Raw genomic sequence first — 135,163 nt, 5'->3', positions numbered from 1 at the left:
CCAGGCACTTCTTGTCTGTCCTCCGTAAATGGGTAATGCCTTCTTCCCCAATTACAGTCGTGCATGCGCATTCAGACGGGACAAGAGCGAAGAGCGTAAAGCTGGCCCTATGTGCTTAACCAACATGAAGCTGAAGACAAAAACAAACAAACAAGCATTCAAGAGGTTCAAAAGTGAGGGCTAGGCTTAAGGCCTGGGCACAAGTGCGGGCTAGGCTTAAGGCCGGGGCGCAAGTGGGGGCTAGGCTTAAGGCCGGGGCGCAAGTGGGGGCTAGGCTTATGGCCGGGGCGCAAGTGCGGGCTAGGCTTAAGGCCGGGGCACAAGTGCGGGCTAGGCTTAAGGCCGGGGCACAAGTGCGGGCTAGGCTTAAGGCCGGGGCACAAGTGCGGGCTAGGCTTAAGGCCGGGGCACAAGTGCGGGCTAGGCTTAAGGCCGGGGCACAAGTGCGGGCTAGGCTTAAGGCCTGGGCACAAGTGCTTGCTAGGCTTAAGGCCTGGGCACAAGTGCGGGCTAGGCTTAAGGCCTGGGCACAAGTGCGGGCTAGGCATAAGGAGTGGGCACAAGTGCGGGCTAGGCTTAAGGAGTGGGCACAAGTGCGGGCTAGGCTTAAGGCCTGGGCACAAGTGCGGGCTAGCCATAAGGCCTGGGCACAAGTGCGGGCTAGGCTTAAGGCCGGGGCACAAGTGCGGGCTAGGCTTAAGGCCGGGGCACAAGTGCGGGCTAGGCTTAAGGCCGGGGCACAAGTGCGGGCTAGGCTTAAGGCCGGGGCACAAGTGCGGGCTAGGCTTAAGGCCGGGGCACAAGTGCGGGCTAGGCTTAAGGCCGGGGCACAAGTGCGGGCTAGGCTTAAGGCCGGGGCACAAGTGCGGGCTAGGCTTAAGGCCGGGGCACAAGTGCGGGCTAGTCTTAAGGCCGGGGCACAAGTGCGGGCTAGGCTTAAGGCCGGGGCACAAGTGCGGGCTAGGCTTAAGGCCGGGGCGCAAGTGCGGGCTAGGCTTAAGGCCGGGGCGCAAGTGCGGGCTAGGCTTAAGGCCGGGGCGCAAGTGCGGGCTAGGCTTAAGGCCGGCGCACAAGTGCGGGCTAGGCTTAAGGCCGAGCACAAGTGCCGGCTAGGCTTAAGGCCGGGGCACAAGTGCGGGCTAGGCTTAAGGCCGGGGCACAAGTGCAGGCTAGGCTTAAGGCCTGGGCACAAGTGCGGGCTAGGCTTAAGGCCTGGGCACAAGTGCGGGCTAGGCTTAAGGCCGGGGCACAAGTGCGGGCTAGGCTTAAGGCCTGGGCACAAGAGCGGGCTAGGCATAAGGCCTGGGCACAAGTGCGGGCTAGGCTTAAGGCCGGGGCACAAGTGCGGGCTAGGCTTAAGGCCTGGGCACAAGTGCGGGCTAGGCTTAAGGCCTGGGCACAAGTGCGGGATAGGCTTAAGGCCTGGGCACAAGTTCGGGCTAGGCTTAAGGCCTGGGCACAAGTTCGGGCTAGGCTTAAGGCCGGGGCACAAGTTCGGGCTAGGCTTAAGGCCTGGGCACAAGTGCTTGCTAGGCTTAAGGCCTGGGCACAAGTGCGGGCTAGGCTTAAGGCCTGGGCACAAGTGCGGGCTAGGCATAAGGAGTGGGCACAAGTGCGGGCTAGGCTTAAGGCCGGGGCACAAGTGCGGGCTAGGATTAAGGCCGGGGCACAAGTGCGGGCTAGGCTTAAGGCCGGGGCACAAGTGCGGGCTAGGCTTAAGGCCGGGGCACAAGTGCGGGCTAGTCTTAAGGCCGGGGCACAAGTGCGGGCTAGGCTTAAGGCCGGGGCACAAGTGCGGGCTAGGCTTAAGGCCGGGGCACAAGTGCGGGCTAGGCTTAAGGCCGGCGCACAAGTGCGGGCTAGGCTTAAGGCCGAGCACAAGTGCCGGATAGGCTTAAGGCCGGGGCACAAGTGCGGGCTAGGCTTAAGGCCGGGGCACAAGTGCGGGCTAGGCTTAAGGCCTGGGCACAAGTGCGGGCTAGGCTTAAGGCCGGGGCACAAGTGCGGGCTAGGCTTAAGGCCTGGGCACAAGTGCGGGCTAGGCTTAAGGCCTGGGCACAAGTGCGGGCTAGGCTTAAGGTCGGGGCACAAGTGCGGGCTAGGCTTAAGGACGGCGCACAAGTGCGGGCTAGGCTTAAGGCCGAGCACAAGTGCCGGCTAGGCTTAAGGCCGGGGCACAAGTGCGGGCTAGGCTTAAGGCCGGGGCACAAGTGCGGGCTAGGCTTAAGGCCGGGGCACAAGTGCGGGCTAGGCTTAAGGCCGGGGCACAAGTGCGGGCTAGGCTTAAGGCTGGGGCACAAGTGCGGGCTAGGTTTAAGGCCGGGGCACAAGTGCGGGCTAGGCTTAAGGCCTGGGCACAAGTGCGGGCTAGGCTTAAGGCCTGGGCACAAGTGCGGGCTAGGCTTAAGGCCTGGGCACAAGTGCGGGCTAGGCTTAAGGCCTGGGCACAAGTTCGGGCTAGGCTTAAGGCCTGGGCACAAGTTCGGGCTAGGCTTAAGGCCGGGGCACAAGTGCGGGCTAGGCTTAAGGCCGGGGCACAAGTGCGGGCTAGGCTTAAGGCCGGGGCACAAGTGCGGGCTAGGCTTAAGGCCTGGGCACAAGAGCGGGCTAGGCTTAAGGGCTGGGCACAAGTGCGGGCTAGGCTTAAGGCCTGGGCACAAGTGCGGGCTAGGCTTAAGGCCGGGGCACAAGTGCGGGCTAGGCTTAAGGCCGGGGCACATGTGCGGGCTAGGCTTAAGGCCTGGGCACAAGTGCGGGCTAGGCTTAAGGCCGGGGCACAAGTGCGGGCTAGGCTTAAGGCCGGGGCACAAGTGCGGGCTAGGCTTAAGGCCGGGGCACAAGTGCGGGCTAGGCTTAAGGCCGGGGCACAAGTGCGGGCTAGGCTTAAGGCCGGGGCACAAGTGCGGGCTTGTCTTAAGGCCTGGGCACAAGTGCGGACTAGGCTTAAGGCCTGGGCACAAGTGCGGGCTAGGCTTAAGGCCTGGGCACAAGTGCGGGCTAGGCTTAAGGCTGGGGCACAAGTGCGGGCTAGGCTTAAGGCCGGGGCACAAGTACGGGCTAGGCTTAAGGCATACAGCTAACTCTTTGCACTCTTTGCATAAAGGGTTAGGCACCCATAGGGGTGAAGAGCTAGCTTTTACCCCTCTACTCTGTACTTGGACATTTAGGACTAGATCCTTTGTTGTACAGTGCGGAGCCTCTCCATAACCCCATGCTCCAAGTGACCAGGCACTTCTTGTCTGTCCTCCGTAAATGGGTAATGCCTTCTTCCCCAATTACAGTCGTGCATGCGCATTCAGACGGGACAAGAGCGAAGAGCGTAAAGCTGGCCCTATGTGCATAACCAACATGAAGCTGAATACAAAAACAAACAAGCATTCAAGGGGCTCAAAAGTGCAGGCTAGGCTTAAGGCCTGGGCACAAGTGCGGGCTAGGCTTGAGGCCTGGGCACAAGTGCGGGCTAGGCTTAAGGCCTGGGCACAAGTGCGGGCTAGGCTTAAGGCCTGGGCACAAGTGCGGGCTAGGCTTGAGGCCTGGGCACAAGTGCGGGCTAGGCTTGAGGCCTGGGCACAAGTGCGGGCTAGTCTTAAGGCCTGGGCACAAGTGCGGGCTAGGCATAAGGCCTGGGCACAAGTGCGGGCTAGGCTTAAGGCCTGGGCACAAGTGCGGGCTAGGCTTAAGGCCGGGGCGCAAGTGGGGGCTAGGCTTAAGGCCGGGGCGCAAGTGGGGGCTAGGCTTATGGCCGGGGCGCAAGTGCGGGCTAGGCTTAAGGCCGGGGCGCAAGTGCGGGCTAGGCTTAAGGCCGGGGCACAAGTGCGGGCTAGGCTTAAGGCCGGGGCACAAGTGCGGGCTAGGCTTAAGGCCGGGGCACAAGTGCGGGCTAGGCTTAAGGCCGGGGCACAAGTGCGGGCTAGGCTTAAGGCCGGGCACAAGTGCGGGCTTGTCTTAAGGCCTGGGCACAAGTGCGGACTAGGCTTAAGGCCTGGGCACAAGTGCGGGCTAGGCTTAAGGCCTGGGCACAAGTGCGGGCTAGGCTTAAGGCCGGGGCACAAGTGCGGGCTAGGCTTAAGGCCGGGGAACAAGTGCAGGCTAGGCTTAAGGCATACAGCTAACTCTTTGCACTCTTTGCATAAAGGGTTAGGCACCCATAGGGGTGAAGAGCTAGCTTTCACCCCTCTACTCTGTACTTGGACATTTAGGACTAGATCCTTTGTTGTACAGTGCGGAGCCTCTCCATAACCCCATGCTCCAAGCGACCAGGCACTTCTTGTCTGTCCTCCGTAAATGGGTAATGCCTTCTTCCCCAATTACAGTCGTGCATGCGCATTCAGACGGGACAAGAGCGAAGAGCGTAAAGCTGGCCCTATGTGCTTAACCAACATGAAGCTGAAGACAAAAACAAACAAACAAGCATTCAAGAGGTTCAAAAGTGAGGGCTAGGCTTAAGGCCTGGGCACAAGTGCGGGCTAGGCTTAAGGCCGGGGCGCAAGTGGGGGCTAGGCTTAAGGCCGGGGCGCAAGTGGGGGCTAGGCTTATGGCCGGGGCGCAAGTGCGGGCTAGGCTTAAGGCCGGGGCACAAGTGCGGGCTAGGCTTAAGGCCGGGGCACAAGTGCGGGCTAGGCTTAAGGCCGGGGCACAAGTGCGGGCTAGGCTTAAGGCCGGGGCACAAGTGCGGGCTAGGCTTAAGGCCGGGGCACAAGTGCGGGCTAGGCTTAAGGCCTGGGCACAAGTGCTTGCTAGGCTTAAGGCCTGGGCACAAGTGCGGGCTAGGCTTAAGGCCTGGGCACAAGTGCGGGCTAGGCATAAGGAGTGGGCACAAGTGCGGGCTAGGCTTAAGGAGTGGGCACAAGTGCGGGCTAGGCTTAAGGCCTGGGCACAAGTGCGGGCTAGCCATAAGGCCTGGGCACAAGTGCGGGCTAGGCTTAAGGCCGGGGCACAAGTGCGGGCTAGGCTTAAGGCCGGGGCACAAGTGCGGGCTAGGCTTAAGGCCGGGGCACAAGTGCGGGCTAGGCTTAAGGCCGGGGCACAAGTGCGGGCTAGGCTTAAGGCCGGGGCACAAGTGCGGGCTAGGCTTAAGGCCGGGGCACAAGTGCGGGCTAGGCTTAAGGCCGGGGCACAAGTGCGGGCTAGGCTTAAGGCCGGGGCACAAGTGCGGGCTAGTCTTAAGGCCGGGGCACAAGTGCGGGCTAGGCTTAAGGCCGGGGCACAAGTGCGGGCTAGGCTTAAGGCCGGGGCGCAAGTGCGGGCTAGGCTTAAGGCCGGGGCGCAAGTGCGGGCTAGGCTTAAGGCCGGGGCACAAGTGCGGGCTAGGCTTAAGGCCGGCGCACAAGTGCGGGCTAGGCTTAAGGCCGAGCACAAGTGCCGGCTAGGCTTAAGGCCGGGGCACAAGTGCGGGCTAGGCTTAAGGCCGGGGCACAAGTGCAGGCTAGGCTTAAGGCCTGGGCACAAGTGCGGGCTAGGCTTAAGGCCTGGGCACAAGTGCGGGCTAGGCTTAAGGCCGGGGCACAAGTGCGGGCTAGGCTTAAGGCCTGGGCACAAGAGCGGGCTAGGCATAAGGCCTGGGCACAAGTGCGGGCTAGGCTTAAGGCCGGGGCACAAGTGCGGGCTAGGCTTAAGGCCTGGGCACAAGTGCGGGCTAGGCTTAAGGCCTGGGCACAAGTGCGGGATAGGCTTAAGGCCTGGGCACAAGTTCGGGCTAGGCTTAAGGCCTGGGCACAAGTTCGGGCTAGGCTTAAGGCCGGGGCACAAGTTCGGGCTAGGCTTAAGGCCTGGGCACAAGTGCTTGCTAGGCTTAAGGCCTGGGCACAAGTGCGGGCTAGGCTTAAGGCCTGGGCACAAGTGCGGGCTAGGCATAAGGAGTGGGCACAAGTGCGGGCTAGGCTTAAGGCCGGGGCACAAGTGCGGGCTAGGATTAAGGCCGGGGCACAAGTGCGGGCTAGGCTTAAGGCCGGGGCACAAGTGCGGGCTAGGCTTAAGGCCGGGGCACAAGTGCGGGCTAGTCTTAAGGCCGGGGCACAAGTGCGGGCTAGGCTTAAGGCCGGGGCACAAGTGCGGGCTAGGCTTAAGGCCGGGGCACAAGTGCGGGCTAGGCTTAAGGCCGGGGCACAAGTGCGGGCTAGGCTTAAGGCCGGCGCACAAGTGCGGGCTAGGCTTAAGGCCGAGCACAAGTGCCGGATAGGCTTAAGGCCGGGGCACAAGTGCGGGCTAGGCTTAAGGCCGGGGCACAAGTGCGGGCTAGGCTTAAGGCCTGGGCACAAGTGCGGGCTAGGCTTAAGGCCGGGGCACAAGTGCGGGCTAGGCTTAAGGCCTGGGCACAAGAGCGGGCTAGGCTTAAGGCCTGGGCACAAGTGCGGGCTAGGCTTAAGGTCGGGGCACAAGTGCGGGCTAGGCTTAAGGACGGCGCACAAGTGCGGGCTAGGCTTAAGGCCGAGCACAAGTGCCGGCTAGGCTTAAGGCCGGGGCACAAGTGCGGGCTAGGCTTAAGGCCGGGGCACAAGTGCGGGCTAGGCTTAAGGCCGGGGCACAAGTGCAGGCTAGGCTTAAGGCCGGGGCACAAGTGCGGGCTAGGCTTAAGGCCGGGGCACAAGTGCGGGCTAGGCTTAAGGCCGGGGCACAAGTGCGGGCTAGGCTTAAGGCCTGGGCACAAGTGCGGGCTAGGCTTAAGGCCTGGGCACAAGTGCGGGCTAGGCTTAAGGCCTGGGCACAAGTGCGGGCTAGGCTTAAGGCCTGGGCACAAGTTCGGGCTAGGCTTAAGGCCGGGGCACAAGTGCGGGCTAGGCTTAAGGCCGGGGCACAAGGGCGGGCTAGGCTTAAGGCCGGGGCACAAGTGCGGGCTAGGCTTAAGGCCTGGGCACAAGAGCGGGCTAGGCTTAAGGGCTGGGCACAAGTGTGGGCTAGGCTTAAGGCCGGGGCACAAGTGCGGGCTAGGCTTAAGGCCGGGGCACATGTGCGGGCTAGGCTTAAGGCCTGGGCACAAGCGCGGGCTAGGCTTAAGGCCTGGGCACAAGCGCGGGCTAGGATTAAGGCCTGGGCACAAGTGCGGGCTAGGCCTAAGGCCTGGGCACACGTGCGGGCTAGGCTTAAGGCCTGGGCACACGTGCGGGCTAGGCTTAAGGCCTGGGCACAAGTGGGGGCTAGGCTTAAGGCCGGGGCGCAAGTGGGGGCTAGGCTTATGGCCGGGGCGCAAGTGCGGGCTAGGCTTAAGGCCGGGGCACAAGTGCGGGCTAGGCTTAAGGCCGGGGCACAAGTGCGGGCTAGGCTTAAGGCCTGGGCACAAGTGCGGGCTAGGCTTAAGGCCTGGGCACAAGTGCGGGCTAGGCTTAAGGCCGGGGCACAAGTGCGGGCTAGGCTTAAGGCCTGGGCACAAGAGCGGGCTAGGCATAAGGCCTGGGCACAAGTGCGGGCTAGGCTTAAGGCCGGGGCACAAGTGCGGGCTAGGCTTAAGGCCTGGGCACAAGTGCGGGCTAGGCTTAAGGCCTGGGCACAAGTGCGGGATAGGCTTAAGGCCTGGGCACAAGTTCGGGCTAGGCTTAAGGCCTGGGCACAAGTTCGGGCTAGGCTTAAGGCCGGGGCACAAGTGCGGGCTAGGCTTAAGGCCTGGGCACAAGTGCTTGCTAGGCTTAAGGCCTGGGCACAAGTGCGGGCTAGGCTTAAGGCCTGGGCACAAGTGCGGGCTAGGCATAAGGAGTGGGCACAAGTGCGGGCTAGGCTTAAGGCCTGGGCACAAGTGTGGGCTAGGCTTAAGGCCGGGGCACAAGTGCGGGCTAGGCTTAAGGCCGGGGCACATGTGCGGGCTAGGCTTAAGGCCTGGGCACAAGTGCGGGCTAGGCTTAAGGCCTGGGCACAAGCGCGGGCTAGGATTAAGGCCTGGGCACAAGTGCGGGCTAGGCCTAAGGCCTGGGCACACGTGCGGGCTAGGCTTAAGGCCTGGGCACACGTGCGGGCTAGGCTTAAGGCCTGGGCACAAGTGGGGGCTAGGCTTAAGGCCGGGGCGCAAGTGGGGGCTAGGCTTATGGCCGGGGCGCAAGTGCGGGCTAGGCTTAAGGCCGGGGCACAAGTGCGGGCTAGGCTTAAGGCCGGGGCACAAGTGCGGGCTAGGCTTAAGGCCGGGGCACAAGTGCGGGCTAGGCTTAAGGCCGGGGCACAAGTGCGGGCTAGGCTTAAGGCCGGGGCACAAGTGCGGGCTAGGCTTAAGGCCGGGGCACAAGTGCGGGCTAGGCTTAAGGCCGGCGCACAAGTGCGGGCTAGGCTTAAGGCCGAGCACAAGTGCCGGATAGGCTTAAGGCCGGGGCACAAGTGCGGGCTAGGCTTAAGGCCGGGGCACAAGTGCGGGCTAGGCTTAAGGCCTGGGCACAAGTGCGGGCTAGGCTTAAGGCCGGGGCACAAGTGCGGGCTAGGCTTAAGGCCTGGGCACAAGAGCGGGCTAGGCTTAAGGCCTGGGCACAAGTGCGGGCTAGGCTTAAGGTCGGGGCACAAGTGCGGGCTAGGCTTAAGGACGGCGCACAAGTGCGGGCTAGTCTTAAGGCCGGGGCACAAGTGCCGGCTAGGCTTAAGGCCGGGGCACAAGTGCGGGCTAGGCTTAAGGCCGGGGCACAAGTGCGGGCTAGGCTTAAGGCCGGGGCACAAGTGCGGGCTAGGCTTAAGGCCGGGGCACAAGTGCGGGCTAGGCTTAAGGCTGGGGCACAAGTGCGGGCTAGGCTTAAGGCCGGGGCACAAGTGCGGGCTAGGCTTAAGGCCTGGGCACAAGTGCGGGCTAGGCTTAAGGCCTGGGCACAAGTGCGGGCTAGGCTTAAGGCCTGGGCACAAGTGCGGGCTAGGCTTAAGGCCTGGGCACAAGTTCGGGCTAGGCTTAAGGCCTGGGCACAAGTTCGGGCTAGGCTTAAGGCCGGGGCACAAGTGCGGGCTAGGCTTAAGGCCGGGGCACAAGTGCGGGCTAGGCTTAAGGCCGGGGCACAAGTGCGGGCTAGGCTTAAGGCCTGGGCACAAGAGCGGGCTAGGCTTAAGGGCTGGGCACAAGTGCGGGCTAGGCTTAAGGCCTGGGCACAAGTGTGGGCTAGGCTTAAGGCCGGGGCACAAGTGCGGGCTAGGCTTAAGGCCGGGGCACATGTGCGGGCTAGGCTTAAGGCCTGGGCACAAGTGCGGGCTAGGCTTAAGGCCGGGGCACAAGTGCGGGCTAGGCTTAAGGCCGGGGCACAAGTGCGGGCTAGGCTTAAGGCCGGGGCACAAGTGCGGGCTAGGCTTAAGGCCGGGGCACAAGTGCGGGCTAGGCTTAAGGCCGGGGCACAAGTGCGGGCTTGTCTTAAGGCCTGGGCACAAGTGCGGACTAGGCTTAAGGCCTGGGCACAAGTGCGGGCTAGGCTTAAGGCCTGGGCACAAGTGCGGGCTAGGCTTAAGGCTGGGGCACAAGTGCGGGCTAGGCTTAAGGCCGGGGCACAAGTACGGGCTAGGCTTAAGGCATACAGCTAACTCTTTGCACTCTTTGCATAAAGGGTTAGGCACCCATAGGGGTGAAGAGCTAGCTTTTACCCCTCTACTCTGTACTTGGACATTTAGGACTAGATCCTTTGTTGTACAGTGCGGAGCCTCTCCATAACCCCATGCTCCAAGCGACCAGGCACTTCTTGTCTGTCCTCCGTAAATGGGTAATGCCTTCTTCCCCAATTACAGTCGTGCATGCGCATTCAGACGGGACAAGAGCGAAGAGCGTAAAGCTGGCCCTATGTGCATAACCAACATGAAGCTGAATACAAAAACAAACAAGCATTCAAGGGGCTCAAAAGTGCAGGCTAGGCTTAAGGCCTGGGCACAAGTGCGGGCTAGGCTTGAGGCCTGGGCACAAGTGCGGGCTAGGCTTAAGGCCTGGGCACAAGTGCGGGCTAGGCTTAAGGCCTGGGCACAAGTGCGGGCTAGGCTTGAGGCCTGGGCACAAGTGCGGGCTAGGCTTGAGGCCTGGGCACAAGTGCGGGCTAGGCTTAAGGCCTGGGCACAAGTGCGGGCTAGGCATAAGGCCTGGGCACAAGTGCGGGCTAGGCTTAAGGCCTGGGCACAAGTGCGGGCTAGGCTTAAGGCCGGGGCGCAAGTGGGGGCTAGGCTTAAGGCCGGGGCGCAAGTGGGGGCTAGGCTTATGGCCGGGGCGCAAGTGCGGGCTAGGCTTAAGGCCGGGGCGCAAGTGCGGGCTAGGCTTAAGGCCGGGGCACAAGTGCGGGCTAGGCTTAAGGCCGGGGCACAAGTGCGGGCTAGGCTTAAGGCCGGGGCACAAGTGCGGGCTAGGCTTAAGGCCGGGGCACAAGTGCGGGCTAGGCTTAAGGCCGGGCACAAGTGCGGGCTTGTCTTAAGGCCTGGGCACAAGTGCAGACTAGGCTTAAGGCCTGGGCACAAGTGCGGGCTAGGCTTAAGGCCTGGGCACAAGTGCGGGCTAGGCTTAAGGCCGGGGCACAAGTGCGGGCTAGGCTTAAGGCCGGGGAACAAGTGCAGGCTAGGCTTAAGGCATACAGCTAACTCTTTGCACTCTTTGCATAAAGGGTTAGGCACCCATAGGGGTGAAGAGCTAGCTTTCACCCCTCTACTCTGTACTTGGACATTTAGGACTAGATCCTTTGTTGTACAGTGCGGAGCCTCTCCATAACCCCATGCTCCAAGCGACCAGGCACTTCTTGTCTGTCCTCCGTAAATGGGTAATGCCTTCTTCCCCAATTACAGTCGTGCATGCGCATTCAGACGGGACAAGAGCGAAGAGCGTAAAGCTGGCCCTATGTGCTTAACCAACATGAAGCTGAAGACAAAAACAAACAAACAAACAAGCATTCAAGAGGTTCAAAAGTGAGGGCTAGGCTTAAGGCCTGGGCACAAGTGCGGGCTAGGCTTAAGGCCGGGGCGCAAGTGGGGGCTAGGCTTAAGGCCGGGGCGCAAGTGGGGGCTAGGCTTATGGCCGGGGCGCAAGTGCGGGCTAGGCTTAAGGCCGGGGCACAAGTGCGGGCTAGGCTTAAGGCCGGGGCACAAGTGCGGGCTAGGCTTAAGGCCGGGGCACAAGTGCGGGCTAGGCTTAAGGCCGGGGCACAAGTGCGGGCTAGGCTTAAGGCCGGGGCACAAGTGCGGGCTAGGCTTAAGGCCTGGGCACAAGTGCTTGCTAGGCTTAAGGCCTGGGCACAAGTGCGGGCTAGGCTTAAGGCCTGGGCACAAGTGCGGGCTAGGCATAAGGAGTGGGCACAAGTGCGGGCTAGGCTTAAGGAGTGGGCACAAGTGCGGGCTAGGCTTAAGGCCTGGGCACAAGTGCGGGCTAGCCATAAGGCCTGGGCACAAGTGCGGGCTAGGCTTAAGGCCGGGGCACAAGTGCGGGCTAGGCTTAAGGCCGGGGCACAAGTGCGGGCTAGGCTTAAGGCCGGGGCACAAGTGCGGGCTAGGCTTAAGGCCGGGGCACAAGTGCGGGCTAGGCTTAAGGCCGGGGCACAAGTGCGGGCTAGGCTTAAGGCCGGGGCACAAGTGCGGGCTAGGCTTAAGGCCGGGGCACAAGTGCGGGCTAGGCTTAAGGCCGGGGCACAAGTGCGGGCTAGTCTTAAGGCCGGGGCACAAGTGCGGGCTAGGCTTAAGGCCGGGGCACAAGTGCGGGCTAGGCTTAAGGCCGGGGCGCAAGTGCGGGCTAGGCTTAAGGCCGGGGCGCAAGTGCGGGCTAGGCTTAAGGCCGGGGCGCAAGTGCGGGCTAGGCTTAAGGCCGGCGCGCAAGTGCGGGCTAGGCTTAAGGCCGAGCACAAGTGCCGGCTAGGCTTAAGGCCGGGGCACAAGTGCGGGCTAGGCTTAAGGCCGGGGCACAAGTGCGGGCTAGGCTTAAGGCCTGGGCACAAGAGCGGGCTAGGCATAAGGCCTGGGCACAAGTGCGGGCTAGGCTTAAGGCCGGGGCACAAGAGCGGGCTAGGCATAAGGCCTGGGCACAAGTGCGGGCTAGGCTTAAGGCCGGGGCACAAGTGCGGGCTAGGCTTAAGGCCTGGGCACAAGTGCGGGCTAGGCTTAAGGCCTGGGCACAAGTGCGGGATAGGCTTAAGGCCTGGGCACAAGTTCGGGCTAGGCTTAAGGCCTGGGCACAAGTTCGGGCTAGGCTTAAGGCCGGGGCACAAGTGCGGGCTAGGCTTAAGGCCTGGGCACAAGTGCTTGCTAGGCTTAAGGCCTGGGCACAAGTGCGGGCTAGGCTTAAGGCCTGGGCACAAGTGCGGGCTAGGCATAAGGAGTGGGCACAAGTGCGGGCTAGGCTTAAGGCCGGGGCACAAGTGCGGGCTAGGATTAAGGCCGGGGCACAAGTGCGGGCTAGGCTTAAGGCCGGGGCACAAGTGCGGGCTAGGCTTAAGGCCGGGGCACAAGTGCGGGCTAGTCTTAAGGCCGGGGCACAAGTGCGGGCTAGGCTTAAGGCCGGGGCACAAGTGCGGGCTAGGCTTAAGGCCGGGGCACAAGTGCGGGCTAGGCTTAAGGCCGGGGCACAAGTGCGGGCTAGGCTTAAGGCCGGCGCACAAGTGAGGGCTAGGCTTAAGGCCGAGCACAAGTGCCGGATAGGCTTAAGGCGGGGCACAAGTGCGGGCTAGGCTTAAGGCCGGGGCACAAGTGCGGGCTAGGCTTAAGGCCTGGGCACAAGTGCGGGCTAGGCTTAAGGCCGGGGCACAAGTGCGGGCTAGGCTTAAGGCCTGGGCACAAGAGCGGGCTAGGCTTAAGGCCTGGGCACAAGTGCGGGCTAGGCTTAAGGTCGGGGCACAAGTGCGGGCTAGGCTTAAGGACGGCGCACAAGTGCGGGCTAGGCTTAAGGCCGAGCACAAGTGCCGGCTAGGCTTAAGGCCGGGGCACAAGTGCGGGCTAGGCTTAAGGCCGGGGCACAAGTGCGGGCTAGGCTTAAGGCCGGGGCACAAGTGCGGGCTAGGCTTAAGGCCGGGGCACAAGTGCGGGCTAGGCTTAAGGCCGGGGCACAAGTGCGGGCTAGGCTTAAGGCCGGGGCACAAGTGCGGGCTAGGCTTAAGGCCTGGGCACAAGTGCGGGCTAGGCTTAAGGCCTGGGCACAAGTGCGGGCTAGGCTTAAGGCCTGGGCACAAGTGCGGGCTAGGCTTAAGGCCTGGGCACAAGTTTGGGCTAGGCTTAAGGCCGGGGCACAAGTGCGGGCTAGGCTTAAGGCCTGGGCACAAGTGCGGGCTAGGCTTAAGGCCGGGGCACAAGTGCGGGCTAGGCTTAAGGCCGGGGCACAAGTGCGGGCTAGGCTTAAGGCCGGGGCACAAGTGCGGGCTAGGCTTAAGGCCTGGGCACAAGTGCTTGCTAGGCTTAAGGCCTGGGCACAAGTGCAGGCTAGGCTTAAGGCCTGGGCACAAGTGCGGGCTAGGCATAAGGAGTGGGCACAAGTGCGGGCTAGGCTTAAGGCCTGGGCACAAGAGCGGGCTAGGCTTAAGGCCTGGGCACAAGTGCGGGCTAGGCTTAAGGCCGGGGCACAAGTGCGGGCTAGGCTTAAGGCCGGGGCACAAGTGCGGGCTAGGCTTAAGGCCGGGGCACAAGTGCGGGCTAGGCTTAAGGCCGGGGCACAAGTGCGGGCTAGGCTTAAGGCCTGGGCACAAGTGCTTGCTAGGCTTAAGGCCTGGGCACAAGTGCAGGCTAGGCTTAAGGCCTGGGCACAAGTGCGGGCTAGGCATAAGGAGTGGGCACAAGTGCGGGCTAGGCTTAAGGAGTGGGCACAAGTGCGGGCTAGGCTTAAGGCCTGGGCACAAGTGCGGGCTAGCCATAAGGCCTGGGCACAAGTGCGGGCTAGGCTTAAGGCCGGGGCACAAGTGCGGGCTAGGCTTAAGGCCGGGGCACAAGTGCGGGCTAGGCTTAAGGCCGGGGCACAAGTGCGGGCTAGGCTTAAGGCCGGGGCACAAGTGCGGGCTAGGCTTAAGGCCGGGGCACAAGTGCGGGCTAGGCTTAAGGCCGGGGCACAAGTGCGGGCTAGGCTTAAGGCCGGGGCACAAGTGCGGGCTAGGCTTAAGGCCGGGGCACAAGTGCGGGCTAGGCTTAAGGCCGGGGCACAAGTGCGGGCTAGGCTTAAGGCCGGGGCGCAAGTGCGGGCTAGGCTTAAGGCCGGGGCGCAAGTGCGGGCTAGGCTTAAGGCCGGGGCACAAGTGCGGGCTAGGCTTAAGGCCGGCGCACAAGTGCGGGCTAGGCTTAAGGCCGAGCACAAGTGCCGGCTAGGCTTAAGGCCGGGGCACAAGTGCGGGCTAGGCTTAAGGCCGGGGCACAAGTGCGGTCTAGGCTTAAGGCCTGGGCACAAGTGCGGGCTAGGCTTAAGGCCTAGGCACAAGTGCGGGCTAGGCTTAAGGCCGGGGCACAAGTGCGGGCTAGGCTTAAGGCCTGGGCACAAGAGCGGGCTAGGCATAAGGCCTGGGCACAAGTGCGGGCTAGGCTTAAGGCCGGGGCACAAGTGCGGGCTAGGCTTAAGGCCTGGGCACAAGTGCGGGATAGGCTTAAGGCCTGGGCACAAGTGCGGGATAGGCATAAGGAGTGGGCACAAGTGCGGGCTAGGCTTAAGGCCGGGGCACAAGTGCGGGCTAGGATTAAGGCCGGGGCACAAGTGCGGGCTAGGCTTAAGGCCGGGGCACAAGTGCGGGCTAGGCTTAAGGCCGGGGCACAAGTGCGGGCTAGTCTTAAGGCCGGGGCACAAGTGCGGGCTAGGCTAAAGGCCGGGGCACAAGTGCGGGCTAGGCTTAAGGCCGGGGCACAAGTGCGGGCTAGGCTTAAGGCCGGCGCACAAGTGCGGGCTAGGCTTAAGGCCGAGCACAAGTGCCGGCTAGGCTTAAGGCCGGGGCACAAGTGCGGGCTAGGCTTAAGGCCGGGGCACAAGTGCGGGCTAGGCTTAAGGCCTGGGCACAAGTGCGGGCTAGGCTTAAGGCCTGGGCACAAGAGCGGGCTAGGCTTAAGGCCTGGGCACAAGTGCGGGTTAGGCTTAAGGCCGGGGCACAAGTGCGGGCTAGGCTTAAGGCCTGGGCACAAGTGCGGGCTAGGCTTAAGGCCTGGCCACAAGTGCGGGCTAGGCTTAAGGCCTGGGCACAAGTTCGGGCTAGGCTTAAGGCCTGGGCACAAGTTCGGGCTAGGCTTAAGGCCTGGGCACAAGTGCGGGCTAGGCTTAAGGCCTGGGCACAAGAGCGGGCTAGGCTTAAGGCCTGGGCACAAGTGCGGGCTAGGCTTAAGGTCGGGGCACAAGTGCGGGCTAGGCTTAAGGACGGCGCACAAGTGCGGGCTAGGCTTAAGGCCGAGCACAAGTGCCGGCTAGGCTTAAGGCCGGGGCACAAGTGCGGGCTAGGCTTAAGGCCGGGGCACAAGTGCGGGCTAGGCTTAAGGCCGGGGCACAAGTGCGGGCTAGGCTTAAGGCCGGGGCACAAGTGCGGGCTAGGCTTAAGGCCGGGGCACAAGTGCGGGCTAGGCTTAAGGCCGGGGCACAAGTGCGGGCTAGGCTTAAGGCCTGGGCACAATTGCGGGCTAGGCTTAAGGCCTGGGCACAAGTGCGGGCTAGGCTTAAGGCCTGGGCACAAGTGTGGGCTAGGCTTAAGGCCTGGGCACAAGTTCGGGCTAGGCTTAAGGCCGGGGCACAAGTGCGGGCTAGGCTTAAGGCCGGGGCACAAGTGCGGGCTAGGCTTAAGGCCTGGGCACAAGAGCGGGCTAGGCTTAAGGCCTGGGCACAAGTGCGGGCTAGGCTTAAGGCCTGGGCACAAGCGCGGGCTAGGATTAAGGCCTGGGCACAAGTGCGGGCTAGGCCTAAGGCCAAGGCACACGTGCGGGCTAGGCTTAAGGCCTGGGCACACGTGCGGGCTAGGCTTAAGGCCTGGGCACAAGTGCGGGCTAGGCTTAAGGCCTGGGCACAAGTGCGGGCTTGGCTTAATGCCTGGGCACAAGTGCGGGCTAGGCCTAAGGCCTGGGCACACGTGCGGGCTAGGCTTAAGGCCGGGGCACAAGTGCGGGCTAGGCTTAAGGCCGGGGCACAAGTGCGGGCTAGGCTTAAGGCCGGGGCACAAGTGCGGGCTAGGCTTATGGCATACAGCTAACTCTTTGCACTCTTTGCATAAAGGGTTAGGCACCCATAGGGGTGAAGAGCTAGCTTTCACCCCTCTACTCTGTACTTGGACATTTAGGACTAGATCCTTTGTTGTACAGTGCGGAGCCTCTCCATAACCCCATGCTCCAAGCGACCAGGCACTTCTTGTCTGTCCTCCGTAAATGGGTAATGCCTTCTTCCCCAATTACAGTCGTGCATGCGCATTCAGACGGGACAAGAGCGAAGAGCGTAAAGCTGGCCCTATGTGCTTAACCAACATGAAGCTGAAGACAAAAACAAACAAACAAGCATTCAAGGGGTTCAAAAGTGCGGGCTAGGCTTAAGGCCTGGGCACAAGTGCGGGCTAGGCTTAAGGCCGGGGCGCAAGTGGGGGCTAGGCTTAAGGCCGGGGCGCAAGTGGGGGCTAGGCTTATGGCCGGGGCGCAAGTGCGGGCTAGGCTTAAGGCCGGGGCACAAGTGCGGGCTAGGCTTAAGGCCGGGGCACAAGTGCGGGCTAGGCTTAAGGCCGGGGCACAAGTGCGGGCTAGGCTTAAGGCCGGGGCACAAGTGCGGGCTAGGCTTAAGGCCGGGGCACAAGTGCGGGCTAGGCTTAAGGCCGGGGCACAAGTGCGGGCTAGGCTTAAGGCCTGGGCACAAGTGCTTGCTAGGCTTAAGGCCTGGGCACAAGTGCAGGCTAGGCTTAAGGCCTGGGCACAAGTGCGGGCTAGGCATAAGGAGTGGGCACAAGTGCGGGCTAGGCTTAAGGAGTGGGCACAAGTGCGGGCTAGGCTTAAGGCCTGGGCACAAGTGCGGGCTAGCCATAAGGCCTGGGCACAAGTGCGGGCTAGGCTTAAGGCCGGGGCACAAGTGCGGGCTAGGCTTAAGGCCGGGGCACAAGTGCGGGCTAGGCTTAAGGCCGGGGCACAAGTGCGGGCTAGGCTTAAGGCCGGGGCACAAGTGCGGGCTAGGCTTAAGGCCGGGGCACAAGTGCGGGCTAGGCTTAAGGCCGGGGCACAAGTGCGGGCTAGGCTTAAGGCCGGGGCACAAGTGCGGGCTAGGCTTAAGGCCGGGGCACAAGTGCGGGCTAGTCTTAAGGCCGGGGCACAAGTGCGGGCTAGGCTTAAGGCCGGGGCACAAGTGCGGGCTAGGCTTAAGGCCGGGGCGCAAGTGCGGGCTAGGCTTAAGGCCGGGGCGCAAGTGCGGGCTAGGCTTAAGGCCGGGGCGCAAGTGCGGGCTAGGCTTAAGGCCGAGCACAAGTGCCGGCTAGGCTTAAGGCCGGGGCACAAGTGCGGGCTAGGCTTAAGGCCGGGGCACAAGTGCGGGCTAGGCTTAAGGCCTGGGCAGAAGTGCGGGCTAGGCTTAAGGCCTAGGCACAAGTGCGGGCTAGGCTTAAGGCCTGGGCACAAGTGCTTGCTAGGCTTAAGGCCTGGGCACAAGTGCAGGCTAGGCTTAAGGAGTGGGCACAAGTGCGGGCTAGGCTTAAGGCCTGGGCACAAGTGCGGGCTAGCCATAAGGCCTGGGCACAAGTGCGGGCTAGGCTTAAGGCCGGGGCACAAGTGCGGGCTAGGCTTAAGGCCGGGGCACAAGTGCGGGCTAGGCTTAAGGCCGGGGCACAAGTGCGGGCTAGGCTTAAGGCCGGGGCACAAGTGCGGGCTAGGCTTAAGGCCGGGGCACAAGTGCGGGCTAGGCTTAAGGCCGGGGCACAAGTGCGGGCTAGGCTTAAGGCCGGGGCACAAGTGCGGGCTAGGCTTAAGGCCGGGGCACAAGTGCGGGCTAGTCTTAAGGCCGGGGCACAAGTGCGGGCTAGGCTTAAGGCCGGGGCACAAGTGCGGGCTAGGCTTAAGGCCGGGGCGCAAGTGCGGGCTAGGCTTAAGGCCGGGGCGCAAGTGCGGGCTAGGCTTAAGGCCGGGGCGCAAGTGCGGGCTAGGCTTAAGGCCGAGCCGCAAGTGCCGGCTAGGCTTAAGGCCGGGGCACAAGTGCGGGCTAGGCTTAAGGCCGGGGCACAAGTGCGGGCTAGGCTTAAGGCCTGGGCACAAGTGCGGGCTAGGCTTAAGGCCTAGGCACAAGTGCGGGCTAGGCTTAAGGCCGGGGCACAAGTGCGGGCTAGGCTTAAGGCCTGGGCACAAGAGCGGGCTAGGCATAAGGCCTGGGCACAAGTGCGGGCTAGGCTTAAGGCCGGGGCACAAGTGCGGGCTAGGCTTAAGGCCTGGGCACAAGTGCGGGCTAGGCTTAAGGCCTGGGCACAAGTGCGGGATAGGCTTAAGGCCTGGGCACAAGTGCGGGCTAGGCATAAGGAGTGGGCACAAGTGCGGGCTAGGCTTAAGGCCGGGGCACAAGTGCGGGCTAGGATTAAGGCCGGGGCACAAGTGCGGGCTAGGCTTAAGGCCGGGGCACAAGTGCGGGCTAGGCTTAAGGCCGGGCCACAAGTGCGGGCTAGGCTTAAGGCCGGGGCACAAGTGCGGGCTAGGCTTAAGGCCGGGGCACAAGTGCGGGCTAGGCTTAAGGCCGGGGCACAAGTGCGGGCTAGGCTTAAGGCCGGGGCACAAGTGCGGGCTAGGCTTAAGGCCGGGGCACAAGTGCGGGCTAGGCTTAAGGCCGGGGCACAAGTGCGGGCTAGGCTTAAGGCCGGCGCACAAGTGCGGGCTAGGCTTAAGGCCGAGCACAAGTGCCGGCTAGGCTTAAGGCCGGGGCACAAGTGCGGGCTAGGCTTAAGGCCGGGGCACAAGTGCGGGCTAGGCTTAAGGCCTGGGCACAAGTGCGGGCTAGGCTTAAGGCCTGGGCACAAGAGCGGGCTAGGCTTAAGGCCTGGGCACAAGTGCGGGCTAGGCTTAAGGCCGGGGCACAAGTGCGGGCTAGGCTTAAGGCCTGGGCACAAGTGCGGGCTAGGCTTAAGGCTTGGGCACAAGTGCGGGCTAGGCTTAAGGCCTGGGCACAAGTTCGGGCTAGGCTTAAGGCCTGGGCACAAGTTCGGGCTAGGCTTAAGGCCTGGGCACAAGTGCGGGCTAGGCTTAAGGCCTGGGCACAAGTTCGGGCTAGGCTTAAGGCCTGGGCACAAGTTCGGGCTAGGCTTAAGGCCGGGGCACAAGTGCTTGCTAGGCTTAAGGCCTGGGCACAAGTGCGGGCTAGGCTTAAGGCCTGGGCACAAGTGCGGGCTAGGCATAAGGAGTGGGCACAAGTGCGGGCTAGGCTTAAGGCCTGGGCACAAGTGCGGGCTAGCCATAAGGCCTGGGCACAAGTGCGGGCTAGGCTTAAGGCCGGGGCACAAGTGCGGGCTAGGCTTAAGGCCGGGGCACAAGTGCGGGCTAGGCTTAAGGCCGGGGCACAAGTGCGGGCTAGGCTTAAGGCCGGGGCACAAGTGCGGGCTAGGCTTAAGGCCGGGGCACAAGTGCGGGCTAGGCTTAAGGCCGGGGCACAAGTGCGGGCTAGGCTTAAGGCCGGGGCACAAGTGCGGGCTAGGCTTAAGGCCGGGGCACAAGTGCGGGCTAGGCTTAAGGCCGGCGCACAAGTGCGGGCTAGGCTTAAGGCCGAGCACAAGTGCCGGCTAGGCTTAAGGCCGGGGCACAAGTGCGGGCTAGGCTTAAGGCCGGGGCACAAGTGCGGGCTAGGCTTAAGGCCTGGGCACAAGTGCGGGCTAGGCTTAAGGCCTGGGCACAAGTGCGGGCTAGGCTTAAGGCCGGGGCACAAGTGCGGGCTAGGCTTAAGGCCTGGGCACAAGAGCGGGCTAGGCTTAAGGCCTGGGCACAAGTGCGGGCTAGGCTTAAGGCCGGGGCACAAGTGCGGGCTAGGCTTAAGGCCTGGGCACAAGTGCGGGCTAGGCTTAAGGCCTGGGCACAAGTGCGGGCTAGGCTTAAGGCCTGGGCACAAGTTCGGGCTAGGCTTAAGGCCTGGGCACAAGTTCGGGCTAGGCTTAAGGCCGGGGCACAAGTGCGGGCTAGGCTTAAGGCCGGGGCACAAGTGCGGGCTAGGCTTAAGGCCGGGGCACAAGTGCGGGCTAGGCTTAAGGCCTGGGCACAAGAGCGGGCTAGGCTTAAGGCCTGGGCACAAGTGCGGGCTAGGCTTAAGGCCGGGGCACAAGTGCGGGCTAGGCTTAAGGCCGGGGCACAAGTGCGGGCTAGGCTTAAGGCCAGGGCACAAGTGCGGGCTAGGCTTAAGGCCGGGGCACAAGTGCGGGCTAGGCTTAAGGCCGGGGCACAAGTGCGGGCTAGGCTTAAGGCCGGGGCACAAGTGCGGGCTAGGCTTAAAGCCTGGGCACAAGTGCGGGCTAGGCTTAAGGCCGGGGCACAAGTGCGGGCTAGGCTTAAGGCCGGGGCACAAGAGCGGGCTAGGCTTAAGGCCTGGGCACAAGTGCGGGCTAGGCTTAAGGCCGGGGCACAAGTGCGGGCTAGGATTAAGGCCGGGGCACAAGTGCGGGCTAGGCTTAAGGCCGGGGCACAAGTGCGGGCTAGGCTTAAGGCCGGGGCACAAGTGCGGTCTAGGCTTAAGGCCTGGGCACAAGTGCGGGCTAGGCTTAAGGCCTGGGCACAAGAGCGGGCTAGGCTTAAGGCCTGGGCACAAGTGCGGGCTAGGCTTAAGGCCGGGGCACAAGTGCGGGCTAGGCTTAAGGCCGGGGCACAAGTGCGGGCTAGGCTTAAGGCCGGGGCACAAGTGCGGGCTAGGCTTAAGGCCGGGGCACAAGTGCGGGCTAGGCTTAAGGCCTGGGCACAAGTGCTTGCTAGGCTTAAGGCCTGGGCACAAGTGCAGGCTAGGCTTAAGGCCTGGGCACAAGTGCGGGCTAGGCATAAGGAGTGGGCACAAGTGCGGGCTAGGCTTAAGGAGTGGGCACAAGTGCGGGCTAGGCTTAAGGCCTGGGCACAAGTGTGGGCTAGCCATAAGGCCTGGGCACAAGTGCGGGCTAGGCTTAAGGCCGGGGCACAAGTGCGGGCTAGGCTTAAGGCCGGGGCACAAGTGCGGGCTAGGCTTAAGGCCGGGGCACAAGTGAGGGCTAGGCTTAAGGCCGGGGCACAAGTGCGGGCTAGGCTTAAGGCCGGGGCACAAGTGCGGGCTAGGCTTAAGGCCGGGGCACAAGTGCGGGCTAGGCTTAAGGCCGGGGCACAAGTGCGGGCTAGGCTTAAGGCCGGGGCACAAGTGCGGGCTAGTCTTAAGGCCGGGGCACAAGTGCGGGCTAGGCTTAAGGCCGGGGCGCAAGTGCGGGCTAGGCTTAAGGCCGGGGCGCAAGTGCGGGCTAGGCTTAAGGCCGGGGCGCAAGTGCGGGCTAGGCTTAAGGCCGGCGCACAAGTGCGGGCTAGGCTTAAGGCCGAGCACAAGTGCCGGCTAGGCTTAAGGCCGGGGCACAAGTGCGGGCTAGGCTTAAGGCCTGGGCACAAGAGCGGGCTAGGCTTAAGACCTGGGCACAAGTGCGGGCTAGGCTTAAGGCCGGGGCACAAGTGCGGGCTAGGCTTAAGGCCTGGGCACAAGTGCGGGCTAGGCTTAAGGCCTGGGCACAAGTGCGGGCTAGGCTTAAGGCCTGGGCACAAGTTCGGGCTAGGCTTAAGGCCTGGGCACAAGTTCGGGCTAGGCTTAAGGCCGGGGCACAAGTGCGGGCTAGGCTTAAGGCCGGGGCACAAGTGCGGGCTAGGCTTAAGGCCGGGGCACAAGTGCGGGCTAGGCTTAAGGCCTGGGCACAAGAGCGGGCTAGGCTTAAGGCCTGGGCACAAGTGCGGGCTAGGCTTAAGGCCGGGGCACAAGTGCGGGCTAGGCTTAAGGCCGGGGCACAAGTGCGGGCTAGGCTTAAGGCCGGGGCACAAGTGCGGGCTAGGCTTAAGGCCGGGGCACAAGTGCGGGCTAGGCTTAAGGCCGGGGCACAAGTGCGGGCTAGGCTTAAGGCCGGGGCACAAGTGCGGGCTAGGCTTAAGGCCGGGGCACAAGTGCGGGCTAGGCTTAAGGCCTGGGCACAAGTGCGGGCTAGGCTTAAGGCCGGGGCACAAGTGCGGGCTAGGCTTAAGGCCGGGGCACAAGAGCGGGCTAGGCTTAAGGCCTGGGCACAAGTGCGGGCTAGGCTTAAGGCCGGGGCACAAGTGCGGGCTAGGCTTAAGGCCTGGGCACAAGAGCGGGCTAGGCTTAAGACCTGGGCACAAGTGCGGGCTAGGCTTAAGGCCGGGGCACAAGTGCGGGCTAGGCTTAAGGCCTGGGCACAAGTGCGGGCTAGGCTTAAGGCCTGGGCACAAGTGCGGGCTAGGCTTAAGGCCTGGGCACAAGTTCGGGCTAGGCTTAAGGCCTGGGCACAAGTTCGGGCTAGGCTTAAGGCCGGGGCACAAGTGCGGGCTAGGCTTAAGGCCGGGGCACAAGTGCGGGCTAGGCTTAAGGCCGGGGCACAAGTGCGGGCTAGGCTTAAGGCCTGGGCACAAAAGCGGGCTAGGCTTAAGGCCTGGGCACAAGTGCGGGCTAGGCTTAAGGCCGGGGCACAAGTGCGGGCTAGGCTTAAGGCCGGGGCACAAGTGCGGGCAAGGCTTAAGGCCGGGGCACAAGTGCGGGCTAGGCTTAAGGCCGGGGCACAAGTGCGGGCTAGGCTTAAGGCCGGGGCACAAGTGCGGGCTAGGCTTAAGGCCGGGGCACAAGTGCGGGCTAGGCTTAAGGCCGGGGCACAAGTGCGGGCTAGGCTTAAGGCCTGGGCACAAGTGCGGGCTAGGCTTAAGGCCGAGGCACAAGTGCGGGCTAGGCTTAAGGCCGGGGCACAAGAGCGGGCTAGGCTTAAGGCCTGGGCACAAGTGCGGGCTAGGTTTAAGGCCGGGGCACAAGTGCGGGCTAGGCTTAAGGCCGGGGCACAAGTGCAGGCTAGGCTTAAGGCCGGGGCACAAGTGCGGGCTAGGCTTAAGGCCGGGGCACAAGTGCGGTCTAGGCTTAAGGCCTGGGCACAAGTGCGGGCTAGGCTTAAGGCCTGGGCACAAGAGCGGGCTAGGCTTAAGGCCTGGGCACAAGTGCGGGCTAGGCTTAAGGCCGGGGCACAAGTGCGGGCTAGGCTTAAGGCCGGGGCACAAGTGCGGGCTAGGCTTAAGGCCGGGGCACAAGTGCGGGCTAGGCTTAAGGCCGGGGCACAAGTGCGGGCTAGGCTTAAGGCCGGGGCACAAGTGCGGTCTAGGCTTAAGGCCTGGGCACAAGTGCGGGCTAGGCTTAAGGCCTGGGCACAAGTGCGGGCTAGGCTTAAGGCCGGGGCACAAGTGCGGGCTAGGCTTAAGGCCGGGGCACAAGTGCGGGCTAGGCTTAAGGCCGGGGCACAAGTGCGGGCTAGGCTTAAGGCCTGGGCACAAGTGCGGGCTTGGCTTAAGGCCTGGGCACAAGTGCTTGCTAGGCTTAAGGCCTGGGCACAAGTGCAGGCTAGGCTTAAGGCCTGGGCACAAGTGCGGGCTAGGCATAAGGAGTGGGCACAAGTGCGGGCTAGGCTTAAGGAGTGGGCACAAGTGCGGGCTAGGCTTAAGGCCTGGGCACAAGTGCGGGCTAGCCATAAGGCCTGGGCACAAGTGCGGGCTAGGCTTAAGGCCGGGGCACAAGTGCGGGCTAGGCTTAAGGCCGGGGCACAAGTGCGGGCTAGGCTTAAGGCCGGGGCACAAGTGCGGGCTAGGCTTAAGGCCGGGGCACAAGTGCGGGCTAGGCTTAAGGCCGGGGCACAAGTGCGGGCTAGGCTTAAGGCCTAGGCACAAGTGCGGGCTAGGCTTAAGGCCGGGGCACAAGTGCGGGCTAGGCTTAAGGCCTGGGCACAAGAGCGGGCTAGGCATAAGGCCTGGGCACAAGTGCGGGCTAGGCTTAAGGCCGGGGCACAAGTGCGGGCTAGGCTTAAGGCCTGGGCACAAGTGCGGAATAGGCTTAAGGCCTGGGCACAAGTGCGGGATAGGCATAAGGAGTGGGCACAAGTGCGGGCTAGGCTTAAGGCCGGGGCACAAGTGCGGGCTAGGATTAAGGCCGGGGCACAAGTGCGGGCTAGGCTTAAGGCCGGGGCACAAGTGCGGGCTAGGCTTAAGGCCGGGGCACAAGTGCGGGCTAGTCTTAAGGCCGGGGCACAAGTGCGGGCTAGGCTTAAGGCCGGGGCACAAGTGCGGGCTAGGCTTAAGGCCGGGGCACAAGTGCGGGCTAGGCTTAAGGCCTAGGCACAAGTGCGGGCTAGGCTTAAGGCCGGGGCACAAGTGCGGGCTAGGCTTAAGGCCGGGGCACAAGTGCGGGCTAGGCTTAAGGCCGGCGCACAAGTGCGGGCTAGGCTTAAGGCCGAGCACAAGTGCCGGCTAGGCTTAAGGCCGGGGCACAAGTGCGGAATAGGCTTAAGGCCTGGGCACAAGTGCGGGATAGGCATAAGGAGTGGGCACAAGTGCGGGCTAGGCTTAAGGCCGGGGCACAAGTGCGGGCTAGGATTAAGGCCGGGGCACAAGTGCGGGCTAGGCTTAAGGCCGGGGCACAAGTGCGGGCTAGGCTTAAGGCCGGGGCACAAGTGCGGGCTAGTCTTAAGGCCGGGGCACAAGTGCGGGCTAGGCTTAAGGCCGGGGCACAAGTGCGGGCTAGGCTTAAGGCCGGGGCACAAGTGCGGGCTAGGCTTAAGGCCGGGGCACAAGTGCGGGCTAGGCTTAAGGCCGGGGCACAAGTGCGGGCTAGGCTTAAGGCCGGGGCACAAGTGCGGGCTAGGCTTAAGGCCGGCGCACAAGTGCGGGCTAGGCTTAAGGCCGAGCACAAGTGCCGGCTAGGCTTAAGGCCGGGGCACAAGTGCGGGCTAGGCTTAAGGCCGGGGCACAAGTGCGGGCTAGGCTTAAGGCCTGGGCACAAGTGCGGGCTAGGCTTAAGGCCTGGGCACAAGAGCGGGCTAGGCTTAAGGCCTGGGCACAAGTGCGGGTTAGGCTTAAGACCGGGGCACAAGTGCGGGCTAGGCTTAAGGCCTGGGCACAAGTGCGGGCTAGGCTTAAGGCCTGGGCACAAGTGCGGGCTAGGCTTAAGGCCTGGGCACAAGTTCGGGCTAGGCTTAAGGCCTGGGCACAAGTTCGGGCTAGGCTTAAGGCCTGGGCACAAGTGCGGGCTAGGCTTAAGGCCTGGGCACAAGAGCGGGCTAGGCTTAAGGCCTGGGCACAAGTGCGGGCTAGGCTTAAGGTCGGGGCACAAGTGCGGGCTAGGCTTAAGGACGGCGCACAAGTGCGGGCTAGGCTTAAGGCCGAGCACAAGTGCCGGCTAGGCTTAAGGCCGGGGCACAAGTGCGGGCTAGGCTTAAGGCCGGGGCACAAGTGCGGGCTAGGCTTAAGGCCGGGGCACAAGTGCGGGCTAGGCTTAAGGCCGGGGCACAAGTGCGGGCTAGACTTAAGGCCGGAGCACAAGTGCGGGCTAGGCTTAAGGCCGGGGCACAAGTGCGGGCTAGGCTTAAGGCCTGGGCACAATTGCGGGCTAGGCTTAAGGCCTGGGCACAAGTGCGGGCTAGGCTTAAGGCCTGGGCACAAGTGCGGGCTAGGATTAAGGCCTGGGCACAAGTTCGGGCTAGGCTTAAGGCCGGGGCACAAGTGCGGGCTAGGCTTAAGGCCGGGGCACAAGTGCGGGCTAGGCTTAAGGCCGGGGCACAAGTGCGGGCTAGGCTTAAGGCCTGGGCACAAGAGCGGGCTAGGCTTAAAGGCTTAAGGGCTGGGCACAAGTGCGGGCTAGGCTTAAGGCCTGGGCACAAGTGTGGGCTAGGCTTAAGGCCGGGGCACAAGTGCGGGCTAGGCTTAAGGCCGGGGCACATGTGCGGGCTAGGCTTAAGGCCTGGGCACAAGTGCGGGCTAGGCTTAAGGCCTGGGCACAAGCGCGGGCTAGGATTAAGGCCTGGGCACAAGTGCGGGCTAGGCCTAAGGCCTGGGCACACGTGCGGGCTAGGCTTAAGGCCTGGGCACACGTGCGGGCTAGGCTTAAGGCCTGGGCACAAGTGCGGGCTAGGCTTAAGGCCTGGGCACAAGTGCGGGCTTGGCTTAATGCCTGGGCACAAGTGCGGGCTAGGCCTAAGGCCTGGGCACACGTGCGGGCTAGGCTTAAGGCCGGGGCACAAGTGCGGGCTAGGCTTAAGGCCAGGGCACAAGTGCGGGCTAGGCTTAAGGCCGGGGCACAAGTGCGGGCTAGGCTTATGGCATACAGCTAACTCTTTGCACTCTTTGCATAAAGGGTTAGGCACCCATAGGGGTGAAGAGCTAGCTTTCACCCCTCTACTCTGTACTTGGACATTTAGGACTAGATCCTTTGTTGTACAGTGCGGAGCCTCTCCATAACCCCATGCTCCAAGCGACCAGGCACTTCTTGTCTGTCCTCCGTAAATGGGTAATGCCTTCTTCCCCAATTACAGTCGTGCATGCGCATTCAGACGGGACAAGAGCGAAGAGCGTAAAGCTGGCCCTATGTGCTTAACCAACATGAAGCTGAAGACAAAAACAAACAAACAAGCATTCAAGGGGTTCAAAAGTGCGGGCTAGGCTTAAGGCCTGGGCACACGTGCGGGCTAGGCTTAAGGCCGGGGCGCAAGTGGGGGCTAGGCTTAAGGCCGGGGCGCAAGTGGGGGCTAGGCTTATGGCCGGGGCGCAAGTGCGGGCTAGGCTTAAGGCCGGGGCACAAGTGCGGGCTAGGCTTAAGGCCGGGGCACAAGTGCGGGCTAGGCTTAAGGCCGGGGCACAAGTGCGGGCTAGGCTTAAGGCCGGGGCACAAGTGCGGGCTAGGCTTAAGGCCGGGGCACAAGTGCGGGCTAGGCTTAAGGCCGGGGCACAAGTGCGGGCTAGGCTTAAGGCCTGGGCACAAGTGCTTGCTAGGCTTAAGGCCTGGGCACAAGTGCAGGCTAGGCTTAAGGCCTGGGCACAAGTGCGGGCTAGGCTTAAGGCCTGGGCACAAGTGCAGGCTAGGCTTAAGGCCTGGGCACAAGTGCGGGCTAGGCATAAGGAGTGGGCACAAGTGCGGGCTAGGCTTAAGGAGTGGGCACAAGTGCGGGCTAGGCTTAAGGCCTGGGCACAAGTGCGGGCTAGCCATAAGGCCTGGGCACAAGTGCGGGCTAGGCTTAAGGCCGGGGCACAAGTGCGGGCTAGGCTTAAGGCCGGGGCACAAGTGCGGGCTAGGCTTAAGGCCGGGGCACAAGTGCGGGCTAGGCTTAAGGCCGGGGCACAAGTGCGGGCTAGGCTTAAGGCCGGGGCACAAGTGCGGGCTAGGCTTAAGGCCGGGGCACAAGTGCGGGCTAGGCTTAAGGCCGGGGCACAAGTGCGGGCTAGGCTTAAGGCCGGGGCACAAGTGCGGGCTAGTCTTAAGGCCGGGGCACAAGTGCGGGCTAGGCTTAAGGCCGGGGCACAAGTGCGGGCTAGGCTTAAGGCCGGGGCGCAAGTGCGGGCTAGGCTTAAGGCCGGGGCGCAAGTGCGGGCTAGGCTTAAGGCCGGGGCGCAAGTGCGGGCTAGGCTTAAGGCCGAGCACAAGTGCCGGCTAGGCTTAAGGCCGGGGCACAAGTGCGGGCTAGGCTTAAGGCCGGGGCACAAGTGCGGGCTAGGCTTAAGGCCTGGGCAGAAGTGCGGGCTAGGCTTAAGGCCTAGGCACAAGTGCGGGCTAGGCTTAAGGCCTGGGCACAAGTGCTTGCTAGGCTTAAGGCCTGGGCACAAGTGCAGGCTAGGCTTAAGGAGTGGGCACAAGTGCGGGCTAGGCTTAAGGCCTGGGCACAAGTGCGGGCTAGCCATAAGGCCTGGGCACAAGTGCGGGCTAGGCTTAAGGGTGGGGCACAAGTGCGGGCTAGGCTTAAGGCCGGGGCACAAGTGCGGGCTAGGCTTAAGGCCGGGGCACAAGTGCGGGCTAGGCTTAAGGCCGGGGCACAAGTGCGGGCTAGGCTTAAGGCCGGGGCACAAGTGCGGGCTAGGCTTAAGGCCGGGGCACAAGTGCGGGCTAGGCTTAAGGCCGGGGCACAAGTGCGGGCTAGGCTTAAGGCCGGGGCACAAGTGCGGGCTAGTCTTAAGGCCGGGGCACAAGTGCGGGCTAGGCTTAAGGCCGGGGCACAAGTGCGGGCTAGGCTTAAGGCCGGGGCGCAAGTGCGGGCTAGGCTTAAGGCCGGGGCGCAAGTGCGGGCTAGGCTTAAGGCCGGGGCGCAAGTGCGGGCTAGGCTTAAGGCCGAGCACAAGTGCCGGCTAGGCTTAAGGCCGGGGCACAAGTGCGGGCTAGGCTTAAGGCCGGGGCACAAGTGCGGGCTAGGCTTAAGGCCTGGGCACAAGTGCGGGCTAGGCTTAAGGCCTAGGCACAAGTGCGGGCTAGGCTTAAGGCCGGGGCACAAGTGCGGGCTAGGCTTAAGGCCTGGGCACAAGAGCGGGCTAGGCATAAGGCCTGGGCACAAGTGCGGGCTAGGCTTAAGGCCGGGGCACAAGTGCGGGCTAGGCTTAAGGCCTGGGCACAAGTGCGGGCTAGGCTTAAGGCCTGGGCACAAGTGCGGGATAGGCTTAAGGCCTGGGCACAAGTGCGGGCTAGGCATAAGGAGTGGGCACAAGTGCGGGCTAGGCTTAAGGCCGGGGCACAAGTGCGGGCTAGGATTAAGGCCGGGGCACAAGTGCGGGCTAGGCTTAAGGCCGGGGCACAAGTGCGGGCTAGGCTTAAGGCCGGGCCACAAGTGCGGGCTAGTCTTAAGGCCGGGGCACAAGTGCGGGCTAGGCTTAAGGCCGGGGCACAAGTGCGGGCTAGGCTTAAGGCCGGGGCACAAGTGCGGGCTAGGCTTAAGGCCGGGGCACAAGTGCGGGCTAGGCTTAAGGCCGGGGCACAAGTGCGGGCTAGGCTTAAGGCCGGGGCACAAGTGCGGGCTAGGCTTAAGGCCGGCGCACAAGTGCGGGCTAGGCTTAAGGCCGAGCACAAGTGCCGGCTAGGCTTAAGGCCGGGGCACAAGTGCGGGCTAGGCTTAAGGCCGGAGCACAAGTGCGGGCTAGGCTTAAGGCCTGGGCACAAGTGCGGGCTAGGCTTAAGGCCTGGGCACAAGAGCGGGCTAGGCTTAAGGCCTGGGCACAAGTGCGGGCTAGGCTTAAGGCCGGGGCACAAGTGCGGGCTAGGCTTAAGGCCTGGGCACAAGTGCGGGCTAGGCTTAAGGCCTGGGCACAAGTGCGGGCTAGGCTTAAGGCCTAGGCACAAGTGCGGGCTAGGCTTAAGGCCGGGGCACAAGTGCGGGCTAGGCTTAAGGCCTGGGCACAAGAGCGGGCTAGGCATAAGGCCTGGGCACAAGTGCGGGCTAGGCTTAAGGCCGGGGCACAAGTGCGGGCTAGGCTTAAGGCCTGGGCACAAGTGCGGGCTAGGCTTAAGGCCTGGGCACAAGTGCGGGCTAGGCTTAAGGCCTGGGCACAAGTGCGGGCTAGGCATAAGGAGTGGGCACAAGTGCGGGCTAGGCTTAAGGCCGGGGCACAAGTGCGGGCTAGGATTAAGGCCGGGGCACAAGTGCGGGCTAGGCTTAAGGCCTGGGCACAAGTGCGGGCTAGGCTTAAGGCCTGGGCACAAGTGCGGGCTAGGCTTAAGGCCGGGGCACAAGTGCGGGCTAGGCTTAAGGCCTGGGCACAAGTGCGGGCTAGGCTTAAGGCCTGGGCACAAGTGCGGGCTAGGCTTAAGGCCTGGGCACAAGTGCGGGCTAGGCATAAGGAGTGGGCACAAGTGCGGGCTAGGCTTAAGGAGTGGGCACAAGTGCGGGCTAGGCTTAAGGCCTGGGCACAAGTGTGGGCTAGCCATAAGGCCTGGGCACAAGTGCGGGCTAGGCTTAAGGCCGGGGCACAAGTGCGGGCTAGGCTTAAGGCCGGGGCACAAGTGCGGGCTAGGCTTAAGGCCGGGGCACAAGTGCGGGCTAGGCTTAAGGCCGGGGCGCAAGTGCGGGCTAGGCTTAAGGCCGGGGCGCAAGTGCGGGCTAGGCTTAAGGCCGGGGCGCAAGTGCGGGCTAGGCTTAAGGCCGAGCACAAGTGCCGGCTAGGCTTAAGGCCGGGGCACAAGTGCGGGCTAGGCTTAAGGCCGGGGCACAAGTGCGGGCTAGGCTTAAGGCCTGGGCAGAAGTGCGGGCTAGGCTTAAGGCCTAGGCACAAGTGCGGGCTAGGCTTAAGGCCTGGGCACAAGTGCTTGCTAGGCTTAAGGCCTGGGCACAAGTGCAGGCTAGGCTTAAGGAGTGGGCACAAGTGCGGGCTAGGCTTAAGGCCTGGGCACAAGTGCGGGCTAGCCATAAGGCCTGGGCACAAGTGCGGGCTAGGCTTAAGGCCGGGGCACAAGTGCGGGCTAGGCTTAAGGCCGGGGCACAAGTGCGGGCTAGGCTTAAGGCCGGGGCACAAGTGCGGGCTAGGCTTAAGGCCGGGGCACAAGTGCGGGCTAGGCTTAAGGCCGGGGCACAAGTGCGGGCTAGGCTTAAGGCCGGGGCACAAGTGCGGGCTAGGCTTAAGGCCGGGGCACAAGTGCGGGCTAGGCTTAAGGCCGGGGCACAAGTGCGGGCTAGTCTTAAGGCCGGGGCACAAGTGCGGGCTAGGCTTAAGGCCGGGGCGCAAGTGCGGGCTAGGCTTAAGGCCGGGGCGCAAGTGCGGGCTAGGCTTAAGGCCGGGGCGCAAGTGCGGGCTAGGCTTAAGGCCGAGCACAAGTGCCGGCTAGGCTTAAGGCCGGGGCACAAGTGCGGGCTAGGCTTAAGGCCGGGGCACAAGTGCGGGCTAGGCTTAAGGCCTGGGCACAAGTGCGGGCTAGGCTTACGGCCTAGGCACAAGTGCGGGCTAGGCTTAAGGCCGGGGCACAAGTGTGGGCTAGGCTTAAGGCCTGGGCACAAGAGCGGGCTAGGCATAAGGCCTGGGCACAAGTGCGGGCTAGGCTTAAGGCCGGGGCACAAGTGCGGGCTAGGCTTAAGGCCTGGGCACAAGTGCGGGCTAGGCTTAAGGCCTGGGCACAAGTGCGGGATAGGCTTAAGGCCTGGGCACAAGTGCGGGCTAGGCATAAGGAGTGGGCACAAGTGCGGGCTAGGCTTAAGGCCGGGGCACAAGTGCGGGCTAGGATTAAGGCCGGGGCACAAGTGCGGGCTAGGCTTAAGGCCGGGGCACAAGTGCGGGCTAGGCTTAAGGCCGGGCCACAAGTGCGGGCTAGTCTTAAGGCCGGGGCACAAGTGCGGGCTAGGCTTAAGGCCGGGGCACAAGTGCGGGCTAGGCTTAAGGCCGGGGCACAAGTGCGGGCTAGGCTTAAGGCCGGGGCACAAGTGCGGGCTAGGCTTAAGGCCGGGGCACAAGTGCGGGCTAGGCTTAAGGCCGGGGCACAAGTGCGGGCTAGGCTTAAGGCCGGCGCACAAGTGCGGGCTAGGCTTAAGGCCGAGCACAAGTGCCGGCTAGGCTTAAGGCCGGGGCACAAGTGCGGGCTAGGCTTAAGGCCGGGGCACAAGTGCGGGCTAGGCTTAAGGCCTGGGCACAAGTGCGGGCTAGGCTTAAGGCCTGGGCACAAGAGCGGGCTAGGCTTAAGGCCTGGGCACAAGTGCGGGCTAGGCTTAAGGCCGGGGCACAAGTGCGGGCTAGGCTTAAGGCCTGGGCACAAGTGCGGGCTAGGCTTAAGGCCTGGGCACAAGTGCGGGCTAGGCTTAAGGCCTAGGCACAAGTGCGGGCTAGGCTTAAGGCCGGGGCACAAGTGCGGGCTAGGCTTAAGGCCTGGGCACAAGAGCGGGCTAGGCATAAGGCCTGGGCACAAGTGCGGGCTAGGCTTAAGGCCGGGGCACAAGTGCGGGCTAGGCTTAAGGCCTGGGCACAAGTGCGGGCTAGGCTTAAGGCCTGGGCACAAGTGCGGGCTAGGCTTAAGGCCTGGGCACAAGTGCGGGCTAGGCATAAGGAGTGGGCACAAGTGCGGGCTAGGCTTAAGGCCGGGGCACAAGTGCGGGCTAGGATTAAGGCCGGGGCACAAGTGCGGGCTAGGCTTAAGGCCTGGGCACAAGTGCGGGCTAGGCTTAAGGCCTGGGCACAAGTGCGGGCTAGGCTTAAGGCCGGGGCACAAGTGCGGGCTAGGCTTAAGGCCTGGGCACAAGTGCGGGCTAGGCTTAAGGCCTGGGCACAAGTGCGGGCTAGGCTTAAGGCCTGGGCACAAGTGCGGGCTAGGCATAAGGAGTGGGCACAAGTGCGGGCTAGGCTTAAGGAGTGGGCACAAGTGCGGGCTAGGCTTAAGGCCTGGGCACAAGTGTGGGCTAGCCATAAGGCCTGGGCACAAGTGCGGGCTAGGCTTAAGGCCGGGGCACAAGTGCGGGCTAGGCTTAAGGCCGGGGCACAAGTGCGGGCTAGGCTTAAGGCCGGGGCACAAGTGCGGGCTAGGCTTAAGGCCGGGGCACAAGTGCGGGCTAGGCTTAAGGCCGGGGCACAAGTGCGGGCTAGGCTTAAGGCCGGGGCACAAGTGCGGGCTAGGCTTAAGGCCGGGCACAAGTGCGGGCTAGGCTTAAGGCCGGGGCACAAGTGCGGGCTAGTCTTAAGGCCGGGGCACAAGTGCGGGCTAGGCTTAAGGCCGGGGCACAAGTGCGGGCTAGGCTTAAGGCCGGGGCGCAAGTGCGGGCTAGGCTTAAGGCCGGGGCGCAAGTGCGGGCTAGGCTTAAGGCCGGGGCACAAGTGCGGGCTAGGCTTAAGGCCGGCGCACAAGTGCGGGCTAGGCTTAAGGCCGAGCACAAGTGCCGGCTAGGCTTAAGGCCGGGGCACAAGTGCGGGCTAGGCTTAAGGCCGGGGCACAAGTGCGGGCTAGGCTTAAGGCCTGGGCACAAGTGCGGGCTAGGCTTAAGGCCTAGGCACAAGTGTGGGCTAGGCTTAAGGCCGGGGCACAAGTGCGGGCTAGGCTTAAGGCCTGGGCACAAGAGCGGGCTAGGCATAAGGCCTGGGCACAAGTGCGGGCTAGGCTTAAGGCCGGGGCACAAGTGCGGGCTAGGCTTAAGGCCTGGGCACAAGTGCGGGCTAGGCTTAAGGCCTGGGCACAAGTGCGGGATAGGCTTAAGGCCTGGGCACAAGTGCGGGCTAGGCATAAGGAGTGGGCACAAGTGCGGGCTAGGCTTAAGGCCGGGGCACAAGTGCGGGCTAGGATTAAGGCCGGGGCACAAGTGCGGGCTAGGCTTAAGGCCGGGGCACAAGTGCGGGCTAGGCTTAAGGCCGGGGCACAAGTGCGGGCTAGTCTTAAGGCCGGGGCACAAGTGCAGGCTAGGCTTAAGGCCGGGGCACAAGTGCGGGCTAGGCTTAAGGCCGGGGCACAAGTGCGGGCTAGGCTTAAGGCCGGGGCACAAGTGCGGGCTAGGCTTAAGGCCGGGGCACAAGTGCGGGCTAGGCTTAAGGCCGGGGCACAAGTGCGGGCTAGGCTTAAGGCCGGCACACAAGTGCGGGCTAGGCTTAAGGCCGAGCACAAGTGCCGGCTAGGCTTAAGGCCGGGGCACAAGTGCGGGCTAGGCTTAAGGCCGGGGCACAAGTGCGGGCTAGGCTTAAGGCCTGGGCACAAGTGCGGGCTAGGCTTAAGGCCTGGGCACAAGAGCGGGCTAGGCTTAAGGCCTGGGCACAAGTGCGGGCTAGGCTTAAGGCCGGGGCACAAGTGCGGGCTAGGCTTAAGGCCTGGGCACAAGTGCGGGCTAGGCTTAAGGCCTGGGCACAAGTGCGGGCTAGGCTTAAGGCCTGGGCACAAGTGCGGGCTAGGCTTAAGGCCTGGGCACAAGTTCGGGCTAGGCTTAAGGCCTGGGCACAAGTTCGGGCTAGGCTTAAGGCCTGGGCACAAGTGCGGGCTAGGCTTAAGGCCTGGGCACAAGTTCGGGCTAGGCTTAAGGCCTGGGCACAAGTTCGGGCTAGGCTTAAGGCCGGGGCACAAGTGCTTGCTAGGCTTAAGGCCTGGGCACAAGTGCGGGCTAGGCTTAAGGCCTGGGCACAAGTGCGGGCTAGGCATAAGGAGTGGGCACAAGTGCGGGCTAGGCTTAAGGCCTGGGCACAAGTGCGGGCTCGCCATAAGGCCTGGGCACAAGTGCGGGCTAGGCTTAAGGCCGGGGCACAAGTGCGGGCTAGGCTTAAGGCCGGGGCACAAGTGCGGGCTAGGCTTAAGGCCGGGGCACAAGTGCGAGCTAGGCTTAAGGCCGGGGCACAAGTGCGGGCTAGGCTTAAGGCCGGGGCACAAGTGCGGGCTAGGCTTAAGGCCGGGGCACAAGTGCGGGCTAGGCTTAAGGCCGGGGCACAAGTGCGGGCTAGGCTTAAGGCCGGGGCACAAGTGCGGGCTAGGCTTAAGGCCGGCGCACAAGTGCGGGCTAGGCTTAAGGCCGAGCACAAGTGCCGGCTAGGCTTAAGGCCGGGGCACAAGTGCGGGCTAGGCTTAAGGCCGGGGCACAAGTGCGGGCTAGGCTTAAGGCCTGGGCACAAGTGCGGGCTAGGCTTAAGGCCTGGGCACAAGTGCGGGCTAGGCTTAAGGCCGGGGCACAAGTGCGGGCTAGGCTTAAGGCCTGGGCACAAGAGCGGGCTAGGCTTAAGACCTGGGCACAAGTGCGGGCTAGGCTTAAGGCCGGGGCACAAGTGCGGGCTAGGCTTAAGGCCTGGGCACAAGTGCGGGCTAGGCTTAAGGCCTGGGCACAATTGCGGGCTAGGCTTAAGGCCTGGGCACAAGTTCGGGCTAGGCTTAAGGCCTGGGCACAAGTTCGGGCTAGGCTTAAGGCCGGGGCACAAGTGCGGGCTAGGCTTAAGGCCGGGGCACAAGTGCGGGCTAGGCTTAAGGCCGGGGCACAAGTGCGGGCTAGGCTTAAGGCCTGGGCACAAGAGCGGGCTAGGCTTAAGGCCTGGGCACAAGTGCGGGCTAGGCTTAAGGCCGGGGCACAAGTGCGGGCTAGGCTTAAGGCCGGGGCACAAGTGCGGGCTAGGCTTAAGGCCGGGGCACAAGTGCGGGCTAGGCTTAAGGCCGGGGCACAAGTGCGGGCTAGGCTTAAGGCCGGGGCACAAGTGCGGGCTAGGCTTAAGGCCGGGGCACAAGTGCGGGCTAGGCTTAAGGCCGGGGCACAAGTGCGGGCTAGGCTTAAGGCCTGGGCACAAGTGCGGGCTAGGCTTAAGGCCGGGGCACAAGTGCGGGCTAGGCTTAAGGCCGGGGCACAAGAGCGGGCTAGGCTTAAGGCCTGGGCACAAGTGCGGGCTAGGCTTAAGGCCGGGGCACAAGTGCGGGCTAGGCTTAAGGCCGGGGCACAAGTGCAGGCTAGGCTTAAGGCCGGGGCACAAGTGCGGGCTAGGCTTAAGGCCGGGGCACAAGTGCGGTCTAGGCTTAAGGCCTGGGCACAAGTGCGGGCTAGGCTTAAGGCCTGGGCACAAGAGCGGGCTAGGCTTAAGGCCTGGGCACAAGTGCGGGCTAGGCTTAAGGCCGGGGCACAAGTGCGGGCTAGGCTTAAGGCCGGGGCACAAGTGCGGGCTAGGCTTAAGGCCTGGGCACAAGTGCGGGCTAGGCTTAAGGCCTGGGCACAAGAGCGGACTAGGCTTAAGGCCTGGGCACAAGTGCGGGCTAGGCTTAAGGCCGGGGCACAAGTGCGGGCTAGGCTTAAGGCCGGGGCACAAGTGCGGGCTAGGCTTAAGGCCGGGGCACAAGTGCGGGCTAGGCTTAAGGCCGGGGCACAAGTGCGGTCTAGGCTTAAGGCCTGGGCACAAGTGCGGGCTAGGCTTAAGGCCTGGGCACAAGTGCGGGCTAGGCTTAAGGCCGGGGCACAAGTGCGGGCTAGGCTTAAGGCCGGGGCACAAGTGCGGGCTAGGCTTAAGGCCGGGGCACAAGTGCGGGCTAGGCTTAAGGCCTGGGCACAAGTGCGGGCTTGGCTTAAGGCCTGGGCACAAGTGCTTGCTAGGCTTAAGGCCTGGGCACAAGTGCAGGCTAGGCTTAAGGCCTGGGCACAAGTGCGGGCTAGGCATAAGGAGTGGGCACAAGTGCGGGCTAGGCTTAAGAAATGGGCACAAGTGCGGGCTAGGCTTAAGGCCTGGGCACAAGTGCGGGCTAGCCATAAGGCCTGGGCACAAGTGCGGGCTAGGCTTAAGGCCGGGGCACAAGTGCGGGCTAGGCTTAAGGCCGGGGCACAAGTGCGGGCTAGGCTTAAGGCCGGGGCACAAGTGCGGGCTAGGCTTAAGGCCGGGGCACAAGTGCGGGCTAGGCTTAAGGCCGGGGCACAAGTGCGGGCTAGGCTTAAGGCCGGGGCACAAGTGCGGGCTAGGCTTAAGGCCGGGGCACAAGTGCGGGCTAGGCTTAAGGCCGGGGCACAAGTGCGGGCTAGGCTTAAGGCCGGGGCACAAGTGCGGGCTAGTCTTAAGGCCGGGGCACAAGTGCGGGCTAGGCTTAAGGCCTGGGCACAAGTGCGGGCTAGGATTAAGGCCTGGCCAAAAGTGCGGGCTTGGCTTAAGGCCTGGGCACAAGTGCGGGCTAGGCTTAAGGCCTGGGCACAAGTGCGGGCTAGGATTAAGGCCTGGGCACAAGTGCAGTGCTAGCTAGGATCAAGGCAGGAGGCACAAGTGCCGGCTAGGCTTAAGGCCTGGGCACAAGTGCGGGCTAGGCTTAAGGCCTGGGCACAAGTGCGGGCTAGGCTTAAGGCCTGGGCACAAGTGCGGGCTTGGCTTAAAGCAGGGGCACAAGTGTGGGCTAGGCTTAAGGCCTGGGCACAAGTGCGGGCTAGGCTTAAGGCCTGGGCACAAGTGCGGGCTAGGCTTAAGGCCTGGGCACAAGTGCAGTGCTAGCTAGGATCAAGGCAGGAGGCACAAGTGCCGGCTAGGCTTAAGGCCTGGGCACAAGTGCGGGCTAGGCTTAAGGCTTGGGCACAAGTGCGGGCTAGGCTTAAGGCCTGGGCACAAGTGCGGGCTAGGCTTAAGGCCTGGGCACAAGTGCGGGCTAGGCTTAAGGCCTGGGCACAAGTGCGGGCTAGGCTTAAGGCCTGGGCACAAGTGCGGGCTAGGATTAAGGCCTGGGCACAAGTGCGGGCTAGGATTAAGGCCTGGGCACAAGTGCGGGCTAGGCTTAAGGCCTAGGCACAAGTGCGGGCTAGGATTAAGGCCTGGGCACAAGTGCGGGCTAGGCTTAAGGCCTGGGCACAAGTGCGGGCTTGGCTTAAGACAGGGGCACAAGAGCGGGCTTAGCTTAAGGCAGGGGCACAAGTGCGGGCTTGGCTTAAGGCAGGGGCACAAGTGCGGGCTTGGCTTAAGGCAGGGGCACAAGTGCGGGCTTGGCTTAAGGCCAGGGCACAAGTGCGGGCTTGGCTTAAGGACGGGCACAAGTGCGGGCTAGGCTTAAGGCCGGGGCACAAGTGCGGGCTAGGCTTACGGCCGGGGCACAAGTGCGGGCTAGACTTAAGGCCTGGGCACAAGTTCGGGCTTGGCTTAAGGCAGAGGCACAAGTGTGGGCTAGGCTTAAGGCAGGAGCACAAGTGTGGGCTAGGCTTAAGGCCTGGGCACAAGTGCGGGCTAGGCTTAAGGCCTGGGCACAAGTGCGGGCTAGGCTTAAGGCCTGGGCACAAGTGCGGGCTAGGGTTAAGGCCTGGGCACAAGTGCGGGCTAGCCTTAAGGCCTGGGCACAAGTGTGGGCTAGTCTTAAGGCCTGGGCACAAGTGCGGACTAGGCTTAAGGCCTGGGCACAAGTGCAGGCTAGGCTTAAGGCCTGGGCACAAGTGCGGGCTAGGCTTAAGGCCTGGGCACAAGTGCGGGCTAGGCTTAAGGCCTGGGCACAAGTGCGGGCTAGGCTTAAGGCCTGGGCACAAGTGCGGGGTAGGCTTAAGGCCTGGGCACAAGTGCAGGCTAGGCTTAAGGCCTGGGCACAAGTGCAGGCTAGGCTTAAGGCCTGGGCACAAGTGCGGGGTAGGCTTAAGACCTGGGCACAAGTGCAGGCTAGGCTTAAGGCCTGGGCACAAGTGCAGGCTAGGCTTAAGGCCTGGGCACAAGTGCGGGGTAGGCTTAAGACCTGGGCACAAATGCAGGCTAGGCTTAAGGCCTGGGCACAAGTGCGGGCTTGGCTTAAAGCAGGGGCACAAGTGCGGGCTAGGCTTAAGGCCTGGGCACAAGTGCGGGCTAGGCTTAAGGCCTGGGCACAAGTGCGGTCTAGGATTAAGGCCTGGGCACAAGTGCAGTGCTAGCTAGGATCAAGGCAGGAGGCACAAGTGCCGGCTAGCCTTAAGGCCTGGGCACAAGTGCGAGCTAGGCTTAAGGCTGGGCACAAGTGCGGGCTAGGCTTAAGGCCTGGGCACAAGTGCGGGCTAGGATTAAGGCCTGGGCACAAGTGCACGCTAGGATTAAGGCCTGGGCACAAGTGCGGGCTAGGCTTAAGGCCTGGGCACAAGTGCGGGCTAGGATTAAGGCCTGGGCACAAGTGCGGGCTAGGCTTAAGGCCTGGGCACAAGTGCAGGCTTGGCTTAAGACAGAGGCACAAGAGCGGGCTTGGCTTAAGGCAGGGGCACAAGTGCGGGTTTGGCTTAAGGCAGGGGCACAAGTGCGGGCTTGGCTTAAGGCAGGGGCACAAGTGCGGGCTTGGCTTAAGGCAGGGGCACAAGTGCGGGCTTGGCTTAAGGCCGGGGCACAAGTGCGGGCTTGGCTTAAGGCCGGGCACAAGTGCGGGCTAGGCTTACGGCCGGGGCACAAGTGCGGGCTAGACTTAAGGCCTGGGCACAAGTTCGGGCTTGGCTTAAGGCAGAGGCACAAGTATGGGCTAGGCTTAAGGCAGGAGCACAAGTGTGGGCTAGGCTTAAGGCCTGGGCACAAGTGCGGGCTAGGCTTAAGGCCTGGGCACAAGTGCAGTGCTGACTAGGATCAAGGCAGGGGGCACAAGTGCCGGCAAGGCTTAAGGCATGGGCACAAGTGCCAGCTAGGCTTAAGGCCTGGGCACAAGTGTGAGCTAGGCTTAAGGCCTGGGCACAAGTGCCGGCTAGGCTTAAGGCATGGGCACAAGTGCCAGCTAGGCTTAAGGCCTGGGCACAAGTGCGAGCTAGGTTTAAGGCCTGGGCACAAGTGCGGGCTAGGCTTAAGGCATGGGCACAAGTGCAGTGCTGGCTAGGATCAAGGCAGGGGGCACAAGTGCTGGCTAGGCTTAAGGCATGGGCACAAGTGCTGGCTAGGTTTAAGGCATTCAGCTAACATTTTGCACTCTTTGCATAAAGGGTTAGGCACCCATAGGGGTGAAGAGCTAGCTTTCACCCCTCTACTCTGTACTTGGACATTTAGGACTAGATCCTTTGTTGTACAGTGCGGAGCCTCTCCATAACTCCATGCTCCAAGCGACCAGGCACTTCTTGTCTGTCCTCCGTAAATGGGTAATGCCTTCTTCCCCAATTACAGTCGTGCATGCGCATTCAGACGGGACAAGAGCGAAGAGCGTAAAGCTGGCCCTATGTGCATAACCAACATGAAGCTGAAGACAAAAACAAAAAAACAAGCATTCAAGGGGCTCAAAAGTGCAGGCTAGGCTTAAGGCCTGGGTACAAGTGCGGGCTAGGCTTAAGGCCTGGGCACAAGTGCGGGCTAGGCTTAAGGCCTGGGCACAAGTGCGGGCTAGGCTTAAGGCCTGGGCACAAGTGCAGTGCTGGCTAGGATCAAGGCAGGAGGCACAAGTGCAGGCTAGGCTTAAGGCCTGGGCACAAGTGCGGGCTAGGCTTAAGGCCTGGGCACAAGTGCAGTGCTGGCTAGGATCAAGGCAGGAGGCACAAGTGCGGGCTAGGCTTAAGGCCTGGGCACAAGTGCGGGCTAGGCTTAAGGCCTGGGCACAAGTGCGGGCTAGGCTTATGGCCTGGGCACAAGTGCGGGCTAGGCTTAAGGCCTGGGCACAAGTGCGGGCTAGGCTTAAGGCCTGGGCACAAGTGCGGGCTAGGATTAAGGCCTGGGCACAAGTGCGGGCTAGGATTAAGGCCTGGGCACAAGTGCGGGCTAGGCTTAAGGCCTGGGCACAAGTGCGGGCTAGACTTAAGTCCTGGGCACAAGTGCGGGCTAGGATTAAGGCCTGGGCACAAGTGCAGTGCTGGCTAGGATCAAGGCAGGAGGCACAAGTGCCGGCTAGGCTTAAGGCCTGGGCACAAGTGCGGGCTAGGCTTAAGGCCTGGGCACAAGTGCGGGCTGGGCTTAAGGCCTGGGCACAAGTGCGGGCTTGGCTTAAAGCAGGAGCACAAGTGTGGGCTAGGCTTAAGGCCTGGGCACAAGTGCGGGCTAGGCTTAAGGCCTGGGCACAAGTGCGGGCTAGGCTTAAGGCCTGGGCACAAGTGCAGTGCTAGCTAGGATCAAGGCAGGAGGCACAAGTGCCGGCTAGGCTTAAGGCCTGGGCACAAGTGCGGGCTAGGCTTAAGGCCTGGGCACAAGTGCGGGCTAGGCTTAAGGCCTGGGCACAAGTGCGGGCTAGGCATAAGGCCTGGGCACAAGTGCGGGCTAGGCTTAAGGCCTGGGCACAAGTGCGGGCTAGGCTTAAGGCCTGGGCACAAGTGCGGGCTAGGATTAAGGCCTGGGCACAAGTGCGGGCTAGGATTAAGGCCTGGGCACAAGTGCGGGCTAGGCTTAAGGCCTGGGCACAAGTGCGGGCTAGGATTAAGGCCTGGGCACAAGTGCGGGCTAGGCTTAAGGCCTGGGCACAAGTGCGGGCTTGGCTTAAGACAGGGGCACAAGAGCGGGCTTGGCTTAAGGCAGGGGCACAAGTGCGGGCTTGGCTTAAGGCAGGGGCACAAGAGCGGGCTTGGCTTAAGGCAGGGGCACAAGTGCGGGCTTGGCTTAAGGCCAGGGCACAAGTGCGGGCTTGGCTTAAGGCCGGGCACAAGTGCGGGCTAGGCTTAAGGCCGGGGCACAAGTGCGGGCTAGGCTTACGGCCGGGGCACAAGTGCGGGCTAGACTTAAGGCCTGGGCACAAGTTCGGGCTTGGCTTAAGGCAGAGGCACAAGTGTGGGCTAGGCTTAAGGCAGGAGCACAAGTGTGGGCTAGGCTTAAGACCTGGGCACAAATGCGGGCTAGGCTTAAGGCCTGGGCACAAGTGCGGGCTAGGCTTAAGGCCTGGGCACAAGTGCGGGCTAGGGTTAAGGCCTGGGCACAAGTGCGGGCTAGGCTTAAGGCCTGGGCACAAGTGTGGGCTAGTCTTAAGGCCTGGGCACAAGTGCGGACTAGGCTTAAGGCCTGGGCACAAGTGCAGGCTAGGCTTAAGGCCTGGGCACAAGTGCGGGCTAGGCTTAAGGCCTGGGCACAAGTGCGGGCTAGGCTTAAGGCCTGGGCACAAGTGCGGGCTAGGCTTAAAGCCTGGGCACAAGTGCGGGGTAGGCTTAAGGCCTGGGCACAAGTGCAGGCTAGGCTTAAGGCCTGGGCACAAGTGCAGGCTAGGCTTAAGGCCTGGGCACAAGTGCGGGGTAGGCTTAAGACCTGGGCACAAATGCGGGCTAGGCTTAAGGCCTGGGCACAAGTGCGGGCTAGGCTTAAGGCCTGGGCACAAGTGCAGGGTAGGCTTAAGACCTGGGCACAAATGCGGGCTAGGCTTAAGGCCTGGGCACAAGTGCGGGCTAGGCTTAAGGCCTGGGCACAAGTGCGGGGTAGGCTTAAGGCCTGGGCACAAGTGCGGGCTAGGCTTAAGGCCTGGGCACAAGTGCGGGCTTGGCTTAAAGCAGGGGCACAAGTGCAGGCTAGGCTTAAGGCCTGGGCACAAGTGCGGGCTAGGCTTATGGCCTGGGCACAAGTGCGGGCTAGGCTTAAGGCCTGGGCACAAGTGCGGGCTAGGCTTAAGGCCTGGGCACAAGTGCGGGCTAGGATTAAGGCCTGGGCACAAGTGCGGTCTAGGCTTAAGGCCTGGGCACAAGTGCAGTGCTAGCTAGGATCAAGGCAGGAGGCACAAGTGCCGGCTAGCCTTAAGGCCTGGGCACAAGTGCGAGCTAGGCTTAAGGCCTGGGCACAAGTGCGGGCTAGGCTTAAGGCCTGGGCACAAGTGCGGGCTAGGCTTAAGGCCTGGGCACAAGTGCGGGCTAGGCTTAAGGCCTGGGCACAAGTGCGGGCTAGGCTTAAGGCCTGGGCACAAGTGCGGGCTAGGATTAAGGCCTGGGCACAAGTGCGGGCTAGGATTAAGGCCTGGGCACAAGTGCGGGCTAGGCTTAAGGCCTGGGCACAAGTGCGGGCTAGGATTAAGGCCTGGGCACAAGTGCGGGCTAGGCTTAAGGCCTGGGCACAAGTGCGGGCTTGGCTTAAGACAGAGGCACAAGAGCGGGCTTGGCTTAAGGCAGGGGCACAAGTGCGGGCTTGGCTTAAGGCAGGGGCACAAGTGCGGGCTTGGCTTAAGGCAGGGGCACAAGTGCGGGCTTGGCTTAAGGCAGGGGCACAAGTGCGGGCTTGGCTTAAGGCCGGGGCACAAGTGCGGGCTTGGCTTAAGGCCGGGCACAAGTGCGGGCTAGGCTTAAGGCCGGGGCACAAGTGCGGGCTAGGCTTACGGCCGGGGCACAAGTGCGGGCTAGACTTAAGGCCTGGGCACAAGTTCGGGCTTGGCTTAAGGCAGAGGCACAAGTGTGGGCTAGGCTTAAGGCAGGAGCACAAGTGTGGGCTAGGCTTAAGGCCTGGGCACAAGTGCGGGCTAGGCTTAAGGCCTGGGCACAAGTGCAGTGCTGACTAGGATCAAGGCAGGGGGCACAAGTGCCGGCTAGGCTTAAGGCATGGGCACAAGTGCCAGCTAGGCTTAAGGCCTGGGCACAAGTGTGAGCTAGGCTTAAGGCCTGGGCACAAGTGCCGGCTAGGCTTAAGGCATGGGCACAAGTGCCGGCTAGGCTTAAGGCCTGGGCACAAGTGCGAGCTAGGTTTAAGGCCTGGGCACAAGTGCGGGCTAGGCTTAAGGCATGGGCACAAGTGCAGTGCTGGCTAGGATCAAGGCAGGGGGCACAAGTGCTGGCTAGGCTTAAGGCATGGGCACAAGTGCTGGCTAGGTTTAAGGCATTCAGCTAACATTTTGCACTCTTTGCATAAAGGGTTAGGCACCCATAGGGGTGAAGAGCTAGCTTTCACCCCTCTACTCTGTACTTGGACATTTAGGACTAGATCCTTTGTTGTACAGTGCGGAGCCTCTCCATAACTCCATGCTCCAAGCGACCAGGCACTTCTTGTCTGTCCTCCGTAAATGGGTAATGCCTTCTTCCCCAATTACAGTCGTGCATGCGCATTCAGACGGGACAAGAGCGAAGAGCGTAAAGCTGGCCCTATGTGCATAACCAACATGAAGCTGAAGACAAAAACAAAAAAACAAGCATTCAAGGGGCTCAAAAGTGCAGGCTAGGCTTAAGGCCTGGGCACAAGTGCGGGCTAGGCTTAAGGCCTGGGCACAAGTGCGGGCTAGGCTTAAGGCCTGGGCACAAGTGCGGGCTAGGCTTAAGGCCTGGGCACAAGTGCGGGCTAGGCTTAAGGCCTGGGCACAAGTGCAGTGCTGGCTAGGATCAAGGCAGGAGGCACAAGTGCAGGCTAGGCTTAAGGCCTGGGCACAAGTGCGGGCTAGGCTTAAGGCCTGGGCACAAGTGCAGTGCTGGCTAGGATCAAGGCAGGAGGCACAAGTGCGGGCTAGGCTTAAGGCCTGGGCACAAGTGCGGGCTAGGCTTAAGGCCTGGGCACAAGTTCGGGCTAGGCTTATGGCCTGGGCACAAGTGCGGGGTAGGCTTAAGGCCTGGGCACAAGTGCGGGCTAGGCTTAAGGCCTGGGCACAAGTGCGGGCTAGGATTAAGGCCTGGGCACAAGTGCGGGCTAGGAATAAGGCCTGGGCACAAGTGCGGGCTAGGCTTAAGGCCTGGGCACAAGTGCGGGCTAGACTTAAGGCCTGGGCACAAGTGCGGGCTAGGATTAAGGCCTGGGCACAAGTGCAGTGCTAGCTAGGATCAAGGCAGGAGGCACAAGTGCCGGCTAGGCTTAAGGCCTGGGCATAAGTGCGGGCTAGGCTTAAGGCCTGGGCACAAGTGCGGGCTAAGCTTAAGGCCTGGGCACAAGTGCGGGCTTGGCTTAAAGCAGGGGCACAAGTGTGGGCTAGGCTTAAGGCCTGGGCACAAGTGCGGGCTAGGCTTAAGGCCTGGGCACAAGTGCGGGCTAGGCTTAAGGCCTGGGCACAAGTGCAGTGCTGGCTAGGATCAAGGCAGGAGGCACAAGTGCCGGCTAGGCTTAAGGCCTGGGCACAAGTGCGGGCTAGGCTTAAGGCCTGGGAACAAGTGCGGGCTAGGCTTAAGGCCTGGGCACAAGTGCGGGCTAAGCTTAAGGCCTGGGCACAAGTGTGGGCTAGTCTTAAGGCCTGGGCACAAGTGCGGACTAGGCTTAAGGCCTGGGCACAAGTGCAGGCTAGGCTTAAGGCCTGGGCACAAGTGCGGGCTAGGCTTAAGGCCTGGGCACAAGTGCGGGCTAGGCTTAAGACCTGGGCACAAATGCGGGCTAGGCTTAAGGCCTGGGCACAAGTGGGGGCTAGGCTTAAGGCCTGGGCACAAGTGCGGGGTAGGCTTAAGGCCTGGGCACAAGTGCGGGCTAGGCTTAAGGCCTGGGCACAAGTGCGGGCTTGGCTTAAAGCAGGGGCACAAGTGCGGGCTAGGCTTAAGGCCTGGGCACAAGTGCGGGCTAGGCTTAAGGCCTGGGCACAAGTGCGGGCTAGGCTTAAGGCCTGGGCACAAGTGCAGTGCTAGCTAGGATCAAGGCAGGAGGCACAAGTGCCGGTTAGGCTTAAGGCCTGGGCACAAGTGCGAGCTAGGCTTAAGGCCTGGGCACAAGTGCGGGCTAGGCTTAAGGCCTGGGCACAAGTGCGGGCTAGGCTTAAGGCCTGGGCACAAGTGCGGGCTAGGCTTAAGGCCTGGGCACAAGTGCGGGCTAGGCTTAAGGCCTGGGCACAAGTGCGGGCTAGGATTAAGGCCTGGGCACAAGTGCGGGCTAGGATTAAGGCCTGGGCACAAGTGCGGGCTAGGCTTAAGGCCTGGGCACAAGTGCGGGCTAGGATTAAGGCCTGGGCACAAGTGCGGGCTAGGCTTAAGGCCTGGGCACAAGTGCGGGCTTGGCTTATGACAGGGGCACAAGAGCGAGCTTGGCTTAAGGCAGGGGCACAAGTGCGGGCTTGGCTTAAGGCAGGGGCACAAGTGCGGGCTTGGCTTAAGGCAGGGGCACAAGTGCGGGCTTGGCTTAAGGCCGGGGCACAAGTGCGGGCTTGGCTTAAGGCCGGGCACAAGTGCGGGCTAGGCTTAAGGCCGGGGCACAAGTGCGGGCTAGGCTTACGGCCGGGGCACAAGTGCGGGCTAGACTTAAGGCCTGGGCACAAGTTCGGGCTTGGCTTAAGGCAGAGGCACAAGTGTGGGCTAGGCTTAAGGCAGGAGCACAAGTGTGGGCTAGGCTTAAGGCCTGGGCACAAGTGCGGGCTAGGCTTAAGGCCTGGGCACAAGTGCAGTGCTGACTAGGATCAAGGCAGGGGGCACAAGTGCCGGCTAGGCTTAAGGCATGGGCACAAGTGCCAGCTAGGCTTAAGGCCTGGGCACAAGTGTGAGCTAGGCTTAAGGCCTGGGCACAAGTGCCGGCTAGGCTTAAGGCATGGGCACAAGTGCCAGCTAGGCTTAAGGCCTGGGCACAAGTGCGAGCTAGGTTTAAGGCCTGGGCACAAGTGCGGGCTAGGCTTAAGGCATGGGCACAAGTGCAGTGCTGGCTAGGATCAAGGCAGGGGGCACAAGTGCTGGCTAGGCTTAAGGCATGGGCACAAGTGCTGGCTAGGTTTAAGGCATTCAGCTAACATTTTGCACTCTTTGCATAAAGGGTTAGGCACCCATAGGGGTGAAGAGCTAGCTTTCACCCCTCTACTCTGTACTTGGACATTTAGGACTAGATCCTTTGTTGTACAGTGCGGAGCCTCTCCATAACTCCATGCTCCAAGCGACCAGGCACTTCTTGTCTGTCCTCCGTAAATGGGTAATGCCTTCTTCCCCAATTACAGTCGTGCATGCGCATTCAGACGGGACAAGAGCGAAGAGCGTAAAGCTGGCCCTATGTGCATAACCAACATGAAGCTGAAGACAAAAACAAAAAAACAAGCATTCAAGGGGCTCAAAAGTGCAGGCTAGGCTTAAGGCCTGGGCACAAGTGCGGGCTAGGCTTAAGGCCTGGGCACAAGTGCGGGCTAGGCTTAAGGCCTGGGCACAAGTGCGGGCTAGGCTTAAGGCCTGGGCACAAGTGCAGTGCTGGCTAGGATCAAGGCAGGAGGCACAAGTGCAGGCTAGGCTTAAGGCCTGGGCACAAGTGCGGGCTAGGCTTAAGGCCTGGGCACAAGTGCGGGCTAGGCTTATGGCCTGGGCACAAGTGCGGGCTAGGCTTAAGGCCTGGGCACAAGTGCGGGCTAGGCTTAAGGCCTGGGCACAAGTGCGGGCTAGGATTAAGGCCTGGGCACAAGTGCGGGCTAGGATTAAGGCCTGGGCACAAGTGCGGGCTAGGCTTAAGGCCTGGGCACAAGTGCGGGCTAGACTTAAGGCCTGGGCACAAGTGCGGGCTAGGATTAAGGCCTGGGCACAAGTGCAGTGCTAGCTAGGATCAAGGCAGGAGGCACAAGTGCCGGCTAGACTTAAGGCCTGGGCACAAGTGCGGGCTAGGATTAAGGCCTGGGCACAAGTGCGGGCTAGGATTAAGGCCTGGGCACAAGTGCGGGCTAGGCTTAAGGCCTGGGCACAAGTGCGGGCTAGACTTAAGGCCTCGGCACAAGTGCGGGCTAGGATTAAGGCCTGGGCACAAGTGCAGTGCTAGCTAGGATCAAGGCAGGAGGCACAAGTGCCGGCTAGGCTTAAGGCCTGGGCACAAGTGCGGGCTAGGCTTAAGGCCTGGGCACAAGTGCGGGCTAGGCTTAAGGCCTGGGCACAAGTGCGGGCTTGGCTTAAAGCAGGGGCACAAGTGTGGGCTAGGCTTAAGGCCTGGGCACAAGTGCGGGCTAGGCTTAAGGCCTGGGCACAAGTGCGGGCTAGGCTTAAGGCCTGGGTACAAGTGCGGGCTAGGGTTAAGGCCTGGGCACAAGTGCGGGCTAGGCTTAAGGCCTGGGCACAAGTGTGGGCTAGTCTTAAGGCCTGGGCACAAGTGCGGACTAGGCTTAAGGCCTGGGCACAAGTGCAGGCTAGGCTTAAGGCCTGGGCACAAGTGCGGGCTAGGCTTAAGGCCTGGGCACAAGTGCGGGCTAGGCTTAAGGCCTGGGCACAAGTGCGGGCTAGGCTTAAGGCCTGGGCACAAGTGCGGGGTAGGCTTAAGGCCTGGGCACAAGTGCAGGCTAGGCTTAAGGCCTGGGCACAAGTGCAGGCTAGGCTTAAGGCCTGGGCACAAGTGCGGGGTAGGCTTAAGACCTGGGCACAAATGCGGGCTAGGCTTAAGGCCTGGGCACAAGTGCGGGCTAGGCTTAAGGCCTGGGCACAAGTGTGGGGTAGGCTTAAGACCTGGGCACAAATGCGGGCTAGGCTTAAGGCCTGGGCACAAGTGCGGGCTAGGCTTAAGGCCTGGGCACAAGTGCGGGCTTGGCTTAAGACAGGGGCACAAGAGCGGGCTTGGCTTAAGGCAGGGGCACAAGTGCGGGCTTGGCTTAAGGCAGGGGCACAAGTGCGGGCTTGGCTTAAGGCAGGGGCACAAGTGCGGGCTTGGCTTAAGGCCAGGGCACAAGTGCGGGCTTGGCTTAAGGACGGGCACAAGTGCGGGCTAGGCTTAAGGCCGGGGCACAAGTGCGGGCTAGGCTTACGGCCGGGGCACAAGTGCGGGCTAGACTTAAGGCCTGGGCACAAGTTCGGGCTTGGCTTAAGGCAGAGGCACAAGTGTGGGCTAGGCTTAAGGCAGGAGCACAAGAGTGGGCTAGGCTTAAGGCCTGGGCACAAGTGCGGGCTAGGCTTAAGGCCTGGGCACAAGTGCGGGCTAGGCTTAAGGCCTGGGCACAAGTGCGGGCTAGGGTTAAGGCCTGGGCACAAGTGCGGGCTAGCCTTAAGGCCTGGGCACAAGTGTGGGCTAGTCTTAAGGCCTGGGCACAAGTGCGGACTAGGCTTAAGGCCTGGGCACAAGTGCGGGCTAGGCTTAAGGCCTGGGCACAAGTGCGGGCTAGGCTTAAGGCCTGGGCACAAGTGCGGGCTAGGCTTAAGGCCTGGGCACAAGTGCGGGCTAGGCTTAAGGCCTGGGCACAAGTGCGGGGTAGGCTTAAGGCCTGGGCACAAGTGCAGGCTAGGCTTAAGGCCTGGGCACAAGTGCAGGCTAGGCTTAAGGCCTGGGCACAAGTGCGGGGTAGGCTTAAGACCTGGGCACAAGTGCAGGCTAGGCTTAAGGCCTGGGCACAAGTGCAGGCTAGGCTTAAGGCCTGGGCACAAGTGCGGGGTAGGCTTAAGACCTGGGCACAAATGCAGGCTAGGCTTAAGGCCTGGGCACAAGTGCGGGCTTGGCTTAAAGCAGGGGCACAAGTGCGGGCTAGGCTTAAGGCCTGGGCACAAGTGCGGGCTTGGCTTAAGGCCTGGGCACAAGTGCGGTCTAGGATTAAGGCCTGGGCACAAGTGCAGTGCTAGCTAGGATCAAGGCAGGAGGCACAAGTGCCGGCTAGCCTTAAGGCCTGGGCACAAGTGCGAGCTAGGCTTAAGGCTGGGCACAAGTGCGGGCTAGGCTTAAGGCCTGGGCACAAGTGCGGGCTAGGATTAAGGCCTGGGCACAAGTGCACGCTAGGATTAAGGCCTGGGCACAAGTGCGGGCTAGGCTTAAGGCCTGGGCACAAGTGCGGGCTAGGATTAAGGCCTGGGCACAAGTGCGGGCTAGGCTTAAGGCCTGGGCACAAGTGCAGGCTTGGCTTAAGACAGAGGCACAAGAGCGGGCTTGGCTTAAGGCAGGGGCACAAGTGCGGGTTTGGCTTAAGGCAGGGGCACAAGTGCGGGCTTGGCTTAAGGCAGGGGCACAAGTGCGGGCTTGGCTTAAGGCAGGGGCACAAGTGCGGGCTTGGCTTAAGGCCGGGGCACAAGTGCGGGCTTGGCTTAAGGCCGGGCACAAGTGCGGGCTAGGCTTACGGCCGGGGCACAAGTGCGGGCTAGACTTAAGGCCTGGGCACAAGTTCGGGCTTGGCTTAAGGCAGAGGCACAAGTATGGGCTAGGCTTAAGGCAGGAGCACAAGTGTGGGCTAGGCTTAAGGCCTGGGCACAAGTGCGGGCTAGGCTTAAGGCCTGGGCACAAGTGCAGTGCTGACTAGGATCAAGGCAGGGGGCACAAGTGCCGGCAAGGCTTAAGGCATGGGCACAAGTGCCAGCTAGGCTTAAGGCCTGGGCACAAGTGTGAGCTAGGCTTAAGGCCTGGGCACAAGTGCCGGCTAGGCTTTAGGCATGGGCACAAGTGCCAGCTAGGCTTAAGGCCTGGGCACAAGTGCGAGCTAGGTTTAAGGCCTGGGCACAAGTGCGGGCTAGGCTTAAGGCATGGGCACAAGTGCAGTGCTGGCTAGGATCAAGGCAGGGGGCACAAGTGCTGGCTAGGCTTAAGGCATGGGCACAAGTGCTGGCTAGGTTTAAGGCATTCAGCTAACATTTTGCACTCTTTGCATAAAGGGTTAGGCACCCATAGGGGTGAAGAGCTAGCTTTCACCCCTCTACTCTGTACTTGGACATTTAGGACTAGATCCTTTGTTGTACAGTGCGGAGCCTCTCCATAACTCCATGCTCCAAGCGACCAGGCACTTCTTGTCTGTCCTCCGTAAATGGGTAATGCCTTCTTCCCCAATTACAGTCGTGCATGCGCATTCAGACGGGACAAGAGCGAAGAGCGTAAAGCTGGCCCTATGTGCATAACCAACATGAAGCTGAAGACAAAAACAAAAAAACAAGCATTCAAGGGGCTCAAAAGTGCAGGCTAGGCTTAAGGCCTGGGTACAAGTGCGGGCTAGGCTTAAGGCCTGGGCACAAGTGCGGGCTAGGCTTAAGGCCTGGGCACAAGTGCGGGCTAGGCTTAAGGCCTGGGCACAAGTGCGGGCTAGGCTTAAGGCCTGGGCACAAGTGCAGTGCTGGCTAGGATCAAGGCAGGAGGCACAAGTGCAGGCTAGGCTTAAGGCCTGGGCACAAGTGCGGGCTAGGCTTAAGGCCTGGGCACAAGTGCAGTGCTGGCTAGGATCAAGGCAGGAGGCACAAGTGCGGGCTAGGCTTAAGGCCTGGGCACAAGTGCGGGCTAGGCTTAAGGCCTGGGCACAAGTGCGGGCTAGGCTTATGGCCTGGGCACAAGTGCGGGCTAGGCTTAAGGCCTGGGCACAAGTGCGGGCTAGGCTTAAGGCCTGGGCACAAGTGCGGGCTAGGATTAAGGCCTGGGCACAAGTGCGGGCTAGGATTAAGGCCTGGGCACAAGTGCGGGCTAGGCTTAAGGCCTGGGCACAAGTGCGGGCTAGACTTAAGTCCTGGGCACAAGTGCGGGCTAGGATTAAGGCCTGGGCACAAGTGCAGTGCTGGCTAGGATCAAGGCAGGAGGCACAAGTGCCGGCTAGGCTTAAGGCCTGGGCACAAGTGCGGGCTAGGCTTAAGGCCTGGGCACAAGTGCGGGCTGGGCTTAAGGCCTGGGCACAAGTGCGGGCTTGGCTTAAAGCAGGAGCACAAGTGTGGGCTAGGCTTAAGGCCTGGGCACAAGTGCGGGCTAGGCTTAAGGCCTGGGCACAAGTGCGGGCTAGGCTTAAGGCCTGGGCACAAGTGCAGTGCTAGCTAGGATCAAGGCAGGAGGCACAAGTGCCGGCTAGGCTTAAGGCCTGGGCACAAGTGCGGGCTAGGCTTAAGGCCTGGGCACAAGTGCGGGCTAGGCTTAAGGCCTGGGCACAAGTGCGGGCTAGGCATAAGGCCTGGGCACAAGTGCGGGCTAGGCTTAAGGCCTGGGCACAAGTGCGGGCTAGGCTTAAGGCCTGGGCACAAGTGCGGGCTAGGATTAAGGCCTGGGCACAAGTGCGGGCTAGGATTAAGGCCTGGGCACAAGTGCGGGCTAGGCTTAAGGCCTGGGCACAAGTGCGGGCTAGGATTAAGGCCTGGGCACAAGTGCGGGCTAGGCTTAAGGCCTGGGCACAAGTGCGGGCTTGGCTTAAGACAGGGGCACAAGAGCGGGCTTGGCTTAAGGCAGGGGCACAAGTGCGGGCTTGGCTTAAGGCAGGGGCACAAGAGCGGGCTTGGCTTAAGGCAGGGGCACAAGTGCGGGCTTGGCTTAAGGCCAGGGCACAAGTGCGGGCTTGGCTTAAGGCCGGGCACAAGTGCGGGCTAGGCTTAAGGCCGGGGCACAAGTGCGGGCTAGGCTTACGGCCGGGGCACAAGTGCGGGCTAGACTTAAGGCCTGGGCACAAGTTCGGGCTTGGCTTAAGGCAGAGGCACAAGTGTGGGCTAGGCTTAAGGCAGGAGCACAAGTGTGGGCTAGGCTTAAGACCTGGGCACAAATGCGGGCTAGGCTTAAGGCCTGGGCACAAGTGCGGGCTAGGCTTAAGGCCTGGGCACAAGTGCGGGCTAGGGTTAAGGCCTGGGCACAAGTGCGGGCTAGGCTTAAGGCCTGGGCACAAGTGTGGGCTAGTCTTAAGGCCTGGGCACAAGTGCGGACTAGGCTTAAGGCCTGGGCACAAGTGCAGGCTAGGCTTAAGGCCTGGGCACAAGTGCGGGCTAGGCTTAAGGCCTGGGCACAAGTGCGGGCTAGGCTTAAGGCCTGGGCACAAGTGCGGGCTAGGCTTAAGGCCTGGGCACAAGTGCGGGGTAGGCTTAAGGCCTGGGCACAAGTGCAGGCTAGGCTTAAGGCCTGGGCACAAGTGCAGGCTAGGCTTAAGGCCTGGGCACAAGTGCGGGGTAGGCTTAAGACCTGGGCACAAATGCGGGCTAGGCTTAAGGCCTGGGCACAAGTGCGGGCTAGGCTTAAGGCCTGGGCACAAGTGCAGGGTAGGCTTAAGACCTGGGCACAAATGCGGGCTAGGCTTAAGGCCTGGGCACAAGTGCGGGCTAGGCTTAAGGCCTGGGCACAAGTGCGGGGTAGGCTTAAGGCCTGGGCACAAGTGCGGGCTAGGCTTAAGGCCTGGGCACAAGTGCGGGCTTGGCTTAAAGCAGGGGCACAAGTGCGGGCTAGGCTTAAGGCCTGGGCACAAGTGCGGGCTAGGCTTAAGGCCTGGGCACAAGTGCGGTCTAGGCTTAAGGCCTGGGCACAAGTGCAGTGCTAGCTAGGATCAAGGCAGGAGGCACAAGTGCCGGCTAGCCTTAAGGCCTGGGCACAAGTGCGAGCTAGGCTTAAGGCCTGGGCACAAGTGCGGGCTAGGCTTAAGGCCTGGGCACAAGTGCGGGCTAGGCTTAAGGCCTGGGCACAAGTGCGGGCTAGGCTTAAGGCCTGGGCACAAGTGCGGGCTAGGCTTAAGGCCTGGGCACAAGTGCGGGCTAGGATTAAGGCCTGGGCACAAGTGCGGGCTAGGATTAAGGCCTGGGCACAAGTGCGGGCTAGGCTTAAGGCCTGGGCACAAGTGCGGGCTAGGATTAAGGCCTGGGCACAAGTGCGGGCTAGGCTTAAGGCCTGGGCACAAGTGCGGGCTTGGCTTAAGGCAGGGGCACAAGAGCGGGCTTGGCTTAAGGCAGGGGCACAAGTGCGGGCTTGGCTTAAGGCAGGGGCACAAGTGCGGGCTTGGCTTAAGGCAGGGGCACAAGTGCGGGCTTGGCTTAAGGCCAGGGCACAAGTGCGGGCTTGGCTTAAGGACGGGCACAAGTGCGGGCTAGGCTTAAGGCCGGGGCACAAGTGCGGGCTAGGCTTACGGCCGGGGCACAAGTGCGGGCTAGACTTAAGGCCTGGGCACAAGTTCGGGCTTGGCTTAAGGCAGAGGCACAAGTGTGGGCTAGGCTTAAGGCAGGAGCACAAGTGTGGGCTAGGCTTAAGGCCTGGGCACAAGTGCGGGCTAGGCTTAAGGCCTGGGCACAAGTGCGGGCTAGGCTTAAGGCCTGGGCACAAGTGCGGGCTAGGGTTAAGGCCTGGGCACAAGTGCGGGCTAGCCTTAAGGCCTGGGCACAAGTGTGGGCTAGTCTTAAGGCCTGGGCACAAGTGCGGACTAGGCTTAAGGCCTGGGCACAAGTGCAGGCTAGGCTTAAGGCCTGGGCACAAGTGCGGGCTAGGCTTAAGGCCTGGGCACAAGTGCGGGCTAGGCTTAAGGCCTGGGCACAAGTGCGGGCTAGGCTTAAGGCCTGGGCACAAGTGCGGGCTAGGCTTAAGGCCTGGGCACAAGTGCGGGCTAGGGTTAAGGCCTGGGCACAAGTGCGGGCTAGCCTTAAGGCCTGGGCACAAGTGTGGGCTAGTCTTAAGGCCTGGGCACAAGTGCGGACTAGGCTTAAGGCCTGGGCACAAGTGCAGGCTAGGCTTAAGGCCTGGGCACAAGTGCGGGCTAGGCTTAAGGCCTGGGCACAAGTGCGGGCTAGGCTTAAGGCCTGGGCACAAGTGCGGGCTAGGCTTAAGGCCTGGGCACAAGTGCGGGCTAGGCTTAAGGCCTGGGCACAAGTGCGGGCTAGGCTTATGGCCTGGGCACAAGTGCGGGCTAGGCTTAAGGCCTGGGCACAAGTGCGGGCTAGGCTTAAGGCCTGGGCACAAGTGCGGGCTAGGATTAAGGCCTGGGCACAAGTGCGGGCTAGGATTAAGGCCTGGGCACAAGTGCGGGCTAGGCTTAAGGCCTGGGCACAAGTGCGGGCTAGACTTAAGGCCTGGGCACAAGTGCGGGCTAGGATTAAGGCCTGGGCACAAGTGCAGTGCTAGCTAGGATCAAGGCAGGAGGCACAAGTGCCGGCTAGACTTAAGGCCTGGGCACAAGTGCGGGCTAGGATTAAGGCCTGGGCACAAGTGCGGGCTAGGATTAAGGCCTGGGCACAAGTGCGGGCTAGGCTTAAGGCCTGGGCACAAGTGCGGGCTAGACTTAAGGCCTCGGCACAAGTGCGGGCTAGGATTAAGGCCTGGGCACAAGTGCAGTGCTAGCTAGGATCAAGGCAGGAGGCACAAGTGCCGGCTAGGCTTAAGGCCTGGGCACAAGTGCGGGCTAGGCTTAAGGCCTGGGCACAAGTGCGGGCTAGGCTTAAGGCCTGGGCACAAGTGCGGGCTTGGCTTAAAGCAGGGGCACAAGTGTGGGCTAGGCTTAAGGCCTGGGCACAAGTGCGGGCTAGGCTTAAGGCCTGGGCACAAGTGCGGGCTAGGCTTAAGGCCTGGGTACAAGTGCGGGCTAGGGTTAAGGCCTGGGCACAAGTGCGGGCTAGGCTTAAGGCCTGGGCACAAGTGTGGGCTAGTCTTAAGGCCTGGGCACAAGTGCGGACTAGGCTTAAGGCCTGGGCACAAGTGCAGGCTAGGCTTAAGGCCTGGGCACAAGTGCGGGCTAGGCTTAAGGCCTGGGCACAAGTGCGGGCTAGGCTTAAGGCCTGGGCACAAGTGCGGGCTAGGCTTAAGGCCTGGGCACAAGTGCGGGGTAGGCTTAAGGCCTGGGCACAAGTGCAGGCTAGGCTTAAGGCCTGGGCACAAGTGCAGGCTAGGCTTAAGGCCTGGGCACAAGTGCGGGGTAGGCTTAAGACCTGGGCACAAATGCGGGCTAGGCTTAAGGCCTGGGCACAAGTGCGGGCTAGGCTTAAGGCCTGGGCACAAGTGTGGGGTAGGCTTAAGACCTGGGCACAAATGCGGGCTAGGCTTAAGGCCTGGGCACAAGTGCGGGCTAGGCTTAAGGCCTGGGCACAAGTGCGGGCTTGGCTTAAGACAGGGGCACAAGAGCGGGCTTGGCTTAAGGCAGGGGCACAAGTGCGGGCTTGGCTTAAGGCAGGGGCACAAGTGCGGGCTTGGCTTAAGGCAGGGGCACAAGTGCGGGCTTGGCTTAAGGCCAGGGCACAAGTGCGGGCTTGGCTTAAGGACGGGCACAAGTGCGGGCTAGGCTTAAGGCCGGGGCACAAGTGCGGGCTAGGCTTACGGCCGGGGCACAAGTGCGGGCTAGACTTAAGGCCTGGGCACAAGTTCGGGCTTGGCTTAAGGCAGAGGCACAAGTGTGGGCTAGGCTTAAGGCAGGAGCACAAGAGTGGGCTAGGCTTAAGGCCTGGGCACAAGTGCGGGCTAGGCTTAAGGCCTGGGCACAAGTGCGGGCTAGGCTTAAGGCCTGGGCACAAGTGCGGGCTAGGGTTAAGGCCTGGGCACAAGTGCGGGCTAGCCTTAAGGCCTGGGCACAAGTGTGGGCTAGTCTTAAGGCCTGGGCACAAGTGCGGACTAGGCTTAAGGCCTGGGCACAAGTGCGGGCTAGGCTTAAGGCCTGGGCACAAGTGCGGGCTAGGCTTAAGGCCTGGGCACAAGTGCGGGCTAGGCTTAAGGCCTGGGCACAAGTGCGGGCTAGGCTTAAGGCCTGGGCACAAGTGCGGGGTAGGCTTAAGGCCTGGGCACAAGTGCAGGCTAGGCTTAAGGCCTGGGCACAAGTGCAGGCTAGGCTTAAGGCCTGGGCACAAGTGCGGGGTAGGCTTAAGACCTGGGCACAAGTGCAGGCTAGGCTTAAGGCCTGGGCACAAGTGCAGGCTAGGCTTAAGGCCTGGGCACAAGTGCGGGGTAGGCTTAAGACCTGGGCACAAATGCAGGCTAGGCTTAAGGCCTGGGCACAAGTGCGGGCTTGGCTTAAAGCAGGGGCACAAGTGCGGGCTAGGCTTAAGGCCTGGGCACAAGTGCGGGCTTGGCTTAAGGCCTGGGCACAAGTGCGGTCTAGGATTAAGGCCTGGGCACAAGTGCAGTGCTAGCTAGGATCAAGGCAGGAGGCACAAGTGCCGGCTAGCCTTAAGGCCTGGGCACAAGTGCGAGCTAGGCTTAAGGCTGGGCACAAGTGCGGGCTAGGCTTAAGGCCTGGGCACAAGTGCGGGCTAGGATTAAGGCCTGGGCACAAGTGCACGCTAGGATTAAGGCCTGGGCACAAGTGCGGGCTAGGCTTAAGGCCTGGGCACAAGTGCGGGCTAGGATTAAGGCCTGGGCACAAGTGCGGGCTAGGCTTAAGGCCTGGGCACAAGTGCAGGCTTGGCTTAAGACAGAGGCACAAGAGCGGGCTTGGCTTAAGGCAGGGGCACAAGTGCGGGTTTGGCTTAAGGCAGGGGCACAAGTGCGGGCTTGGCTTAAGGCAGGGGCACAAGTGCGGGCTTGGCTTAAGGCAGGGGCACAAGTGCGGGCTTGGCTTAAGGCCGGGGCACAAGTGCGGGCTTGGCTTAAGGCCGGGCACAAGTGCGGGCTAGGCTTACGGCCGGGGCACAAGTGCGGGCTAGACTTAAGGCCTGGGCACAAGTTCGGGCTTGGCTTAAGGCAGAGGCACAAGTATGGGCTAGGCTTAAGGCAGGAGCACAAGTGTGGGCTAGGCTTAAGGCCTGGGCACAAGTGCGGGCTAGGCTTAAGGCCTGGGCACAAGTGCAGTGCTGACTAGGATCAAGGCAGGGGGCACAAGTGCCGGCAAGGCTTAAGGCATGGGCACAAGTGCCAGCTAGGCTTAAGGCCTGGGCACAAGTGTGAGCTAGGCTTAAGGCCTGGGCACAAGTGCCGGCTAGGCTTTAGGCATGGGCACAAGTGCCAGCTAGGCTTAAGGCCTGGGCACAAGTGCGAGCTAGGTTTAAGGCCTGGGCACAAGTGCGGGCTAGGCTTAAGGCATGGGCACAAGTGCAGTGCTGGCTAGGATCAAGGCAGGGGGCACAAGTGCTGGCTAGGCTTAAGGCATGGGCACAAGTGCTGGCTAGGTTTAAGGCATTCAGCTAACATTTTGCACTCTTTGCATAAAGGGTTAGGCACCCATAGGGGTGAAGAGCTAGCTTTCACCCCTCTACTCTGTACTTGGACATTTAGGACTAGATCCTTTGTTGTACAGTGCGGAGCCTCTCCATAACTCCATGCTCCAAGCGACCAGGCACTTCTTGTCTGTCCTCCGTAAATGGGTAATGCCTTCTTCCCCAATTACAGTCGTGCATGCGCATTCAGACGGGACAAGAGCGAAGAGCGTAAAGCTGGCCCTATGTGCATAACCAACATGAAGCTGAAGACAAAAACAAAAAAACAAGCATTCAAGGGGCTCAAAAGTGCAGGCTAGGCTTAAGGCCTGGGTACAAGTGCGGGCTAGGCTTAAGGCCTGGGCACAAGTGCGGGCTAGGCTTAAGGCCTGGGCACAAGTGCGGGCTAGGCTTAAGGCCTGGGCACAAGTGCGGGCTAGGCTTAAGGCCTGGGCACAAGTGCAGTGCTGGCTAGGATCAAGGCAGGAGGCACAAGTGCAGGCTAGGCTTAAGGCCTGGGCACAAGTGCGGGCTAGGCTTAAGGCCTGGGCACAAGTGCAGTGCTGGCTAGGATCAAGGCAGGAGGCACAAGTGCGGGCTAGGCTTAAGGCCTGGGCACAAGTGCGGGCTAGGCTTAAGGCCTGGGCACAAGTGCGGGCTAGGCTTATGGCCTGGGCACAAGTGCGGGCTAGGCTTAAGGCCTGGGCACAAGTGCGGGCTAGGCTTAAGGCCTGGGCACAAGTGCGGGCTAGGATTAAGGCCTGGGCACAAGTGCGGGCTAGGATTAAGGCCTGGGCACAAGTGCGGGCTAGGCTTAAGGCCTGGGCACAAGTGCGGGCTAGACTTAAGTCCTGGGCACAAGTGCGGGCTAGGATTAAGGCCTGGGCACAAGTGCAGTGCTGGCTAGGATCAAGGCAGGAGGCACAAGTGCCGGCTAGGCTTAAGGCCTGGGCACAAGTGCGGGCTAGGCTTAAGGCCTGGGCACAAGTGCGGGCTGGGCTTAAGGCCTGGGCACAAGTGCGGGCTTGGCTTAAAGCAGGAGCACAAGTGTGGGCTAGGCTTAAGGCCTGGGCACAAGTGCGGGCTAGGCTTAAGGCCTGGGCACAAGTGCGGGCTAGGCTTAAGGCCTGGGCACAAGTGCAGTGCTAGCTAGGATCAAGGCAGGAGGCACAAGTGCCGGCTAGGCTTAAGGCCTGGGCACAAGTGCGGGCTAGGCTTAAGGCCTGGGCACAAGTGCGGGCTAGGCTTAAGGCCTGGGCACAAGTGCGGGCTAGGCATAAGGCCTGGGCACAAGTGCGGGCTAGGCTTAAGGCCTGGGCACAAGTGCGGGCTAGGCTTAAGGCCTGGGCACAAGTGCGGGCTAGGATTAAGGCCTGGGCACAAGTGCGGGCTAGGATTAAGGCCTGGGCACAAGTGCGGGCTAGGCTTAAGGCCTGGGCACAAGTGCGGGCTAGGATTAAGGCCTGGGCACAAGTGCGGGCTAGGCTTAAGGCCTGGGCACAAGTGCGGGCTTGGCTTAAGACAGGGGCACAAGAGCGGGCTTGGCTTAAGGCAGTGGCACAAGTGCGGGCTTGGCTTAAGGCAGGGGCACAAGAGCGGGCTTGGCTTAAGGCAGGGGCACAAGTGCGGGCTTGGCTTAAGGCCAGGGCACAAGTGCGGGCTTGGCTTAAGGCCGGGCACAAGTGCGGGCTAGGCTTAAGGCCGGGGCACAAGTGCGGGCTAGGCTTACGGCCGGGGCACAAGTGCGGGCTAGACTTAAGGCCTGGGCACAAGTTCGGGCTTGGCTTAAGGCAGAGGCACAAGTGTGGGCTAGGCTTAAGGCAGGAGCACAAGTGTGGGCTAGGCTTAAGACCTGGGCACAAATGCGGGCTAGGCTTAAGGCCTGGGCACAAGTGCGGGCTAGGCTTAAGGCCTGGGCACAAGTGCGGGCTAGGGTTAAGGCCTGGGCACAAGTGCGGGCTAGGCTTAAGGCCTGGGCACAAGTGTGGGCTAGTCTTAAGGCCTGGGCACAAGTGCGGACTAGGCTTAAGGCCTGGGCACAAGTGCAGGCTAGGCTTAAGGCCTGGGCACAAGTGCGGGCTAGGCTTAAGGCCTGGGCACAAGTGCGGGCTAGGCTTAAGGCCTGGGCACAAGTGCGGGCTAGGCTTAAGGCCTGGGCACAAGTGCGGGGTAGGCTTAAGGCCTGGGCACAAGTGCAGGCTAGGCTTAAGGCCTGGGCACAAGTGCAGGCTAGGCTTAAGGCCTGGGCACAAGTGCGGGGTAGGCTTAAGACCTGGGCACAAATGCGGGCTAGGCTTAAGGCCTGGGCACAAGTGCGGGCTAGGCTTAAGGCCTGGGCACAAGTGCAGGGTAGGCTTAAGACCTGGGCACAAATGCGGGCTAGGCTTAAGGCCTGGGCACAAGTGCGGGCTAGGCTTAAGGCCTGGGCACAAGTGCGGGGTAGGCTTAAGGCCTGGGCACAAGTGCGGGCTAGGCTTAAGGCCTGGGCACAAGTGCGGGCTTGGCTTAAAGCAGGGGCACAAGTGCGGGCTAGGCTTAAGGCCTGGGCACAAGTGCGGGCTAGGCTTAAGGCCTGGGCACAAGTGCGGTCTAGGCTTAAGGCCTGGGCACAAGTGCAGTGCTAGCTAGGATCAAGGCAGGAGGCACAAGTGCCGGCTAGCCTTAAGGCCTGGGCACAAGTGCGAGCTAGGCTTAAGGCCTGGGCACAAGTGCGGGCTAGGCTTAAGGCCTGGGCACAAGTGCGGGCTAGGCTTAAGGCCTGGGCACAAGTGCGGGCTAGGCTTAAGGCCTGGGCACAAGTGCGGGCTAGGCTTAAGGCCTGGGCACAAGTGCGGGCTAGGATTAAGGCCTGGGCACAAGTGCGGGCTAGGATTAAGGCCTGGGCACAAGTGCGGGCTAGGCTTAAGGCCTGGGCACAAGTGCGGGCTAGGATTAAGGCCTGGGCACAAGTGCGGGCTAGGCTTAAGGCCTGGGCACAAGTGCGGGCTTGGCTTAAGGCAGGGGCACAAGAGCGGGCTTGGCTTAAGGCAGGGGCACAAGTGCGGGCTTGGCTTAAGGCAGGGGCACAAGTGCGGGCTTGGCTTAAGGCAGGGGCACAAGTGCGGGCTTGGCTTAAGGCCAGGGCACAAGTGCGGGCTTGGCTTAAGGACGGGCACAAGTGCGGGCTAGGCTTAAGGCCGGGGCACAAGTGCGGGCTAGGCTTACGGCCGGGGCACAAGTGCGGGCTAGACTTAAGGCCTGGGCACAAGTTCGGGCTTGGCTTAAGGCAGAGGCACAAGTGTGGGCTAGGCTTAAGGCAGGAGCACAAGTGTGGGCTAGGCTTAAGGCCTGGGCACAAGTGCGGGCTAGGCTTAAGGCCTGGGCACAAGTGCGGGCTAGGCTTAAGGCCTGGGCACAAGTGCGGGCTAGGGTTAAGGCCTGGGCACAAGTGCGGGCTAGCCTTAAGGCCTGGGCACAAGTGTGGGCTAGTCTTAAGGCCTGGGCACAAGTGCGGACTAGGCTTAAGGCCTGGGCACAAGTGCAGGCTAGGCTTAAGGCCTGGGCACAAGTGCGGGCTAGGCTTAAGGCCTGGGCACAAGTGCGGGCTAGGCTTAAGGCCTGGGCACAAGTGCGGGCTAGGCTTAAGGCCTGGGCACAAGTGCGGGGTAGGCTTAAGGCCTGGGCACAAGTGCAGGCTAGGCTTAAGGCCTGGGCACAAGTGCAGGCTAGGCTTAAGGCCTGGGCACAAGTGCGGGGTAGGCTTAAGACCTGGGCACAAGTGCAGGCTAGGCTTAAGGCCTGGGCACAAGTGCGGGCTAGGCTTAAGGCCTGGGCACAAATGCAGGCTAGGCTTAAGGCCTGGGCACAAGTGCGGGCTTGGCTTAAAGCAGGGGCACAAGTGCGGGCTAGGCTTAAGGCCTGGGCACAAGTGCGGGCTAGGCTTAAGGCCTGGGCACAAGTGCGGTCTAGGATTAAGGCCTGGGCACAAGTGCAGTGCTAGCTAGGATCAAGGCAGGAGGCACAAGTGCCGGCTAGCCTTAAGGCCTGGGCACAAGTGCGAGCTAGGCTTAAGGCTGGGCACAAGTGCGGGCTAGGCTTAAGGCCTGGGCACAAGTGCGGGCTAGGATTAAGGCCTGGGCACAAGTGCACGCTAGGATTAAGGCCTGGGCACAAGTGCGGGCTAGGCTTAAGGCCTGGGCACAAGTGCGGGCTAGGATTAAGGCCTGGGCACAAGTGCGGGCTAGGCTTAAGGCCTGGGCACAAGTGCAGGCTTGGCTTAAGACAGAGGCACAAGAGCGGGCTTGGCTTAAGGCAGGGGCACAAGTGCGGGTTTGGCTTAAGGCAGGGGCACAAGTGCGGGCTTGGCTTAAGGCAGGGGCACAAGTGCGGGCTTGGCTTAAGGCAGGGGCACAAGTGCGGGCTTGGCTTAAGGCCGGGGCACAAGTGCGGGCTTGGCTTAAGGCCGGGCACAAGTGCGGGCTAGGCTTACGGCCGGGGCACAAGTGCGGGCTAGACTTAAGGCCTGGGCACAAGTTCGGGCTTGGCTTAAGGCAGAGGCACAAGTATGGGCTAGGCTTAAGGCAGGAGCACAAGTGTGGGCTAGGCTTAAGGCCTGGGCACAAGTGCGGGCTAGGCTTAAGGCCTGGGCACAAGTGCAGTGCTGACTAGGATCAAGGCAGGGGGCACAAGTGCCGGCAAGGCTTAAGGCATGGGCACAAGTGCCAGCTAGGCTTAAGGCCTGGGCACAAGTGTGAGCTAGGCTTAAGGCCTGGGCACAAGTGCCAGCTAGGCTTAAGGCCTGGGCACAAGTGCCAGCTAGGCTTAAGGCCTGGGCACAAGTGCGAGCTAGGTTTAAGGCCTGGGCACAAGTGCGGGCTAGGCTTAAGGCATGGGCACAAGTGCAGTGCTGGCTAGGATCAAGGCAGGGGGCACAAGTGCTGGCTAGGCTTAAGGCATGGGCACAAGTGCTGGCTAGGTTTAAGGCATTCAGCTAACATTTTGCACTCTTTGCATAAAGGGTTAGGCACCCATAGGGGTGAAGAGCTAGCTTTCACAGCTCTACTCTGTACTTGGACATTTAGGACTAGATCCTTTGTTGTACAGTGCGGAGCCTCTCCATAACTCCATGCTCCAAGCGACCAGGCACTTCTTGTCTGTCCTCCGTAAATGGGTAATGCCTTCTTCCCCAATTACAGTCGTGCATGCGCATTCAGACGGGACAAGAGCGAAGAGCGTAAAGCTGGCCCTATGTGCATAACCAACATGAAGCTGAAGACAAAAACAAAAAAACAAGCATTCAAGGGGCTCAGAAGTGCAGGCTAGGCTTAAGGCCTGGGTACAAGTGCGGGCTAGGCTTAAGGCCTGGGCACAAGTGCGGGCTAGGCTTAAGGCCTGGGCACAAGTGCGGGCTAGGCTTAAGGCCTGGGCACAAGTGCGGGCTAGGCTTAAGGCCTGGGCACAAGTGCAGTGCTGGCTAGGATCAAGGCAGGAGGCACAAGTGCAGGCTAGGCTTAAGGCCTGGGCACAAGTGCGGGCTAGGCTTAAGGCCTGGGCACAAGTGCAGTGCTGGCTAGGATCAAGGCAGGAGGCACAAGTGCGGGCTAGGCTTAAGGCCTGGGCACAAGTGCGGGCTAGGCTTAAGGCCTGGGCACAAGTGCGGGCTAGGCTTATGGCCTGGGCACAAGTGCGGGCTAGGCTTAAGGCCTGGGCACAAGTGCGGGCTAGGCTTAAGGCCTGGGCACAAGTGCGGGCTAGGATTAAGGCCTGGGCACAAGTGCGGGCTAGGATTAAGGCCTGGGAACAAGTGCGGGCTAGGCTTAAGGCCTGGGCACAAGTGCGGGCTAGACTTAAGTCCTGGGCACAAGTGCGGGCTAGGATTAAGGCCTGGGCACAAGTGCAGTGCTGGCTAGGATCAAGGCAGGAGGCACAAGTGCCGGCTAGGCTTAAGGCCTGGGCACAAGTGCGGGCTAGGCTTAAGGCCTGGGCACAAGTGCGGGCTGGGCTTAAGGCCTGGGCACAAGTGCGGGCTTGGCTTAAAGCAGGAGCACAAGTGTGGGCTAGGCTTAAGGCCTGGGCACAAGTGCGGGCTAGGCTTAAGGCCTGGGCACAAGTGCGGGCTAGGCTTAAGGCCTGGGCACAAGTGCAGTGCTAGCTAGGATCAAGGCAGGAGGCACAAGTGCCGGCTAGGCTTAAGGCCTGGGCACAAGTGCGGGCTAGGCTTAAGGCCTGGGCACAAGTGCGGGCTAGGCTTAAGGCCTGGGCACAAGTGCGGGCTAGGCATAAGGCCTGGGCACAAGTGCGGGCTAGGCTTAAGGCCTGGGCACAAGTGCGGGCTAGGCTTAAGGCCTGGGCACAAGTGCGGGCTAGGATTAAGGCCTGGGCACAAGTGCGGGCTAGGATTAAGGCCTGGGCACAAGTGCGGGCTAGGCTTAAGGCCTGGGCACAAGTGCGGGCTAGGATTAAGGCCTGGGCACAAGTGCGGGCTAGGCTTAAGGCCTGGGCACAAGTGCGGGCTTGGCTTAAGACAGGGGCACAAGAGCGGGCTTGGCTTAAGGCAGGGGCACAAGTGCGGGCTTGGCTTAAGGCAGGGGCACAAGAGCGGGCTTGGCTTAAGGCAGGGGCACAAGTGCGGGCTTGGCTTAAGGCCAGGGCACAAGTGCGGGCTTGGCTTAAGGCCGGGCACAAGTGCGGGCTAGGCTTAAGGCCGGGGCACAAGTGCGGGCTAGGCTTACGGCCGGGGCACAAGTGCGGGCTAGACTTAAGGCCTGGGCACAAGTTCGGGCTTGGCTTAAGGCAGAGGCACAAGTGTGGGCTAGGCTTAAGGCAGGAGCACAAGTGTGGGCTAGGCTTAAGACCTGGGCACAAATGCGGGCTAGGCTTAAGGCCTGGGCACAAGTGCGGGCTAGGCTTAAGGCCTGGGCACAAGTGCGGGCTAGGGTTAAGGCCTGGGCACAAGTGCGGGCTAGGCTTAAGGCCTGGGCACAAGTGTGGGCTAGTCTTAAGGCCTGGGCACAAGTGCGGACTAGGCTTAAGGCCTGGGCACAAGTGCAGGCTAGGCTTAAGGCCTGGGCACAAGTGCGGGCTAGGCTTAAGGCCTGGGCACAAGTGCGGGCTAGGCTTAAGGCCTGGGCACAAGTGCGGGCTAGGCTTAAGGCCTGGGCACAAGTGCGGGGTAGGCTTAAGGCCTGGGCACAAGTGCAGGCTAGGCTTAAGGCCTGGGCACAAGTGCAGGCTAGGCTTAAGGCCTGGGCACAAGTGCGGGGTAGGCTTAAGACCTGGGCACAAATGCGGGCTAGGCTTAAGGCCTGGGCTCAAGTGCGGGCTAGGCTTAAGGCCTGGGCACAAGTGCAGGGTAGGCTTAAGACCTGGGCACAAATGCGGGCTAGGCTTAAGGCCTGGGCACAAGTGCGGGCTAGGCTTAAGGCCTGGGCACAAGTGCGGGGTAGGCTTAAGGCCTGGGCACAAGTGCGGGCTAGGCTTAAGGCCTGGGCACAAGTGCGGGCTTGGCTTAAAGCAGGGGCACAAGTGCGGGCTAGGCTTAAGGCCTGGGCACAAGTGCGGGCTAGGCTTAAGGCCTGGGCACAAGTGCGGTCTAGGCTTAAGGCCTGGGCACAAGTGCAGTGCTAGCTAGGATCAAGGCAGGAGGCACAAGTGCCGGCTAGCCTTAAGGCCTGGGCACAAGTGCGAGCTAGGCTTAAGGCCTGGGCACAAGTGCGGGCTAGGCTTAAGGCCTGGGCACAAGTGCGGGCTAGGCTTAAGGCCTGGGCACAAGTGCGGGCTAGGCTTAAGGCCTGGGCACAAGTGCGGGCTAGGCTTAAGGCCTGGGCACAAGTGCGGGCTAGGATTAAGGCCTGGGCACAAGTGCGGGCTAGGATTAAGGCCTGGGCACAAGTGCGGGCTAGGCTTAAGGCCTGGGCACAAGTGCGGGCTAGGATTAAGGCCTGGGCACAAGTGCGGGCTAGGCTTAAGGCCTGGGCACAAGTGCGGGCTTGGCTTAAGACAGAGGCACAAGAGCGGGCTTGGCTTAAGGCATTGGCACAAGTGCGGGCTTGGCTTAAGGCAGGGGCACAAGTGCGGGCTTGGCTTAAGGCAGGGGCACAAGTGCGGGCTTGGCTTAAGGCAGGGGCACAAGTGCGGGCTTGGCTTAAGGCCGGGGCACAAGTGCGGGCTTGGCTTAAGGCCGGGCACAAGTGCGGGCTAGGCTTAAGGCCGGGGCACAAGTGCGGGCTAGGCTTACGGCCGGGGCACAAGTGCGGGCTAGACTTAAGGCCTGGGCACAATTTCGGGCTTGGCTTAAGGCAGAGGCACAAGTGTGGGCTAGGCTTAAGGCAGGAGCACAAGTGTGGGCTAGGCTTAAGGCCTGGGCACAAGTGCGGGCTAGGCTTAAGGCCTGGGCACAAGTGCAGTGCTGACTAGGATCAAGGCAGGGGGCACAAGTGCCGGCTAGGCTTAAGGCATGGGCACAAGTGCCAGCTAGGCTTAAGGCCTGGGCACAAGTGTGAGCTAGGCTTAAGGCCTGGGCACAAGTGCCGGCTAGGCTTAAGGCATGGGCACAAGTGCCGGCTAGGCTTAAGGCCTGGGCACAAGTGCGAGCTAGGTTTAAGGCCTGGGCACAAGTGCGGGCTAGGCTTAAGGCATGGGCACAAGTGCAGTGCTGGCTAGGATCAAGGCAGGGGGCACAAGTGCTGGCTAGGCTTAAGGCATGGGCACAAGTGCTGGCTAGGTTTAAGGCATTCAGCTAACATTTTGCACTCTTTGCATAAAGGGTTAGGCACCCATAGGGGTGAAGAGCTAGCTTTCACCCCTCTACTCTGTACTTGGACATTTAGGACTAGATCCTTTGTTGTACAGTGCAGAGCCTCTCCATAACTCCATGCTCCAAGCGACCAGGCACTTCTTGTCTGTCCTCCGTAAATGGGTAATGCCTTCTTCCCCAATTACAGTCGTGCATGCGCATTCAGACGGGACAAGAGCGAAGAGCGTAAAGCTGGCCCTATGTGCATAACCAACATGAAGCTGAAGACAAAAACAAAAAAACAAGCATTCAAGGGGCTCAAAAGTGCAGGCTAGGCTTAAGGCCTGGGCACAAGTGCGGGCTAGGCTTAAGGCCTGGGCACAAGTGCGGGCTAGGCTTAAGGCCTGGGCACAAGTGCGGGCTAGGCTTAAGGCCTGGGCACAAGTGCGGGCTAGGCTTAAGGCCTGGGCACAAGTGCAGTGCTGGCTAGGATCAAGGCAGGAGGCACAAGTGCAGGCTAGGCTTAAGGCCTGGGCACAAGTGCGGGCTAGGCTTAAGGCCTGGGCACAAGTGCAGTGCTGGCTAGGATCAAGGCAGGAGGCACAAGTGCGGGCTAGGCTTAAGGCCTGGGCACAAGTGCGGGCTAGGCTTAAGGCCTGGGCACAAGTTCGGGCTAGGCTTATGGCCTGGGCACAAGTGCGGGGTAGGCTTAAGGCCTGGGCACAAGTGCGGGCTAGGCTTAAGGCCTGGGCACAAGTGCGGGCTAGGATTAAGGCCTGGGCACAAGTGCGGCCTAGGAATAAGGCCTGGGCACAAGTGCGGGCTAGGCTTAAGGCCTGGGCACAAGTGCGGGCTAGACTTAAGGCCTGGGCACAAGTGCGGGCTAGGATTAAGGCCTGGGCACAAGTGCAGTGCTAGCTAGGATCAAGGCAGGAGGCACAAGTGCCGGCTAGGCTTAAGGCCTGGGCATAAGTGCGGGCTAGGCTTAAGGCCTGGGCACAAGTGCGGGCTAAGCTTAAGGCCTGGGCACAAGTGCGGGCTTGGCTTAAAGCAGGGGCACAAGTGTGGGCTAGGCTTAAGGCCTGGGCACAAGTGCGGGCTAGGCTTAAGGCCTGGGCACAAGTGCGGGCTAGGCTTAAGGCCTGGGCACAAGTGCAGTGCTGGCTAGGATCAAGGCAGGAGGCACAAGTGCCGGCTAGGCTTAAGGCCTGGGCACAAGTGCGGGCTAGGCTTAAGGCCTGGGAACAAGTGCGGGCTAGGCTTAAGGCCTGGGCACAAGTGCGGGCTAGGCTTAAGGCCTGGGCACAAGTGTGGGCTAGTCTTAAGGCCTGGGCACAAGTGCGGACTAGGCTTAAGGCCTGGGCACAAGTGCAGGCTAGGCTTAAGGCCTGGGCACAAGTGCGGGCTAGGCTTAAGGCCTGGGCACAAGTGCGGGCTAGGCTTAAGACCTGGGCACAAATGCGGGCTAGGCTTAAGGCCTGGGCACAAGTGGGGGCTAGGCTTAAGGCCTGGGCACAAGTGCGGGGTAGGCTTAAGGCCTGGGCACAAGTGCGGGCTAGGCTTAAGGCCTGGGCACAAGTGCGGGCTTGGCTTAAAGCAGGGGCACAAGTGCGGGCTAGGCTTAAGGCCTGGGCACAAGTGCGGGCTAGGCTTAAGGCCTGGGCACAAGTGCGGGCTAGGCTTAAGGCCTGGGCACAAGAGCAGTGCTAGCTAGGATCAAGGCAGGAGGCACAAGTGCCGGTTAGGCTTAAGGCCTGGGCACAAGTGCGAGCTAGGCTTAAGGCCTGGGCACAAGTGCGGGCTAGGCTTAAGGCCTGGGCACAAGTGCGGGCTAGGCTTAAGGCCTGGGCACAAGTGCGGGCTAGGCTTAAGGCCTGGGCACAAGTGCGGGCTAGGCTTAAGGCCTGGGCACAAGTGCGGGCTAGGATTAAGGCCTGGGCACAAGTGCGGGCTAGGATTAAGGCCTGGGCACAAGTGCGGGCTAGGCTTAAGGCCTGGGCACAAGTGCGGGCTAGGATTAAGGCCTGGGCACAAGTGCGGGCTAGGCTTAAGGCCTGGGCACAAGTGCGGGCTTGGCTTATGACAGGGGCACAAGAGCGAGCTTGGCTTAAGGCAGGGGCACAAGTGCGGGCTTGGCTTAAGGCAGGGGCACAAGTGCGGGCTTGGCTTAAGGCAGGGGCACAAGTGCGGGCTTGGCTTAAGGCCGGGGCACAAGTGCGGGCTTGGCTTAAGGCCGGGCACAAGTGCGGGCTAGGCTTAAGGCCGGGGCACAAGTGCGGGCTAGGCTTACGGCCGGGGCACAAGTGCGGGCTAGACTTAAGGCCTGGGCACAAGTTCGGGCTTGGCTTAAGGCAGAGGCACAAGTGTGGGCTAGGCTTAAGGCAGGAGCACAAGTGTGGGCTAGGCTTAAGGCCTGGGCACAAGTGTGGGCTAGGCTTAAGGCCTGGGCACAAGTGCAGTGCTGACTAGGATCAAGGCAGGGGGCACAAGTGCCGGCTAGGCTTAAGGCATGGGCACAAGTGCCAGCTAGGCTTAAGGCCTGGGCACAAGTGTGAGCTAGGCTTAAGGCCTGGGCACAAGTGCCGGCTAGGCTTAAGGCATGGGCACAAGTGCCAGCTAGGCTTAAGGCCTGGGCACAAGTGCGAGCTAGGTTTAAGGCCTGGGCACAAGTGCGGGCTAGGCTTAAGGCATGGGCACAAGTGCAGTGCTGGCTAGGATCAAGGCAGGGGGCACAAGTGCTGGCTAGGCTTAAGGCATGGGCACAAGTGCTGGCTAGGTTTAAGGCATTCAGCTAACATTTTGCACTCTTTGCATAAAGGGTTAGGCACCCATAGGGGTGAAGAGCTAGCTTTCACCCCTCTACTCTGTACTTGGACATTTAGGACTAGATCCTTTGTTGTACAGTGCGGAGCCTCTCCATAACTCCATGCTCCAAGCGACCAGGCACTTCTTGTCTGTCCTCCGTAAATGGGTAATGCCTTCTTCCCCAATTACAGTCGTGCATGCGCATTCAGACGGGACAAGAGCGAAGAGCGTAAAGCTGGCCCTATGTGCATAACCAACATGAAGCTGAAGACAAAAACAAAAAAACAAGCATTCAAGGGGCTCAAAAGTGCAGGCTAGGCTTAAGGCCTGGGCACAAGTGCGGGCTAGGCTTAAGGCCTGGGCACAAGTGCGGGCTAGGCTTAAGGCCTGGGCACAAGTGCGGGCTAGGCTTAAGGCCTGGGCACAAGTGCAGTGCTGGCTAGGATCAAGGCAGGAGGCACAAGTGCAGGCTAGGCTTAAGGCCTGGGCACAAGTGCGGGCTAGGCTTAAGGCCTGGGCACAAGTGCGGGCTAGGCTTATGGCCTGGGCACAAGTGCGGGCTAGGCTTAAGGCCTGGGCACAAGTGCGGGCTAGGCTTAAGGCCTGGGCACAAGTGCGGGCTAGGATTAAGGCCTGGGCACAAGTGCGGGCTAGGATTAAGGCCTGGGCACAAGTGCGGGCTAGGCTTAAGGCCTGGGCACAAGTGCGGGCTAGACTTAAGGCCTGGGCACAAGTGCGGGCTAGGATTAAGGCCTGGGCACAAGTGCAGTGCTAGCTAGGATCAAGGCAGGAGGCACAAGTGCCGGCTAGGCTTAAGGCCTGGGCACAAGTGCGGGCTAGGCTTAAGGCCTGGGCACAAGTGCGGGCTAGGCTTAAGGCCTGGGCACAAGTGCGGGCTTGGCTTAAAGCAGGGGCACAAGTGTGGGCTAGGCTTAAGGCCTGGGCACAAGTGCGGGCTAGGCTTAAGGCCTGGGCACAAGTGCGGGCTAGGCTTAAGGCCTGGGTACAAGTGCGGGCTAGGGTTAAGGCCTGGGCACAAGTGCGGGCTAGGCTTAAGGCCTGGGCACAAGTGTGGGCTAGTCTTAAGGCCTGGGCACAAGTGCGGACTAGGCTTAAGGCCTGGGCACAAGTGCAGGCTAGGCTTAAGGCCTGGGCACAAGTGCGGGCTAGGCTTAAGGCCTGGGCACAAGTGCGGGCTAGGCTTAAGGCCTGGGCACAAGTGCGGGCTAGGCTTAAGGCCTGGGCACAAGTGCGGGGTAGGCTTAAGGCCTGGGCACAAGTGCAGGCTAGGCTTAAGGCCTGGGCACAAGTGCAGGCTAGGCTTAAGGCCTGGGCACAAGTGCGGGGTAGGCTTAAGACCTGGGCACAAATGCGGGCTAGGCTTAAGGCCTGGGCACAAGTGCGGGCTAGGCTTAAGGCCTGGGCACAAGTGTGGGGTAGGCTTAAGACCTGGGCACAAATGCGGGCTAGGCTTAAGGCCTGGGCACAAGTGCGGGCTAGGCTTAAGGCCTGGGCACAAGTGCGGGCTTGGCTTAAGACAGGGGCACAAGAGCGGGCTTGGCTTAAGGCAGGGGCACAAGTGCGGGCTTGGCTTAAGGCAGGGGCACAAGTGCGGGCTTGGCTTAAGGCAGGGGCACAAGTGCGGGCTTGGCTTAAGGCCAGGGCACAAGTGCGGGCTTGGCTTAAGGACGGGCACAAGTGCGGGCTAGGCTTAAGGCCGGGGCACAAGTGCGGGCTAGGCTTACGGCCGGGGCACAAGTGCGGGCTAGACTTAAGGCCTGGGCACAAGTTCGGGCTTGGCTTAAGGCAGAGGCACAAGTGTGGGCTAGGCTTAAGGCAGGAGCACAAGTGTGGGCTAGGCTTAAGGCCTGGGCACAAGTGCGGGCTAGGATTAAGGCCTGGGCACAAGTGCGGGCTAGGCTTAAGGCCTGGGCACAAGTGCAGGCTTGGCTTAAGACAGAGGCACAAGAGCGGGCTTGGCTTAAGGCAGGGGCACAAGTGCGGGTTTGGCTTAAGGCAGGGGCACAAGTGCGGGCTTGGCTTAAGGCAGGGGCACAAGTGCGGGCTTGGCTTAAGGCAGGGGCACAAGTGCGGGCTTGGCTTAAGGCCGGGGCACAAGTGCGGGCTTGGCTTAAGGCCGGGCACAAGTGCGGGCTAGGCTTACGGCCGGGGCACAAGTGCGGGCTAGACTTAAGGCCTGGGCACAAGTTCGGGCTTGGCTTAAGGCAGAGGCACAAGTATGGGCTAGGCTTAAGGCAGGAGCACAAGTGTGGGCTAGGCTTAAGGCCTGGGCACAAGTGCGGGCTAGGCTTAAGGCCTGGGCACAAGTGCAGTGCTGACTAGGATCAAGGCAGGGGGCACAAGTGCCGGCAAGGCTTAAGGCATGGGCACAAGTGCCAGCTAGGCTTAAGGCCTGGGCACAAGTGTGAGCTAGGCTTAAGGCCTGGGCACAAGTGCCGGCTAGGCTTAAGGCATGGGCACAAGTGCCAGCTAGGCTTAAGGCCTGGGCACAAGTGCGAGCTAGGTTTAAGGCCTGGGCACAAGTGCGGGCTAGGCTTAAGGCATGGGCACAAGTGCAGTGCTGGCTAGGATCAAGGCAGGGGGCACAAGTGCTGGCTAGGCTTAAGGCATGGGCACAAGTGCTGGCTAGGTTTAAGGCATTCAGCTAACATTTTGCACTCTTTGCATAAAGGGTTAGGCACCCATAGGGGTGAAGAGCTAGCTTTCACCCCTCTACTCTGTACTTGGACATTTAGGACTAGATCCTTTGTTGTACAGTGCGGAGCCTCTCCATAACTCCATGCTCCAAGCGACCAGGCACTTCTTGTCTGTCCTCCGTAAATGGGTAATGCCTTCTTCCCCAATTACAGTCGTGCATGCGCATTCAGACGGGACAAGAGCGAAGAGCGTAAAGCTGGCCCTATGTGCATAACCAACATGAAGCTGAAGACAAAAACAAAAAAACAAGCATTCAAGGGGCTCAAAAGTGCAGGCTAGGCTTAAGGCCTGGGCACAAGTGCGGGCTAGGCTTAAGGCCTGGGCACAAGTGCGGGCTAGGCTTAAGGCCTGGGCACAAGTGCAGTGCTGGCTAGGATCAAGGCAGGAGGCACAAGTGCAGGCTAGGCTTAAGGCCTGGGCACAAGTGCGGGCTAGGCTTAAGGCCTGGGCACAAGTGCAGTGCTGGCTAGGATCAAGGCAGGAGGCACAAGTGCGGGCTAGGCTTAAGGCCTGGGCACAAGTGCGGGCTAGGCTTAAGGCCTGGGCACAAGTGCGGGCTAGGCTTATGGCCTGGGCACAAGTGCGGGCTAGGCTTAAGGCCTGGGCACAAGTGCGGGCTAGGCTTAAGGCCTGGGCACAAGTGCGGGCTAGGATTAAGGCCTGGGCACAAGTGCGGGCTAGGATTAAGGCCTGGGCACAAGTGCGGGCTAGGCTTAAGGCCTGGGCACAAGTGCGGGCTAGACTTAAGTCCTGGGCACAAGTGCGGGCTAGGATTAAGGCCTGGGCACAAGTGCAGTGCTGGCTAGGATCAAGGCAGGAGGCACAAGTGCCGGCTAGGCTTAAGGCCTGGGCACAAGTGCGGGCTAGGCTTAAGGCCTGGGCACAAGTGCGGGCTGGGCTTAAGGCCTGGGCACAAGTGCGGGCTTGGCTTAAAGCAGGAGCACAAGTGTGGGCTAGGCTTAAGGCCTGGGCACAAGTGCGGGCTAGGCTTAAGGCCTGGGCACAAGTGCGGGCTAGGCTTAAGGCCTGGGCACAAGTGCAGTGCTAGCTAGGATCAAGGCAGGAGGCACAAGTGCCGGCTAGGCTTAAGGCCTGGGCACAAGTGCGGGCTAGGCTTAAGGCCTGGGCACAAGTGCGGGCTAGGCTTAAGGCCTGGGCACAAGTGCGGGCTAGGCATAAGGCCTGGGCACAAGTGCGGGCTAGGCTTAAGGCCTGGGCACAAGTGCGGGCTAGGCTTAAGGCCTGGGCACAAGTGCGGGCTAGGATTAAGGCCTGGGCACAAGTGCGGGCTAGGATTAAGGCCTGGGCACAAGTGCGGGCTAGGCTTAAGGCCTGGGCACAAGTGCGGGCTAGGATTAAGGCCTGGGCACAAGTGCGGGCTAGGCTTAAGGCCTGGGCACAAGTGCGGGCTTGGCTTAAGACAGGGGCACAAGAGCGGGCTTGGCTTAAGGCAGGGGCACAAGTGCGGGCTTGGCTTAAGGCAGGGGCACAAGAGCGGGCTTGGCTTAAGGCAGGGGCACAAGTGCGGGCTTGGCTTAAGGCCAGGGCACAAGTGCGGGCTTGGCTTAAGGCCGGGCACAAGTGCGGGCTAGGCTTAAGGCCGGGGCACAAGTGCGGGCTAGGCTTACGGCCGGGGCACAAGTGCGGGCTAGACTTAAGGCCTGGGCACAAGTTCGGGCTTGGCTTAAGGCAGAGGCACAAGTGTGGGCTAGGCTTAAGGCAGGAGCACAAGTGTGGGCTAGGCTTAAGACCTGGGCACAAATGCGGGCTAGGCTTAAGGCCTGGGCACAAGTGCGGGCTAGGCTTAAGGCCTGGGCACAAGTGCGGGCTAGGGTTAAGGCCTGGGCACAAGTGCGGGCTAGGCTTAAGGCCTGGGCACAAGTGTGGGCTAGTCTTAAGGCCTGGGCACAAGTGCGGACTAGGCTTAAGGCCTGGGCACAAGTGCAGGCTAGGCTTAAGGCCTGGGCACAAGTGCGGGCTAGGCTTAAGGCCTGGGCACAAGTGCGGGCTAGGCTTAAGGCCTGGGCACAAGTGCGGGCTAGGCTTAAGGCCTGGGCACAAGTGCGGGGTAGGCTTAAGGCCTGGGCACAAGTGCAGGCTAGGCTTAAGGCCTGGGCACAAGTGCAGGCTAGGCTTAAGGCCTGGGCACAAGTGCGGGGTAGGCTTAAGACCTGGGCACAAATGCGGGCTAGGCTTAAGGCCTGGGCACAAGTGCGGGCTAGGCTTAAGGCCTGGGCACAAGTGCAGGGTAGGCTTAAGACCTGGGCACAAATGCGGGCTAGGCTTAAGGCCTGGGCACAAGTGCGGGCTAGGCTTAAGGCCTGGGCACAAGTGCGGGGTAGGCTTAAGGCCTGGGCACAAGTGCGGGCTAGGCTTAAGGCCTGGGCACAAGTGCGGGCTTGGCTTAAAGCAGGGGCACAAGTGCGGGCTAGGCTTAAGGCCTGGGCACAAGTGCGGGCTAGGCTTAAGGCCTGGGCACAAGTGCGGTCTAGGCTTAAGGCCTGGGCACAAGTGCAGTGCTAGCTAGGATCAAGGCAGGAGGCACAAGTGCCGGCTAGCCTTAAGGCCTGGGCACAAGTGCGAGCTAGGCTTAAGGCCTGGGCACAAGTGCGGGCTAGGCTTAAGGCCTGGGCACAAGTGCGGGCTAGGCTTAAGGCCTGGGCACAAGTGCGGGCTAGGCTTAAGGCCTGGGCACAAGTGCGGGCTAGGCTTAAGGCCTGGGCACAAGTGCGGGCTAGGATTAAGGCCTGGGCACAAGTGCGGGCTAGGATTAAGGCCTGGGCACAAGTGCGGGCTAGGCTTAAGGCCTGGGCACAAGTGCGGGCTAGGATTAAGGCCTGGGCACAAGTGCGGGCTAGGCTTAAGGCCTGGGCACAAGTGCGGGCTTGGCTTAAGACAGGGGCACAAGAGCGGGCTTGGCTTAAGACAGAGGCACAAGAGCGGGCTTGGCTTAAGGCAGGGGCACAAGTGCGGGCTTGGCTTAAGGCAGGGGCACAAGTGCGGGCTTGGCTTAAGGCAGGGGCACAAGTGCGGGCTTGGCTTAAGGCAGGGGCACAAGTGCGGGCTTGGCTTAAGGCCGGGGCACAAGTGCGGGCTTGGCTTAAGGCCGGGCACAAGTGCGGGCTAGGCTTAAGGCCGGGGCACAAGTGCGGGCTAGGCTTACGGCCGGGGCACAAGTGCGGGCTAGACTTAAGGCCTGGGCACAAGTTCGGGCTTGGCTTAAGGCAGAGGCACAAGTGTGGGCTAGGCTTAAGGCAGGAGCACAAGTGTGGGCTAGGCTTAAGGCCTGGGCACAAGTGCGGGCTAGGCTTAAGGCCTGGGCACAAGTGCAGTGCTGACTAGGATCAAGGCAGGGGGCACAAGTGCCGGCTAGGCTTAAGGCATGGGCACAAGTGCCAGCTAGGCTTAAGGCCTGGGCACAAGTGTGAGCTAGGCTTAAGGCCTGGGCACAAGTGCCGGCTAGGCTTAAGGCATGGGCACAAGTGATAGCTAGGCTTAAGGCCTGGGCACAAGTGCGAGCTAGGTTTAAGGCCTGGGCACAAGTGCGGGCTAGGCTTAAGGCATGGGCACAAGTGCAGTGCTGGCTAGGATCAAGGCAGGGGGCACAAGTGCTGGCTAGGCTTAAGGCATGGGCACAAGTGCTGGCTAGGTTTAAGGCATTCAGCTAACATTTTGCACTCTTTGCATAAAGGGTTAGGCACCCATAGGGGTGAAGAGCTAGCTTTCACCCCTCTACTCTGTACTTGGACATTTAGGACTAGATCCTTTGTTGTACAGTGCGGAGCCTCTCCATAACTCCATGCTCCAAGCGACCAGGCACTTCTTGTCTGTCCTCCGTAAATGGGTAATGCCTTCTTCCCCAATTACAGTCGTGCATGCGCATTCAGACGGGACAAGAGCGAAGAGCGTAAAGCTGGCCCTATGTGCATAACCAACATGAAGCTGAAGACAAAAACAAAAAAACAAGCATTCAAGGGGCTCAAAAGTGCAGGCTAGGCTTAAGGCCTGGGCACAAGTGCGGGCTAGGCTTAAGGCCTGGGCACAAGTGCGGGCTAGGCTTAAGGCCTGGGCACAAGTGCGGGCTAGGCTTAAGGCCTGGGCACAAGTGCGGGCTAGGCTTAAGGCCTGGGCACAAGTGCAGTGCTGGCTAGGATCAAGGCAGGAGGCACAAGTGCAGGCTAGGCTTAAGGCCTGGGCACAAGTGCGGGCTAGGCTTAAGGCCTGGGCACAAGTGCAGTGCTGGCTAGGATCAAGGCAGGAGGCACAAGTGCGGGCTAGGCTTAAGGCCTGGGCACAAGTGCGGGCTAGGCTTAAGGCCTGGGCACAAGTTCGGGCTAGGCTTATGGCCTGGGCACAAGTGCGGGGTAGGCTTAAGGCCTGGGCACAAGTGCGGGCTAGGCTTAAGGCCTGGGCACAAGTGCGGGCTAGGATTAAGGCCTGGGCACAAGTGCGGGCTAGGAATAAGGCCTGGGCACAAGTGCGGGCTAGGCTTAAGGCCTGGGCACAAGTGCGGGCTAGACTGAAGGCCTGGGCACAAGTGCGGGCTAGGATTAAGGCCTGGGCACAAGTGCAGTGCTAGCTAGGATCAAGGCAGGAGGCACGAGTGCCGGCTAGGCTTAAGGCCTGGGCATAAGTGCGGGCTAGGCTTAAGGCCTGGGCACAAGTGCGGGCTAAGCTTAAGGCCTGGGCACAAGTGCGGGCTTGGCTTAAAGCAGGGGCACAAGTGTGGGCTAGGCTTAAGGCCTGGGCACAAGTGCGGGCTAGGCTTAAGGCCTGGGCACAAGTGCGGGCTAGGCTTAAGGCCTGGGCACAAGTGCAGTGCTGGCTAGGATCAAGGCAGGAGGCACAAGTGCCGGCTAGGCTTAAGGCCTGGGCACAAGTGCGGGCTAGGCTTAAGGCCTGGGAACAAGTGCGGGCTAGGCTTAAGGCCTGGGCACAAGTGCGGGCTAGGCTTAAGGCCTGGGCACAAGTGTGGGCTAGTCTTAAGGCCTGGGCACAAGTGCGGACTAGGCTTAAGGCCTGGGCACAAGTGCAGGCTAGGCTTAAGGCCTGGGCACAAGTGCGGGCTAGGCTTAAGGCCTGGGCACAAGTGCGGGCTAGGCTTAAGACCTGGGCACAAATGCGGGCTAGGCTTAAGGCCTGGGCACAAGTGCGGGCTAGGCTTAAGGCCTGGGCACAAGTGCGGGGTAGGCTTAAGGCCTGGGCACAAGTGCGGGCTAGGCTTAAGGCCTGGGCACAAGTGCGGGCTTGGCTTAAAGCAGGGGCACAAGTGCGGGCTAGGCTTAAGGCCTGGGCACAAGTGCGGGCTAGGCTTAAGGCCTGGGCACAAGTGCGGGCTAGGCTTAAGGCCTGGGCACAAGTGCAGTGCTAGCTAGGATCAAGGCAGGAGGCACAAGTGCCGGTTAGGCTTAAGGCCTGGGCACAAGTGCGAGCTAGGCTTAAGGCCTGGGCACAAGTGCGGGCTAGGCTTAAGGCCTGGGCACAAGTGCGGGCTAGGCTTAAGGCCTGGGCACAAGTGCGGGCTAGGCTTAAGGCCTGAGCACAAGTGCGGGCTAGGCTTAAGGCCTGGGCACAAGTGCGGGCTAGGATTAAGGCCTGGGCACAAGTGCGGGCTAGGATTAAGGCCTGGGCACAAGTGCGGGCTAGGCTTAAGGCCTGGGCACAAGTGCGGGCTAGGATTAAGGCCTGGGCACAAGTGCGGGCTAGGCTTAAGGCCTGGGCACAATTGCGGGCTTGGCTTATGACAGGGGCACAAGAGCGAGCTTGGCTTAAGGCAGGGGCACAAGTGCGGGCTTGGCTTAAGGCAGGGGCACAAGTGCGGGCTTGGCTTAAGGCAGGGGCACAAGTGCGGGCTTGGCTTAAGGCCGGGGCACAAGTGCGGGCTTGGCTTAAGGCCGGGCACAAGTGCGGGCTAGGCTTAAGGCCGGGGCACAAGTGCGGGCTAGGCTTACGGCCGGGGCACAAGTGCGGGCTAGACTTAAGGCCTGGGCACAAGTTCGGGCTTGGCTTAAGGCAGAGGCACAAGTGTGGGCTAGGCTTAAGGCAGGAGCACAAGTGTGGGCTAGGCTTAAGGCCTGGGCACAAGTGCGGGCTAGGCTTAAGGCCTGGGCACAAGTGCAGTGCTGACTAGGATCAAGGCAGGGGGCACAAGTGCCGGCTAGGCTTAAGGCATGGGCACAAGTGCCAGCTAGGCTTAAGGCCTGGGCACAAGTGTGAGCTAGGCTTAAGGCCTGGGCACAAGTGCCGGCTAGGCTTAAGGCATGGGCACAAGTGCCAGCTAGGCTTAAGGCCTGGGCACAAGTGCGAGCTAGGTTTAAGGCCTGGGCACAAGTGCGGGCTAGGCTTAAGGCATGGGCACAAGTGCAGTGCTGGCTAGGATCAAGGCAGGGGGCACAAGTGCTGGCTAGGCTTAAGGCATGGGCACAAGTGCTGGCTAGGTTTAAGGCATTCAGCTAACATTTTGCACTCTTTGCATAAAGGGTTAGGCACCCATAGGGGTGAAGAGCTAGCTTTCACCCCTCTACTCTGTACTTGGACATTTAGGACTAGATCCTTTGTTGTACAGTGCGGAGCCTCTCCATAACTCCATGCTCCAAGCGACCAGGCACTTCTTGTCTGTCCTCCGTAAATGGGTAATGCCTTCTTCCCCAATTACAGTCGTGCATGCGCATTCAGACGGGACAAGAGCGAAGAGCGTAAAGCTGGCCCTATGTGCATAACCAACATGAAGCTGAAGACAAAAACAAAAAAACAAGCATTCAAGGGGCTCAAAAGTGCAGGCTAGGCTTAAGGCCTGGGCACAAGTGCGGGCTAGGCTTAAGGCCTGGGCACAAGTGCGGGCTAGGCTTAAGGCCTGGGCACAAGTGCGGGCTAGGCTTAAGGCCTGGGCACAAGTGCAGTGCTGGCTAGGATCAAGGCAGGAGGCACAAGTGCAGGCTAGGCTTAAGGCCTGGGCACAAGTGTGGGCTAGGCTTAAGGCCTGGGCACAAGTGCGGGCTAGGCTTATGGCCTGGGCACAAGTGCGGGCTAGGCTTAAGGCCTGGGCACAAGTGCGGGCTAGGCTTAAGGCCTGGGCACAAGTGCGGGCTAGGATTAAGGCCTGGGCACAAGTGCGGGCTAGGATTAAGGCCTGGGCACAAGTGCGGGCTAGGCTTAAGGCCTGGGCACAAGTGCGGGCTAGACTTAAGGCCTGGGCACAAGTGCGGGCTAGGATTAAGGCCTGGGCACAAGTGCAGTGCTAGCTAGGATCAAGGCAGGAGGCACAAGTGCCGGCTAGACTTAAGGCCTGGGCACAAGTGCGGGCTAGGATTAAGGCCTGGGCACAAGTGCGGGCTAGGATTAAGGCCTGGGCACAAGTGCGGGCTAGGCTTAAGGCCTGGGCACAAGTGCGGGCTAGACTTAAGGCCTCGGCACAAGTGCGGGCTAGGATTAAGGCCTGGGCACAAGTGCAGTGCTAGCTAGGATCAAGGCAGGAGGCACAAGTGCCGGCTAGGCTTAAGGCCTGGGCACAAGTGCGGGCTAGGCTTAAGGCCTGGGCACAAGTGCGGGCTAGGCTTAAGGCCTGGGCACAAGTGCGGGCTTGGCTTAAAGCAGGGGCACAAGTGTGGGCTAGGCTTAAGGCCTGGGCACAAGTGCGGGCTAGGCTTAAGGCCTGGGCACAAGTGCGGGCTAGGCTTAAGGCCTGGGCACAAGTGCGGGCTAGGGTTAAGGCCTGGGCACAAGTGCGGGCTAGGCTTAAGGCCTGGGCACAAGTGTGGGCTAGTCTTAAGGCCTGGGCACAAGTGCGGACTAGGCTTAAGGCCTGGGCACAAGTGCAGGCTAGGCTTAAGGCCTGGGCACAAGTGCGGGCTAGGCTTAAGGCCTGGGCACAAGTGCGGGCTAGGCTTAAGGCCTGGGCACAAGTGCGGGCTAGGCTTAAGGCCTGGGCACAAGTGCGGGGTAGGCTTAAGGCCTGGGCACAAGTGCAGGCTAGGCTTAAGGCCTGGGCACAAGTGCAGGCTAGGCTTAAGGCCTGGGCACAAGTGCGGGGTAGGCTTAAGACCTGGGCACAAATGCGGGCTAGGCTTAAGGCCTGGGCACAAGTGCGGGCTAGGCTTAAGGCCTGGGCACAAGTGTGGGGTAGGCTTAAGACCTGGGCACAAATGCGGGCTAGGCTTAAGGCCTGGGCACAAGTGCGGGCTAGGCTTAAGGCCTGGGCACAAGTGCGGGGTAGGCTTAAGGCCTGGGCACAAGTGCGGGCTAGGCTTAAGGCCTGGGCACAAGTGCGGGCTTGGCTTAAAGCAGGGGCACAAGTGCGGGCTAGGCTTAAGGCCTGGGCACAAGTGCGGGCTAGGCTTAAGGCCTGGGCACAAGTGCGGGCTAGGCTTAAGGCCTGGGCACAAGTGCAGTGCTAGCTAGGATCAAGGCAGGAGGCACAAGTGCCGGCTAGGCTTAAGGCCTGGGCACAAGTGCGAGCTAGGCTTAAGGCCTGGGCACAAGTGCGGGCTAGGCTTAAGGCCTGGGCACAAGTTCGGGCTAGGCTTAAGGCCTGGGCACAAGTGCGGGCTAGGCTTAAGGCCTGGGCACAAGTGCGGGCTAGGCTTAAGGCCTGGGCACAAGTGCGGGCTAGGATTAAGGCCTGGGCACAAGTGCGGGCTAGGATTAAGGCCTGGGCACAAGTGCGGGCTAGGCTTAAGGCCTGGGCACAAGTGCGGGCTAGGATTAAGGCCTGGGCACAAGTGCGGGCTAGGCTTAAGGCCTGGGCACAAGTGCGGGCTTGGCTTAAGACAGAGGCACAAGAGCGGGCTTGGCTTAAGGCAGGGGCACAAGTGCGGGCTTGGCTTAAGGCAGGGGCACAAGTGCGGGCTTGGCTTAAGGCAGGGGCACAAGTGCGGGCTTGGCTTAAGGCAGGGGCACAAGTGCGGGCTTGGCTTAAGGCCGGGGCACAAGTGCGGGCTTGGCTTAAGGCCGGGCACAAGTGCGGGCTAGGCTTAAGGCCGGGGCACAAGTGCGGGCTAGACTTAAGGCCTGGGCACAAGTTCGGGCTTGGCTTAAGGCAGAGGCACAAGTGTGGGCTAGGCTTAAGGCAGGAGCACAAGTGTGGGCTAGGCTTAAGGCCTGGGCACAAGTGCGGGCTAGGCTTAAGGCCGGGGCACAAGTGCAGTGCTGACTAGGATCAAGGCAGGGGGCACAAGTGCCGGCTAGGCTTAAGGCATGGGCACAAGTGCCAGCTAGGCTTAAGGCCTGGGCACAAGTGTGAGCTAGGCTTAAGGCCTGGGCACAAGTGCCGGCTAGGCTTAAGGCATGGGCACAAGTGCCAGCTAGGCTTAAGGCCTGGGCACAAGTGCGAGCTAGGTTTAAGGCCTGGGCACAAGTGCGGGCTAGGCTTAAGGCATGGGCACAAGTGCAGTGCTGGCTAGGATCAAGGCAGGGGGCACAAGTGCTGGCTAGGCTTAAGGCATGGGCACAAGTGCTGGCTAGGTTTAAGGCATTCAGCTAACATTTTGCACTCTTTGCATAAAGGGTTAGGCACCCATAGGGGTGAAGAGCTAGCTTTCACCCCTCTACTCTGTACTTGGACATTTAGGACTAGATCCTTTGTTGTACAGTGCGGAGCCTCTCCATAACTCCATGCTCCAAGCGACCAGGCACTTCTTGTCTGTCCTCCGTAAATGGGTAATGCCTTCTTCCCCAATTACAGTCGTGCATGCGCATTCAGACGGGACAAGAGCGAAGAGCGTAAAGCTGGCCCTATGTGCATAACCAACATGAAGCTGAAGACAAAAACAAAAAAACAAGCATTCAAGGGGCTCAAAAGTGCAGGCTAGGCTTAAGGCCTGGGCACAAGTGCGGGCTAGGCTTAAGGCCTGGGCACAAGTGCGGGCTAGGCTTAAGGCCTGGGCACAAGTGCGGGCTAGGCTTAAGGCCTGGGCACAAGTGCAGTGCTGGCTAGGATCAAGGCAGGAGGCACAAATGCAGGCTAGGCTTAAGGCCTTGGCACAAGTGCGGGCTAGGCTTAAGGCCTGGGCACAAGTGCAGTGCTGGCTAGGATCAAGGCAGGAGGCACAAGTGCGGGCTAGGCTTAAGGCCTGGGCACAAGTGCGGGCTAGGCTTAAGGCCTGGGCACAAGTGCGGGCTAGGCTTATGGCCTGGGCACAAGTGCGGGCTAGGCTTAAGGCCTGGGCACAAGTGCGGGCTAGGCTTAAGGCCTGGGCACAAGTGCGGGCTAGGATTAAGGCCTGGGCACAAGTGCGGACTAGGATTAAGGCCTGGGCACAAGTGCGGGCTAGGCTTAAGGCCTGGGCACAAGTGCGGGCTAGACTTAAGGCCTGGGCACAAGTGCGGGCTAGGATTAAGGCCTGGGCACAAGTGCAGTGCTAGCTAGGATCAAGGCAGGAGGCACAAGTGCCGGCTAGGCTTAAGGCCTGGGCACAAGTGCGGGCTAGGCTTAAGGCCTGGGCAAAAGTGCGGGCTAGGCTTAAGGCCTGGGCACAAGTGCGGGCTTGGCTTAAAGCAAAGGCACAAGTGTGGGCTAGGCTTAAGGCCTGGGCACAAGTGCGGGCTAGGCTTAAGGCCTGGGCACAAGTGCGGGCTAGGCTTAAGGCCTGGGCACAAGTGCAGTGCTAGCTAGGATCAAGGCAGGAGGCACAAGTGCCGGCTAGGCTTAAGGCCTGGGCACAAGTGCGGGCTAGGCTTAAGGCCTGGGCACAAGTGCGGGCTAGGCTTAAGGCCTGGGCACAAGTGCGGGCTAGGCTTAAGGCCTGGGCACAAGTGCGGGCTAGGCTTAAGGCCTGGGCACAAGTGCGGGCTAGGATTAAGGCCTGGGCACAAGTGCGGGCTAGGATTAAGGCCTGGGCACAAGTGCGGGCTAGGCTTAAGGCCTGGGCACAAGTGCGGGCTAGGATTAAGGCCTGGGCACAAGTGCGGGCTAGGCTTAAGGCCTGGGCACAAGTGCGGGCTTGGCTTAAGACAGGGGCACAAGAGCGGGCTTGGCTTAAGGCAGGGGCACAAGTGCGGGCTTGGCTTAAGGCAGGGGCACAAGTGCGGGCTTGGCTTAAGGCAGGGGCACAAGTGCGGGCTTGGCTTAAGGCCAGGGCACAAGTGCGGGCTTGGCTTAAGGCCAGGGCACAAGTGCGGGCTAGGCTTAAGGCCGGGGCACAAGTGCGGGCTAGGCTTACGGCCGGGGCACAAGTGCGGGCTAGACTTAAGGCCTGGGCACAAGTTCGGGCTTGGCTTAAGGCAGAGGCACAAGTGTGGGCTAGGCTTAAGGCAGGAGCACAAGTGTGGGCTAGGCTTAAGGCCTGGGCACAAGTGCGGGCTAGGCTTAAGGCCTGGGCACAAGTGCAGTGCTGACTAGGATCAAGGCAGGGGGCACAAGTGCCGGCTAGGCTTAAGGCATGGGCACAAGTGCCAGCTAGGCTTAAGGCCTGGGCACAAGTGTGAGCTAGGCTTAAGGCCTGGGCACAAGTGCCGGCTAGGCTTAAGGCATGGGCACAAGTGCCAGCTAGGCTTAAGGCCTGGGCACAAGTGCGAGCTAGGTTTAAGGCCTGGGCACAAGTGCGGGCTAGGCTTAAGGCATGGGCACAAGTGCAGTGCTGGCTAGGATCAAGGCAGGGGGCACAAGTGCTGGCTAGGCTTAAGGCATGGGCACAAGTGCTGGCTAGGTTTAAGGCATTCAGCTAACATTTTGCACTCTTTGCATAAAGGGTTAGGCACCCATAGGGGTGAAGAGCTAGCTTTCACCCCTCTACTCTGTACTTGGACATTTAGGACTAGATCCTTTGTTGTACAGTGCGGAGCCTCTCCATAACTCCATGCTCCAAGCGACCAGGCACTTCTTGTCTGTCCTCCGTAAATGGGTAATGCCTTCTTCCCCAATTACAGTCGTGCATGCGCATTCAGACGGGACAAGAGCGAAGAGCGTAAAGCTGGCCCTATGTGCATAACCAACATGAAGCTGAAGACAAAAACAAAAAAACAAGCATTCAAGGGGCTCAAAAGTGCAGGCTAGGCTTAAGGCCTGGGCACAAGTGCGGGCTAGGCTTAAGGCCTGGGCACAAGTGCGGGCTAGGCTTAAGGCCTGGGCACAAGTGCGGGCTAGGCTTAAGGCCTGGGCACAAGTGCGGGCTAGGCTTAAGGCCTGGGCACAAGTGCAGTGCTGGCTAGGATCAAGGCAGGAGGCACAAGTGCAGGCTAGGCTTAAGGCCTGGGCACAAGTGCGGGCTAGGCTTAAGGCCTGGGCACAAGTGCAGTGCTGGCTAGGATCAAGGCAGGAGGCACAAGTGCGGGCTAGGCTTAAGGCCTGGGCACAAGTGCGGGCTAGGCTTAAGGCTTGGGCACAAGTGCGGGCTAGGCTTATGGCCTGGGCACAAGTGCGGGCTAGGCTTAAGGCCTGGGCACAAGTGCGGGCTAGGCTTAAGGCCTGGGCACAAGTGCGGGCTAGGATTAAGGCCTGGGCACAAGTGCGGGCTAGGATTAAGGCCTGGGCACAAGTGCGGGCTAGGCTTAAGGCCTGGGCACAAGTGCGGGCTAGACTTAAGGCCTGGGCACAAGTGCGGGCTAGGATTAAGGCCTGGGCACAAGTGCAGTGCTAGCTAGGATCAAGGCAGGAGGCACAAGTGCCGGCTAGGCTTAAGGCCTGGGCACAAGTGCGGGCTAGGCTTAAGGCCTGGGCACAAGTGCGGGCTAGGCTTAAGGCCTGGGCACAAGTGCGGGCTTGGCTTAAAGCAGGGGCACAAGTGTGGGCTAGGCTTAAGGCCTGGGCACAAGTGCGGGCTAGGCTTAAGGCCTGGGCACAAGTGCGGGCTAGGCTTAAGGCCTGGGCACAAGTGCAGTGCTAGCTAGGATCAAGGCAGGAGGCACAAGTGCCGGCTAGGCTTAAGGCCTGGGCACAAGTGCGGGCTAGGCTTAAGGCCTGGGCACAAGTGCGGGCTAGGCTTAAGGCCTGGGCACAAGTGCGGGCTAGGCTTAAGGCCTGGGCACAAGTGCGGGCTAGGCTTAAGGCCTGGGCACAAGTGCGGGCTAGGCTTAAGGCCTGGGCACAAGTGCGGGCTAGGCTTAAGGCCTGGGCACAAGTGCGGGCTAGGATTAAGGCCTGGGCACAAGTGCGGGCTAGGATTAAGGCCTGGGCACAAGTGCGGGCTAGGCTTAAGGCCTGGGCACAAGTGCGGGCTAGGATTAAGGCCTGGGCACAAGTGCGGGCTAGGCTTAAGGCCTGGGCACAAGTGCGGGCTTGGCTTAAGACAGGGGCACAAGAGCGGGCTTGGCTTAAGGCAGGGGCACAAGTGCGGGCTTGGCTTAAGGCAGGGGCACAAGTGCGGGCTTGGCTTAAGGCAGGGGCACAAGTGCGGGCTTGGCTTAAGGCCAGGGCACAAGTGCGGGCTTGGCTTAAGTCCGGGCACAAGTGCGGGCTAGGCTTAAGGCCGGGGCACAAGTGCGGGCTAGGCTTACGGCCGGGGCACAAGTGCGGGCTAGACTTAAGGCCTGGGCACAAGTTCGGGCTTGGCTCAAGGCAGAGGCACAAGTGTGGGCTAGGCTTAAGGCAGGAGCACAAGTGTGGGCTAGGCTTAAGGCCTGGGCACAAGTGCGGGCTAGGCTTAAGGCCTGGGCACAAGTGCAGTGCTGACTAGGATCAAGGCAGGGGGCACAAGTGCCGGCTAGGCTTAAGGCATGGGCACAAGTGCCAGCTAGGCTTAAGGCCTGGGCACAAGTGTGAGCTAGGCTTAAGGCCTGGGCACAAGTGCCGGCTAGGCTTAAGGCATGGGCACAAGTGCCAGCTAGGCTTAAGGCCTGGGCACAAGTGCGAGCTAGGTTTAAGGCCTGGGCACAAGTGCGGGCTAAGCTTAAGGCATGGGCACAAGTGCAGTGCTGGCTAGGATCAAGGCAGGGGGCACAAGTGCTGGCTAGGCTTAAGGCATGGGCACAAGTGCTGGCTAGGTTTAAGGCATTCAGCTAACATTTTGCACTCTTTGCATAAAGGGTTAGGCACCCATAGGGGTGAAGAGCTAGCTTTCACCCCTCTACTCTGTACTTGGACATTTAGGACTAGATCCTTTGTTGTACAGTGCGGAGCCTCTCCATAACTCCATGCTCCAAGCGACCAGGCACTTCTTGTCTGTCCTCCGTAAATGGGTAATGCCTTCTTCCCCAATTACAGTCGTGCATGCGCATTCAGACGGGACAAGAGCGAAGAGCGTAAAGCTGGCCCTATGTGCATAACCAACATGAAGCTGAAGACAAAAACAAAAAAACAAGCATTCAAGGGGCTCAAAAGTGCAGGCTAGGCTTAAGGCCTGGGCACAAGTGCGGGCTAGGCTTAAGGCCTGGGCACAAGTGCGGGCTAGGCTTAAGGCCTGGGCACAAGTGCGGGCTAGGCTTAAGGCCTGGGCACAAGTGCAGTGCTGGCTAGGATCAAGGCAGGAGGCACAAGTGCGGGCTAGGCTTAAGGCCTGGGCACAAGTGCGGGCTAGGCTTAAGGCCTGGGCACAAGTGCAGTGCTGGCTAGGATCAAGGCAGGAGGCACAAGTGCGGGCTAGGCTTAAGGCCTGGGCACAAGTGCGGGCTAGGCTTAAGGCCTGGGCACAAGTGCGGGCTAGGCTTATGGCCTGGGCACAAGTGCGGGCTAGGCTTAAGGCCTGGGCACAAGTGCGGGCTAGGCTTAAGGCCTGGGCACAAGTGCGGGCTAGGATTAAGGCCTGGGCACAAGTGCGGGCTAGGATTAAGGCCTGGGCACAAGTGCGGGCTAGGCTTAAGGCCTGGGCACAAGTGCGGGCTAGACTTAAGTCCTGGGCACAAGTGCGGGCTAGGATTAAGGCCTGGGCACAAGTGCAGTGCTAGCTAGGATCAAGGCAGGAGGCACAAGTGCCGGCTAGGCTTAAGGCCTGGGCACAAGTGCGGGCTAGGCTTAAGGCCTGGGCACAAGTGCGGGCTAGGCTTAAGGCCTGGGCACAAGTGCGGGCTTGGCTTAAAGCAGGGGCACAAGTGTGGGCTAGGCTTAAGGCCTGGGCACAAGTGCGGGCTAGGCTTAAGGCCTGGGCACAAGTGCGGGCTAGGCTTAAGGCCTGGGCACAAGTGCAGTGCTAGCTAGGATCAAGGCAGGAGGCACAAGTGCCGGCTAGGCTTAAGGCCTGGGCACAAGTGCGGGCTAGGCTTAAGGCCTGGGCACAAGTGCGGGCTAGGCTTAAGGCCTGGGCACAAGTGCGGGCTAGGCTTAAGGCCTGGGCACAAGTGCGGGCTAGGCTTAAGGCCTGGGCACAAGTGCGGGCTAGGCTTAAGGCCTGGGCACAAGTGCGGGCTAGGATTAAGGCCTGGGCACAAGTGCGGGCTAGGATTAAGGCCTGGGCACAAGTGCGGGCTAGGCTTAAGGCCTGGGCACAAGTGCGGGCTAGGATTAAGGCCTGGGCACAAGTGCGGGCTAGGCTTAAGGCCTGGGCACAAGTGCGGGCTTGGCTTAAGACAGGGGCACAAGAGCGGGCTTGGCTTAAGGCAGGGGCACAAGTGCGGGCTTGGCTTAAGGCAGGGGCACAAGTGCGGGCTTGGCTTAAGGCAGGGGCACAAGTGCGGGCTTGGCTTAAGGCCAGGGCACAAGTGCGGGCTTGGCTTAAGGCCGGGCACAAGTGCGGGCTAGGCTTAAGGCCGGGGCACAAGTGCGGGCTAGGCTTACGGCCGGGGCACAAGTGCGGGCTAGACTTAAGGCCTGGGCACAAGTTCGGGCTTGGCTTAAGGCAGAGGCACAAGTGTGGGCTAGACTTAAGGCAGGAGCACAAGTGTGGGCTAGGCTTAAGGCCTGGGCACAAGTGCGGGCTAGGCTTAAGGCCTGGGCACAAGTGCGGGCTAGGCTTAAGGCCTGGGCACAAGTGCGGGCTAGGGTTAAGGCCTGGGCACAAGTGCGGGCTAGGCTTAAGGCCTGGGCACAAGTGTGGGCTAGTCTTAAGGCCTGGGCACAAGTGCGGACTAGGCTTAAGGCCTGGGCACAAGTGCAGGCTAGGCTTAAGGCCTGGGCACAAGTGCGGGCTAGGCTTAAGGCCTGGGCTCAAGTGCGGGCTAGGCTTAAGGCCTGGGCACAAGTGCGGGCTAGGCTTAAGGCCTCTGGCACAAGTGCGGGGTAGGCTTAAGGCCTGGGCACAAGTGCAGGCTAGGCTTAAGGCCTGGGCACAAGTGCGGGCTAGGCTTAAGGCCTGGGCACAAGTGCAGTGCTGGCTAGGATCAAGGCAGGAAGCACAAGTGCAGGCTAGGCTTAAGGCCTGGGCACAAGTGCGGGCTAGGCTTAAGGCCTGGGCACAAGTGCAGTGCTGGCTAGGATCAAGGCAGGAGGCACAAGTGCGGGCTAGGCTTAAGGCCTGGGCACAAGTGCGGGCTAGGCTTAAAGCCTGGGCACAAGTGCGGGCTAGGCTTATGGCCTGGGCACAAGTGCGGGCTAGGCTTAAGGCCTGGGCACAAGTGCGGGCTAGGCTTAAGGCCTGGGCACAAGTGCGGGCTAGGATTAAGGCCTGGGCACAAGTGCGGGCTAGGATTAAGGCCTGGGCACAAGTGCGGGCTAGGCTTAAGGCCTGGGCACAAGTGCGGGCTAGACTTAAGGCCTGGGCACAAGTGCGGGCTAGGATTAAGGCCTGGGCACAAGTGCAGTGCTAGCTAGGATCAAGGCAGGAGGCACAAGTGCCGGCTAGGCTTAAGGCCTGGGCACAAGTGCGGGCTAGGCTTAAGACCTGGGCACAAGTGCGGGCTAGGCTTAAGGCCTGGGCACAAGTGCGGGCTTGGCTTAAAGCAGGGGCACAAGTGTGGGCTAGGCTTAAGGCCTGGGCACAAGTGCGGGCTAGGCTTAAGGCCTGGGCACAAGTGCGGGCTAGGCTTAAGGCCTGGGCACAAGTGCAGTGCTAGCTAGGATCAAGGCAGGAGGCACAAGTGCCGGCTAGGCTTAAGGCCTGGGCACAAGTGCGGGCTAGGCTTAAGGCCTGGGCACAAGTGCGGGCTAGGCTTAAGGCCTGGGCACAAGTGCGGGCTAGGCTTAAGGCCTGGGCACAAGTGCGGGCTAGGCTTAAGGCCTGGGCACAAGTGCGGGCTAGGCTTAAGGCCTGGGCACAAGTGCGGGCTAGGATTAAGGCCTGGGCACAAGTGCGGGCTAGGATTAAGGCCTGGGCACAAGTGCGGGCTAGGCTTAAGGCCTGGGCACAAGTGCGGGCTAGGATTAAGGCCTGGGCACAAGTGCGGGCTAGGCTTAAGGCCTGGGCACAAGTGCGGGTTTGGCTTAAGGCAGGGGCACAAGTGCGGGCTTGGCTTAAGGCAGGGGCACAAGTGTGGGCTTGGCTTAAGGCAGGGGCACAAGTGCGGGCTTGGCTTAAGGCCAGGGCACAAGTGCGGGCTTGGCTTAAGTCCGGGCACAAGTGCGGGCTAGGCTTAAGGCCGGGGCACAAGTGCGGGCTAGGCTTACGGCCGGGGCACAAGTGCGGGCTAGACTTAAGGCCTGGGCACAAGTTCGGGCTTGGCTTAAGGCAGAGGCACAAGTGTGGGCTAGGCTTAAGGCAGGAGCACAAGTGTGGGCTAGGCTTAAGGCCTGGGCACAAGTGCGGGCTAGGCTTAAGGCCTGGGCACAAGTGCAGTGCTGACTAGGATCAAGGCAGGGGGCACAAGTGCCGGCTAGGCTTAAGGCATGGGCACAAGTGCCAGCTAGGCTTAAGGCCTGGGCACAAGTGTGAGCTAGGCTTAAGGCCTGGGCACAAGTGCCGGCTAGGCTTAAGGCATGGGCACAAGTGCCAGCTAGGCTTAAGGCCTGGGCACAAGTGCGAGCTAGGTTTAAGGCCTGGGCACAAGTGCGGGCTAGGCTTAAGGCATGGGCACAAGTGCAGTGCTGGCTAGGATCAAGGCAGGGGGCACAAGTGCTGGCTAGGCTTAAGGCATGGGCACAAGTGCTGGCTAGGTTTAAGGCATTCAGCTAACATTTTGCACTCTTTGCATAAAGGGTTAGGCACCCATAGGGGTGAAGAGCTAGCTTTCACCCCTCTACTCTGTACTTGGACATTTAGGACTAGATCCTTTGTTGTACAGTGCGGAGCCTCTCCATAACTCCATGCTCCAAGCGACCAGGCACTTCTTGTCTGTCCTCCGTAAATGGGTAATGCCTTCTTCCCCAATTACAGTCGTGCATGCGCATTCAGACGGGACAAGAGCGAAGAGCGTAAAGCTGGCCCTATGTGCATAACCAACATGAAGCTGAAGACAAAAACAAAAAAACAAGCATTCAAGGGGCTCAAAAGTGCAGGCTAGGCTTAAGGCCTGGGAACAAGTGCGGGCTAGGCTTAATGCCTGGGCACAAGTGCGGGCTAGGCTTAAGGCCTGGGCACAAGTGCGGGCTAGGCTTAAGGCCTGGGCACAAGTGCGGGCTAGGCTTAAGGCCTGGGCACAAGTGCAGTGCTGGCTAGGATCAAGGCAGGAGGCACAAGTGCCGGCTAGGCTTAAGGCCTGGGCATAAGTGCGGGCTAGGCTTAAGGCCTGGGCACAAGTGCGGGCTAAGCTTAAGGCCTGGGCACAAGTGCGGGCTTGGCTTAAAGCAGGGGCACAAGTGTGGGCTAGGCTTAAGGCCTGGGCACAAGTGCGGGCTAGGCTTAAGGCCTGGGCACAAGTGCGGGCTAGGCTTAAGGCCTGGGCACAAGTGCAGTGCTGGCTAGGATCAAGGCAGGAGGCACAAGTGCCGGCTAGGCTTAAGGCCTGGGCACAAGTGCGGGCTAGGCTTAAGGCCTGGGAACAAGTGCGGGCTAGGCTTAAGGCCTGGGCACAAGTGCGGGCTAGGCTTAAGGCCTGGGCACAAGTGTGGGCTAGTCTTAAGGCCTGGGCACAAGTGCGGACTAGGCTTAAGGCCTGGGCACAAGTGCAGGCTAGGCTTAAGGCCTGGGCACAAGTGCGGGCTAGGCTTAAGGCCTGGGCACAAGTGCGGGCTAGGCTTAAGACCTGGGCACAAATGCGGGCTAGGCTTAAGGCCTGGGCACAAGTGCGGGCTAGGCTTAAGGCCTGGGCACAAGTGCGGGGTAGGCTTAAGGCCTGGGCACAAGTGCGGGCTAGGCTTAAGGCCTGGGCACAAGTGCGGGCTTGGCTTAAAGCAGGGGCACAAATGCGGGCTAGGCTTAAGGCCGGGCACAAGTGCGGGCTAGGCTTAAGGCCGGGGCACAAGTGCGGGCTAGGCTTACGGCCGGGGCACAAGTGCGGGCTAGACTTAAGGCCTGGGCACAAGTTCGGGCTTGGCTTAAGGCAGAGGCACAAGTGTGGGCTAGGCTTAAGGCAGGAGCACAAGTGTGGGCTAGGCTTAAGGCCTGGGCACAAGTGCGGGCTAGGCTTAAGGCCTGGGCACAAGTGCAGTGCTGACTAGGATCAAGGCAGGGGGCACAAGTGCCGGCTAGGCTTAAGGCATGGGCACAAGTGCCAGCTAGGCTTAAGGCCTGGGCACAAGTGTGAGCTAGGCTTAAGGCCTGGGCACAAGTGCCGGCTAGGCTTAAGGCATGGGCACAAGTGCCAGCTAGGCTTAAGGCCTGGGCACAAGTGCGAGCTAGGTTTAAGGCCTGGGCACAAGTGCGGGCTAAGCTTAAGGCATGGGCACAAGTGCAGTGCTGGCTAGGATCAAGGCAGGGGGCACAAGTGCTGGCTAGGCTTAAGGCATGGGCACAAGTGCTGGCTAGGTTTAAGGCATTCAGCTAACATTTTGCACTCTTTGCATAAAGGGTTAGGCACCCATAGGGGTGAAGAGCTAGCTTTCACCCCTCTACTCTGTACTTGGACATTTAGGACTAGATCCTTTGTTGTACAGTGCGGAGCCTCTCCATAACTCCATGCTCCAAGCGACCAGGCACTTCTTGTCTGTCCTCCGTAAATGGGTAATGCCTTCTTCCCCAATTACAGTCGTGCATGCGCATTCAGACGGGACAAGAGCGAAGAGCGTAAAGCTGGCCCTATGTGCATAACCAACATGAAGCTGAAGACAAAAACAAAAAAACAAGCATTCAAGGGGCTCAAAAGTGCAGGCTAGGCTTAAGGCCTGGGCACAAGTGCGGGCTAGGCTTAAGGCCTGGGCACAAGTGCGGGCTAGGCTTAAGGCCTGGGCACAAGTGCGGGCTAGGCTTAAGGCCTGGGCACAAGTGCAGTGCTGGCTAGGATCAAGGCAGGAGGCACAAGTGCGGGCTAGGCTTAAGGCCTGGGCACAAGTGCGGGCTAGGCTTAAGACCTGGGCACAAGTGCAGTGCTGGCTAGGATCAAGGCAGGAGGCACAAGTGCGGGCTAGGCTTAAGGCCTGGGCACAAGTGCGGGCTAGGCTTAAGGCCTGGGCACAAGTGCGGGCTAGGCTTATGGCCTGGGCACAAGTGCGGGCTAGGTTTAAGGCCTGGGCACAAGTGCGGGCTAGGCTTAAGGCCTGGGCACAAGTGCGGGCTAGGATTAAGGCCTGGGCACAAGTGCGGGCTAGGATTAAGGCCTGGGCACAAGTGCGGGCTAGGCTTAAGGCCTGGGCACAAGTGCGGGCTAGACTTAAGTCCTGGGCACAAGTGCGGGCTAGGATTAAGGCCTGGGCACAAGTGCAGTGCTAGCTAGGATCAAGGCAGGAGGCACAAGTGCCGGCTAGGCTTAAGGCCTGGGCACAAGTGCGGGCTAGGCTTAAGGCCTGGGCACAAGTGCGGGCTAGGCTTAAGGCCTGGGCACAAGTGCGGGCTTGGCTTAAAGCAGGGGCACAAGTGTGGGCTAGGCTTAAGGCCTGGGCACAAGTGCGGGCTAGGCTTAAGGCCTGGGCACAAGTGCGGGCTAGGCTTAAGGCCTGGGCACAAGTGCAGTGCTAGCTAGGATCAAGGCAGGAGGCACAAGTGCCGGCTAGGCTTAAGGCCTGGGCACAAGTGCGGGCTAGGCTTAAGGCCTGGGCACAAGTGCGGGCTAGGCTTAAGGCCTGGGCACAAGTGCGGGCTAGGCTTAAGGCCTGGGCACAAGTGCGGGCTAGGCTTAAGGCCTGGGCACAAGTGCGGGCTAGGCTTAAGGCCTGGGCACAAGTGCGGGCTAGGATTAAGGCCTGGGCACAAGTGCGGGCTAGGATTAAGGCCTGGGCACAAGTGCGGGCTAGGCTTAAGGCCTGGGCACAAGTGCGGGCTAGGATTAAGGCCTGGGCACAAGTGCGGGCTAGGCTTAAGGCCTGGGCACAAGTGCGGGCTTGGCTTAAGACAGGGGCACAAGAGCGGGCTTGGCTTAAGGCAGGGGCACAAGTGCGGGCTTGGCTTAAGGCAGGGGCACAAGTGCGGGCTTGGCTTAAGGCAGGGGCACAAGTGCGGGCTTGGCTTAAGGCCAGGGCACAAGTGCGGGCTTGGCTTAAGGCAGGGCACAAGTGCGGGCTAGGCTTAAGGCCGGGGCACAAGTGCGGGCTAGGCTTACGGCCGGGGCACAAGTGCGGGCTAGACTTAAGGCCTGGGCACAAGTTCGGGCTTGGCTTAAGGCAGAGGCACAAGTGTGGGCTAGGCTTAAGGCAGGAGCACAAGTGTGGGCTAGGCTTAAGGCCTGGGCACAAGTGCGGGCTAGGCTTAAGGCCTGGGCACAAGTGCGGGCTAGGCTTAAGGCCTGGGCACAAGTGCGGGCTAGGGTTAAGGCCTGGGCACAAGTTCGGGCTAGGCTTAAGGCCTGGGCACAAGTGTGGGCTAGTCTTAAGGCCTGGGCACAAGTGCGGACTAGGCTTAAGGCCTGGGCACAAGTGCAGGCTAGGCTTAAGGCCTGGGCACAAGTGCGGGCTAGGCTTAAGGCCTGGGCACAAGTGCGGGCTAGGCTTAAGGCCTGGGCACAAGTGCGGGCTAGGCTTAAGGCCTCTGGCACAAGTGCGGGGTAGGCTTAAGGCCTGGGCACAAGTGCAGGCTAGGCTTAAGGCCTGGGCACAAGTGCGGGCTAGGCTTAAGGCCTGGGCACAAGTGCAGTGCTGGCTAGGATCAAGGCAGGAGGCACAAGTGCAGGCTAGGCTTAAGGCCTGGGCACAAGTGCGGGCTAGGCTTAAGGCCTGGGCACAAGTGCAGTGCTGGCTAGGATCAAGGCAGGAGGCACAAGTGCGGGCTAGGCTTAAGGCCTGGGCACAAGTGCGGGCTAGGCTTAAGGCCTGGGCACAAGTGCGGGCTAGGCTTATGGCCTGGGCACAAGTGCGGGCTAGGCTTAAGGCCTGGGCACAAGTGCGGGCTAGGCTTAAGGCCTGGGCACAAGTGCGGGCTAGGATTAAGGCCTGGGCACAAGTGCGGGCTAGGATTAAGGCCTGGGCACAAGTGCGGGCTAAGCTTAAGGCCTGGGCACAAGTGCGGGCTTGGCTTAAAGCAGGGGCACAAGTGTGGGCTAGGCTTAAGGCCTGGGCACAAGTGCGGGCTAGGCTTAAGGCCTGGGCACAAGTGCGGGCTAAGCTTAAGGCCTGGGCACAAGTGCGGGCTTGGCTTAAAGCAGGGGCACAAGTGTGGGCTAGGCTTAAGGCCTGGGCACAAGTGCGGGCTAGGCTTAAGGCCTGGGCACAAGTGCGGGCTAGGCTTAAGGCCTGGGCACAAGTGCAGTGCTGGCTAGGATCAAGGCAGGAGGCACAAGTGCCGGCTAGGCTTAAGGCCTGGGCACAAGTGCGGGCTAGGCTTAAGGCCTGGGAACAAGTGCGGGCTAGGCTTAAGGCCTGGGCACAAGTGCGGGCTAGGCTTAAGGCCTGGGCACAAGTGTGGGCTAGTCTTAAGGCCTGGGCACAAGTGCGGACTAGGCTTAAGGCCTGGGCACAAGTGCAGGCTAGGCTTAAGGCCTGGGCACAAGTGCGGGCTAGGCTTAAGGCCTGGGCACAAGTGCGGGCTAGGCTTAAGACCTGGGCACAAATGCGGGCTAGGCTTAAGGCCTGGGCACAAGTGCGGGCTAGGCTTAAGGCCTGGGCACAAGTGCGGGGTAGGCTTAAGGCCTGGGCACAAGTGCGGGCTAGGCTTAAGGCCTGGGCACAAGTGCGGGCTTGGCTTAAAGCAGGGGCACAAGTGCGGGCTAGGCTTAAGGCCTGGGCACAAGTGCGGGCTAGGCTTAAGGCCTGGGCACAAGTGCGGGCTAGGCTTAAGGCCTGGGCACAAGTGCAGTGCTAGCTAGGATCAAGGCAGGAGGCACAAGTGCCGGTTAGGCTTAAGGCCTGGGCACAAGTGCGAGCTAGGCTTAAGGCCTGGGCACAAGTGCGGGCTAGGCTTAAGGCCTGGGCACAAGTGCGGGCTAGGCTTAAGGCCTGGGCACAAGTGCGGGCTAGGCTTAAGGCCTGGGCACAAGTGCGGGCTAGGCTTAAGGCCTGGGCACAAGTGCGGGCTAGGATTAAGGCCTGGGCACAAGTGCGGGCTAGGATTAAGGCCTGGGCACAAGTGCGGGCTAGGCTTAAGGCCTGGGCACAAGTGCGGGCTAGGATTAAGGCCAGGGCACAAGTGCGGGCTAGGCTTAAGGCCTGGGCACAAGTGCGGGCTTGGCTTATGACAGGGGCACAAGAGCGAGCTTGGCTTAAGGCAGGGGCACAAGTGCGGGCTTGGCTTAAGGCAGGGGCACAAGTGCGGGCTTGGCTTAAGGCAGGGGCACAAGTGCGGGCTTGGCTTAAGGCAGGGGCACAAGTGCGGGCTTGGCTTAAGGCCGGGGCACAAGTGCGGGCTTGGCTTAAGGCCGGGCACAAGTGCGGGCTAGGCTTAAGGCCGGGGCACAAGTGCGGACTAGGCTTAAGGCCTGGGCACAAGTGCAGGCTAGGCTTAAGGCCTGGGCACAAGTGCGGGCTAGGCTTAAGGCCTGGGCACAAGTGCGGGCTAGGCTTAAGACCTGGGCACAAATGCGGGCTAGGCTTAAGGCCTGGGCACAAGTGCGGGCTAGGCTTAAGGCCTGGGCACAAGTGCGGGGTAGGCTTAAGGCCTGGGCACAAGTGCGGGCTAGGCTTAAGGCCTGGGCACAAGTGCGGGCTTGGCTTAAAGCAGGGGCACAAGTGCGGGCTAGGCTTAAGGCCTGGGCACAAGTGCGGGCTAGGCTTAAGGCCTGGGCACAAGTGCGGGCTAGGCTTAAGGCCTGGGCACAAGTGCAGTGCTAGCTAGGATCAAGGCAGGAGGCACAAGTGCCGGTTAGGCTTAAGGCCTGGGCACAAGTGCGAGCTAGGCTTAAGGCCTGGGCACAAGTGCGGGCTAGGCTTAAGGCCTGGGCACAAGTGCGGGCTAGGCTTAAGGCCTGGGCACAAGTGCGGGCTAGGCTTAAGGCCTGGGCACAAGTGCGGGCTAGGCTTAAGGCCTGGGCACAAGTGCGGGCTAGGATTAAGGCCTGGGCACAAGTGCGGGCTAGGATTAAGGCCTGGGCACAAGTGCGGGCTAGGCTTAAGGCCTGGGCACAAGTGCGGGCTAGGATTAAGGCCAGGGCACAAGTGCGGGCTAGGCTTAAGGCCTGGGCACAAGTGCGGGCTTGGCTTATGACAGGGGCACAAGAGCGAGCTTGGCTTAAGGCAGGGGCACAAGTGCGGGCTTGGCTTAAGGCAGGGGCACAAGTGCGGGCTTGGCTTAAGGCAGGGGCACAAGTGCGGGCTTGGCTTAAGGCAGGGGCACAAGTGCGGGCTTGGCTTAAGGCCGGGGCACAAGTGCGGGCTTGGCTTAAGGCCGGGCACAAGTGCGGGCTAGGCTTAAGGCCGGGGCACAAGTGCGGGCTAGGCTTACGGCCGGGGCACAAGTGCGGGCTAGACTTAAGGCCTGGGCACAAGTTCGGGCTTGGCTTAAGGCAGAGGCACAAGTGTGGGCTAGGCTTAAGGCAGGAGCACAAGTGTGGGCTAGGCTTAAGGCCTGGGCACAAGTGCGGGCTAGGCTTAAGGCCTGGGCACAAGTGCAGTGCTGACTAGGATCAAGGCAGGGGGCACAAGTGCCGGCTAGGCTTAAGGCATGGGCACAAGTGCCAGCTAGGCTTAAGGCCTGGGCACAAGTGTGAGCTAGGCTTAAGGCCTGGGCACAAGTGCCGGCTAGGCTTAAGGCATGGGCACAAGTGCCAGCTAGGCTTAAGGCCTGGGCACAAGTGCGAGCTAGGTTTAAGGCCTGGGCACAAGTGCGGGCTAGGCTTAAGGCATGGGCACAAGTGCAGTGCTGGCTAGGATCAAGGCAGGGGGCACAAGTGCTGGCTAGGCTTAAGGCATGGGCACAAGTGCTGGCTAGGTTTAAGGCATTCAGCTAACATTTTGCACTCTTTGCATAAAGGGTTAGGCACCCATAGGGGTGAAGAGCTAGCTTTCACCCCTCTACTCTGTACTTGGACATTTAGGACTAGATCCTTTGTTGTACAGTGCGGAGCCTCTCCATAACTCCATGCTCCAAGCGACCAGGCACTTCTTGTCTGTCCTCCGTAAATGGGTAATGCCTTCTTCCCCAATTACAGTCGTGCATGCGCATTCAGACGGGACAAGAGCGAAGAGCGTAAAGCTGGCCCTATGTGCATAACCAACATGAAGCTGAAGACAAAAACAAAAAAACAAGCATTCAAGGGGCTCAAAAGTGCAGGCTAGGCTTAAGGCCTGGGCACAAGTGCGGGCTAGGCTTAAGGCCTGGGCACAAGTGCGGGCTAGGCTTAAGGCCTGGGCACAAGTGCGGGCTAGGCTTAAGGCCTGGGCACAAGTGCGGGCTAGGCTTAAGGCCTGGGCACAAGTGCAGTGCTGGCTAGGATCAAGGCAGGAGGCACAAGTGCAGGCTAGGCTTAAGGCCTGGGCACAAGTGCGGGCTAGGCTTAAGGCCTGGGCACAAGTGCGGGCTAGGCTTATGGCCTGGGCACAAGTGCGGGCTAGGCTTAAGGCCTGGGCACAAGTGCGGGCTAGGCTTAAGGCCTGGGCACAAGTGCGGGCTAGGATTAAGGCCTGGGCACAAGTGCGGGCTAGGATTAAGGCCTGGGCACAAGTGCGGGCTAGGCTTAAGGCCTGGGCACAAGTGCGGGCTAGACTTAAGGCCTGGGCACAAGTGCGGGCTAGGATTAAGGCCTGGGCACAAGTGCAGTGCTAGCTAGGATCAAGGCAGGAGGCACAAGTGCCGGCTAGACTTAAGGCCTGGGCACAAGTGCGGGCTAGGATTAAGGCCTGGGCACAAGTGCGGGCTAGGATTAAGGCCTGGGCACAAGTGCGGGCTAGGCTTAAGGCCTGGGCACAAGTGCGGGCTAGACTTAAGGCCTCGGCACAAGTGCGGGCTAGGATTAAGGCCTGGGCACAAGTGCAGTGCTAGCTAGGATCAAGGCAGGAGGCACAAGTGCCGGCTAGGCTTAAGGCCTGGGCACAAGTGCGGGCTAGGCTTAAGGCCTGGGCACAAGTGCGGGCTAGGCTTAAGGCCTGGGCACAAGTGCGGGCTTGGCTTAAAGCAGGGGCACAAGTGTGGGCTAGGCTTAAGGCCTGGGCACAAGTGCGGGCTAGGCTTAAGGCCTTGGCACAAGTGCGGGCTAGGCTTAAGGCCTGGGCACAAGTGCGGGCTAGGGTTAAGGCCTGGGCACAAGTGCGGGCTAGGCTTAAGGCCTGGGCACAAGTGTGGGCTAGTCTTAAGGCCTGGGCACAAGTGCGGACTAGGCTTAAGGCCTGGGCACAAGTGCAGGCTAGGCTTAAGGCCTGGGCACAAGTGCGGGCTAGGCTTAAGGCCTGGGCACAAGTGCGGGCTAGGCTTAAGGCCTGGGCACAAGTGCGGGCTAGGCTTAAGGCCTGGGCACAAGTGCGGGGTAGGCTTAAGGCCTGGGCACAAGTGCAGGCTAGGCTTAAGGCCTGGGCACAAGTGCAGGCTAGGCTTAAGGCCTGGGCACAAGTGCGGGGTAGGCTTAAGACCTGGGCACAAATGCGGGCTAGGCTTAAGGCCTGGGCACAAGTGCGGGCTAGGCTTAAGGCCTGGGCACAAGTGTGGGGTAGGCTTAAGACCTGGGCACAAATGCGGGCTAGGCTTAAGGCCTGGGCACAAGTGCGGGCTAGGCTTAAGGCCTGGGCACAAGTGCGGGGTAGGCTTAAGGCCTGGGCACAAGTGCGGGCTAGGCTTAAGGCCTGGGCACAAGTGCGAGCTTGGCTTAAAGCAGGGGCACAAGTGCGGGCTAGGCTTAAGGCCTGGGCACAAGTGCGGGCTAGGCTTAAGGCCTGGGCACAAGTGCGGGCTAGGCTTAAGGCCTCGGCACAAGTGCAGTGCTAGCTAGGATCAAGGCAGGAGGCACAAGTGCCGGCTAGGCTTAAGGCCTGGGCACAAGTGCGAGCTAGGCTTAAGGCCTGGGCACAAGTGCGGGCTAGGCTTAAGGCCTGGGCACAAGTTCGGGCTAGGCTTAAGGCCTGGGCACAAGTGCGGGCTAGGCTTAAGGCCTGGGCACAAGTGCGGGCTAGGCTTAAGGCCTGGGCACAAGTGCGGGCTAGGATTAAGGCCTGGGCACAAGTGCGGGCTAGGATTAAGGCCTGGGCACAAGTGCGGGCTAGGCTTAAGGCCTGGGCACAAGTGCGGGCCAGGATTAAGGCCTGGGCACAAGTGCGGGCTAGGCTTAAGGCCTGGGCACAAGTGCGGGCTTGGCTTAAGACAGAGGCACAAGAGCGGGCTTGGCTTAAGGCAGGGGCACAAGTGCGGGCTTGGCTTAAGGCAGGGGCACAAGTGCGGGCTTGGCTTAAGGCAGGGGCACAAGTGCGGGCTTGGCTTAAGGCAGGGGCACAAGTGCGGGCTTGGCTTAAGGCCGGGGCACAAGTGCGGGCTTGGTTTAAGGCCGGGCACAAGTGCGGGCTAGGCTTAAGGCCGGGGCACAAGTGCGGGCTAGGCTTACAGCCGGGGCACAAGTGCGGGCTAGACTTAAGGCCTGGGCACAAGTTCGGGCTTGGCTTAAGGCAGAGGCACAAGTGTGGGCTAGGCTTAAGGCAGGAGCACAAGTGTGGGCTAGGCTTAAGGCCTGGGCACAAGTGCGGGCTAGGCTTAAGGCCGGGGCACAAGTGCAGTGCTGACTAGGATCAAGGCAGGGGGCACAAGTGCCGGCTAGGCTTAAGGCATGGGCACAAGTGCCAGCTAGGCTTAAGGCCTGGGCACAAGTGTGAGCTAGGCTTAAGGCATGGGCACAAGTGCCGGCTAGGCTTAAGGCATGGGCACAAGTGCCAGCTAGGCTTAAGGCCTGGGCACAAGTGCGAGCTAGGTTTAAGGCCTGGGCACAAGTGCGGGCTAGGCTTAAGGCATGGGCACAAGTGCAGTGCTGGCTAGGATCAAGGCAGGGGGCACAAGTGCTGGCTAGGCTTAAGGCATGGGCACAAGTGCTGGCTAGGTTTAAGGCATTCAGCTAACATTTTGCACTCTTTGCATAAAGGGTTAGGCACCCATAGGGGTGAAGAGCTAGCTTTCACCCCTCTACTCTGTACTTGGACATTTAGGACTAGATCCTTTGTTGTACAGTGCGGAGCCTCTCCATAACTCCATGCTCCAAGCGACCAGGCACTTCTTGTCTGTCCTCCGTAAATGGGTAATGCCTTCTTCCCCAATTACAGTCGTGCATGCGCATTCAGACGGGACAAGAGCGAAGAGCGTAAAGCTGGCCCTATGTGCATAACCAACATGAAGCTGAAGACAAAAACAAAAAAACAAGCATTCAAGGGGCTCAAAAGTGCAGGCTAGGCTTAAGGCCTGGGCACAAGTGCGGGCTAGGCTTAAGGCCTGGGCACAAGTGCGGGCTAGGCTTAAGGCCTGGGCACAAGTGCGGGCTAGGCTTAAGGCCTGGGCACAAGTGCAGTGCTGGCTAGGATCAAGGCAGGAGGCATAAATGCAGGCTAGGCTTAAGGCCTTGGCACAAGTGCGGGCTAGGCTTAAGGCCTGGGCACAAGTGCAGTGCTGGCTAGGATCAAGGCAGAAGGCACAAGTGCGGGCTAGGCTTAAGGCCTGGGCACAAGTGCGGGCTAGGCTTAAGGCCTGGGCACAAGTGCGGGCTAGGCTTATGGCCTGGGCACAAGTGCGGGCTAGGCTTAAGGCCTGGGCACAAGTGCGGGCTAGGCTTAAGGCCTGGGCACAAGTGCGGGCTAGGATTAAGGCCTGGGCACAAGTGCGGGCTAGGATTAAGGCCTGGGCACAAGTGCGGGCTAGGCTTAAGGCCTGGGCACAAGTGCGGGCTAGACTTAAGGCCTGGGCACAAGTGCGGGCTAGGATTAAGGCCTGGGCACAAGTGCAGTGCTAGCTAGGATCAAGGCAGGAGGCACAAGTGCCGGCTAGGCTTAAGGCCTGGGCACAAGTGCGGGCTAGGCTTAAGGCCTGGGCAAAAGTGCGGGCTAGGCTTAAGGCCTGGGCACAAGTGCGGGCTTGGCTTAAAGCAAAGGCACAAGTGTGGGCTAGGCTTAAGGCCTGGGCACAAGTGCGGGCTAGGCTTAAGGCCTGGGCACAAGTGCGGGCTAGGCTTAAGGCCTGGGCACAAGTGCAGTGCTAGCTAGGATCAAGGCAGGAGGCACAAGTGCCGGCTAGGCTTAAGGCCTGGGCACAAGTGCGGGCTAGGCTTAAGGCCTGGGCACAAGTGCGGGCTAGGCTTAAGGCCTGGGCACAAGTGCGGGCTAGGCTTAAGGCCTGGGCACAAGTGCGGGCTAGGCTTAAGGCCTGGGCACAAGTGCGGGCTAGGCTTAAGGCCTGGGCACAAGTGCGGGCTAGGATTAAGGCCTGGGCACAAGTGCGGGCTAGGATTAAGGCCTGGGCACAAGTGCGGGCTAGGCTTAAGGCCTGGGCACAAGTGCGGGCTAGGATTAAGGCCTGGGCACAAATGCGGGCTAGGCTTAAGGCCTGGGCACAAGTGCGGGCTTGGCTTAAGACAGGGGCACAAGAGCGGGCTTGGCTTAAGGCAGGGGCACAAGTGCGGGCTTGGCTTAAGGCAGGGGCACAAGTGCGGGCTTGGCTTAAGGCAGGGGCACAAGTGCGGGCTTGGCTTAAGGCCAGGGCACAAGTGCGGGCTTGGCTTAAGGCCAGGGCACAAGTGCGGGCTAGGCTTAAGGCCGGGGCACAAGTGCGGGCTAGGCTTACGGCCGGGGCACAAGTGCGGGCTAGACTTAAGGCCTGGGCACAAGTGCGGGCTTGGCTTAAGGCAGAGGCACAAGTGTGGGCTAGGCTTAAGGCAGGAGCACAAGTGTGGGCTAGGCTTAAGGCCTGGGCACAAGTGCGGGCTAGGCTTAAGGCCTGGGCACAAGTGCAGTGCTGACTAGGATCAAGGCAGGGGGCACAAGTGCCGGCTAGGCTTAAGGCATGGGCACAAGTGCCAGCTAGGCTTAAGGCCTGGGCACAAGTGTGAGCTAGGCTTAAGGCCTGGGCACAAGTGCCGGCTAGGCTTAAGGCATGGGCACAAGTGCCAGCTAGGCTTAAGGCCTGGGCACAAGTGCGAGCTAGGTTTAAGGCCTGGGCACAAGTGCGGGCTAGGCTTAAGGCATGGGCACAAGTGCAGTGCTGGCTAGGATCAAGGCAGGGGGCACAAGTGCTGGCTAGGCTTAAGGCATGGGCACAAGTGCTGGCTAGGTTTAAGGCATTCAGCTAACATTTTGCACTCTTTGCATAAAGGGTTAGGCACCCATAGGGGTGAAGAGCTAGCTTTCACCCCTCTACTCTGTACTTGGACATTTAGGACTAGATCCTTTGTTGTACAGTGCGGAGCCTCTCCATAACTCCATGCTCCAAGCGACCAGGCACTTCTTGTCTGTCCTCCGTAAATGGGTAATGCCTTCTTCCCCAATTACAGTCGTGCATGCGCATTCAGACGGGACAAGAGCGAAGAGCGTAAAGCTGGCCCTATGTGCATAACCAACATGAAGCTGAAGACAAAAACAAAAAAACAAGCATTCAAGGGGCTCAAAAGTGCAGGCTAGGCTTAAGGCCTGGGCACAAGTGCGGGCTAGGCTTAAGGCCTGGGCACAAGTGCGGGCTAGGCTTAAGGCCTGGGCACAAGTGCGGGCTAGGCTTAAGGCCTGGGCACAAGTGCGGGCTAGGCTTAAGGCCTGGGCACAAGTGCAGTGCTGGCTAGGATCAAGGCAGGAGGCACAAGTGCAGGCTAGGCTTAAGGCCTGGGCACAAGTGCGGGCTAGGCTTAAGGCCTGGGCACAAGTGCAGTGCTGGCTAGGATCAAGGCAGGAGGCACAAGTGCGGGCTAGGCTTAAGGCCTGGGCACAAGTGCGGGCTAGGCTTAAGGCTTGGGCACAAGTGCGGGCTAGGCTTATGGCCTGGGCACAAGTGCGGGCTAGGCTTAAGGCCTGGGCACAAGTGCGGGCTAGGCTTAAGGCCTGGGCACAAGTGCGGGCTAGGATTAAGGCCTGGGCACAAGTGCGGGCTAGGATTAAGGCCTGGGCACAAGTGCGGGCTAGGCTTAAGGCCTGGGCACAAGTGCGGGCTAGACTTAAGGCCTGGGCACAAGTGCGGGCTAGGATTAAGGCCTGGGCACAAGTGCAGTGCTAGCTAGGATCAAGGCAGGAGGCACAAGTGCCGGCTAGGCTTAAGGCCTGGGCACAAGTGCGGGCTAGGCTTAAGGCCTGGGCACAAGTGCGGGCTAGGCTTAAGGCCTGGGCACAAGTGCGGGCTTGGCTTAAAGCAGGGGCACAAGTGTGGGCTAGGCTTAAGGCCTGGGCACAAGTGCGGGCTAGGCTTAAGGCCTGGGCACAAGTGCGGGCTAGGCTTAAGGCCTGGGCACAAGTGCAGTGCTAGCTAGGATCAAGGCAGGAGGCACAAGTGCCGGCTAGGCTTAAGGCCTGGGCACAAGTGCGGGCTAGGCTTAAGGCCTGGGCACAAGTGCGGGCTAGGCTTAAGGCCTGGGCACAAGTGCGGGCTAGGCTTAAGGCCTGGGCACAAGTGCGGGCTAGGCTTAAGGCCTGGGCACAAGTGCGGGCTAGGCTTAAGGCCTGGGCACAAGTGCGGGCTAGGATTAAGGCCTGGGCACAAGTGCGGGCTAGGATTAAGGCCTGGGCACAAGTGCGGGCTAGACTTAAGTCCTGGGCACAAGTGCGGGCTAGGATTAAGGCCTGGGCACAAGTGCAGTGCTAGCTAGGATCAAGGCAGGAGGCACAAGTGCCGGCTAGGCTTAAGGCCTGGGCACAAGTGCGGGCTAGGCTTAAGGCCTGGGCACAAGTGCGGGCTAGGCTTAAGGCCTGGGCACAAGTGCGGGCTTGGCTTAAAGCAGGGGCACAAGTGTGGGCTAGGCTTAAGGCCTGGGCACAAGTGCGGGCTAGGCTTAAGGCCTGGGCACAAGTGCGGGCTAGGCTTAAGGCCTGGGCACAAGTGCAGTGCTAGCTAGGATCAAGGCAGGAGGCACAAGTGCCGGCTAGGCTTAAGGCCTGGGCACAAGTGCGGGCTAGGCTTAAGGCCTGGGCACAAGTGCGGGCTAGGCTTAAGGCCTGGGCACAAGTGCGGGCTAGGCTTAAGGCCTGGGCACAAGTGCGGGCTAGGCTTAAGGCCTGGGCACAAGTGCGGGCTAGGCTTAAGGCCTGGGCACAAGTGCGGGCTAGGATTAAGGCCTGGGCACAAGTGCGGGCTAGGATTAAGGCCTGGGCACAAGTGCGGGCTAGGCTTAAGGCCTGGGCACAAGTGCGGGCTAGGATTAAGGCCTGGGCACAAGTGCGGGCTAGGCTTAAGGCCTGGGCACAAGTGCGGGCTTGGCTTAAGACAGGGGCACAAGAGCGGGCTTGGCTTAAGGCAGGGGCACAAGTGCGGGCTTGGCTTAAGGCAGGGGCACAAGTGCGGGCTTGGCTTAAGGCAGGGGCACAAGTGCGGGCTTGGCTTAAGGCCAGGGCACAAGTGCGGGCTTGGCTTAAGGCCGGGCACAAGTGCGGGCTAGGCTTAAGGCCGGGGCACAAGTGCGGGCTAGGCTTACGGCCGGGGCACAAGTGCGGGCTAGACTTAAGGCCTGGGCACAAGTTCGGGCTTGGCTTAAGGCAGAGGCACAAGTGTGGGCTAGGCTTAAGGCAGGAGCACAAGTGTGGGCTAGGCTTAAGGCCTGGGCACAAGTGCGGGCTAGGCTTAAGGCCTGGGCACAAGTGCGGGCTAGGCTTAAGGCCTGGGCACAAGTGCGGGCTAGGCTTAAGGCCTGGGCACAAGTGCAGTGTTAGCTAGGATCAAGGCAGGAGGCACAAGTGCCGGCTAGGCTTAAGGCCTGGGCACAAGTGCGGGCTAGGCTTAAGGCCTGGGCACAAGTGCGGGCTAGGCTTAAGGCCTGGGCACAAGTGCGGGCTAGGCTTAAGGCCTGGGCACAAGTGCGGGCTAGGCTTAAGGCCTGGGCACAAGTGCGGGCTAGGCTTAAGGCCTGGGCACAAGTGCGGGCTAGGCTTAAGGCCTGGGCACAAGTGCGGGCTAGGCTTAAGGCCTGGGCACAAGTGCGGGCTAGGATTAAGGCCTGGGCACAAGTGCGGGCTAGGATTAAGGCCTGGGCACAAGTGCGGGCTAGGCTTAAGGCCTGGGCACAAGTGCGGGCTAGACTTAAGGCCTGGGCACAAGTGCGGGCTAGGATTAAGGCCTGGGCACAAGTGCAGTGCTAGCTAGGATCAAGGCAGGAGGCACAAGTGCCGGCTAGACTTAAGGCCTGGGCACAAGTGCGGGCTAGGATTAAGGCCTGGGCACAAGTGCGGGCTAGGATTAAGGCCTGGGCACAAGTGCGGGCTAGGCTTAAGGCCTGGGCACAAGTGCGGGCTAGACTTAAGGCCTCGGCACAAGTGCGGGCTAGGATTAAGGCCTGGGCACAAGTGCAGTGCTAGCTAGGATCAAGGCAGGAGGCACAAGTGCCGGCTAGGCTTAAGGCCTGGGCACAAGTGCGGGCTAGGCTTAAGGCCTGGGCACAAGTGCGGGCTAGGCTTAAGGCCTGGGCACAAGTGCGGGCTTGGCTTAAAGCAGGGGCACAAGTGTGGGCTAGGCTTAAGGCCTGGGCACAAGTGCGGGCTAGGCTTAAGGCCTTGGCACAAGTGCGGGCTAGGCTTAAGGCCTGGGCACAAGTGCGGGCTAGGGTTAAGGCCTGGGCACAAGTGCGGGCTAGGCTTAAGGCCTGGGCACAAGTGTGGGCTAGTCTTAAGGCCTGGGCACAAGTGCGGACTAGGCTTAAGGCCTGGGCACAAGTGCAGGCTAGGCTTAAGGCCTGGGCACAAGTGCGGGCTAGGCTTAAGGCCTGGGCACAAGTGCGGGCTAGGCTTAAGGCCTGGGCACAAGTGCGGGCTAGGCTTAAGGCCTGGGCACAAGTGCGGGGTAGGCTTAAGGCCTGGGCACAAGTGCAGGCTAGGCTTAAGGCCTGGGCACAAGTGCAGGCTAGGCTTAAGGCCTGGGCACAAGTGCGGGGTAGGCTTAAGACCTGGGCACAAATGCGGGCTAGGCTTAAGGCCTGGGCACAAGTGCGGGCTAGGCTTAAGGCCTGGGCACAAGTGTGGGGTAGGCTTAAGACCTGGGCACAAATGCGGGCTAGGCTTAAGGCCTGGGCACAAGTGCGGGCTAGGCTTAAGGCCTGGGCACAAGTGCGGGGTAGGCTTAAGGCCTGGGCACAAGTGCGGGCTAGGCTTAAGGCCTGGGCACAAGTGCGAGCTTGGCTTAAAGCAGGGGCACAAGTGCGGGCTAGGCTTAAGGCCTGGGCACAAGTGCGGGCTAGGCTTAAGGCCTGGGCACAAGTGCGGGCTAGGCTTAAGGCCTCGGCACAAGTGCAGTGCTAGCTAGGATCAAGGCAGGAGGCACAAGTGCCGGCTAGGCTTAAGGCCTGGGCACAAGTGCGAGCTAGGCTTAAGGCCTGGGCACAAGTGCGGGCTAGGCTTAAGGCCTGGGCACAAGTTCGGGCTAGGCTTAAGGCCTGGGCACAAGTGCGGGCTAGGCTTAAGGCCTGGGCACAAGTGCGGGCTAGGCTTAAGGCCTGGGCACAAGTGCGGGCTAGGATTAAGGCCTGGGCACAAGTGCGGGCTAGGATTAAGGCCTGGGCACAAGTGCGGGCTAGGCTTAAGGCCTGGGCACAAGTGCGGGCCAGGATTAAGGCCTGGGCACAAGTGCGGGCTAGGCTTAAGGCCTGGGCACAAGTGCGGGCTTGGCTTAAGACAGAGGCACAAGAGCGGGCTTGGCTTAAGGCAGGGGCACAAGTGCGGGCTTGGCTTAAGGCAGGGGCACAAGTGCGGGCTTGGCTTAAGGCAGGGGCACAAGTGCGGGCTTGGCTTAAGGCAGGGGCACAAGTGCGGGCTTGGCTTAAGGCCGGGGCACAAGTGCGGGCTTGGTTTAAGGCCGGGCACAAGTGCGGGCTAGGCTTAAGGCCGGGGCACAAGTGCGGGCTAGGCTTACAGCCGGGGCACAAGTGCGGGCTAGACTTAAGGCCTGGGCACAAGTTCGGGCTTGGCTTAAGGCAGAGGCACAAGTGTGGGCTAGGCTTAAGGCAGGAGCACAAGTGTGGGCTAGGCTTAAGGCCTGGGCACAAGTGCGGGCTAGGCTTAAGGCCGGGGCACAAGTGCAGTGCTGACTAGGATCAAGGCAGGGGGCACAAGTGCCGGCTAGGCTTAAGGCATGGGCACAAGTGCCAGCTAGGCTTAAGGCCTGGGCACAAGTGTGAGCTAGGCTTAAGGCCTGGGCACAAGTGCCGGCTAGGCTTAAGGCATGGGCACAAGTGCCAGCTAGGCTTAAGGCCTGGGCACAAGTGCGAGCTAGGTTTAAGGCCTGGGCACAAGTGCGGGCTAGGCTTAAGGCATGGGCACAAGTGCAGTGCTGGCTAGGATCAAGGCAGGGGGCACAAGTGCTGGCTAGGCTTAAGGCATGGGCACAAGTGCTGGCTAGGTTTAAGGCATTCAGCTAACATTTTGCACTCTTTGCATAAAGGGTTAGGCACCCATAGGGGTGAAGAGCTAGCTTTCACCCCTCTACTCTGTACTTGGACATTTAGGACTAGATCCTTTGTTGTACAGTGCGGAGCCTCTCCATAACTCCATGCTCCAAGCGACCAGGCACTTCTTGTCTGTCCTCCGTAAATGGGTAATGCCTTCTTCCCCAATTACAGTCGTGCATGCGCATTCAGACGGGACAAGAGCGAAGAGCGTAAAGCTGGCCCTATGTGCATAACCAACATGAAGCTGAAGACAAAAACAAAAAAACAAGCATTCAAGGGGCTCAAAAGTGCAGGCTAGGCTTAAGGCCTGGGCACAAGTGCGGGCTAGGCTTAAGGCCTGGGCACAAGTGCGGGCTAGGCTTAAGGCCTGGGCACAAGTGCGGGCTAGGCTTAAGGCCTGGGCACAAGTGCAGTGCTGGCTAGGATCAAGGCAGGAGGCATAAATGCAGGCTAGGCTTAAGGCCTTGGCACAAGTGCGGGCTAGGCTTAAGGCCTGGGCACAAGTGCAGTGCTGGCTAGGATCAAGGCAGAAGGCACAAGTGCGGGCTAGGCTTAAGGCCTGGGCACAAGTGCGGGCTAGGCTTAAGGCCTGGGCACAAGTGCGGGCTAGGCTTATGGCCTGGGCACAAGTGCGGGCTAGGCTTAAGGCCTGGGCACAAGTGCGGGCTAGGCTTAAGGCCTGGGCACAAGTGCGGGCTAGGATTAAGGCCTGGGCACAAGTGCGGGCTAGGATTAAGGCCTGGGCACAAGTGCGGGCTAGGCTTAAGGCCTGGGCACAAGTGCGGGCTAGACTTAAGGCCTGGGCACAAGTGCGGGCTAGGATTAAGGCCTGGGCACAAGTGCAGTGCTAGCTAGGATCAAGGCAGGAGGCACAAGTGCCGGCTAGGCTTAAGGCCTGGGCACAAGTGCGGGCTAGGCTTAAGGCCTGGGCAAAAGTGCGGGCTAGGCTTAAGGCCTGGGCACAAGTGCGGGCTTGGCTTAAAGCAAAGGCACAAGTGTGGGCTAGGCTTAAGGCCTGGGCACAAGTGCGGGCTAGGCTTAAGGCCTGGGCACAAGTGCGGGCTAGGCTTAAGGCCTGGGCACAAGTGCAGTGCTAGCTAGGATCAAGGCAGGAGGCACAAGTGCCGGCTAGGCTTAAGGCCTGGGCACAAGTGCGGGCTAGGCTTAAGGCCTGGGCACAAGTGCGGGCTAGGCTTAAGGCCTGGGCACAAGTGCGGGCTAGGCTTAAGGCCTGGGCACAAGTGCGGGCTAGGCTTAAGGCCTGGGCACAAGTGCGGGCTAGGCTTAAGGCCTGGGCACAAGTGCGGGCTAGGATTAAGGCCTGGGCACAAGTGCGGGCTAGGATTAAGGCCTGGGCACAAGTGCGGGCTAGGCTTAAGGCCTGGGCACAAGTGCGGGCTAGGATTAAGGCCTGGGCACAAGTGCGGGCTAGGCTTAAGGCCTGGGCACAAGTGCGGGCTTGGCTTAAGACAGGGGCACAAGAGCGGGCTTGGCTTAAGGCAGGGGCACAAGTGCGGGCTTGGCTTAAGGCAGGGGCACAAGTGCGGGCTTGGCTTAAGGCAGGGGCACAAGTGCGGGCTTGGCTTAAGGCCAGGGCACAAGTGCGGGCTTGGCTTAAGGCCAGGGCACAAGTGCGGGCTAGGCTTAAGGCCGGGGCACAAGTGCGGGCTAGGCTTACGGCCGGGGCACAAGTGCGGGCTAGACTTAAGGCCTGGGCACAAGTTCGGGCTTGGCTTAAGGCAGAGGCACAAGTGTGGGCTAGGCTTAAGGCAGGAGCACAAGTGTGGGCTAGGCTTAAGGCCTGGGCACAAGTGCGGGCTAGGCTTAAGGCCTGGGCACAAGTGCAGTGCTGACTAGGATCAAGGCAGGGGGCACAAGTGCCGGCTAGGCTTAAGGCATGGGCACAAGTGCCAGCTAGGCTTAAGGCCTGGGCACAAGTGTGAGCTAGGCTTAAGGCCTGGGCACAAGTGCCGGCTAGGCTTAAGGCATGGGCACAAGTGCCAGCTAGGCTTAAGGCCTGGGCACAAGTGCGAGCTAGGTTTAAGGCCTGGGCACAAGTGCGGGCTAGGCTTAAGGCATGGGCACAAGTGCAGTGCTGGCTAGGATCAAGGCAGGGGGCACAAGTGCTGGCTAGGCTTAAGGCATGGGCACAAGTGCTGGCTAGGTTTAAGGCATTCAGCTAACATTTTGCACTCTTTGCATAAAGGGTTAGGCACCCATAGGGGTGAAGAGCTAGCTTTCACCCCTCTACTCTGTACTTGGACATTTAGGACTAGATCCTTTGTTGTACAGTGCGGAGCCTCTCCATAACTCCATGCTCCAAGCGACCAGGCACTTCTTGTCTGTCCTCCGTAAATGGGTAATGCCTTCTTCCCCAATTACAGTCGTGCATGCGCATTCAGACGGGACAAGAGCGAAGAGCGTAAAGCTGGCCCTATGTGCATAACCAACATGAAGCTGAAGACAAAAACAAAAAAACAAGCATTCAAGGGGCTCAAAAGTGCAGGCTAGGCTTAAGGCCTGGGCACAAGTGCGGGCTAGGCTTAAGGCCTGGGCACAAGTGCGGGCTAGGCTTAAGGCCTGGGCACAAGTGCGGGCTAGGCTTAAGGCCTGGGCACAAGTGCGGGCTAGGCTTAAGGCCTGGGCACAAGTGCAGTGCTGGCTAGGATCAAGGCAGGAGGCACAAGTGCAGGCTAGGCTTAAGGCCTGGGCACAAGTGCGGGCTAGGCTTAAGGCCTGGGCACAAGTGCAGTGCTGGCTAGGATCAAGGCAGGAGGCACAAGTGCGGGCTAGGCTTAAGGCCTGGGCACAAGTGCGGGCTAGGCTTAAGGCTTGGGCACAAGTGCGGGCTAGGCTTATGGCCTGGGCACAAGTGCGGGCTAGGCTTAAGGCCTGGGCACAAGTGCGGGCTAGGCTTAAGGCCTGGGCACAAGTGCGGGCTAGGATTAAGGCCTGGGCACAAGTGCGGGCTAGGATTAAGGCCTGGGCACAAGTGCGGGCTAGGCTTAAGGCCTGGGCACAAGTGCGGGCTAGACTTAAGGCCTGGGCACAAGTGCGGGCTAGGATTAAGGCCTGGGCACAAGTGCAGTGCTAGCTAGGATCAAGGCAGGAGGCACAAGTGCCGGCTAGGCTTAAGGCCTGGGCACAAGTGCGGGCTAGGCTTAAGGCCTGGGCACAAGTGCGGGCTAGGCTTAAGGCCTGGGCACAAGTGCGGGCTTGGCTTAAAGCAGGGGCACAAGTGTGGGCTAGGCTTAAGGCCTGGGCACAAGTGCGGGCTAGGCTTAAGGCCTGGGCACAAGTGCGGGCTAGGCTTAAGGCCTGGGCACAAGTGCAGTGCTAGCTAGGATCAAGGCAGGAGGCACAAGTGCCGGCTAGGCTTAAGGCCTGGGCACAAGTGCGGGCTAGGCTTAAGGCCTGGGCACAAGTGCGGGCTAGGCTTAAGGCCTGGGCACAAGTGCGGGCTAGGCTTAAGGCCTGGGCACAAGTGCGGGCTAGGCTTAAGGCCTGGGCACAAGTGCGGGCTAGGCTTAAGGCCTGGGCACAAGTGCGGGCTAGGATTAAGGCCTGGGCACAAGTGCGGGCTAGGATTAAGGCCTGGGCACAAGTGCGGGCTAGACTTAAGTCCTGGGCACAAGTGCGGGCTAGGATTAAGGCCTGGGCACAAGTGCAGTGCTAGCTAGGATCAAGGCAGGAGGCACAAGTGCCGGCTAGGCTTAAGGCCTGGGCACAAGTGCGGGCTAGGCTTAAGGCCTGGGCACAAGTGCGGGCTAGGCTTAAGGCCTGGGCACAAGTGCGGGCTTGGCTTAAAGCAGGGGCACAAGTGTGGGCTAGGCTTAAGGCCTGGGCACAAGTGCGGGCTAGGCTTAAGGCCTGGGCACAAGTGCGGGCTAGGCTTAAGGCCTGGGCACAAGTGCAGTGCTAGCTAGGATCAAGGCAGGAGGCACAAGTGCCGGCTAGGCTTAAGGCCTGGGCACAAGTGCGGGCTAGGCTTAAGGCCTGGGCACAAGTGCGGGCTAGGCTTAAGGCCTGGGCACAAGTGCGGGCTAGGCTTAAGGCCTGGGCACAAGTGCGGGCTAGGCTTAAGGCCTGGGCACAAGTGCGGGCTAGGCTTAAGGCCTGGGCACAAGTGCGGGCTAGGATTAAGGCCTGGGCACAAGTGCGGGCTAGGATTAAGGCCTGGGCACAAGTGCGGGCTAGGCTTAAGGCCTGGGCACAAGTGCGGGCTAGGATTAAGGCCTGGGCACAAGTGCGGGCTAGGCTTAAGGCCTGGGCACAAGTGCGGGCTTGGCTTAAGACAGGGGCACAAGAGCGGGCTTGGCTTAAGGCAGGGGCACAAGTGCGGGCTTGGCTTAAGGCAGGGGCACAAGTGCGGGCTTGGCTTAAGGCAGGGGCACAAGTGCGGGCTTGGCTTAAGGCCAGGGCACAAGTGCGGGCTTGGCTTAAGGCCGGGCACAAGTGCGGGCTAGGCTTAAGGCCGGGGCACAAGTGCGGGCTAGGCTTACGGCCGGGGCACAAGTGCGGGCTAGACTTAAGGCCTGGGCACAAGTTCGGGCTTGGCTTAAGGCAGAGGCACAAGTGTGGGCTAGGCTTAAGGCAGGAGCACAAGTGTGGGCTAGGCTTAAGGCCTGGGCACAAGTGCGGGCTAGGCTTAAGGCCTGGGCACAAGTGCGGGCTAGGCTTAAGGCCTGGGCACAAGTGCGGGCTAGGCTTAAGGCCTGGGCACAAGTGCAGTGTTAGCTAGGATCAAGGCAGGAGGCACAAGTGCCGGCTAGGCTTAAGGCCTGGGCACAAGTGCGGGCTAGGCTTAAGGCCTGGGCACAAGTGCGGGCTAGGCTTAAGGCCTGGGCACAAGTGCGGGCTAGGCTTAAGGCCTGGGCACAAGTGCGGGCTAGGCTTAAGGCCTGGGCACAAGTGCGGGCTAGGCTTAAGGCCTGGGCACAAGTGCGGGCTAGGATTAAGGCCTGGGCACAAGTGCGGGCTAAGATTAAGGCCTGGGCACAAGTGCGGGCTAGGCTTAAGGCCTGGGCACAAGTGCGGGCTAGGATTAAGGCCTGGGCACAAGTGCGGGCTAGGCTTAAGGCCTGGGCACAAGTGCGGGCTTGGCTTAAGACAGGGGCACAAGAGCGGGCTTGGCTTAAGGCAGGGGCACAAGTGCGGGCTTGGCTTAAGGCAGAGGCACAAGTGCGGGCTTGGCTTAAGGCAGGGGCACAAGTGCGGGCTTGGCTTAAGGCCAGGGCACAAGTGCGGGCTTGGCTTAAGGCCGGGCACAAGTGCGGGCTAGGCTTAAGGCCGGGGCACAAGTGCGGGCTAGGCTTACGGCCGGGGCACAAGTGCGGGCTAGACTTAAGGCCTGGGCACAAGTTCGGGCTTGGCTTAAGGCAGAGGCACAAGTGTGGGCTAGGCTTAAGGCAGGAGCACAAGTGTGGGCTAGGCTTAAGGCCTGGGCACAAGTGCGGGCTAGGCTTAAGGCCTGGGCACAAGTGCGGGCTAGGCTTAAGGCCTGGGCACAAGTGCGGGCTAGGGTTAAGGCCTGGGCACAAGTGCGGGCTAGGTTTAAGGCCTGGGCACAAGTGTGGGCTAGTCTTAAGGCCTGGGCACAAGTGCGGACTAGGCTTAAGGCCTGGGCACAAGTGCAGGCTAGGCTTAAGGCCTGGGCACAAGTGCGGGCTAGGCTTAAGGCCTGGGCACAAGTGCGGGCTAGGCTTAAGGCCTGGGCACAAGTGCGGGCTAGGCTTAAGGCCTCTGGCACAAGTGCGGGGTAGGCTTAAGGCCTGGGCACAAGTGCAGGCTAGGCTTAAGGCCTGGGCACAAGTGCGGGCTAGGCTTAAGGCCTGGGCACAAGTGCGGGCTAGGCTTAAGGCCTGGGCACAAGTGCGGGCTAGGCTTAAGGCCTGGGCACAAGTGCAGTGCTGGCTAGGATCAAGGCAGGAGGCATAAATGCAGGCTAGGCTTAAGGCCTTGGCACAAGTGCGGGCTAGGCTTAAGGCCTGGGCACAAGTGCAGTGCTGGCTAGGATCAAGGCAGAAGGCACAAGTGCGGGCTAGGCTTAAGGCCTGGGCACAAGTGCGGGCTAGGCTTAAGGCCTGGGCACAAGTGCGGGCTAGGCTTATGGCCTGGGCACAAGTGCGGGCTAGGCTTAAGGCCTGGGCACAAGTGCGGGCTAGGCTTAAGGCCTGGGCACAAGTGCGGGCTAGGATTAAGGCCTGGGCACAAGTGCGGGCTAGGATTAAGGCCTGGGCACAAGTGCGGGCTAGGCTTAAGGCCTGGGCACAAGTGCGGGCTAGACTTAAGGCCTGGGCACAAGTGCGGGCTAGGATTAAGGCCTGGGCACAAGTGCAGTGCTAGCTAGGATCAAGGCAGGAGGCACAAGTGCCGGCTAGGCTTAAGGCCTGGGCACAAGTGCGGGCTAGGCTTAAGGCCTGGGCAAAAGTGCGGGCTAGGCTTAAGGCCTGGGCACAAGTGCGGGCTTGGCTTAAAGCAAAGGCACAAGTGTGGGCTAGGCTTAAGGCCTGGGCACAAGTGCGGGCTAGGCTTAAGGCCTGGGCACAAGTGCGGGCTAGGCTTAAGGCCTGGGCACAAGTGCAGTGCTAGCTAGGATCAAGGCAGGAGGCACAAGTGCCGGCTAGGCTTAAGGCCTGGGCACAAGTGCGGGCTAGGCTTAAGGCCTGGGCACAAGTGCGGGCTAGGCTTAAGGCCTGGGCACAAGTGCGGGCTAGGCTTAAGGCCTGGGCACAAGTGCGGGCTAGGCTTAAGGCCTGGGCACAAGTGCGGGCTAGGCTTAAGGCCTGGGCACAAGTGCGGGCTAGGATTAAGGCCTGGGCACAAGTGCGGGCTAGGATTAAGGCCTGGGCACAAGTGCGGGCTAGGCTTAAGGCCTGGGCACAAGTGCGGGCTAGGATTAAGGCCTGGGCACAAGTGCGGGCTAGGCTTAAGGCCTGGGCACAAGTGCGGGCTTGGCTTAAGACAGGGGCACAAGAGCGGGCTTGGCTTAAGGCAGGGGCACAAGTGCGGGCTTGGCTTAAGGCAGGGGCACAAGTGCGGGCTTGGCTTAAGGCAGGGGCACAAGTGCGGGCTTGGCTTAAGGCCAGGGCACAAGTGCGGGCTTGGCTTAAGGCCAGGGCACAAGTGCGGGCTAGGCTTAAGGCCGGGGCACAAGTGCGGGCTAGGCTTACGGCCGGGGCACAAGTGCGGGCTAGACTTAAGGCCTGGGCACAAGTTCGGGCTTGGCTTAAGGCAGAGGCACAAGTGTGGGCTAGGCTTAAGGCAGGAGCACAAGTGTGGGCTAGGCTTAAGGCCTGGGCACAAGTGCGGGCTAGGCTTAAGGCCTGGGCACAAGTGCAGTGCTGACTAGGATCAAGGCAGGGGGCACAAGTGCCGGCTAGGCTTAAGGCATGGGCACAAGTGCCAGCTAGGCTTAAGGCCTGGGCACAAGTGTGAGCTAGGCTTAAGGCCTGGGCACAAGTGCCGGCTAGGCTTAAGGCATGGGCACAAGTGCCAGCTAGGCTTAAGGCCTGGGCACAAGTGCGAGCTAGGTTTAAGGCCTGGGCACAAGTGCGGGCTAGGCTTAAGGCATGGGCACAAGTGCAGTGCTGGCTAGGATCAAGGCAGGGTTCACAAGTGCTGGCTAGGCTTAAGGCATGGGCACAAGTGCTGGCTAGGTTTAAGGCATTCAGCTAACATTTTGCACTCTTTGCATAAAGGGTTAGGCACCCATAGGGGTGAAGAGCTAGCTTTCACCCCTCTACTCTGTACTTGGACATTTAGGACTAGATCCTTTGTTGTACAGTGCGGAGCCTCTCCATAACTCCATGCTCCAAGCGACCAGGCACTTCTTGTCTGTCCTCCGTAAATGGGTAATGCCTTCTTCCCCAATTACAGTCGTGCATGCGCATTCAGACGGGACAAGAGCGAAGAGCGTAAAGCTGGCCCTATGTGCATAACCAACATGAAGCTGAAGACAAAAACAAAAAAACAAGCATTCAAGGGGCTCAAAAGTGCAGGCTAGGCTTAAGGCCTGGGCACAAGTGCGGGCTAGGCTTAAGGCCTGGGCACAAGTGCGGGCTAGGCTTAAGGCCTGGGCACAAGTGCGGGCTAGGCTTAAGGCCTGGGCACAAGTGCGGGCTAGGCTTAAGGCCTGGGCACAAGTGCAGTGCTGGCTAGGATCAAGGCAGGAGGCACAAGTGCAGGCTAGGCTTAAGGCCTGGGCACAAGTGCGGGCTAGGCTTAAGGCCTGGGCACAAGTGCAGTGCTGGCTAGGATCAAGGCAGGAGGCACAAGTGCGGGCTAGGCTTAAGGCCTGGGCACAAGTGCGGGCTAGGCTTAAGGCTTGGGCACAAGTGCGGGCTAGGCTTATGGCCTGGGCACAAGTGCGGGCTAGGCTTAAGGCCTGGGCACAAGTGCGGGCTAGGCTTAAGGCCTGGGCACAAGTGCGGGCTAGGATTAAGGCCTGGGCACAAGTGCGGGCTAGGATTAAGGCCTGGGCACAAGTGCGGGCTAGGCTTAAGGCCTGGGCACAAGTGCGGGCTAGACTTAAGGCCTGGGCACAAGTGCGGGCTAGGATTAAGGCCTGGGCACAAGTGCAGTGCTAGCTAGGATCAAGGCAGGAGGCACAAGTGCCGGCTAGGCTTAAGGCCTGGGCACAAGTGCGGGCTAGGCTTAAGGCCTGGGCACAAGTGCGGGCTAGGCTTAAGGCCTGGGCACAAGTGCGGGCTTGGCTTAAAGCAGGGGCACAAGTGTGGGCTAGGCTTAAGGCCTGGGCACAAGTGCGGGCTAGGCTTAAGGCCTGGGCACAAGTGCGGGCTAGGCTTAAGGCCTGGGCACAAGTGCAGTGCTAGCTAGGATCAAGGCAGGAGGCACAAGTGCCGGCTAGGCTTAAGGCCTGGGCACAAGTGCGGGCTAGGCTTAAGGCCTGGGCACAAGTGCGGGCTAGGCTTAAGGCCTGGGCACAAGTGCGGGCTAGGCTTAAGGCCTGGGCACAAGTGCGGGCTAGGCTTAAGGCCTGGGCACAAGTGCGGGCTAGGCTTAAGGCCTGGGCACAAGTGCGGGCTAGGATTAAGGCCTGGGCACAAGTGCGGGCTAGGATTAAGGCCTGGGCACAAGTGCGGGCTAGACTTAAGTCCTGGGCACAAGTGCGGGCTAGGATTAAGGCCTGGGCACAAGTGCAGTGCTAGCTAGGATCAAGGCAGGAGGCACAAGTGCCGGCTAGGCTTAAGGCCTGGGCACAAGTGCGGGCTAGGCTTAAGGCCTGGGCACAAGTGCGGGCTAGGCTTAAGGCCTGGGCACAAGTGCGGGCTTGGCTTAAAGCAGGGGCACAAGTGTGGGCTAGGCTTAAGGCCTGGGCACAAGTGCGGGCTAGGCTTAAGGCCTGGGCACAAGTGCGGGCTAGGCTTAAGGCCTGGGCACAAGTGCAGTGCTAGCTAGGATCAAGGCAGGAGGCACAAGTGCCGGCTAGGCTTAAGGCCTGGGCACAAGTGCGGGCTAGGCTTAAGGCCTGGGCACAAGTGCGGGCTAGGCTTAAGGCCTGGGCACAAGTGCGGGCTAGGCTTAAGGCCTGGGCACAAGTGCGGGCTAGGCTTAAGGCCTGGGCACAAGTGCGGGCTAGGCTTAAGGCCTGGGCACAAGTGCGGGCTAGGATTAAGGCCTGGGCACAAGTGCGGGCTAGGATTAAGGCCTGGGCACAAGTGCGGGCTAGGCTTAAGGCCTGGGCACAAGTGCGGGCTAGGATTAAGGCCTGGGCACAAGTGCGGGCTAGGCTTAAGGCCTGGGCACAAGTGCGGGCTTGGCTTAAGACAGGGGCACAAGAGCGGGCTTGGCTTAAGGCAGGGGCACAAGTGCGGGCTTGGCTTAAGGCAGGGGCACAAGTGCGGGCTTGGCTTAAGGCAGGGGCACAAGTGCGGGCTTGGCTTAAGGCCAGGGCACAAGTGCGGGCTTGGCTTAAGGCCGGGCACAAGTGCGGGCTAGGCTTAAGGCCGGGGCACAAGTGCGGGCTAGGCTTACGGCCGGGGCACAAGTGCGGGCTAGACTTAAGGCCTGGGCACAAGTTCGGGCTTGGCTTAAGGCAGAGGCACAAGTGTGGGCTAGGCTTAAGGCAGGAGCACAAGTGTGGGCTAGGCTTAAGGCCTGGGCACAAGTGCGGGCTAGGCTTAAGGCCTGGGCACAAGTGCGGGCTAGGCTTAAGGCCTGGGCACAAGTGCGGGCTAGGCTTAAGGCCTGGGCACAAGTGCAGTGTTAGCTAGGATCAAGGCAGGAGGCACAAGTGCCGGCTAGGCTTAAGGCCTGGGCACAAGTGCGGGCTAGGCTTAAGGCCTGGGCACAAGTGCGGGCTAGGCTTAAGGCCTGGGCACAAGTGCGGGCTAGGCTTAAGGCCTGGGCACAAGTGCGGGCTAGGCTTAAGGCCTGGGCACAAGTGCGGGCTAGGCTTAAGGCCTGGGCACAAGTGCGGGCTAGGATTAAGGCCTGGGCACAAGTGCGGGCTAGGATTAAGGCCTGGGCACAAGTGCGGGCTAGGCTTAAGGCCTGGGCACAAGTGCGGGCTAGGATTAAGGCCTGGGCACAAGTGCGGGCTAGGCTTAAGGCCTGGGCACAAGTGCGGGCTTGGCTTAAGACAGGGGCACAAGAGCGGGCTTGGCTTAAGGCAGGGGCACAAGTGCGGGCTTGGCTTAAGGCAGAGGCACAAGTGCGGGCTTGGCTTAAGGCAGGGGCACAAGTGCGGGCTTGGCTTAAGGCCAGGGCACAAGTGCGGGCTTGGCTTAAGGCCGGGCACAAGTGCGGGCTAGGCTTAAGGCCGGGGCACAAGTGCGGGCTAGGCTTACGGCCGGGGCACAAGTGCGGGCTAGACTTAAGGCCTGGGCACAAGTTCGGGCTTGGCTTAAGGCAGAGGCACAAGTGTGGGCTAGGCTTAAGGCAGGAGCACAAGTGTGGGCTAGGCTTAAGGCCTGGGCACAAGTGCGGGCTAGGCTTAAGGCCTGGGCACAAGTGCGGGCTAGGCTTAAGGCCTGGGCACAAGTGCGGGCTAGGGTTAAGGCCTGGGCACAAGTGCGGGCTAGGTTTAAGGCCTGGGCACAAGTGTGGGCTAGTCTTAAGGCCTGGGCACAAGTGCGGACTAGGCTTAAGGCCTGGGCACAAGTGCAGGCTAGGCTTAAGGCCTGGGCACAAGTGCGGGCTAGGCTTAAGGCCTGGGCACAAGTGCGGGCTAGGCTTAAGGCCTGGGCACAAGTGCGGGCTAGGCTTAAGGCCTCTGGCACAAGTGCGGGGTAGGCTTAAGGCCTGGGCACAAGTGCAGGCTAGGCTTAAGGCCTGGGCACAAGTGCGGGCTAGGCTTAAGGCCTGGGCACAAGTGCAGTGCTGGCTAGGATCAAGGCAGGAGGCACAAGTGCAGGCTAGGCTTAAGGCCTGGGCACAAGTGCGGGCTAGGCTTAAGGCCTGGGCACAAGTGTAGTGCTGGCTAGGATCAAGGCAGGAGGCACAAGTGCGGGCTAGGCTTAAGGCCTGGGCACAAGTGCGGGCTAGGCTTAAGGCCTGGGCACAAGTGCGGGCTAGGCTTATGGCCTGGGCACAAGTGCGGGCTAGGCTTAAGGCCTGGGCACAAGTGCGGGCTAGGCTTAAGGCCTGGGCACAAGTGCGGGCTAGGATTAAGGCCTGGGCACAAGTGCGGGCTAGGATTAAGGCCTGGGCACAAGTGCGGGCTAGGCTTAAGGCCTGGGCACAAGTGCGGGCTAGACTTAAGGCCTGGGCACAAGTGCGGGCTAGGATTAAGGCCTGGGCACAAGTGCAGTGCTAGCTAGGATCAAGGCAGGAGGCACAAGTGCCGGCTAGGCTTAAGGCCTGGGCACAAGTGCGGGCTAGGCTTAAGGCCTGGGCACAAGTGCGGGCTAGGCTTAAGGCCTGGGCACAAGTGCGGGCTTGGCTTAAAGCAGGGGCACAAGTGTGGGCTAGGCTTAAGGCCTGGGCACAAGTGCGGGCTAGGCTTAAGGCCTGGGCACAAGTGCGGGCTAGGCTTAAGGCCTGGGCACAAGTGCAGTGCTAGCTAGGATCAAGGCAGGAGGCACAAGTGCCGGCTAGGCTTAAGGCCTGGGCACAAGTGCGGGCTAGGCTTAAGGCCTGGGCACAAGTGCGGGCTAGGCTTAAGGCCTGGGCACAAGTGCGGGCTAGGCTTAAGGCCTGGGCACAAGTGCGGGCTAGGCTTAAGGCCTGGGCACAAGTGCGGGCTAGGCTTAAGGCCTGGGCACAAGTGCGGGCTAGGATTAAGGCCTGGGCACAAGTGCGGGCTAGGATTAAGGCCTGGGCACAAGTGCGGGCTAGGCTTAAGGCCTGGGCACAAGTGCGGGCTAGGATTAAGGCCTGGGCACAAGTGCGGGCTAGGCTTAAGGCCTGGGCACAAGTGCGGGTTTGGCTTAAGGCAGGGGCACAAGTGCGGGCTTGGCTTAAGGCAGGGGCACAAGTGCGGGCTTGGCTTAAGGCAGGGGCACAAGTGCGGGCTTGGCTTAAGGCCAGGGCACAAGTGCGGGCTTGGCTTAAGTCCGGGCACAAGTGCGGGCTAGGCTTAAGGCCGGGGCACAAGTGCGGGCTAGGCTTACGGCCGGGGCACAAGTGCGGGCTAGACTTAAGGCCTGGGCACAAGTTCGGGCTTGGCTTAAGGCAGAGGCACAAGTGTGGGCTAGGCTTAAGGCAGGAGCACAAGTGTGGGCTAGGCTTAAGGCCTGGGCACAAGTGCGGGCTAGGCTTAAGGCCTGGGCACAAGTGCAGTGCTGACTAGGATCAAGGCAGGGGGCACAAGTGCCGGCTAGGCTTAAGGCATGGGCACAAGTGCCAGCTAGGCTTAAGGCCTGGGCACAAGTGTGAGCTAGGCTTAAGGCCTGGGCACAAGTGCCGGCTAGGCTTAAGGCATGGGCACAAGTGCCAGCTAGGCTTAAGGCCTGGGCACAAGTGCGAGCTAGGTTTAAGGCCTGGGCACAAGTGCGGGCTAAGCTTAAGGCATGGGCACAAGTGCAGTGCTGGCTAGGATCAAGGCAGGGGGCACAAGTGCTGGCTAGGCTTAAGGCATGGGCACAAGTGCTGGCTAGGTTTAAGGCATTCAGCTAACATTTTGCACTCTTTGCATAAAGGGTTAGGCACCCATAGGGGTGAAGAGCTAGCTTTCACCCCTCTACTCTGTACTTGGACATTTAGGACTAGATCCTTTGTTGTACAGTGCGGAGCCTCTCCATAACTCCATGCTCCAAGCGACCAGGCACTTCTTGTCTGTCCTCCGTAAATGGGTAATGCCTTCTTCCCCAATTACAGTCGTGCATGCGCATTCAGACGGGACAAGAGCGAAGAGCGTAAAGCTGGCCCTATGTGCATAACCAACATGAAGCTGAAGACAAAAACAAAAAAACAAGCATTCAAGGGGCTCAAAAGTGAAGGCTAGGCTTAAGGCCTGGGAACAAGTGCGGGCTAGGCTTAAGGCCTGGGCACAAGTGCGGGCTAGGCTTAAGGCCTGGGCACAAGTGCGGGCTAGGCTTAAGGCCTGGGCACAAGTGCGGGCTAGGCTTAAGGCCTGGGCACAAGTGCAGTGCTGGCTAGGATCAAGGCAGGAGGCACAAGTGCGGGCTAGGCTTAAGACCTGGGCACAAGTGCGGGCTAGGCTTAAGGCCTGGGCACAAGTGCAGTGCTGGCTAGGATCAAGGCAGGAGGCACAAGTGCGGGCTAGGCTTAAGGCCTGGGCACAAGTGCGGGCTAGGCTTAAGGCCTGGGCACAAGTGCGGGCTAGGCTTATGGCCTGGGCACAAGTGCGGGCTAGGCTTAAGGCCTGGGCACAAGTGCGGGCTAGGCTTAAGGCCTGGGCACAAGTGCGGGCTAGGATTAAGGCCTGGGCACAAGTGCGGGCTTGGCTTAAGGCCTGGGCACAAGTGCGGGCTAGGCTTAAGGCCTGGGCACAAGTGCGGGCTAGGATTAAGGCCTGGGCACAAGTGCAGTGCTAGCTAGGATCAAGGCAGGAGGCACAAGTGCCGGCTAGGCTTAAGGCCTGGGCACAAGTGCGGGCTAGGCTTAAGGCCTGGGCACAAGTGCGGGCTAGGCTTAAGGCCTGGGCACAAGTGCGGGCTTGGCTTAAAGCAGGGGCACAAGTGTGGGCTAGGCTTAAGGCCTGGGCACAAGTGCGGGCTAGGCTTAAGGCCTGGGCACAAGTGCGGGCTAGGCTTAAGGCCTGGGCACAAGTGCAGTGCTAGCTAGGATCAAGGCAGGAGGCACAAGTGCCGGCTAGGCTTAAGGCCTGGGCACAAGTGCGGGCTAGGCTTAAGGCCTGGGCACAAGTGCGGGCTAGGCTTAAGGCCTGGGCACAAGTGCGGGCTAGGCTTAAGGCCTGGGCACAAGTGCGGGCTAGACTTAAGGCCTGGGCACAAGTGCGGGCTAGGCTTAAGGCCTGGGCACAAGTGCGGGCTAGGATTAAGGCCTGGGCACAAGTGCGGGCTAGGATTAAGGCCTGGGCACAAGTGCGGGCTAGGCTTAAGGCCTGGGCACAAGTGCGGGCTAGGATTAAGGCCTGGGCACAAGTGCGGGCTAGGCTTAAGGCCTGGGCACAAGTGCGGGCTTGGCTTAAGACAGGGGCACAAGAGCGGGCTTGGCTTAAGGCAGGGGCACAAGTGCGGGCTTGGCTTAAGGCAGGGGCACAAGTGCGGGCTTGGCTTAAGGCAGGGGTACAAGTGCGGGCTTGGCTTAAGGCCAGGGCACAAGTGCGGGCTTGGCTTAAGGACGGGCACAAGTGCGGGCTAGGCTTAAGGCCGGGGCACAAGTGCGGGCTAGGCTTATGGCCAGGGCACAAGTGCGGGCTAGACTTAAGGCCTGGGCACAAGTTCGGGCTTGGCTTAAGGCAGAGGCACAAGTGTGGGCTAGGCTTAAGGCAGGAGCACAAGTGTGGGCTAGGCTTAAGGCCTGGGCACAAGTGCGGGCTAGGCTTAAGGCCTGGGCACAAGTGCGGGCTAGGCTTAAGGCCTGGGCACAAGTGCGGGCTAGGGTTAAGGCCTGGGCACAAGTGCGGGCTAGCCTTAAGGCCTGGGCACAAGTGTGGGCTAGTCTTAAGGCCTGGGCACAAGTGCGGACTAGGCTTAAGGCCTGGGCACAAGTGCAGGCTAGGCTTAAGGCCTGGGCACAAGTGCGGGCTAGGCTTAAGGCCTGGGCACAAGTGCGGGCTAGGCTTAAGGCCTGGGCACAAGTGCGGGCTAGGCTTAAGGCCTGGGCACAAGTGCGGGGTAGGCTTAAGGCCTGGGCACAAGTGCAGGCTAGGCTTAAGGCCTGGGCACAAGTGCAGGCTAGGCTTAAGGCCTGGGCACAAGTGCGGGGTAGGCTTAAGACCTGGGCACAAGTGCAGGCTAGGCTTAAGGCCTGGGCACAAGTGCAGGCTAGGCTTAAGGCCTGGGCACAAGTGCGGGGTAGGCTTAAGACCTGGGCACAAATGCAGGCTAGGCTTAAGGCCTGGGCACAAGTGCGGGCTTGGCTCAAAGCAGGGGCACAAGTGCGGGCTAGGCTTAAGGCCTGGGCACAAGTGCGGGCTAGGCTTAAGTCCTGGGCACAAGTGCGGTCTAGGATTAAGGCCTGGGCACAAGTGCAGTGCTAGCTAGGATCAAGGCAGGAGGCACAAGTGCCGGCTAGCCTTAAGGCCTGGGCACAAGTGCGAGCTAGGCTTAAGGCTGGGCACAAGTGCGGGCTAGGCTTAAGGCCTGGGCACAAGTGCGGGCTAGGATTAAGGCCTGGGCACAAGTGCATGCTAGGATTAAGGCCTGGGCACAAGTGCGGGCTAGGCTTAAGGCCTGGGCACAAGTGCGGGCTAGGATTAAGGCCTGGGCACAAGTGCGGGCTAGGCTTAAGGCCTGGGCACAAGTGCAGGCTTGGCTTAAGACAGAGGCACAAGAGCGGGCTTGGCTTAAGGCAGGGGCACAAGTGCGGGTTTGGCTTAAGGCAGGGGCACAAGTGCGGGCTTGGCTTAAGGCAGGGGCACAAGTGCGGGCTTGGCTTAAGGCAGGGGCACAAGTGCGGGCTTGGCTTAAGGCCGGGGCACAAGTGCGGGCTTGGCTTAAGGCCGGGCACAAGTGCGGGCTAGGCTTACGGCCGGGGCACAAGTGCGGGCTAGACTTAAGGCCTGGGCACAAGTTCGGGCTTGGCTTAAGGCAGAGGCACAAGTATGGGCTAGGCTTAAGGCAGGAGCACAAGTGTGGGCTAGGCTTAAGGCCTGGGCACAAGTGCGGGCTAGGCTTAAGGCCTGGGCACAAGTGCAGTGCTGACTAGGATCAAGGCAGGGGGCACAAGTGCCGGCAAGGCTTAAGGCATGGGCACAAGTGCCAGCTAGGCTTAAGGCCTGGGCACAAGTGTGAGCTAGGCTTAAGGCCTGGGCACAAGTGCCGGCTAGGCTTAAGGCATGGGCACAAGTGCCAGCTAGGCTTAAGGCCTGGGCACAAGTGCGAGCTAGGTTTAAGGCCTGGGCACAAGTGCGGGCTAGGCTTAAGGCATGGGCACAAGTGCAGTGCTGGCTAGGATCAAGGCAGGGGGCACAAGTGCTGGCTAGGCTTAAGGCATGGGCACAAGTGCTGGCTAGGTTTAAGGCATTCAGCTAACATTTTGCACTCTTTGCATAAAGGGTTAGGCACCCATAGGGGTGAAGAGCTAGCTTTCACCCCTCTACTCTGTACTTGGACATTTAGGACTAGATCCTTTGTTGTACAGTGCGGAGCCTCTCCATAACTCCATGCTCCAAGCGACCAGGCACTTCTTGTCTGTCCTCCGTAAATGGGTAATGCCTTCTTCCCCAATTACAGTCGTGCATGCGCATTCAGACGGGACAAGAGCGAAGAGCGTAAAGCTGGCCCTATGTGCATAACCAACATGAAGCTGAAGACAAAAACAAAAAAACAAGCATTCAAGGGGCTCAAAAGTGCAGGCTAGGCTTAAGGCCTGGGTACAAGTGCGGGCTAGGCTTAAGGCCTGGGCACAAGTGCGGGGTAGGCTTAAGGCCTGGGCACAAGTGCGGGCTAGGCTTAAGGCCTGGGCACAAGTGCGGGCTAGGCTTAAGGCCTGGGCACAAGTGCAGTGCTGGCTAGGATCAAGGCAGGAGGCACAAGTGCAGGCTAGGCTTAAGGCCTGGGCACAAGTGCGGGCTAGGCTTAAGGCCTGGGCACAAGTGCAGTGCTGGCTAGGATCAAGGCAGGAGGCACAAGTGCGGGCTAGGCTTAAGGCCTGGGCACAAGTGCGGGCTAGGCTTAAGGCCTGGGCACAAGTGCGGGCTAGGCTTATGGCCTGGGCACAAGTGCGGGCTAGGCTTAAGGCCTGGGCACAAGTGCGGGCTAGGCTTAAGGCCTGGGCACAAGTGCGGGCTAGGATTAAGGCCTGGGCACAAGTGCGGGCTAGGATTAAGGCCTGGGCACAAGTGCGGGCTAGGCTTAAGGCCTGGGCACAAGTGCGGGCTAGACTTAAGTCCTGGGCACAAGTGCGGGCTAGGATTAAGGCCTGGGCACAAGTGCAGTGCTGGCTAGGATCAAGGCAGGAGGCACAAGTGCCGGCTAGGCTTAAGGCCTGGGCACAAGTGCGGGCTAGGCTTAAGGCCTGGGCACAAGTGCGGGCTGGGCTTAAGGCCTGGGCACAAGTGCGGGCTTGGCTTAAAGCAGGAGCACAAGTGTGGGCTAGGCTTAAGGCCTGGGCACAAGTGCGGGCTAGGCTTAAGGCCTGGGCACAAGTGCGGGCTAGGCTTAAGGCCTGGGCACAAGTGCAGTGCTAGCTAGGATCAAGGCAGGAGGCACAAGTGCCGGCTAGGCTTAAGGCCTGGGCACAAGTGCGGGCTAGGCTTAAGGCCTGGGCACAAGTGCGGGCTAGGCTTAAGGCCTGGGCACAAGTGCGGGCTAGGCATAAGGCCTGGGCACAAGTGCGGGCTAGGCTTAAGGCCTGGGCACAAGTGCGGGCTAGGCTTAAGGCCTGGGCACAAGTGCGGGCTAGGATTAAGGCCTGGGCACAAGTGCGGGCTAGGATTAAGGCCTGGGCACAAGTGCGGGCTAGGCTTAAGGCCTGGGCACAAGTGCGGGCTAGGATTAAGGCCTGGGCACAAGTGCGGGCTAGGCTTAAGGCCTGGGCACAAGTGCGGGCTTGGCTTAAGACAGGGGCACAAGAGCGGGCTTGGCTTAAGGCAGGGGCACAAGTGCGGGCTTGGCTTAAGGCAGGGGCACAAGAGCGGGCTTGGCTTAAGGCAGGGGCACAAGTGCGGGCTTGGCTTAAGGCCAGGGCACAAGTGCGGGCTTGGCTTAAGGCCGGGCACAAGTGCGGGCTAGGCTTAAGGCCGGGGCACAAGTGCGGGCTAGGCTTACGGCCGGGGCACAAGTGCGGGCTAGACTTAAGGCCTGGGCACAAGTTCGGGCTTGGCTTAAGGCAGAGGCACAAGTGTGGGCTAGGCTTAAGGCAGGAGCACAAGTGTGGGCTAGGCTTAAGACCTGGGCACAAATGCGGGCTAGGCTTAAGGCCTGGGCACAAGTGCGGGCTAGGCTTAAGGCCTGGGCACAAGTGCGGGCTAGGGTTAAGGCCTGGGCACAAGTGCGGGCTAGGCTTAAGGCCTGGGCACAAGTGTGGGCTAGTCTTAAGGCCTGGGCACAAGTGCGGACTAGGCTTAAGGCCTGGGCACAAGTGCAGGCTAGGCTTAAGGCCTGGGCACAAGTGCGGGCTAGGCTTAAGGCCTGGGCACAAGTGCGGGCTAGGCTTAAGGCCTGGGCACAAGTGCGGGCTAGGCTTAAGGCCTGGGCACAAGTGCGGGGTAGGCTTAAGGCCTGGGCACAAGTGCAGGCTAGGCTTAAGGCCTGGGCACAAGTGCAGGCTAGGCTTAAGGCCTGGGCACAAGTGCGGGGTAGGCTTAAGACCTGGGCACAAATGCGGGCTAGGCTTAAGGCCTGGGCACAAGTGCGGGCTAGGCTTAAGGCCTGGGCACAAGTGCAGGGTAGGCTTAAGACCTGGGCACAAATGCGGGCTAGGCTTAAGGCCTGGGCACAAGTGCGGGCTAGGCTTAAGGCCTGGGCACAAGTGCGGGGTAGGCTTAAGGCCTGGGCACAAGTGCGGGCTAGGCTTAAGGCCTGGGCACAAGTGCGGGCTTGGCTTAAAGCAGGGGCACAAGTGCGGGCTAGGCTTAAGGCCTGGGCACAAGTGCGGGCTAGGCTTAAGGCCTGGGCACAAGTGCGGTCTAGGCTTAAGGCCTGGGCACAAGTGCAGTGCTAGCTAGGATCAAGGCAGGAGGCACAAGTGCCGGCTAGCCTTAAGGCCTGGGCACAAGTGCGAGCTAGGCTTAAGGCCTGGGCACAAGTGCGGGCTAGGCTTAAGGCCTGGGCACAAGTGCGGGCTAGGCTTAAGGCCTGGGCACAAGTGCGGGCTAGGCTTAAGGCCTGGGCACAAGTGCGGGCTAGGCTTAAGGCCTGGCACAAGTGCGGGCTAGGATTAAGGCCTGGGCACAAGTGCGGGCTAGGATTAAGGCCTGGGCACAAGTGCGGGCTAGGCTTAAGGCCTGGGCACAAGTGCGGGCTAGGATTAAGGCCTGGGCACAAGTGCGGGCTAGGCTTAAGGCCTGGGCACAAGTGCGGGCTTGGCTTAAGACAGAGGCACAAGAGCGGGCTTGGCTTAAGGCAGGGGCACAAGTGCGGGCTTGGCTTAAGGCAGGGGCACAAGTGCGGGCTTGGCTTAAGGCAGGGGCACAAGTGCGGGCTTGGCTTAAGGCAGGGGCACAAGTGCGGGCTTGGCTTAAGGCCGGGGCACAAGTGCGGGCTTGGCTTAAGGCCGGGCACAAGTGCGGGCTAGGCTTAAGGCCGGGGCACAAGTGCGGGCTAGGCTTACGGCCGGGGCACAAGTGCGGGCTAGACTTAAGGCCTGGGCACAAGTTCGGGCTTGGCTTAAGGCAGAGGCACAAGTGTGGGCTAGGCTTAAGGCAGGAGCACAAGTGTGGGCTAGGCTTAAGGCCTGGGCACAAGTGCGGGCTAGGCTTAAGGCCTGGGCACAAGTGCAGTGCTGACTAGGATCAAGGCAGGGGGCACAAGTGCCGGCTAGGCTTAAGGCATGGGCACAAGTGCCAGCTAGGCTTAAGGCCTGGGCACAAGTGTGAGCTAGGCTTAAGGCCTGGGCACAAGTGCCGGCTAGGCTTAAGGCCTGGGCACAAGTGCCGGCTAGGCTTAAGGCCTGGGCACAAGTGCGAGCTAGGTTTAAGGCCTGGGCACAAGTGCGGGCTAGGCTTAAGGCATGGGCACAAGTGCAGTGCTGGCTAGGATCAAGGCAGGGGGCACAAGTGCTGGCTAGGCTTAAGGCATGGGCACAAGTGCTGGCTAGGTTTAAGGCATTCAGCTAACATTTTGCACTCTTTGCATAAAGGGTTAGGCACCCATAGGGGTGAAGAGCTAGCTTTCACCCCTCTACTCTGTACTTGGACATTTAGGACTAGATCCTTTGTTGTACAGTGCGGAGCCTCTCCATAACTCCATGCTCCAAGCGATCAGGCACTTCTTGTCTGTCCTCCGTAAATGGGTAATGCCTTCTTCCCCAATTACAGTCGTGCATGCGCATTCAGACGGGACAAGAGCGAAGAGCGTAAAGCTGGCCCTATGTGCATAACCAACATGAAGCTGAAGACAAAAACAAAAAAACAAGCATTCAAGGGGCTCAAAAGTGCAGGCTAGGCTTAAGGCCTGGGCACAAGTGCGGGCTAGGCTTAAGGCCTGGGCACAAGTGCGGGCTAGGCTTAAGGCCTGGGCACAAGTGCGGGCTAGGCTTAAGGCCTGGGCACAAGTGCGGGCTAGGCTTAAGGCCTGGGCACAAGTGCAGTGCTGGCTAGGATCAAGGCAGGAGGCACAAGTGCAGGCTAGGCTTAAGGCCTGGGCACAAGTGCGGGCTAGGCTTAAGGCCTGGGCACAAGTGCAGTGCTGGCTAGGATCAAGGCAGGAGGCACAAGTGCGGGCTAGGCTTAAGGCCTGGGCACAAGTGCGGGCTAGGCTTAAGGCCTGGGCACAAGTTCGGGCTAGGCTTATGGCCTGGGCACAAGTGCGGGGTAGGCTTAAGGCCTGGGCACAAGTGCGGGCTAGGCTTAAGGCCTGGGCACAAGTGCGGGCTAGGATTAAGGCCTGGGCACAAGTGCGGGCTAGGAATAAGGCCTGGGCACAAGTGCGGGCTAGGCTTAAGGCCTGGGCACAAGTGCGGGCTAGACTTAAGGCCTGGGCACAAGTGCGGGCTAGGATTAAGGCCTGGGCACAAGTGCAGTGCTAGCTAGGATCAAGGCAGGAGGCACAAGTGCCGGCTAGGCTTAAGGCCTGGGCATAAGTGCGGGCTAGGCTTAAGGCCTGGGCACAAGTGCGGGCTAAGCTTAAGGCCTGGGCACAAGTGCGGGCTAGGCTTAAGGCCTGGGCACAAGTGCGGGCTTGGCTTAAGACAGGGGCACAAGAGCGGGCTTGGCTTAAGGCAGGGGCACAAGTGCGGGCTTGGCTTAAGGCAGGGGCACAAGTGCGGGCTTGGCTTAAGGCAGGGGTACAAGTGCGGGCTTGGCTTAAGGCCAGGGCACAAGTGCGGGCTTGGCTTAAGGACGGGCACAAGTGCGGGCTAGGCTTAAGGCCGGGGCACAAGTGCGGGCTAGGCTTACGGCCAGGGCACAAGTGCGGGCTAGACTTAAGGCCTGGGCACAAGTTCGGGCTTGGCTTAAGGCAGAGGCACAAGTGTGGGCTAGGCTTAAGGCAGGAGCACAAGTGTGGGCTAGGCTTAAGGCCTGGGCACAAGTGCGGGCTAGGCTTAAGGCCTGGGCACAAGTGCGGGCTAGGCTTAAGGCCTGGGCACAAGTGCGGGCTAGGGTTAAGGCCTGGGCACAAGTGCGGGCTAGCCTTAAGGCCTGGGCACAAGTGTGGGCTAGTCTTAAGGCCTGGGCACAAGTGCGGACTAGGCTTAAGGCCTGGGCACAAGTGCAGGCTAGGCTTAAGGCCTGTGCACAAGTGCGGGCTAGGCTTAAGGCCTGGGCACAAGTGCGGGCTAGGCTTAAGGCCTGGGCACAAGTGCGGGCTAGGCTTAAGGCCTGGGCACAAGTGCGGGGTAGGCTTAAGGCCTGGGCACAAGTGCAGGCTAGGCTTAAGGCCTGGGCACAAGTGCAGGCTAGGCTTAAGGCCTGGGCACAAGTGCGGGGTAGGCTTAAGACCTGGGCACAAGTGCAGGCTAGGCTTAAGGCCTGGGCACAAGTGCAGGCTAGGCTTAAGGCCTGGGCACAAGTGCGGGGTAGGCTTAAGACCTGGGCACAAATGCAGGCTAGGCTTAAGGCCTGGGCACAAGTGCGGGCTTGGCTCAAAGCAGGGGCACAAGTGCGGGCTAGGCTTAAGGCCTGGGCACAAGTGCGGGCTAGGCTTAAGTCCTGGGCACAAGTGCGGTCTAGGATTAAGGCCTGGGCACAAGTGCAGTGCTAGCTAGGATCAAGGCAGGAGGCACAAGTGCCGGCTAGCCTTAAGGCCTGGGCACAAGTGCGAGCTAGGCTTAAGGCTGGGCACAAGTGCGGGCTAGGCTTAAGGCCTGGGCACAAGTGCGGGCTAGGATTAAGGCCTGGGCACAAGTGCATGCTAGGATTAAGGCCTGGGCACAAGTGCGGGCTAGGCTTAAGGCCTGGGCACAAGTGCGGGCTAGGATTAAGGCCTGGGCACAAGTGCGGGCTAGGCTTAAGGCCTGGGCACAAGTGCAGGCTTGGCTTAAGACAGAGGCACAAGAGCGGGCTTGGCTTAAGGCAGGGGCACAAGTGCGGGTTTGGCTTAAGGCAGGGGCACAAGTGCGGGCTTGGCTTAAGGCAGGGGCACAAGTGCGGGCTTGGCTTAAGGCAGGGGCACAAGTGCGGGCTTGGCTTAAGGCCGGGGCACAAGTGCGGGCTTGGCTTAAGGCCGGGCACAAGTGCGGGCTAGGCTTACGGCCGGGGCACAAGTGCGGGCTAGACTTAAGGCCTGGGCACAAGTTCGGGCTTGGCTTAAGGCAGAGGCACAAGTATGGGCTAGGCTTAAGGCAGGAGCACAAGTGTGGGCTAGGCTTAAGGCCTGGGCACAAGTGCGGGCTAGGCTTAAGGCCTGGGCACAAGTGCAGTGCTGACTAGGATCAAGGCAGGGGGCACAAGTGCCGGCAAGGCTTAAGGCATGGGCACAAGTGCCAGCTAGGCTTAAGGCCTGGGCACAAGTGTGAGCTAGGCTTAAGGCCTGGGCACAAGTGCCGGCTAGGCTTAAGGCATGGGCACAAGTGCCAGCTAGGCTTAAGGCCTGGGCACAAGTGCGAGCTAGGTTTAAGGCCTGGGCACAAGTGCGGGCTAGGCTTAAGGCATGGGCACAAGTGCAGTGCTGGCTAGGATCAAGGCAGGGGGCACAAGTGCTGGCTAGGCTTAAGGCATGGGCACAAGTGCTGGCTAGGTTTAAGGCATTCAGCTAACATTTTGCACTCTTTGCATAAAGGGTTAGGCACCCATAGGGGTGAAGAGCTAGCTTTCACCCCTCTACTCTGTACTTGGACATTTAGGACTAGATCCTTTGTTGTACAGTGCGGAGCCTCTCCATAACTCCATGCTCCAAGCGACCAGGCACTTCTTGTCTGTCCTCCGTAAATGGGTAATGCCTTCTTCCCCAATTACAGTCGTGCATGCGCATTCAGACGGGACAAGAGCGAAGAGCGTAAAGCTGGCCCTATGTGCATAACCAACATGAAGCTGAAGACAAAAACAAAAAAACAAGCATTCAAGGGGCTCAAAAGTGCAGGCTAGGCTTAAGGCCTGGGTACAAGTGCGGGCTAGGCTTAAGGCCTGGGCACAAGTGCGGGGTAGGCTTAAGGCCTGGGCACAAGTGCGGGCTAGGCTTAAGGCCTGGGCACAAGTGCGGGCTAGGCTTAAGGCCTGGGCACAAGTGCAGTGCTGGCTAGGATCAAGGCAGGAGGCACAAGTGCAGGCTAGGCTTAAGGCCTGGGCACAAGTGCGGGCTAGGCTTAAGGCCTGGGCACAAGTGCAGTGCTGGCTAGGATCAAGGCAGGAGGCACAAGTGCGGGCTAGGCTTAAGGCCTGGGCACAAGTGCGGGCTAGGCTTAAGGCCTGGGCACAAGTGCGGGCTAGGCTTATGGCCTGGGCACAAGTGCGGGCTAGGCTTAAGGCCTGGGCACAAGTGCGGGCTAGGCTTAAGGCCTGGGCACAAGTGCGGGCTAGGATTAAGGCCTGGGCACAAGTGCGGGCTAGGATTAAGGCCTGGGCACAAGTGCGGGCTAGGCTTAAGGCCTGGGCACAAGTGCGGGCTAGACTTAAGTCCTGGGCACAAGTGCGGGCTAGGATTAAGGCCTGGGCACAAGTGCAGTGCTGGCTAGGATCAAGGCAGGAGGCACAAGTGCCGGCTAGGCTTAAGGCCTGGGCACAAGTGCGGGCTAGGCTTAAGGCCTGGGCACAAGTGCGGGCTGGGCTTAAGGCCTGGGCACAAGTGCGGGCTTGGCTTAAAGCAGGAGCACAAGTGTGGGCTAGGCTTAAGGCCTGGGCACAAGTGCGGGCTAGGCTTAAGGCCTGGGCACAAGTGCGGGCTAGGCTTAAGGCCTGGGCACAAGTGCAGTGCTAGCTAGGATCAAGGCAGGAGGCACAAGTGCCGGCTAGGCTTAAGGCCTGGGCACAAGTGCGGGCTAGGCTTAAGGCCTGGGCACAAGTGCGGGCTAGGCTTAAGGCCTGGGCACAAGTGCGGGCTAGGCATAAGGCCTGGGCACAAGTGCGGGCTAGGCTTAAGGCCTGGGCACAAGTGCGGGCTAGGCTTAAGGCCTGGGCACAAGTGCGGGCTAGGATTAAGGCCTGGGCACAAGTGCGGGCTAGGATTAAGGCCTGGGCACAAGTGCGGGCTAGGCTTAAGGCCTGGGCACAAGTGCGGGCTAGGATTAAGGCCTGGGCACAAGTGCGGGCTAGGCTTAAGGCCTGGGCACAAGTGCGGGCTTGGCTTAAGACAGGGGCACAAGAGCGGGCTTGGCTTAAGGCAGGGGCACAAGTGCGGGCTTGGCTTAAGGCAGGGGCACAAGAGCGGGCTTGGCTTAAGGCAGGGGCACAAGTGCGGGCTTGGCTTAAGGCCAGGGCACAAGTGCGGGCTTGGCTTAAGGCCGGGCACAAGTGCGGGCTAGGCTTAAGGCCGGGGCACAAGTGCGGGCTAGGCTTACGGCCGGGGCACAAGTGCGGGCTAGACTTAAGGCCTGGGCACAAGTTCGGGCTTGGCTTAAGGCAGAGGCACAAGTGTGGGCTAGGCTTAAGGCAGGAGCACAAGTGTGGGCTAGGCTTAAGACCTGGGCACAAATGCGGGCTAGGCTTAAGGCCTGGGCACAAGTGCGGGCTAGGCTTAAGGCCTGGGCACAAGTGCGGGCTAGGGTTAAGGCCTGGGCACAAGTGCGGGCTAGGCTTAAGGCCTGGGCACAAGTGTGGGCTAGTCTTAAGGCCTGGGCACAAGTGCGGACTAGGCTTAAGGCCTGGGCACAAGTGCAGGCTAGGCTTAAGGCCTGGGCACAAGTGCGGGCTAGGCTTAAGGCCTGGGCACAAGTGCGGGCTAGGCTTAAGGCCTGGGCACAAGTGCGGGCTAGGCTTAAGGCCTGGGCACAAGTGCGGGGTAGGCTTAAGGCCTGGGCACAAGTGCAGGCTAGGCTTAAGGCCTGGGCACAAGTGCAGGCTAGGCTTAAGGCCTGGGCACAAGTGCGGGGTAGGCTTAAGACCTGGGCACAAATGCGGGCTAGGCTTAAGGCCTGGGCACAAGTGCGGGCTAGGCTTAAGGCCTGGGCACAAGTGCAGGGTAGGCTTAAGACCTGGGCACAAATGCGGGCTAGGCTTAAGGCCTGGGCACAAGTGCGGGCTAGGCTTAAGGCCTGGGCACAAGTGCGGGGTAGGCTTAAGGCCTGGGCACAAGTGCGGGCTAGGCTTAAGGCCTGGGCACAAGTGCGGGCTTGGCTTAAAGCAGGGGCACAAGTGCGGGCTAGGCTTAAGGCCTGGGCACAAGTGCGGGCTAGGCTTAAGGCCTGGGCACAAGTGCGGTCTAGGCTTAAGGCCTGGGCACAAGTGCAGTGCTAGCTAGGATCAAGGCAGGAGGCACAAGTGCCGGCTAGCCTTAAGGCCTGGGCACAAGTGCGAGCTAGGCTTAAGGCCTGGGCACAAGTGCGGGCTAGGCTTAAGGCCTGGGCACAAGTGCGGGCTAGGCTTAAGGCCTGGGCACAAGTGCGGGCTAGGCTTAAGGCCTGGGCACAAGTGCGGGCTAGGCTTAAGGCCTGGGCACAAGTGCGGGCTAGGATTAAGGCCTGGGCACAAGTGCGGGCTAGGATTAAGGCCTGGGCACAAGTGCGGGCTAGGCTTAAGGCCTGGGCACAAGTGCGGGCTAGGATTAAGGCCTGGGCACAAGTGCGGGCTAGGCTTAAGGCCTGGGCACAAGTGCGGGCTTGGCTTAAGACAGAGGCACAAGAGCGGGCTTGGCTTAAGGCAGGGGCACAAGTGCGGGCTTGGCTTAAGGCAGGGGCACAAGTGCGGGCTTGGCTTAAGGCAGGGGCACAAGTGCGGGCTTGGCTTAAGGCCGGGGCACAAGTGCGGGCTTGGCTTAAGGCCGGGGCACAAGTGCGGGCTTGGCTTAAGGCCGGGCACAAGTGCGGGCTAGGCTTAAGGCCGGGGCACAAGTGCGGGCTAGGCTTACGGCCGGGGCACAAGTGCGGGCTAGACTTAAGGCCTGGGCACAAGTTCGGGCTTGGCTTAAGGCAGAGGCACAAGTGTGGGCTAGGCTTAAGGCAGGAGCACAAGTGTGGGCTAGGCTTAAGGCCTGGGCACAAGTGCGGGCTAGGCTTAAGGCCTGGGCACAAGTGCAGTGCTGACTAGGATCAAGGCAGGGGGCACAAGTGCCGGCTAGGCTTAAGGCATGGGCACAAGTGCCAGCTAGGCTTAAGGCCTGGGCACAAGTGTGAGCTAGGCTTAAGGCCTGGGCACAAGTGCCGGCTAGGCTTAAGGCATGGGCACAAGTGCCGGCTAGGCTTAAGGCCTGGGCACAAGTGCGAGCTAGGTTTAAGGCCTGGGCACAAGTGCGGGCTAGGCTTAAGGCATGGGCACAAGTGCAGTGCTGGCTAGGATCAAGGCAGGGGGCACAAGTGCTGGCTAGGCTTAAGGCATGGGCACAAGTGCTGGCTAGGTTTAAGGCATTCAGCTAACATTTTGCACTCTTTGCATAAAGGGTTAGGCACCCATAGGGGTGAAGAGCTAGCTTTCACCCCTCTACTCTGTACTTGGACATTTAGGACTAGATCCTTTGTTGTACAGTGCGGAGCCTCTCCATAACTCCATGCTCCAAGCGACCAGGCACTTCTTGTCTGTCCTCCGTAAATGGGTAATGCCTTCTTCCCCAATTACAGTCGTGCATGCGCATTCAGACGGGACAAGAGCGAAGAGCGTAAAGCTGGCCCTATGTGCATAACCAACATGAAGCTGAAGACAAAAACAAAAAAACAAGCATTCAAGGGGCTCAAAAGTGCAGGCTAGGCTTAAGGCCTGGGCACAAGTGCGGGCTAGGCTTAAGGCCTGGGCACAAGTGCGGGCTAGGCTTAAGGCCTGGGCACAAGTGCGGGCTAGGCTTAAGGCCTGGGCACAAGTGCGGGCTAGGCTTAAGGCCTGGGCACAAGTGCAGTGCTGGCTAGGATCAAGGCAGGAGGCACAAGTGCAGGCTAGGCTTAAGGCCTGGGCACAAGTGCGGGCTAGGCTTAAGGCCTGGGCACAAGTGCAGTGCTGGCTAGGATCAAGGCAGGAGGCACAAGTGCGGGCTAGGCTTAAGGCCTGGGCACAAGTGCGGGCTAGGCTTAAGGCCTGGGCACAAGTTCGGGCTAGGCTTATGGCCTGGGCACAAGTGCGGGGTAGGCTTAAGGCCTGGGCACAAGTGCGGGCTAGGCTTAAGGCCTGGGCACAAGTGCGGGCTAGGATTAAGGCCTGGGCACAAGTGCGGGCTAGGAATAAGGCCTGGGCACAAGTGCGGGCTAGGCTTAAGGCCTGGGCACAAGTGCGGGCTAGACTTAAGGCCTGGGCACAAGTGCGGGCTAGGATTAAGGCCTGGGCACAAGTGCAGTGCTAGCTAGGATCAAGGCAGGAGGCACAAGTGCCGGCTAGGCTTAAGGCCTGGGCATAAGTGCGGGCTAGGCTTAAGGCCTGGGCACAAGTGCGGGCTAAGCTTAAGGCCTGGGCACAAGTGCGGGCTTGGCTTAAAGCAGGGGCACAAGTGTGGGCTAGGCTTAAGGCCTGGGCACAAGTGCGGGCTAGGCTTAAGGCCTGGGCACAAGTGCGGGCTAGGCTTAAGGCCTGGGCACAAGTGCAGTGCTGGCTAGGATCAAGGCAGGAGGCACAAGTGCCGGCTAGGCTTAAGGCCTGGGCACAAGTGCGGGCTAGGCTTAAGGCCTGGGAACAAGTGCGGGCTAGGCTTAAGGCCTGGGCACAAGTGCGGGCTAGGCTTAAGGCCTGGACACAAGTGTGGGCTAGTCTTAAGGCCTGGGCACAAGTGCGGACTAGGCTTAAGGCCTGGGCACAAGTGCAGGCTAGGCTTAAGGCCTGGGCACAAGTGCGGGCTAGGCTTAAGGCCTGGGCACAAGTGCGGGCTAGGCTTAAGACCTGGGCACAAATGCGGGCTAGGCTTAA

The sequence above is a fragment of the Ranitomeya imitator genome, chromosome 3, assembly GCF_032444005.1.
Source record: "Ranitomeya imitator isolate aRanImi1 chromosome 3, aRanImi1.pri, whole genome shotgun sequence".
Lineage (NCBI taxonomy): Eukaryota > Metazoa > Chordata > Amphibia > Anura > Dendrobatidae > Ranitomeya > Ranitomeya imitator.
The sequence above is the reverse complement of the archived record's forward strand: the minus strand, read 5'-3'. Positions refer to the sequence as shown.